This window comes from Thermobia domestica, chromosome 3 (genome assembly GCF_964235325.1).
Source record: "Thermobia domestica chromosome 3, izTheDome1.hap1.1, whole genome shotgun sequence".
NCBI lineage: Eukaryota > Metazoa > Arthropoda > Insecta > Zygentoma > Lepismatidae > Thermobia > Thermobia domestica.
This window is the reverse complement of record NC_137456.1, coordinates 306,485,344-306,629,522: the sequence shown is the minus strand read 5'-3', so window position 1 is coordinate 306,629,522 and position 144,179 is coordinate 306,485,344. Positions and strand designations below refer to the sequence as shown.

The following is a 144,179-nucleotide window of genomic DNA, read 5'->3' as shown; positions in this document are numbered from 1 at the left end:
ACGAATAAAATGTTATTACCTATTTCAAGAAAAGCAAATTTATTTTTCTGCCTTGAGTCCAATACCTCTTGCATGTCTTTTGCGGGGTATTACTATAAACTACTTTTCATCACACAATGAAGCTAACACTTTTTGTCAGAAATAAAACAATTACAACTATAAGTTCAGATAATAGTTATAGGAACAACTAAAAACACCTTTCCTATATAGTACATCATAGAACATATACAAGGTGATTCTTTTAAAACTCATGGATTTCATTTGGGTCTAGATTTTCTAACTGAAGTCCGATTTTCATGCGGTTTGTGGCAAATGATCAAGGAACGTTGGAAGATTTATGGAACTATGTTTACTTGTTTAAATTCATTTGGGGTAATATAGGCCACGCCTCTAGAAAAGCAGCAAATATTTGCCACTGTACCGAATTGGAATTAGGTGAGGTGCGGTATGGAGATTAGAGTTTCTTCGTTAGATGGTAACCTCGCGACGGTCAATAAGAAACAGGAAACTGGGCCGTTGTGTTGAGAATTATGCTGTGCTACTGTACCAATATGATCAGGACACAGTTACAATAATGTACTCTTTGAAGCAACTTTATTTTATCGTTAAAAAGGTTTTGGAGGCCGGGATCTGTTGTTGCTACGCAAAGGGCAGCTACACGCAACTTTGCCTCACTTTCTGCCCCAAACAGGAACATAATATGGTCGCTAGTGAATAAATTGCAGGAAACAGGATCGCTTCTGAGTAAGGCAGGGAAGCATCGGACACCGCTGGCGGATGTTGTTGGACATAAAACTTAAAGATTTCATTTCATTTCACTAACACTTAATTTGTATTCTCACTAACACTTAATTTGTATTCTTCAATTTCGCATCAAATTACCAATATCTCATTCGAACTGTAACGTACAATGGCGAATATTTGCTGTTTTTCTTGCAGCCTGCTCGATATTACCCCGGATGAATTTAAACCAGTAAACATAGTCCCATAAATCTCCCATTCTCTCTTGATAATTTGCAACAAACCGCATGAAAACCGGACTTCAGTTGGAAATTCTAGAGCCAAATGAATCCGTGAGTATCACTCTGTATATACATATGTAAGATGCAAAAATATATTGATCAAAAAAGTCTTAGTGGAAAGGGCAATAGAAAGCAGGATGGTTTTACCATATAATATTTGTATAAATAGTTTAATTCTCCTCCAATCAGACACTTTAGTTTGTTTGTCTTAAGGTAAACAAATACTGCAACCCTATTGACTCCTTATTGACTTCTCCTCCAATCAGGCGTAGATACTTTAGTTGAGGCATTTCTTTTTACACCTTTGAGTAACATAAATAAACTATGTCGTTTTTGAAGAATTTAAATTTGAATATTTATTTATAAAATAGACAAAATCGTCAGAACATTTTTGAAAAATCTACAATTTTCAACTTTACCCGTCTCACAACTTTTTTTTTTTTTTTTTTTTTTTTTGGAAATAGAAAATTCTAGGAGACAACCTCAAAAACAGCATAAAAACTTAAGTTTTAAATAAAATGTCGATTGGTAGCGATGGTCGCTTCGCTAAATCACACAAACGGACATCAAAAAACAAATTTCTCGTCATGTAAGGGCCATGAAATGTTAAAATCCGTCGAAATCTAGAATTCAAATTATTTCACGATCACAATTTTTCAAAATTTGGTATAGCAGACAGTAAAAGTACGTTCTACACAAAGTTTGAACTTAAAACTAATACGCTCATTTATCCTCAAAGTTGAGTTTTTAATAAATCCTACGGTCTACAACAACGAATCTTTCTTTACACCGAACATTACCCACACCGAGTTTTCCGTACACCGAATTTTCTGTACACCGAATTTTCCTACACCGAGTTTTCTTACACCGAATTTTCCTACACCGAAATTTCCTACACCGAATTTTCCTGCTCCCCTGTCAAACAACATTTGTACTGTGTATACATTTATATTAATTCTATAGACTGTCACGTCTTTTAATCACGTGGCTCCCCAGCTTGCCTCACAACGATGAGCAAACGCCAATGATTTGAGTATTCCAGTAGGGAATCGAACTTAGAATCACGCGAACAGGAGTCAAAAGTTCTAACCACAAGACTATGGACTATGGAACCCCTTAGTATGACGTTATGCTTGAAATTCAAATGATTCTACCAAAAACAATTATCAACGAAATAGTTTATTACATCTCTAACACATTGCATTTATACTGTGCATACATCTATATTAATTACATTATGAAAAGGAGTAGAATGACTATATGCCTGAAATTAAAATGATCCTACAAAAAGCATATTTTTCAACGAAATACCTTCCTATTGTCATGTATACGGGTAATTTTATTCGTGGGTGGAAGGAGGAGTCGCCCGAAGTAAGGAAGAAATACAATATTCTCCTATCTGATAATTGAAATCATGAATAAATTTTATTATTATTATTCTTTCTGTATATGTTCATTTTCAGGTTAATCATTCCATATCGGACTCCCGAAGAAAAAAAAAACTATCGAAACAACTTATTGACCGTGCTGATAGCGACTACTCCCCGTCACGACACCGTTTTTCAGTTTTGTTAGTGTTAGGAAAAAGAAGATTGAGAAAGAAGAGTAGCAGAGGGAGGCAGAGAAGAAAAGAAAAAGAGAAAGAATGAAGAAAGATAAAGGATTGGAGGAGAAAGGATTACTGGATAATTCAGGAAATATAGTAATGAACTTGAATGGTTATTAACGAAGGATCAATTCCGAAGTGATCCGGAAATAGACACATGTCCATAAATACGAGCCTGATCTGGGTCCAGGCGACTGCACAAGAGGGAGTTGCCCAAACACAGCCCAAGCTAGGTGAAAATGGAATTTAATTGGTTGTAAGGTAATCCTGAATGGTAAATATTAACTATCCAGTCTCTGAACTCCATACTCTGAGATCGACCACACATATGAATTAGCTTGGCGAGACTTCTTTTTTAGAAGGAGAGAGTACCAAATTCTTTTCCTCTTTGATTCCTTCATTTTGTCACACTTCTTGCAACACAGATATTATAGCACAACGACAGTAGAATTTCCAGTAAGTGCACTTTGCAGTTCGTTTCAAGACTATTCTAAAACTCAAGGGTCACAAAATCACCCTCCCCTCTTTCCCTTTTCGAAGGGATCTTTCGGGGGGAAAGGTGAAAAATGTGGAAACAATTGGATACAATTACTAAGAACATTTTCCTTCTTCCTTCACAAGTCTCTTGTTTATGGTCATTTCGTCTTGTGTGATAAGGCGGACTTCAGAACACAAAATTGCAACGCTCCAGATTCCCTACCCAAATTGTCACGCGGTTCGTATGTCAGTCTTCGAGTTTCTTCAAAGAATGTTACATTATCTGCTATGAGATCTGCAAACGATCTCCATTGTATAACTGCTATCTCGATAGAGGCAGTGGACAAAACTGAGGACAAAGCTGCCCAAAACAAGTTTTTGACAAAAAAAAAAAAAAAAAAAAGGAAGAAACAGAGACAACATTTGTTTTTAGCCAGAAGCGCTCATAAATCACTACCACGTGACGCGAAGACTATTAGGGCTAGAGGTTCAGCAGAGAGCTCTCAATTCCTGGAGAAATTCTATCCTCTACGTTGCCAAGTGTAAACAGAAGTATACATTATAATTAATCTAAATTGATCTGGGGCATTAAATCAAAAACAGAAACCATGAACATATAGGTATTGCTGTTGGAAAATATCATGGAAAATTTTGAGACGGTAAGTGCAATATCTTGTTAAATATTCACATAGAAATATCTACGTGTTATCTTATAGGGATCCTGAAACACTTGCAAGTGGGTAGACATCCCCTTGAAGCACCAAGCCTCATCATCAGTTACAATCGATTCCAGGAATGTTCTGTTCCGTCTGGCTGTGTTAATCAGGACCTTGCAATATTCAACGGGAGCAAGTTTTTGGTCGTCAGTTAAGGTATGCGGAACCAATCGTGCACAGACTTTCCGTTTCTTTAAATCCTTTGTCAAAATTTCGTGAATAATATCTTTCGTCGTATTTAATTCCTCCGCCATCCATCTCAAGTCGAATTCGCATCGTGGGCGATCATTTCACGCAGTTGTTCCAACTCATTGCGATTTTTTGTTTTCGATTTGTCTGGCTTTGGGTAGTCTTCCAAAGACTCTCGACCGTCTCGGAATCGCGTATACCACTCGAACACACGTGTACGAGATAAGCACCCATCACCATATACTTGTTTCATCATTTCCAGTGTTTGTGTAAATGTTTTACTAGTTTGAAACAAAATTTAATATTGTCTCTTTGCTCCAACGTGTTTTTTTGTGACGAGGTAACACTATACACACACACACACACACACACACACACACACACACACACACACACACACACACACACACACACACACACGCACACACACACACACACACACACACTTTTCTTGCTATAACTTGACACACTGTTAAACGGTCCTCATGATTGCGGTCTCGTTTTGTTGAGCAATTATCAAGCTTTCCGATGGTATGTTGCTTCAATAGATGGAGCTAATAGTTATCTGTAAAGAAAAAAAGTTTCGTTATTTTTCGACGTACAATTCGTAAGCCTTCTCACAACATTCACCATTTTCGAGATGCGCAATTTGTTTCCAGATGTCCTTCCAAACATCTAACAAAATTGGTGTTGAATAAATTTCTGCGTATGTTTAGGATATCTGCTCTCGCTTACACAGCAGAAAATAATATGATTTTACGAGTTCTCAACAACTAAAATGATCCCTAACACGTTAGTTACGGCATCACAAAAAGTGTCACTATGTTCCACCAGCCATATAAACTACTGAAAATACTGTACATGAGTAGATAATTCATAACGATATTTTCACAACAACAATCACATATCCTTCACGTTCGGAACTAGATACGAGAATCATCCAATCTGACTAAAAATGTAGGAAAAGGCACGGTGACTCAGTGGTACAGCACTCAGCTGTGGTGTGGAAATCTCTGGTTCGACCCCAAGCCATGTGATCTTGTGGTGGACAATATCGTGTGGTGGACAGCAGCATTGGTGGACCAATTCTTTCATAACCATTTAATTCCAATAATTATCCCTTTCCTTAAGAGGCCTCATCCCGGCGAAATTAAAATACCGCTAATTTTACAGTAATTATGTGATATCTTCAAACAGATAAAAAATAATTGAAATGTGGAACAAGAGCGCCCTAGACAATATTATTTTGCGTGAGGTACCGTTATCACAAGTCAGCAAGTGGCTTTCCGTTCTCAGCTGTTTAGAAACGCGAAAATAAATACCGATTTTTCAAAATGGCTCGAAATCGAAAGCAGATAAGTGAGTCGTGATAACGATATCTCATGATATTGTCTAGAGCGGTCTTGTTCCACATTTCGATTATCTATTATCTACTTCAAGATATCGCATAATTACAGCAAAATTAGCGGTATTTTAATTTCGCCGGGATGAGGCCTCTTAAGCTTACAGGTTGTAACGTGAGACGTAAAGCTGAAAATACAAAAATGATGCATTTTTAAAGGAAGTTTTGATTATAATAATCACAATTAAAATGTATAGGTATGTTTCCTGATTGATCATATATGGACGGACACCACTTTTCTTATTTTTTAAAAGATGTTTCCTTTATCATTAGAACATCCACCGTCATCTTGAATGAAACTCTGACTTATTTTACATTTCCCGTTAACAGATTGACTTATCTAGATAAAGAAAAAAAAGGTGTTGTACACTCATGTCTAAAATTATTGTCGTATGTCTATAAATATGTTGTTGTAGGAATATAATTTGATAACGAATTCGCCCAGTCTTTCTTACAATGTTAATATGTGTATAATCGGCAAAGACATGTATATGGAAAATTTCATGTCAAAATAGCAGTAAATAAGAACAATAAAATGAAAATAAAACTTTCTTGTCCATTTAGCAACATTTAGTTTTACTCATTCTAATTTTCGTATTTATAATTCTTTTCCTATGTAATTTACCACAAACATACATTTCCTGATTATATACATAGTATCAATATTAAAAGTACCTTGCAAAATCATTATCAAATTATATTTTTACAAGAAGACAGTTATAGATATGCGACAATCATTTTGGACATGAGTGTACATACATAATACACTTAGAGGGATGACAAACGAACGACGTTTTAAAATACAGTAGAAAAATATCATACTTTCAGAAGTACTAACACTTTCCGTATAACGTAATGTCATTGCATATACACCAATCCGCACTTTTGTTTTGATATTGTTGGAAAATTTGTTTTTATTTCTTTGTTTTGATCTTCCTTATCAGCGTACTTGGGCTAGAAGTGTAAAAATAAAATATATTAATACTATTTCTTAGCAGAAGACTATTATACTGTAGTTTAATCGTACTATGAATGAATTATGAACAATTTTATGCGCTACAGCCGCAATAAATATTCTTTATAACCATTATGTGCAATTTTATGACTCATACCAGTTTGAGCGCATAGTTTCTTGGAGAGGTTAATACTACAGTACTATTAGCTCTTTCAGAAGCAGAAACTGCTTCCTTTCAACATTACAATTTGATTTACATAGTCTGATATTGAATCCACCTACCATAAGAGAATTGGATTTTATTCAGGATTTTTGAAATCTTATTACATACTCGGTCACAGTGACGACGCCTGCTTTAATTTCCTGAAGAGAAGGCAAGCGGAGGGGACGAGATATTTTCTTGAGGCAGTTATTTTTGTATGTACCGAAAATAATAATTTTATATTATTAGACCTACATTACAACATATCTCGGAGGTGAAGGCAGTAGAAGTTAAGGGAGGCCCGATCAAACCATATTATGGTTCATCACCATATTATAATTCATTTGCAAGCCTACTGTGAAAATTTAGGGGGGACGGCCCCCTAGACCCCCGTGGATAGGGCCTTCCCCTGTTCCCTCTCTAGAGACGTCATTGCTAACTCATACATACGAAGGCTGATCAGAAAGTAATATTACAAAGCAGTAGCGGTTCGTGGTCTGTAGAAGTACCGGTTGCATGTTGCAATATCAAAGGTATGTAGTTACGCGCAAGGGTTCCCCTCCCCCCAGCATTCTTGAGTCTTATCCAAAAAATATTCAGGAAATATGAAGAGGAAAGTCCTTATAAGCTCCGTTTGTATATTTATTGATTAGTGTATTCTCTAATATTGATTTAATATATAAGTTATTTCCTTTTTTTCTTTTCAAACAACCACTATCAATGTACGTTTATACACTATTTATATACAAAAACTTCTACGTTCATGTTATTGAACAAAAGATAAATCGAATATATAGCATGTGCTGTAAGCCATGAATGATATCGTTAACCCAAAAAGAAGAAAAAAAAGCAAGAAAATTGCATATATTCATGCACACAGTTAAACAAAATTATTTAAGTAAACTATGCATTATTTTAAAATGGAAGGTCTTTCTTCGTTCTTTTCGAGCTTCAAATTTTTCTATGGCTTCATTGAAATCTGAAATGCTGCTCACCGTTTTTCTGAATAGAAAGAATCGCTATTGCAAATATTTTCCGCTTTATTTTCTTTAAGGTACAGAAACACCTCTCTCCTCCGACAATATGCATTTTGTTAGCAGTTCTTTGTATGAATATAAGGGACAAATAGTTCATTTTCAGTAACTGCGTATTTTTGTCTGCTGTTCTATTATAAAGAAGCATGAAATATAACATTTTTTCCTTCGAAAATGAAAAAAAAAAAAAACAGTTTAACATTCCAGCAATTTAGGCTAAAGATGACAGATGAGTATTGAAAGTGAATAATTTGAGATTAATTTTTTATGCTCTCCGCCGGAAATCGAACACGGGATCATGTGCACGACCGGCACACAACTAGGAATTAGACCAGTGGTAAGATATTCTCGATCGCCCCCCCCCCCCAGAATAGGATATATTTTTTATTTTAAAAATAAAATCTATCCCAAGAATTTTTACCTTTGTATTATAAATGTAAAATAAAATCTATTGACTTCGAACGACCGCCCTCCTCCAAATATTCAGCTTGGATCCGCTCCTGCTACCACAGACGCGTATTTGCTCTTTGCGAGTTTCTGTTTGGTGACTAACTTCTTTCTTCCAAGCGTCTATATCTCACTCAACCTATCAATTGAGTCAAGCGCTGCCAAACGGAGGAATTCGTAACTACTACAGAAGCTGACTATATACGTTGCGAACGAAGTAGCAACTGGAAGAGCGTAATACGGCAGGATAACAGCGATGCAAGAATAAATCCACTTCCCCATGTTCAGAGATAGGAGCTCGCTGCCATATGCTCAATGTTACTGCTTCCAGTGGCAACGCTCGCTGCCACTGGATTTGTATATATCTCTCTTTCTTTCAGTTTTTTTTTTAAGAAATGCATCAATTTTGTTTTGCGCTCAAGAGCAAAGGTTTATTTTTTACTGATACACTACTTTAATACTTAAAAATATCTTTAGTATTAAAGAAATATCCGGTTGCACAACCATGCAACATATAGTACCAGCCGCCACTGTTACAAAGCCTGCAGTGAAACGTGTATAATTCTTTCATACAATTAATACAGCCAACAGATAGTACACACATTAGATTATTTTTCGACAGTCTGCATATTGCTTGAGGCACTTGTCGCATAGTACGGTAAATTTGAAATTCCCTCCTGGTAAAAAAAAAAAAGTACTATCGTGAAACTCGTCGGAAACAAACTTCGCGATATTGCATAATAGCATGCACGATGTGACGAACGCTTCCGAACATTCCCAATTCTGCCATCAGATGCCATAACGTGATCCTTCTGTTGTCCTGAATCAGTTCCTCCACGCAAGTTTTATTCAAATTTGTTGATGCCAGGGGCGGCTTTTCTATAAGTGCTGTAGAACTACCAGCTATTTTAGTGGAATAGATGTATTTTCAATTGAGTTGAATTGTCCTTAATTTAATCAAGGTAATAACACGCAATGATGCTATTTGGTCTAACATTGTCCTGAAATTGTACTGCTGGATATGCTACATAGTATGGTATTGCTGGAAATACCTTCTGAAGCTTAATAATATTGCAAGAGCTGTGCACGGATTACCCTATGCATTAGCATTGAGACCAAAATCTTCACCAGTCGCGCTGTATTACGTTTTCCTTGTTTGTTCAGCTTAGAACTCACGAATACTTCCGAAGAAGCCGAAGACACACGACGTGATGAGGCGCCGTTCTCTTGCTTTTGAAAAAGATGCGCTTTAAAACTAAAAGTATTCCACGTTCAAGTTTGTGCAAATCTTCTGAACAAACACAATTTGTGTAACAATTTTAAGGAAACCATAAAACTTTTGGAAATTCTTTTAACTACCCCAATGACAATAGCTGAAGCAGAACATTGCTTCCCTAATTTAAAATATTTTTGAGAAGCACAATGTGCCATTAAAAACTCAATTCTTTGTGCTGCCTTATCAATCGAGTTTGATTTTATATAAACCAGATCTAACTTTAATGATAGAATAATAGAACATTTTGCACAGCAGAAGACATGTCGGATGGACTTCATTACAAACGATAATTCAGTAGTATTAATAAAATTTCTGCCTGTAGATATTACGTGAATCCGAAATTTTTGATATCTGAAAACAGTATGTTTCTTACGATATGGATATGGTATTTTAAAAGTTTGTTACACACAACAGTGGCGTATTAAGAGGTAGCTATCGGACTCAACAAATTCATTAAAACTTGTCTGCATCAAAAAAAAAAAAAAAAAAAATAAAAATAAAATAAAATAAAATAAAATAAAATATTTAATCATATGTTGTGTATAGCTCCTCCCGAAACAAAATCCTAAATACGTCCTGGCACGCGATAATCAAAACAATAGTGTTTTGGTTGCATGATACAGTAACATTGTATATATATGTATTAATTTCCAATTATAATTGTCAGGCACGTAGCCAGGATTTCGTAAGGGAGGGGGGGGGGGCGTCACATGAAATACTGTGGTCATCACATCAGGGACTCGATCATTCTAAACTATTTTACTGGCAACATATATTGGTTTGTTAAAACAATTAAATGAGGATATGTTAGTATTTTAAAAACAAACTATGAGGAAATCTCGAGTAAAAGAATAAAAAAAGTATCGAAAAAGATTTAACAATATTTACGTTCCTTCCTTTGTTCATTCAAATATAACATTTTTCCTTTCATTATGACCTCAACTGTCATAAAAAGTACATATCAAATAATGTCTTGTAAAATATTTTACAATATCTGCGTTCCTTTCTCTGTTGAATCAAATGTTAACAGAACTTTCTTTCCACGTAACTTTTTTGTTTTCATTATTCCATCAACTACTGTATGTTCCAAATGACAGGTTAAAGGAGCAGTAGAAAATTGTTTCTGAAATAACATGTTTGATTCTGCAGAGAAGCAAAGTCGAAAAATTATGATAAAAAATGTCCACACTGTTACAGAACGGCACTATGCTTTCGAAAGCTTTAAATTTCCTGACTAGTAGCAGGAATTCTGAGAATTCCGTAACTTTTCTAGAAATTTCAAATTCCCTGACTTTTCCAGGATATTCTGTTCATTTGCCACTGTGTAGTGCAAGTAATACATATGTGCTCATAAGAAAGAGTAACCAAAAGTTTGCTATAGCTTTTTATATTTTTAACCCTGATTCTTCTTTATTTCGTTTCTTTTTGTTTAATCCTTCCTTATTTCTTATTTATGGTTTCGAAGGAGGGGGGGATCCGGATCCCCCGGACCCCTCCTTCTTGGCTATGTGCCTGATAATTGTCATTTATAACGATTAGAGTGCTAAAAATTTATATTGGTTGGTGTATGCACATTTTATAATTAATTTACTGCGAACGGGAAATTCAATATACACAAACTGTGCAGAACTACCTCAGATTATGGTATCGAGCCGCTCCTGGTTGATGCCGTGCTTGGGTTGCCACTGCGCTTCTTGTGGGCGGTATTTTCTCTACCAGCCGCAAACTTTCGACACCATTCTGCGACATGCTGACGAGACATTAATCTCTTACAGCTGCCGGTGAACTTCAGCCACGGTTACATGTTTCGCCCACAGAAATCGAATAACTGAGCAAACTTCTTCGCGAGACCAGTTTTCCAAACGAGTCGCCATTTGTGTTTACATACAACTAGTGTCGTAGGTGGCGGGTGGCTGAAACTCTGCACAGTTGCCAACTAGTAACCAGTGATGCCAGTTGGCGGGAAATTTCCCGTAAAACGGGAAATTCTGAGCACTGCCGGGAATGCGGGAATTTTTCTTTAAAATAGGCTGAAAACGGGAAATTCTGACATTCTCAACTTTTCTGGTATGTTTTATCATTCATTCATTTTTTCTTCTTTTGCTCTTCTCTCTCTCACATGAACAATTCCTTCACTGACTTATCTCAGTGTTGACCAACTAAGCAGGCATATAGCCAGCACAAACGACTAATAAAGACAAAATGAAACAAAAAGGGTCTGGTACTATGGACTCCTGCTGCGAACTGACCGTGAGTAAATACCTGATCTTTCCGCTGTGCTATTCTTCCTCTCGCACATGTGAGATTGGTTTATTGTTTCCAAAACAAATTGGGTACAGTTGTCTGGTGGTTCTGTATTTTGGCACGCACACAGGTGTCACTGCTATGTTTCGATAATGAAAGAAAATATCAAACCCATCCGAGTAACGTAGCGTGAAGTTTTGAAATGGGTAGGCTGGTATTAGATTCGTAGCTAGAGGGTGGCTAGGAGTGCCCCAGTCCTCTGAAATTTGCAATTGTTTGTTGTATGTATATATGAATGTAAAATGAATTCAAGTTGCGCCCCCCCCCCCAAAAAAATCTATCCGGCCTTTATTTAAACGATCACGTGTTAGTGTTCTGACTACGGACCTGGCTGTAATGTTTGACAGAAAAATGCTAATTTATGCAATAGATTTTTCATACAATACAAGAAAAAGTATAAGAGTAGTTCTGCTTCATATTTCCCTTGCATATACGGTTTCCTTATATATAAGATACTCGCATACCACATATACACTGTATTACTATTTCAAAGAAACAAATAAAAACGGATATAGGGCTATCTTAATTTTAAATTCTCCAAATCATAGACACAAACTAAAGCGCTTCACCTTTATCCACAACAACACCTATCAGCATACTAATGGAAAACAGTAGTGCTGCAGCTCACAGTCATTTTTTTTTTTTTTACAGAAAAAGCTATTTTTAGATTGAAAATACAAAAAAAAAAAGAAGAAAGAAAAGAAACTATACTTCATCTGAGGCCTCATTCAGGATCAATCTTCGCAAAACTTGCGGGTCGCAACGCAACGCAAAAAATAAAATAACAATTACACCTGCTATGTCAATTACCGTCAAATATCAATGCAAATTTTACGCTGCGATAACGCAAACCGCTACGCAATAAGCTCCCTGATGTATTAGCACTATTCGTAATAAGATTTTTATTCCCTCTCTTTTTTTCTTTCTTTGTCCGAACTTGACTGAATGCGAGATCCTAAATTTTTCATAGTCTCTCTGTTTTATGCTTTCTTACAAGACCGCGTCCTGTCACGTTTGTTTTCCCAAACACCCGAAAGGCTAGCCTTTCGTCAGCATTCGTCCACTTTCGTTGTTTCGTGTTGAATTTGTGTATTGCTAATGGTTTTCGTCTGCTAAGGGTGACGGGAAAGCGATTGTCACCGCCCCATTCTGAAGATTACATGAGAAAGGCGGAAGGCTAGCGGCCCATAGCCTACAATGTGTTCTTGCAGAAGCTTCAATCTATTCTCGCATGATGTTTAAACAGCGCATCATTAAATAAATCCATAATCCATTTTAATAAAATTAATTGTATCGATGTCCAAAAGCAACATTTCAGGCTGATATATATAATTAAATGGATAGGCTAAGCCTTAGTCTTAATGGACACTACGTCCCTGTTGTTAACTCTATGTAACTCAAATTACCGTACACTCCTCATTCCTCTATAATAGACAAAACTCCAGAAATATCTGCCTTGTAATCTGTTCCTGATCCTTCCTCGTAGTTATGATTTCAGTTACGCTCAGGCCCTTTCAATATATGAGGATGCAAAACAATGGAATTCGAAAATACTGATAATCCACAATAAACCAGACGGAAGTATGGCACTAGGGCAATTTCGTTCCTCCGGGTTACCTCTTGGCTTGATCAGTGCTCACACTTAAAAATTACAAGAAGAAAAAAAAAATGTGCAAAACAATGGTGTTTACAAATATGATTTTCTTGGAACACTAATGGAATCAGGTAAAACTATTATCGAGTTACTGAAAGGTGGGCTCTGACAGATAGCTGCACATGTAAACAAAATGAGAGGGAGGATTGTTCGCCAATCACAGCAGTATTCTTTCACGCTGTTTCTAGGCAACGAAGGTCACTGACCGCGCTGTTGCCAGTAGTTGAGACGACTACTCGCTTTTTCAAACCTTTGCACTCTTCAAAAACAAACCGCGTAACTCAATTTATATCGCTCCGCGCACGAGTATTCAGCGATTGGTGCAGGAGAAAATGCTTCGTCTGTTTCCCGCAATATTTCTGCTTCTGCACGTGCATGTAATCCTTCACTGGTAACCTTCCTGCCTGCATGGCCATCATCAAATATAGCGTATTTGTCAGTGGGTGTAGCTGTTTTCCTGTTAAATTTAAATTTTTGTGTAAGATGTCAATCCACATATAGAGATGTGCTTTTAATTCAAACTAAAATGTTCTTAGTGTGATTTAAAAATACAATAATTGCTACTTAGGTTGAACAAGTGGAATTTCTTGGGGACTATTTTCTTTTAATTCAAACTAAAATGTTCTTAGTGTGATTTAAAAATACAATAATTGCTACTTAGGTTGAACAAGTGGAATTTCTTGGGGACTATTTTCTTTTAATTCAAACTAAAATGTTCTTAGTGTGATTTAAAAATACAATAATTGCTACTTAGGTTGAACAAGTGGAATTTCTTGGGGACTATTTTCTTATGGAAGAATAATGGTCATTTGGCTCATTGCAAGTGTTACTTCTGATTATATTTCTTTTTTTTTTTTTTTTTTTTTTCCTGTGAAGAATCGTAGTCAGACTCTTTAGTCAGTTTCAGAGAACTGGGCTGCAAATGTTCATTATGTTACCCAAAAGAAAAACTGAGCCCTTGTACTAAATTTCTATTTAATATATTAAATGCATTATACTTCAGATAATTGGAGAGCCTTTCATTGGATATAAAAAGTTGTAGGCCCATTATTTTAAAGATAAGTAAGAAATAAAGATAAAAGCAATTTCACCGATTCGAAGTAGCGTAACGTCTGATGTTAATTCTATATGTTATAATCAGGGGTAAAAGTGGATCTGAAAAGGTAGGGGTACGGTAGCAAGCGGCATGACGTCACGCCGTCCCCCCGCCTATCATTGCCCATTTTAATTTCTTACATATTTTTTCGAGGTCGGGGATGGCGTTTTCCCGCGTTCCCCCACTTTTACCCCTGGTTATAATTCGCATATCGATTAAAAGAAACGATCGGGCATAACCCTTAACATACCAAGCGGGGTCCTCTAGGGACCCCAAAGGGTGATATTTGGTGATACTGCTGCAACTATAAGAATCAATTTATTCTCGTTTTTTATGTCCTGCATCCGTTTGGGATATACTATCTATTACATAATTAGATCAACGATGCGTTCGTTTAAAAAATACAAAAAATAAAAACACACTTGAAAATGTAAAAGCTCAATTGTTAAACTTGTATTTCAGATTTACGAACACAAAAGTATAAAATTGTACGAAAAACTGAATATTGCTCAAGGAAACATAATATTTGATGTCAACAATGCTCATTTAACTTAGGTATGCTTTTAGACATCCAAAAAATAATAATTTGAGTTGCAATACCGTGTTGAGATATTAAAATAATAGGCCTACTTGGGGTCCCCAGAAGACCCCAGCTTGGTAAACAACATTGACGAGTTAGGTTTGGTACGTTAAGGGTTAAATGAACCTTTAAGAGTCGTAAGAATTATTGTTAGTTCTCAGGAGTAACAAAATATCTGAAAAAATCTTCAAGGGATACTAAAATCGTAATCCATTCAATAAATAAACTCTTTCGCTTTTTTTTTTTTTTTTTTAATGAACAATTATCCACATGTTCTCTTGCCTCTACTTGAGAGTCACGAAGATTTATGGTCAACCACGATTCGCCATGATTTGCAGTTACAGGGAAAATTTAAGAGATTGTTCAGCCCGGCGTCTAGGCATGGACGTCCGCAGGACTTTTTCAAGGAGGTAAAATACTGATTCCACTTTGGGGGAGGGGGAGAAAAAGACCGACACACAAACTCAGTCGCGAATATACAATATTTTGATACACGAGGGCACATAATACATAAAGTAAAACAACAGTTATTTACTCGCGTATGCTTATTAACTACATTAAATAATCTATAATACCAGATACTATATTATTTAATATGAATATATTAAGTGTTATAACATTTAAGTAAGCAAATTAGTATGTCTTGACATGCACTTCCAAAAACCTTTCAAAGCCCAGGGAGGCAACATCCCCTTGGCCCCTTCCCCGCTGCGGGCAGTCATGTTTCCTAGTGTTCTGTGTCTATATTTATATGCTGCTTCAAAGATTCAGGAGAGAGAAAATGCATCTTGGTAATCTATCAGAAGTCCATGCCATTTCATTTTCAATCTCCCGCTCTTCGGTTTGTTTCTTAATTTGTTAGCTCGAGGTTTTCTATAAACTTTTTAGTATGTTAGTTGGCAACATTTACACACTGCCGTCTGCGTTGTTTAAAGAGCTGCAAAGCTTCGTGAAAAATCGAATAGTTAAACGTCTTAAGGGGATCTTCTACCATCTCCGCTTAGGTTTCTAACTCTCCATTTGATAACATGTAAAATTTAATATGGTAATTTCTAACAAAGTATTGCAGGTAATAACTTGAAATTTTTAATACAAATACACAAGACCCATATAAATCCAACCACGGTCTCCAATTTACGTTACATGCGTTAGATTAATTGCAATATATTCTTCAGTAAGTTTGGCAACAGAGAATAAAAAGTATGCTGCAGAGGGGAGAGGGCTGACCATCTGTTTGCTTGTTAGCTGCTTTTAAAAGGACGCTCTTACCAGAAAAATCACGTTGTGATTCTCACTTCTCAGTGGTTAGAATGGTCTGGACTGGAAGAGCCCAAAACCTCTTCTTTCTTCCTTTCACGGTTTGTTTGTTTCTTCCACCCCCTGCTGTCACAAGAAGACAACTTGTTTCGGAAAGCACTTTGAATTAGTAGCGAAAAGCCAAACTGAATGACACCACGGACGGATTAAAGGGAGGGGCGGTCACTCCCTCCGAGAACATTTGAATACTTTGAATAATCGGAGTAAGAAACGAGAAATTGCGTAATCTAATAAGAAAAGTTTGTTGAAGTATACAAATCAAGACGCATTTTAAGCGTCACAGCATTGTACTCTCATCCCCTCCCCTCCCAATTCCCTTCTGAAGAAGTTCTCTTTTGTTTCTCTGTTCCATATTAGCCTTTACACTTACACTTTCATTATCCAGTATTGATTTTTACCATACCATCTACACAGAAGGCGAATAAGGTTTACGAGTCCTTCCTGCCCCCTTTTTTAAAAATTGCTAATTATAATAAAATTTATCGAAAACAATTCATCTCAACGATAAAGACTTATACACATTCATTATTGCAATTTTAAAATAAACTCGCCGCCTGTCGCGTATGCTAGCGATCTAATATATACGAATAGATGAAAAGTTAGTTTGAAGCGTATTGTTTTTCTGTAATTAAGTCCGAATTCATATTTGTTTCTATTGTTGCATCGACAAAAGTGAGTGCTAAATCGATTTAGGCTCGTTGGTCTTTGCGAGGTCCCTCAAGATGCAAGGCCGTGGGCAGTCGCCCACCACTTGAAACGCCTCTGCACTAGAGGTCTGCACGTGCTCGGGCCTACAAAGAATGTATCACTTCGGGCCCGGGAGGGGTTCGGGCAGTAGCGTCATTTCAGATTTGGCTTGGGGGGCCAAGACCCCTTGATATATGTAAAATTTCGCGTTTTTCACTGATTTACTACTATGCTATTGATAAAATTATATAAATCTCAAACTCGGGAGGGGGGCAAATGCCTCTCCCTGTCCTCCTAAATGACGCCCCTGGGTTCGGGCTGTGAATTTTTAAATATACAACCATATTTCTCGGACATTTTCGGGCCTAACTTTGTAAATATAGTGTAAAACGATACAAATTGCACCGTTCTTTCTGGAGGACTTTTAAAACACAACTGCAAAATCAAACCTCGAATTGCTGTAAATAAAAATACAATTTTGCATTAATAATTAAGTTTCTGCAATTCGGGCTTATTTCGGGCTCATTTGATTATCACAGAGCTCAGTCCGGGCTAGGGCCTAAATGCTAAGACATATTTTGGACTCGGGTCGGGCCTCACATTCTAAATTCACAGGCCGGGCCCGGGCTGAAAATTCCGGCCCGTGCAGACCTCTGCTCTGCACCCGCACACATTCCTTCCTAGTCCAGAAAATATCCTCCCTTCCGCTCCTCGTATATTTGCTTATTATTGTAAGAGAAGTTCAAACCAGAACTCTAAAATTTGTTCGTTCTCTGGGGTAATGTGAGTAATGCAAATTAAGAAAGATATGCGTAATATACAAATGTCAGAAAAACTTGATATCAATTTGAATAACCTTTTACGTAATGTTTATTTTAGAAATAATAAACTTATGCAAGTATATCGAGGCATCTGCTAAATTTAATGTTAAATAGTGGCGAGTGAGCCAGAAGGGGCGTGCACTATTCAGTTAGTCAAAGAACTCATATATGTAGCTTGAAAACTAATACTATTTAAACCAATATTGAATTAGACAAATTTGATCACTCTGGCCACAGAAAAGGCGTCACCTTCTATGGCCCACCCATCGCATGATGGGAATGAAAGACAGAGGAAAAAAAGACAAATTTGTAAAAAGTAGGATAACCATAATTGGAAATAGTGTGTGTATTTTTTAAGGAGGAAACCCAGAAGTACATTCTCGATATAATAATAATAATAATAATAATAATAATAATAATAATAATAATAATAATAATAATAATAATAATAATAATCTTTCTCACTTCAATCATAGGTTGATGCGCAAGAAGGAAATTTTAAAACTTTTCTCTCCCCTGGGAGAGCTGTTTTATAATTTGATAAGGTCTCTTCTTCGTAACTGCATCTATCCCTGATCGGGCCGCGGTGGGTCAGTGGTAGAGCGTTCACCTCTAATGCATGGCGTCCTTAGTTCGATCTCAGCTCGCACCAAGTGAACTTTGTGGAGGACAAACACCATGTGTGGGGGTTTTCTCGGGGTTCTCCCGTTTCCTTCCACTTTCTGCATTCCAGCATTTCCTTCTTATCACAACATCACTAGCTCCTTTAACCTACCAGGCATAACTGTGGGACGTAAAACTTATAGATTTTTCTATCCTTGATCTTCCACTTCCTGCCTTTTCCCCTATCAACATGGTGATCCAATCGGAGTGCCGAATAAGATGTCCAAGTATGCTGTTTCTTTTTTTTTTCTATTATTTTCATGATCTGTCGTCCTTCATTAGCTTCCTTTAGTACGTCTTCATTCCTTTTCCTTATACAGTATTATTATTATTACACAACCACACAAAATAAATAAAAGTTCTGTGCACTGGACCCCAGGGTATTGATTCGATGTATTTTGGTACCCAGAACCCAAATTTCGAAACTCCAGGACGATTGACCGTGTCAACTTTGTTTTATGGGCGAAGAACGTAAGTGCTGTTTTACGTTTGCTTATGTTTATCGCCCATTTAAAAAAATATCACGGTCAATCGTCCTGGGGTTTCGAAATTTGGATTCTGGGTACCAAAATATTTTGAATCCATACCCTGGGGTCTGGTGCACAGAACTTTTATTCTTTTTGTGTAGCTGTGTTATTATTATTATTATTATTATTATTATTATTATTATTATTATTATTATTATTATTTTCCATGCGTACATTTTCTCGAAAATATCCTCCCCCTAAGAGATGATCAACAATTCATTCCTGAATAGTACTCAGCTTCTTTTCCTACTAATGACTATTTAGGAGTTTTTCCTTAGCTGAATCTCGTTATATTGTGTCTCCATTGTACGTAGAATAGGATTTGATTGCCTGTGTAAGCTCACAACTTCCGAAGTTGAGTCAACATCGTGAAAGAAATGGAGAACTATCCGAATAAAGTGGTAGCGATCTCTGGCCAAGAAAGACGAAAGGATTGTTTGATGTCATTGCACTGATCACGATCTTCTAGGTTGTGAATGTTTACCAGCTGGCATGTCCAGGCCCCTATGGGCTGTATTGCTGAGTTTAGATTTTAGACTAATAAACAGCTGTCTTTAGAAAATAACCTTGTAACACAAATATGATAGTCATGAGTTCCGAACCATAGTGTCAAGTGGTATAAATCTCACTTGGGTGGTAAAATTTGTTATTAGACATTCGTGGAAATCAACTGCTCTGTTAAAATATTTCAGTTTTCTAACATTGTTATGCCTAATTATTATTAAGCATTAATAATTAATTATTATTAAGAAGAAGCTGAAAATCGAGAAACATGGAAGAAATATTTCAAGGTCCAAACTGAAAATTAAGAAGAAACGAAAAAAATCTCATCAGTCCCAGGACCGGCCAAAAGGCAGAATACTTAATAATAATAATAATAAGAAGAAGAATTCTAAAATTTCGTTCTTGATTATAAGAATACATTATACATTATAAAAGTCGTATACAAAGAAATGTATACATATCAACGTATACATGTATGCATATCCTAGAAATAGTATATACATATCAACGAAATACCTTACTACTGTCAAACAACATTTGTACTGTGTATACATTTATATTAATTCTATAGACTGTCACGTCTTTTAATCACGTGGCTCCCCAGCTTGCCTCACAACGATGAGCAAACGCCAATGATTTGAGTATTCTAGTAGAGAATCGAACCTAGAATCACGCGAACGGGATGATCGGGATGATCTACCTTTAACGGGATGATCTACGGTTAACGGGATGATCTACCTTTTCTCGGCACAAAAATTTTTATATTGGACCTTATGGGGAGAACATGGCTACCGAATTTCCTCAGTTTCTAAGGAACTAGGTATCTCTAATGGAAAAGAAAAATTTTGCATCATTCTACAGAAGTTTATTAACGGGTTGAAATACTTAAATTGTATATTTGTCTGCTAGTTTAGCAGAAATAAATTATTAAAAAATAAATAAATTAGTTTCTTTTTATACAAATTATAATATGTCTAACTTTGGAGCCAATTATGGTAGAAAGATCAACTTTTTTTGTTTTATTCCTTGAGAAGAAACGAGTCTAATAGTTTTAATCACAACCATATCTGATACGCCAATTAAAAAATAGTATTTTAATATAAGTATTAAAGTCCACCTGTCAAGAAGTTTGACCAGGGTAAGGCATCCGCGCCCACCCTTTTCTTCTGTTTTCGTCCCGAGAGATATGAAGGGACCGTTTTCACAGCAGGTGTCAATGCGAATGTAAACATCCTGTCCTCACGTTCAATAGCCCAAGTTCGGCCACTTTCTCTCTCTCTTCCGAGGAGGTGTTTCTACCCTGTAAGAAAATTATAGATATGTAGAGAAAATGGTGATCAATTATTTCTGATAGCCAGATGAAAGACAAGCATTCTAAAATGCCTTCGAATTCCAAAAATGTATTGACCATAACTTTACCATCTGGTTATTTTCAGGAGGCAAAAGCTATATTATTATTATTATTATTATTATTATTATTATTATTATTATTATTATTATTATTATTATTATTATTATTATTATTTGGAGTTAGAGTGCAAAGCCACGAAGATACAAATGGCTCCATTGGCTAAACATACACATAGCTACCCCCATTCAGAACATCCCTTTGTGCGTTAGAAAACATGCTATAACAATGCGCCCCTCCAAAAATCTAATTCAACTCTTTTTGACCTCAGTAGCGCTTACTAATAGCGTAAATGCTATAAATCAGGCATTTGCAAGTAGGAACAGGGATTGGCCGAATCACAGAAATCTTACTGTCGTCACGGGCTGTAAAAGGTAATATATGACATTTTCACAAGAAATAATTAAAATGGAGTATTTTAAATTTCCCTCGCCCCCTCAGGAGACACTTCTTCAATGAGACCGTATCCTGCCTCTTTCTCCCATTCTCTAGGCTCTAGACCAATTAGGACTGACAGGCATTTGCAGTGGCGTATTTAGGGGGGTGACTTCCGGGCTTAACCCCCCCCCCGAAATCTTACTTAGTATAGTAAATAAATGAAATATCTTGCAGAATTTTCACATTTCCAAGCAAAGTCCCCCCGAAAGTTAGCAAAGCCCCTCCCGAAACAAAATTGTAAATACGCCACTGGGCATTTGAATAAGTCCATTACTTGGTTGCCTAGTAATTAGCCATCATATTGGCTGCCATATTGGATTTAGACAAATGTTCTCTCATGTTACCATGTAAAATATGTCTTGTCGTGATGAAAGCTACCAGAAAAAGTAGGTTTCGTTTAGTCCTGAGGAAGTACGCTAAATCCTAGAATAATGCGTGCATATACGCATTTGTAACTTTGTACAGTTAATCGTTAGACAACAGTGTTGCCAGGTTGTAAGGTTTCTAAGTGGCAATAAACAATGCCATATTTAAATTCATCGGCCTCAGAAACCTATAGTTTGACACCAAAATTATCTTTCTAAGTGCCTTGGTTCACGATATCTCTCTTTATATATATATATGCCTATATATGCCTATATATATATATATATATATATATATATATATATATATATATATATATATATATATATATATATATAGAGAGAGAGAGAGAGAGAGAGAGAGAGAGAAAGAGAGAGAGAGAGAGAGAGAGAGAGAAAGAGATTTACCGATTTACGTAGGGCGGCGGCCATATTGGAAAATGACGGCTACCAGGAAAACACCTCAAATTTGAAATATATTCCCAGGACATTATTTAAAAAAAAAAACTTAGTGGACATTTTTTTACGGACACCTATATATGGGGGCCAGGACTTTAGATTGTCCGAATCCTGTGGGGGCACCCCTCTGCCCCCCTTCCCTTTGCCACTACTGTATGCTATAATATTTGTCCGGAAGGGAAAAAAATCCCAAAATAACAGCGTTTTCTGATATATACTGTTCTTCCCCCGCACTCTAGAATGCATCTTGATGAACTTCCAGAGGTAACGGGGAAAAGAGGATACTTCACACCACATCGTCCAGTCTCTTAGTATGGAACCATTGAGGGAGACAAACTCTATAAAGCTAACAGTATTTGGCAGCTGACAGGTAATCTCAGAAACTGGTCGAGAACCTGTTTCATTCAGACATCCACCCCCTTCCCCCTCCATTTCACAAACCCCCGCCCTTTCCGCGGCCAAGCTTAGAGTGGGGCGTGACTTACCCTCGTCAAACTTCTTGACAGGTGGACTTTAATACTTATATTAAAATACTATTTTTTAATTGGCGTATCAGATATGGTTGTGATTAAAACTATTAGACTCGTTTCTTCTCAAGGAATAAAACAAAAAAAAGTTGATCTTCCTACCATAATTGGTTCCAAAGTTAGACATATTATAATTTATATAAAAAGAAACTAATTTATTTATTTTTTAATAATTTATTTCTGCTAAACTAGCAGACAAATGTACAATTTAAGTATTTCAACCCGTTAATCAACTTCTGTAGAATGATGCAAAATTTTTCTTTTCCATTAGAGATACCTAGTTCCTTAGAAACTGAGGAAATTCGGTAGCCATGTTCTCCCCATAAGGTCCAATATAAAAAATTTTGTGCCGAGAAAAGGTAGATCATCCCGTTAATCATTCCATATCGGACTCCCGAAGAAAAAAAAACTATCGAAACAACTTATTGACCGTGCTGATAGCGACTACTCCCCGTCACGACACCGTTTTTCAGTTTTGTTAGTGTTAGGAAAAAGAAAAGTGAGAAAGAAGAGTAGCAGAGGGAGGCAGAGAAGAAAAGAAAAAGAGAAAAAATGAAGAAAGATAAAGGATTGGAGGAGAAAGGATTACTGGATAATTCAGGAAATATAGTAATGAACTTGAATGGTTATTAACGAAGGATCAATTCCGAAGTGATCCGGAAATAGACACATGTCCATAAATACGAGCCTGATCTGGGTCCAGGCGACTGCACAAGAGGGAGTTGCCCAAACCCAGCCCAAGCTAGGTGAAAATGGAATTTAATTGGTTGTAAGGTAATCCTGAATGGTAAATATTAACTATCCAGTCTCTGAACTCCATACTCTGAGATCGACCACACATATGAATTAGCTTGGCGAGACTTCTTTTTTGGAAGGAGAGAGTACCAAATTCTTTTCCTCTTTGATTCCTTCATTTTGTCACACTTCTTGCAACACAGATATTATAGCACAACGACAGTAGAATTTCCAGTAAGTGCACTTTGCAGTTCGTTTCAAGACTATTCTAAAACTCAAGGGTCACAAAATCACCCTCCCCTCTTTCCCTTTTCGAAGGGATCTTTCGGGGGGAAAGGTGAAAAATGTGAAAACAATTGGATACAATTACTAAGAACATTTTCCTTCTTCCTTCACAAGTCTCTTGTTCATGGTCATTTCGTCTTGTGTGATAAGGCGGACTTCACAACACAAAATTGCAACGCTCCAGATTCCCTACCCAAATTGTCACGCGGCTCGTATGTCAGTCTTCGAGTTTCTTCAAAGAATGTTACATTATCTGCTATGAGATCTGCAAACGATCTCCATTGTATAACTGCTATCTCGATAGAGGCAGTGGACAAAACTGAGGACAAAGCTGCCCAAAACAAGTTTTTGACAAAAAAAAAAAAGGAAGAAACAGAGCCAACATTTGTTTTTAGCCAGAAGCGCTCATAAATCACTACCACGTGACGCGAAGACTATTAGGGCTAGAGGTTCAGCAGAGAGCTCTCAATTCCTGGAGAAATTCTATCCTCTACGTTGCCAAGTGTAAACGGAAGTATACATTATAATTAATCTAAATTGATCTGGGGCATTAAATCAAAAACAGAAACCATGAACATATAGGTATTGCTGTTGGAAAATATCATGGAAAATTTTGAGACGGTAAGTGCAATATCTTGTTAAATATTCACATAGAAATATCTACGTGTTATCTTATAGGGATCCTGAAACACTTGCAAGTGGGTAGACATCCCCTTAAGTTTGTAGTCAGAGCTGCTATCTCTATTGAGAAGCCTCTGGCAACAGCGCCTCCAATACTCCACGTGCTCTACCCAACTATCAGAAGCCACCTTTCCTTGTGCACACAGTAGAGCAGCAGACCATAAATGAAGTGTTAACCAAGTTCGTGTTAATACACTACTATCCAAAAGGATAGGTTGCATACTGAGGAAAACAGGGCAATGAATGCATAAATAGTCCGAGAACAGCGGCAATCGCTATCAATGTAATAGTGAAACGCAGCGGTGCCAATCTCCCCAAATTTATCATTTCCTCCCCCTCCAAAAAAAAAGTAGCGCCCTAAAACCCACCTGTGCACACTGCTCGTGCGGGTGCGTGTTTTCTGAAGATCGCAGAAGGAAATGTGGTGTGCACACACAACTCATTGGAAAACGTGCTCGCGTGAAGTGGAGAGGCAACGGCGGGTCTGCTTGCAGTGGAGCGAGACACATCGTCACTCGACCAGAGAGACTAACATACTCTTCTGCAACAAGTTGTGATTCAGTTTACACGAATACGCGACAAAACGTACTAGCGACAAAACGTACCACCGACAAAACGTACCACTTACCCTGAGGGATGCTTGTGAAAGGTTTTCTAAAAACACTTTAAATAATGACAAGCGACAAAACGTACCACTTGCCTGGAGGGCTACTTGTGAAGAGTCTTCTAATCAGTCATCAAATAATGACAGGCGACAAAACGTACCACTTGATAGGACGGTATATAAGTATATACATACCGGCCAAAATAAGGTTAAAAGTTGAACAGATTGCTGGTGAGAAAAATAGCGATGCAAGACCAAGACTAAGACTAAGGCTAAGACTAAGATCATGCCTGCAAGATTCTCGCAACACCAAGATAATACCTGCAAGATTCCCGCCAGACCAAGACCAGCGAGAATCTTCCATATGCAATATTTGAATATTTGCTGATTTCCACCACACTTTATCCAGGCTTTGGACCAGAGAGGGATAGGCATTATTAGAGGGACGCGGACGCTTTCTCCCACAAGGGCCACTAGCATCTCAATGTCACAAATCAATTGCAGTTTTCTTTCTACAGTAAGTCAATAGTATTAACAATTGACAATTAAAACCTGATATTCTTTCATCAGTATATTATTCTAAATTGTTCAAAATATTATATGAAGTTCAAGGAGAACGTATACTATATTACAAAATTAGCAGATGTTTTAGTGTACTAGTTTTTGATGCTACTGTATCTATCACTTTTGTATTCGAAATATTTATTAATAAATCTTTTTCAATAGACATCAACATAAATGTTTTCAAATGTTCCTGAGACATGGTACTCGTTATCCTATTTTTAATGTATTTTAGTTTATTTAAGTTTTGAAAAAATTCTTTTACATGTTACCTGAGTTACGGGCGAAGTCAATAAAAATTTGTATGCTGGAAACCTGGATAAGTATCACTGCTAAATTTACAATTCTGCAAAATTAAAAAGCAGCACATTGGGCAATTTTGCAACACGTTTTGCATTCGCTTTCCTTGTAAACAAATGTATTTTATCCTAATTCTGAATCACTTGCACCATCAGGACAGTCATTCTTTCTCGGTTGTGCTCGTCATCAAGACCGACTTTCAAGAATATCCACGTCCTTTAAAAGTCCAAACTTCTTTACTGAAGTTTTTCAGAAAATATGTAAGTTTATCGAAAGGCACGTCTGGAAGTTCTGTTACTTGGTTGAAGTGGCTAGGGTCCAAATAATCCATAAAGTACATTGCTTCTTGAATCTTGAAGAAATACTCGAAGCTACCATGTCCAATATTGTATTGAATGCTTCGATGCAATTCCTGGTCATTGGATAGAAGCAGCTTCATCTTCATGTTTACAAGAAAATCTTTGTCCATCTCTGAAGGCGAATTGTCGACAGGTCAATAGAAAAGAAAAAGAAAGAAATCACGTTCTAAGTCTTCAAATTTGTTATTGGTCCATTTTGCAAAGCTTAATGCTGCATTCTTAACAGATTCAAAATCATCTCTCTACTCTTTCACTTGGAACAGAGTAGTCTGCACCATCCGATAGGACTACACTAGCAGCACCCTCTATTTGGAGATAGTTTGACAGAGAGGTCGTCACTTGAAATATCTTAAGGAACATTTGTGCTGTCCGAGTTGTTTTGAACCTGAGAAGATCTTTAATATATCCTTTCGCTTTACACCTAGCCTTTGGTTTGATATTTTCTGTAGAAGCAATTTTCTTAATTATTATGGTCAACTCTATATACAAAGCACTTTCTGAGTTCGAAAAATGACCAAACTTTTTCTGAAAAACAGTGTGTTTTCTACCATCTTGTTTCAGCAATAACTGTAAGACGCCTTTGTTAACATTTGATCTTCCAAATGTCTATTCGCTGATAAGACTCACGCATAAATATCGCACAGTCATTCAGCAGAACAATGATACAGAATCAATGCAATTTTTTGTCAGATCACATATGACATGATTGAGTATATGAGCGTAACACCACACGTGTAACTGAGTTTCTTAGTGGTTAAGCAGTTAGCGTATGCGCCTTTTCGTGGGAGACCTGGGTTCGATTCCTGGCAGGAATTCATGTGCTTCGGATTTCCCGTAAATCAGTATGTCCCGTCTCATATAGCTTCGCTGCTAAAAGGGCCGTTAAACTCAAAATCAACTGAATCACAGTGTAACTGATCATAGGTGAATTGAAAAAATCCGAATATTGTCCTTACATGTTACTTCAACCAGCCATCGGTTGAATTTCCAATACGGTACACTTCTTAATAACAAAGTTCAACTTCTGCAGAATTTCCTGCAGTAAACCGCAAGGACACTGGCCTGTGGTAGATATGCATTTTACAATGACAACAATACTTTGTTTAACAACCATTTTAAGAACATATCGTAAAACAACAGAGCACTGGCCTGAAACTACTATATCTTGAGTAGTGTCTAATCGAACAGAAAATATTGAAGCTTGAGAGACTTCTTTCGAAATATCTTCTCTGATAAGTGTGTTGATAGCATTCAAAACAAAATTCACCGTGTTTAGTAAAAGTTATGCGACAACTATCCTGCTTACTTCCTCGTATATGACTCTTCTCGGTGACCTTATCTAAATTACTTTTAAGCGGAAGATCAAATTTGCTTAAGAAAGGAATAATACCCAAAAAGTTTCCATGATCTATAGCTGTGTCTTTCAGTCTATAGGCTGCTACATTTCCTCTGTAAATGAGCCCTCTTTTACCAATGAGTTTCTACACTTTGACAACTCGATACATTACCTGTCTGTTCTTGTCAACCTTATACTGCCGTTGTTTTACCTGTTCATGAGGAAGTAGTTTCTTAACATTATGTTCTCTTTTGTTAGATATGTAAGCACCCACATTGGTCTAATGTATTTTGGAAGACTCGTGTTCTCTTACTCGTTGATAAACGTGTTTAATGTTACGTTTGTCACGTACAGAACCTTTAAGAGAAGTTTGTTTGATCTAGAGAATGATCTGTGAACACGCTGAAAAAAAAAAGCTTGAAGTGGTACGTTTTGTCGTGGATTAAATATCCGAAATGTTTTAATTAGTCCAAGACAGGTTGTAATTTATATAAGTGGTACGTTTTGTCGTGGAATAAATATCAGAAATGCTTTAATTAATCCATGACAGGTTGTCATTTATGACAGGTCGTCAAAAGTGGTACGTTTTGTCGCGAAAATTCAAGTGGTACGTTTTGTCGCTGGTACGTTTTGTCGGGACACCAGTTTACACAGTGTGCGAATTGAAAAATTTTCCCAGGGGGGGATGAATTTCACCCATATGCGCACCCAGTCCTCCCACACACACACACACACACACACATATATATATATATATATATATATATATATATATATATATATATATATATATATATATATACTTACAAGTACAAAACAGTTGAGATGTGAGATTTTTCATAAATTTTCACTCAAGTAATATTTAGGTTAGCTACGCAAAGTAAAAATTGTTCCCTTTTTCTATCTTATCTTTCTGTCCATTTAAAAATACTCGAGAGGGGGAAAAGTTATCCCTGCCAGGGATAAAATTTTTCTTCTCCAGGGTGGGAAAGACTTTTGTCAGGGGGGGAAATCCCTGGCATCCCCCCCGCCAATTCGCACCCTGAGTTTACAGACTAATTTGGAACACACGCTATTGAACGGAGAACATGGTACATAATAAAATCCAAATAACATCACGGAATGGAACCAATGTAGTGGTAATAGTGTACTAATATGGGCAGCATACGTGCAGAGTTACTCTTCGAAGGTTAGGACTCCCATGTTGCTAGCTTTAAAAATCGGAACACCCTATGGAAACTTATAGTATACGTATTCATCATAGTCATACACTCGCTTCTTGCTGAAATAGGAGAATTAATTAAATAATATATCCAAAACTCACCAAAAGTGAGTGACAAAAAGGATTATTCTTATCAGTTGGGTATCGATAATTAATAAACGCGTGAAATTGGAAATATCACACGAATCAGATCAACTCGTGTCTTGGAAGGAAACGGTGACATTTGGAGTTTAGAACAATTCTTTGGGAGGCAGGTGATGTACTGTAAGTCCGGGATTGTCTCGGCTATAATAATGTCACTAGTCCGGGTACAGAGACGAGGCGCTACATTCTCCACATATGGCTCTTTCGGGGTGCAATGGATCCAAAACTCGTTTTCACAGATGATAAAGCACATTATCGAGCAAGTCTAAAGGAGAAATTTCTTCAGGAGGAAGATATCCAACGCATAGGATGATTGGTATAGTCATGGAACACATGTGGGATGAATTGGGGAGGCGAATTACTGCCCGACGTTCGCCACTACGAACGATTCCCTGAGTTCTGTGCTGCCCTGGGGGAGAACTGGGAAGTCTCCCAGCTGTCCTCATTGCAAGCATAAAACATCGCTATATACACAAGTATCTATCAGAGATGATCAGATGCCATATTGATTATCAGCATCCATAGCAACTCAAGTTTCTCCATTTTCTGCATAGGTAATGCCTACTTAAGGTTATTTCTCATTAACCTCTAATTCCTTGCCCTAAAGCTGTTTTTTTCTACTCGTCCTTCATATGTGATGCTTGTTCATACGTATATACATGCACGCTTGCGGTAGCTGGGACCATTCAGATCAGCCTTTATTGCACGAACTGTAATTATGTTATATTTTTGCACACCAATATGCATCAACATAAAATGCATACTGTAACTGTGAGAAAAAAAAAAACTTTTGTTTGAGGATTAACATTTCAGAAGAAAAGACATGAACAGTGTTTAATGTAAGTTCGCAACAAATGTGCTCGCCTTACCTCAAATGAGAACTGAATTTGGGATCATATATAAAGTACGTATACTATGAGCCGCTTGGCAACACGTGTCCCAAGATCAAAAACATGTTTTAAGCACTAGCGAGATGTGTCAATAATTTTCGGGGTAAAGTGTCCCAAAATAAATATTTCAATGACTTTAATAAAAATAAAATTCCGGACAGTTGCATTTCGACCCTTTCACTCAATAAATAAAAAAAGAAAAAAGGTAAATACAGAACAGAAGTTACTTGCATTTAGACGTAATGTAATCTATTGTTTTCAATAAATCACTGGACACCACAGACAGTAATCTACATCCATTTTTAAGAGAGATTGTTCGTCCATCTGTCGATACTACCATCGTAAACATGGTAAGAGATGACGAGAAATGTATATTTATAATGGATTCAACGAAGACATTAAGGTTTACTTCCATCTTTACCCTTTTATTGAAACCGGAAGTGCTACATCAGGGGCGTCATTTAGGGGGGGCAGGGAGGGGCATTTGCCCCCCCCCATGAGTTTGAGATATATATAGATTTTATCAATAGAATAGTAGTAAATCAGTGAAAAACGCGAAATTTTGCTTATATCAAGGGGTCTTTCCCCCCCCCCCCAAAGCAAAATCTGAAATGACGCTCCTGTGCTACATATTTGCCACTTTAATTTTCAAGACCGTAGACGATATAGCAACCATAGCATCCGAAGAATTAAATCCATCTTTACCTTTATTGGGCTATTGAAACCGGAATTGGTAAAAAGAAATCTACTACTGGGTCATTCAATGACGGATCTCCATGGAGCAAAAACGGTGGACATACCAATTTTTTTATATATATATATGGATTAGGTATCCCAGGAATAATTCCATTTCATCACTATGAACCTGTACTCGCAGCACTTGCAACGGTTGCAGCATTGGTAAATTGCAAAGGGCGTGCTGTACGAGACGAGACCCATAAGAAATCGGATTGAAAGCACCCGGCCGTTTCTAGGTGTAGCAGAGAGTTCTCCTGCTAGGTGGGTCTAGTAAAGATCTTTTCAAATCAGTTGTTCAAGGGGTGTCTGTGTAAAGTTTAACGTCTGATCGCAGTGTTGTTTTTCTCAACTGTTCTCGGTTGCCGCCTGCGAAATTGTTATGGCAAATTTAAAGGAACAAGAGTGTGTTTGAAATTTTGCTTCCTTCTTTAAGGAAAAAAAAAAAAAAAAAGTAACAAACTTACCAAATGCTTCAATAGGTTTTCAAGGAGGATGCTATGAGCGGCACACGAGTTTTCGAGTGGTTTGAGTGCTTTAAACGTGGTGAGATGAGTGTTGAAGATCATGCTTCATCATCTCAAAATGATGAAAACATTGAAAAAAGTCCGCCAAAAAATAAACGAGGATCGTCGTTTCATGATCGACAAAACTTCAAAATAGACAGGAGTGAGTTTGAGCGAGTGTATTTTGACTGAGGATTTGCAAATGACACATGTTGCTGCTGTGTTCCTTTCCTGCTTACACGGAATCAAAAAACATTCGTCTGAATTTGATCCAGGACCTCAAAAATCAGATTGAAAGTGATCCAAACTTTTTGACCAAGATCATTACAAGCAAAGTGATGAGAGTTTGTGATATCTAGCCAGTGGAAGATCCCCCAACTTCCAAGACAAAAAAAGCAAGACAAGTGCGGTCGAATATTAAAACGATGATTCTTTTTATGTTCGTGGAATTGTGCACCGGGAATTTATCCCCCCTAGTCAGACTGTTAACCAGCACTTTTATTTGGAAGTTTTAAGACGTTTGCAGGAGGGCATGTAGAGGAAACGCCTGGAACTTTGGCGATCAGGTGACTGGTTCCTTTACTATGACAACGTCTCCGCACATACGGCCTTGTCTGTAAACCGCTATTTGGGCTCTCAGATGTAGGCTATTGTTCCTAATCTTCCGTATTTGCCAGACCTAGCCTCATGTGACTTTATTGTTCCCCGAGAATGAAAAATAAAATCTAAAAGGGAAGCGTTTTGACGATGTGGACGCTGTAAATTGGCTGTAAGAGCTTCGCAGTGGGTATTGCACGATATCAAAGTTGAAGAATTCCAGAGATGCTTCAAACAGTGGGAAAGAAGGGTGGAGAAGTCCATCGCATCTAATGGAAAGAATTTTGTAAAACCCTTAATAAACTAATTTTTTAAAACAAAAGTCCGGTTTTTTTGGGGGGGGGAGGGTCACCTGTCGTACCGCTACGATAATGCAAGACCACACGTGGTAACACGACCAGGGATACCATTTAGCGACTTGACTGAGAAGCACTGAAGCATTCATCACATTCACTGGACCTAGTGCTCTCAGGTTACCACCTGTTCCATTCTCTGGACAACCATTTCCGTGTAAAATCCTTCAACAATGAGGTACACCTGCGGTAAGCACTCATAGACTTCTTTGCGTCCAAGACTCCCGGAGTTTCATCACTAGAGCATTGCGCAGCTGCAAGAACGTTGGCAAAGGGTGTTGGATGTTGATGGAGATTACTTCGAGACCTAAAGGCTATGTACTATATGTTGTATGTCTATCTGTTTCTGTGATCACGAACGGCAAGAAAATTTAGATATCTTGTAAATACAGAGTAAAGAAAAGTTGCAACTGGACAGCAAATCAAACTGAGGTTTCTGGCTTATACTGATGCGCTAACCACTCTGAATTCCATAATATTCACCTAGGTTTTTACAAACATTTACAAATAAGTAAAACAAAATGTGTGCAAAATTATTTTTACTTCATGTTTTTCAAACCTTTTAAAACAAACTCGTATCGTGTGAAAGCATCAAAAATAGGTGTTTAAAAGAGAATTCATCTGATTCCGAGTACAAAAGAATAAAAGTGTTTTCAAAGTACAATTTTCTACATTAGCTAGCAATTCAAACAAATGAACATTTATTTTTATTCATGAACATTTAAAATTATAAAATTTGTTGTTTTCTTTTTTTCTTTCTTTAAAAACAGAGAGCCTATTGAAAAAATAATTTTTCGCAAAAGAGCTAAACAGATACCTAGGTACACTGTTCACTTCAACAACCATCGGGTCCTTGAATTAAAATTTCTCTCCGCATTTGATGGTCCTTCAATCAAGAATAAACGGGGAGACTCATCAAAAAGATTTTGTCGGGGTTTGTATGTACGGTACAAATCGAAATACAATTACAAGGGGAAAAAAAGTAATCTTTTAAAGTGTATTAAAGTGTAAAAGCACTCAAAAGGTGGAAAAGATGGAAGAAAATTACCTATTTGGAACAGGAAAGCAGCGAGGAAACGCTGAACATGTTGGATAAAGATGATAAATATTACAACCATTAAAAAAGAAAAACGAATGGGTTAATTTATACCTAAGAAGAAATTTAATCTTAGGAACGTGAGAAATTGAAGCAGATAAAGAAGAAAAAAAAAAAAAAAACACAGAGAAGCGACTACGAGAACTACAACAGATGGACATTATTGAGCTATTAGGTGACTTCTACTAGCGGGAACCACAGTTTGTGGAAACCTCAAAATTATGGCAAGGAACCCATCATTGTTGGCAGAATATATTTATGATAAATAGAACGTTCCCAAAAACCAAAAATGAAATTATTAATATTTACATTTCACACTCTTCTTAAATTCTTAGCGAATTTCCCACACATTATCATCTTTTGTAGATCTGACATGATATCAAAAGAAAAATACAAAGTGTCTCAAAAGTCCCCTGACATAGGATAACTCTGTTATTATCAGACTTACAACAAAATATAAGAGGGGACATCTTCTCCAAATATGATGTTTTCAATCTAAAGTAAAGAATTTTTTTTAAAATCGGACGAGCCGTTTGGGCTGTACACTCTTTATGCGTCCAATGTTAAATGTAAATGCAACGTTGCCATTTACTGGGAGGTGGATAAATTTTGTGAGAGTATGGTGAATGGGTGTGTGTTTGAAAAAATGAAATGAAATCTTTGAGTTTTACGTCCCACGGTTATGCCGGTTAGGCTAAAGGAGACGGTGATAATGAGAGATGAGTGAAATGGTGGAATGAAGAAAGTGGGAGGAAACGGGAGTACCCCGAGAAAACCCACGAGCACGGTGTTTGTCCACCACAAAGTTCACTTGGCGGGGGCTGGGATCGAACCCGGGACCCCAAGCACCAGAGATGAACGCTCTACCACTGAACCACCGCGCCCCCCGGGTGTGTGTTTGAAATGGGGTGGCCATCGACACGTTAGCGTAAAAGACAGTAACTTCATTTACTTATGTTGTGGGTTTACGTAAATGGCAACTTTGCATTTTCATTTAATATTGGGCGCATAAAGAGTGTACAGCCCAAACCTTTCATCCGATTAAAAAAAAAAAAAAAAAAATCCTTCACTTTAGATTGAAAACATCATATTTGGAGACGGTTTCCCCTCTTACATTTTGTTGTAATTCTGATAATAACAGAGTTATACTATGTCAGGGGACTTTTGAGACACCCTGTATATTACTCACTATAACCCTGTAACGCTCATCAGATTAAGTTTGACTACTGTACAAGATAAAATGTCACATCTCTACAATTATTAAATATTGTATTAATAAGTAACTAATAATAGAAATAATAATACTGGTGTAACCATCACACGTACACAACCTATCACATTCAAATTACACGTTACTTAGAATTGTGTATAAAAAGATTTGCATTAAACTATACCAATATATGTCCATCCCTCTCATTAAATTTAATATTAGTTCAAAGTACAGATTTCAAAAGCCAATAAAAGCGTAAGAAAAAGTCTAGAAAGAAAGAAGAAAATACTTTTTAAAAGAAAAATCAAGGATCTCATTTGCTGAAGTGCACAGTAAATACAAACTTGAATCTTTATAGTCTGAAGATTTATGCTGCCATTTTAGAATATATTTTTCTCTTTATAACAAAAATATGAAAGAAAAATATTCACAGACAAAATAAACTTTACATATTTCCAAACAATTATTTAAAAATTCTTTTTTTGATAAATATTATTTTTTAACTCTTATGTACATTTATATACAACCATCTACAATAATATCTTTAATTTTAAAAAAAAGTTATTATACAATAGTAATTGAATTACAGAGATCCAATTCAACTGAAAAGTATATATATATTTTTGTTGCAAACTTTACGAAGAAATCTATTAACAATATGTATTTAAAAGAAACCGACGAGATTTACATGCAAGAGTGTAATACTGATGTTATTTTTTTTTTTTTTCCTGCCAGTAAAGTAAAAGTAAATGCATGAAACCATTACAAAAGAAATTAATTGGAAAATTCACTTTAGAAAAAGACCTGATATTACTCTCTATAAAGAAGTGCTGCATCTGCCAAATAAAATCTACGGTTCAGAACATTTTTTTATTACGAGGGCAGTTCAGAAAGTCCCAGACGTTTTGACTTATCGCGACAGTGGGCTGGGCTAGATTCGCCATCTTGGTGTCAAAACGTTGCCACACTCTGTACGCATCCAGCTGTGGTAGCGTGAACACTGTGACACTCTTACTGTGCTTTCTGTGACATGTTACAATGTGTGCTGCAATAGAAAATCCCGCCTCTTGTGACGTGCGTTCTGTGATTAAGTTTATGTTGAGAAAAAACAAGCCAATTGAAGTCGACCGCGAACTGTGTGAAGTGTATGGACATGAAATATACATATATATATTCACGACAACGCATTGTCCACACACGGCCAAGCGTACTCGAGAGCTCTTGGATGGTTTTGGATTGGGGGGAAGGTGTTCGATCACCCACCATACAGCCCGAATTTGGCGGCAAGCGACCATTCCTCTTTCCAGCGACGAAGACATGTCTCGCTACACAACGCTTTGATACTGACGCCGAACTGCTACCGCGTCGGTATTTGTGCCACGGTATGATAAGTACTTTAATTTGCATGGCGATTATGTGGAAAAATACTTAAGAGTGTACCTTTCAAGTGTATATAATACAATTTTGTTTGTTCATTCTGTTTCTTTTTTATTTCAAAACGTCTGGGACTTTCTGGATAGCCCTCGTATTATTATTATTATTATTATTATTTTGAGTAATCAAAACGAAGATAAATTGTAGTTCCCACTTGCCCTGTCACTTACGCGACCTTTATCAACAGAAAATAAAAGAACGTATTTGGAGCTTGGCAACGATGTTGTGTTACAGGAATTCATGGTACCAGTGTATACAAAATGATAATACTGTTGTATTAAAGTGTTAGTCGCCTGATACATGTAGGAAAAAAAAAGTCACGGAAACTTGAATAAGGCTGTGTACAAATAAATTAAAGTAGGGACAAAGGGCTACAACATTTGTGATGAAGACCTTTTCATTATAGTTCCGATTTATATGTTTACATATGTGGAAGTCGCCGAAAAATGACTTCCATATATTTAGACCGTCGAAGAGGTGTCTAAATGGTCGGCGGAATAATTATCCAACAAAATTACTTTTAACATAATCTTACATTAATAAGTTATTACTAATTTTTGTTCTGTTTTGACTATCACCTATGTTCTTTGGATTTCTTTCTTGTCACAAGCTTCGATATCAAAGTTTATTTTTATAAAACTAAAAATAATAATAATAATAAGAAAAAAAAACTTTGTACACGCTGAAACGAGAGTAAAGGGACAGACATTCACCGCTGAACATGCATTCAAAACTGTTTCACTCATTTTTCTAAACTACCGTGCAATCACCTAATTAACCCAAACTAATGTTTTTCTTTTTTAGAAAAAAAAAAAATATGATCTACACTGCAAAATTCAACACAAGAAAAATTGCAATATGAAAATCACTTTCTACACGCACAATACTTCATATTTCTCTTTTGTTTTTTAACAAAAAGACGTATAAAAAGTACTACAATTGTACTATTTTACAAGTTATACTTTCTTTTCCTTTCGAAAGTAAACAAAACCCGTTTTCGAAATTATTAATACGTCATTCTTCTTTTTTTTTTTTTTTTTTTTTTTTGGGCGCGTTACGGCTCGTAGAAAATCATCACAGTGCTAATGGATCTTATATATTTGTCATCTATATTTCTACTTTAAAACTATATTTAAAAAAAAAAAAAAAACAACACAAAATATATATATATGTGTTACTGAACTCTCACAGTGGGAACTACATATCGCTGTGTACTTACTTCTCATTAATAGCAGTATGCATATTCCGTCAATTGTATTTCATGCTGATCATTCATGAAAACTATGTGCTTTATTTAAAAAAGCACGGAAATAAAGTTACCATATTGATCACGGTAACACTGATATTCTTATAATACAAAGACAGTTTTGTTTTTTAAGAAAATAGAATATTCAATATTACAGTATCATCTTTCCTCGTAGGCAGTGATACTTTGTACATATATTTCAAGTTGCACTTGTAAGAAACGTGCGTATTGCAACGTTTTATTCTCTCTCTCTCTCTCTCTCTCTCTCTCTCTTGCTCCCACTCAAACACACATACAACACACACACACACTCTCTCTCTCATACACACGTATACATAGATTTATTTCTTATTTACACAACTATATTCATCTATTACTGGACACTGTGTTTCGAATGGACAATGATGATGTGCTAGAACACACTACATCACAATCACCGTTCACTATTATATCTTGAACCATCACATCATCATCATCTGTGGTCGGCTTTCCTTTCCGCTTCGCCTTTTTCCGTTTCTCCTCAAATCGTTTTCGTTCCCTAAAATAAAATAAAATAAAATGAAATAAGAGCTTAGTTAAACGTGCCGCCGTTATGTCCTGTAGGCTAAAATCGAGGATAATTTATGGTTACATCATATATACAAACTTGTTGATATGTCTAAACTTACCTTATAAATCCCATTTATATACAAAATGAAGAAAGCTAACATTCTACAGGGTGGCCAAAAAATGCCTTTACACTCGAATTAAATGCGTGTAACAATGTAAGATGTTGAGATATTTACGATTTGAACCTCCCATCCTGATCACTGATATGGCAATAGCAGTCCTCACGTGAAGGGGAGAGAATAAAGTCTGTGCGTTGACCAGTTCATTGTCTCGCCTCTCCGTGTTTGATGAACAATGTCAGTGATTTCACTTTCGAAGAGTACTTAGTGGCAAGTGTGTAGGTCCTTGACGGAACTACCGAGTCGTCAGACTTTGATCACGTGGAAGAAGAAAGTTTTTCGCCTTGGAGGTGTTTTGGACGCTCCTCGTTCTAATCGTCCATCAACACGAAAGGAAAACGTGTACAGAACTTAGTGTGTCAATGATGCGTTCACCCTGCAAGTCGACCACAAAGCGTTATTATTACGTATTACGGTATTAATGTAGGGATGAAATATGTGGAGGTTTAAAGAGACTCTCTGGCCACCCTGTACATAAGGAGCAACAATTCATCTGTGAACACAGATCAGAGAAATTGATTACAAAATTAATTTTTAGAAGTATAGAAAAGTATTTTTTTTTCATTTCATTTCTTGCCATTAATAAATATAAGGTGTGGCATGTATGTCATTTTTCTCTGTCACACAAATACAATTTAACTATATTTATTATTCCTTATGTGTTAATCCTTTGTGATCACCTTTGCCAGGGGGAACGAGTCAAATTATATACTGGGGCCGCGGTGGCTCAGTGGTAGAGCGTTCACCTCTGGTGCTAGGGGTCTCGGGTTCAAACCCTGCTCCCGCCAAGTGAACTTTGTGGTGGACAAACACCGTGTGCATGGGTTTTCTCGGGGTTCTCCCGTTTCCTCCCACTTTCTTCATTCCACCATTTCATTCATTACTCATTATCACCGTCTCCTTTAGCCTAACCGGCATAACCGTGGGACGTAAAACTCAAAATTTCATTTCATTTCATTTCAAATTATATACTATAATCACGAACAACAACATTTATCTCGAAATAATTCTTTCAAAAATGCGTACTAAAAAGATATCATCATCAATGACAATCAAAAATCAAATCCAGAAATCAACAGAGTGATAAGTGTCAACCAGATACGGGTGAACATCAAGAAAGCAAGTTCGCTGGCGTAAAAGTGTACACATTAAGTTTTCTCCGCGGAAAACCGAAAGCCTGTCTCGTTCGACCAACGAATAAGAGGATTTAATGTCTGTCAGTTGAAGCTGTCTCATGATACCCTGAAGATAGCTCGAACGACAACAAATACAACGATAATAAAACTGTAAAGTTACGAACACTGCCTTGAGGAACACCATTTCCCAGCAAAAATCGCTCTGGAAACACCCACACCATAAAATAACTTTCCCTGAAGTGTGTAGTGTGTAGGACCACCGAGATTAAGAACGAACATTCAACTCTCTTCAAAGGATTTCCTTACCTAACAGCCACGATCGTTAGTTCTGATGCACTCCCAAGGTAGTGGTAAGTATTTAGATCTCCGACCGACAAGGATATCTCAAGTTGATTGTAAAGCTGAAGCAGGTTGTTTGCCGAAAAAGCCTGTGACGTATAAGAAAGAGGAATATTTCATCTTTATACTAGTGAATTGCACCTAGGCTGAGGAACCCCCTATCCACCACTGACCATGCTCAATATGACAGCCTTGACGATGAACAATTCACGACATGGGAGCTTTTATTGAAGGAGTCTTCTATTCAGCACAGTCTGATCCAGTTTAGCTTATTCGTTCTTGCACATTTCATGCAGTCCTTTAAGTGTTGTGGCTCGATTTTTTGTGATGTTTCGTTTTAATAAAATTGGAATTTGATTAATCTACAAAATGTAGGCAGTATTTATAACTTTTAAGAAGAAAAGCATGATTGTTCGCAGGAAGAATTTACGCTAACGCTCTAACAATTCCGTTTGCATGCTCCCATCACTAAGATCAGCATGGAGCCGATACAGTCAAGAGGACTGGGAGATGTAAGAAAATACCATACCCGTCACCAAAAGCACATGGATCCGGAAGAAGTAAACAAATGAATGAAAAAAATGTAAATTATCATATTCTATAGAAGTTTCAATGAGTAATTCTCCAGTACGCCCACCACTGAGAATTCTGTCCCTACCATAAGCTAATATTCGGATACAGAATAGTACTAATAAATATTTGGAATTACAGGTTATGTACAACAAATCAAACCTATGCTTACTACTCAACATTCGAAATATACTTACTCCTCTGATGGCGCTTCGTAATTTTCGTAAGCTTCATGCGGCCTATCTGCTTTACAGAACGTTAGTTCCATACAATCCATACTGAGAAACGACGGATCTGATTTCGATATCTCAATATTGCCCGTATTTGCCTGGAAAGAGAAACATCAGGTTCAGTAATAAGGCGAATAACATATTTTAAACAGAAATTTTGAGTAATGCTAACGTTACCGTCCGTGTACACTATCTTTCGAGATGAATAAAATAAAACGTATGGGTCACCACACTAAATTTTTTCGCTCCAACACTTCAAACTAGATCATGTTGTGATGTAGTTATAAATGAAACATTTTCTTGCGAAGTACGAACAAAATTATAAGGTATTTTTTGCAAAACTTCGCCCACGGAAAACACCACAAGAAGTAAACTCCCTTTCTCGATTTTTCCCACGGAAATTTCTTATACCATAACATGAGGTTGTTAATGAAATATAATATATAAACAAAATCATTAGAGAAATTTTTGAGAAAAATCGCAATTTTCGATTTCCGCCCTTTAATAAACTAACCTTATTTTTAAGAGCAGGAAGAAAATTCGAAAAGTCTCCTGGAGAACCAATCAAAACCTTATGTTTAGAGGGTCTATTCAATTTGCCATAAGGACCAGATTGTGTCACGTGATCAGGTCAAAAGTTACGTTGCGTACTAAATCGAGCCTGGAGATTCCAAATTCAGATGAGAGATATTTCAAGCACGTACCCTCCGCGTGGACGCCCTGGGTAATTCGAAGAAGGTGCATATACTTTACCATTATTATTGATCTTACTCAAGCAACTTGATTTTTGACAATGTTCTAACCATATTTACCTTATGTTCTATACATCGTTTTTAAACTCTTCATTATGTCTTTGCAATAAGAGCCATCTTCAATTAGCCATCGCTTTATTATTGTTTTTAAGATATGTGTACGACTTCATTTTTTCATTGGTTCACCATTGACTTTACTGTTCATATTTCGTGATTTTTTTACTATGTTCCATCCATTTCACGACAATTTCTTTATTGAATGTAGAACATACATAGTCTCTTCTACATTTGAGCTGAATTTCAGCCCTCTCTGTCTTTTGGTTTTTGAAATAAGTGGAGGAATTATTTGTTTGTTATTGATTTTCCATTGACTTTAATGTAAATGTTTCGTGTTTTTGGGCTATGTTCCATACATTTTTAGGACAATCTGCTTTTGGAACAGAATCTACATAGTTTCTTCTACATTTATGCTGAATTTCAGCCATCTTCCCCAATGTCTGTACACATCATTGCAACCGGATAGGTCCATTGGACTAGATACGATGGACGTTATGGCCTCTAGGCGAGTGTACATTAGGACAAATGGATGAACAGACATTGAAAAATAACTTTTTCGGTATCTAAGCTCCAGGAAACGTGAAAGTCCGTTGATATCTCGAATTCAATTTTTTTTCACAATCACCATACTTTCTTTTCTCCTTTCGGTTTTTTTTTTTTTTTTTTTTTTTTTTTTTTTTTTTAAAGATTTTGTTTCAATTATCACCTTGGAGTCAATCCATTCTAAGTGATCAAGCAAGTACCGCTAGACCATCTCCAAAAAATCTCCTGTATCAGGGTACTTCAAAATCACAATTAATTATTTTTTACAGCATTCCATGCTGCCCCCATTTTGCGCTTTTTCGATTTTTGGCGTTTACATTGTTTTAAATATCTCAGCATATATTTGTCCTACCAAATTGAAAACTGCTGGATGACTCCAACTCGTGCAGAGCTAAACCTTTGATGTCTTAACATATTTAATTAAAACCACTTGAAAGGAGTGGAATCAGGGTCTACAGTAGCAACATTTGTGCACACTGAAGACATGTTTGAGAAAAGGAAACAACTGAAGTAGAGGTTTGAATTTGTATGTGCATGTAATCCGGAGTCATAAGTTGACACACAAAAATTTACAGACCTGTACAAAGGCCTGAAACAAAAATCGTAAAGTTGGGGAATTATGCCAATTTGGCATGTTTCCCTGTCCAGTATTTCCAAGAGCCTGGATAAAAAAAAAAAATCTGAAATTTTGGGAATAGTTAGTCCTTTAGTATACCATAACACACAACAAAGTGCGTTTTGTATTTTTGAGCAGAAGGGATCAAAGTATTAAGCAATGACGTCATACTCTAGGAGGTGTTTTGTTCACAAATTCAACTGGAAATTCGTTGTTGTGAAGTAAAATAAAGTAAGATGAATTGTTAGTCCAGTCAAGGCTCTCAAGCTCGTTTCTTTCCTCTAGTTGTAATACTGTCTTATCACACCCACAACAGGACTGGTGAAGAATGCCGCTATCAGCAGAAAACGAGGAAAGTCAAAATGCACACTTGACAAAAAGTCCGTAAGTACTCCTTGCTCTTACTGTTTGCTATATCAATGATATTCAATCCTGTTTATTCTTGTTTTAACTGTCAACTCATGCAGGAGACTGTTGTCCTTTCGTTTGATCTACATTTCCAAGTCAGTGAACACCTACTCGCTGTAAACACTTGACTGGACTAATTATTCATCCTACTTTATTCTACTTCATAACTACGAATTTCCAGTTGAATTTGTGAGCAAAATCCCTCCTAGAGTATGGCGTCATTACTTAATACTTTGATCCCATTCTGCTCAAAAACACAAAACGCGTTTTGTTGTGTGTTAAGATATACTAAAGAACTAACTATTCAGAAAATTTTCAGATTTATTTTATCCAGGACCATTGGAGGTATTGGACAGTGAAACATGCCAAATTGACATAATTCCCCAACTTTACGATTTTTTTCAGGCCTTTGGGAGCAGCTATAGGTCTGTAAATTTTTGTATATTAAGTTATGACCCCGGACTACATGCACACACAAATTCAGACTTCTACATCAGTTGTTTCCTCTTTCCAAACATGGCTTCAATGTTCACAAATGTTGCTACTGTAGTCCCTGATTTCACCCCTTCAAGTGGTTTTAGGCAAAAATGTTAAGAGATCAAAGTTTCAGCTCTGCACGAGTTGGAGACGTCGAGCAATTTTCAATTTGGTAAGACAAATACATTTTGAGATATTCAAAACAACGTAAACGCCTAAAATCGAAAAAACGCAAAATGGCGGCAGCCGCTGGGTCGCCATGGGATGTTGTAATAAAATAATTAATTGTGGTTTTGAAGTACCCTGATATAGGATAAACATTCATGAAGAAATTATTTTTTTAAAAAGGTCGAGCGACAATTTTTCTTTTTTTTCTCGATCACTTAGCATGGTTTGACCCCTCGGCTTTCCTGTAATTGATTCTGCAATTAACACATTAATTTTGCAGTTTACAATACTTAAATCAGTTTTAGATTTAATCGCGAATGAGGTATTTTCGTTAGTGTTGAAAACTGCACTCTGTTTACTGCAGGATTAACTTATACAAACCCACCTGTTGTCAGGATTATCTATTTTCAACTGTATATAGAAAATTAATATCAACTTGTATTTGATAGCTTTCTCCCCCTCCCTTCACCCTCCTCCTTAGGATTCTAATGTCGAAAAATCTCGCCTTATCCGCAGTCTACATTTGTATAATATTTCAAACTCCCATGTCCAACAGTTTTCGAGATCACATGTTGAATGAATCAGTAAATCAGCGAATACGTGCATTTAACCTTTCATAGACATAGATATCACAAACAAATACTATTTACTTAGTATCTGGACATATATAATACGTGTGACTATTGTTAGTTTCTTACAAAGCACACTTTTGTATAAGTCTGTACAGTTCGCGTAAAAAAAAATCAACATTTTGCTTTGAATTTTAATCTTACTACTTTAGAAGTTGCAGCAGCAGAAAATTCAACTCCTTTAGCCTCGCCGGCATTAGCGTGGGCCGTAAAACTCTAGAAAATTCAACACTAAATAGCTTAACTGCCTTCAATTTTTATTTTAATCATAATCATTTATTAGGGTTATTGCTGTTTGTGAAACATTTTTCTTTATAAGCAGTTTAACAAATTGCCAATTAAAGTCTTCAGGTTATTTCAAAAAAGCGGTAACAACGGGTCATCCGTTTTGTACTAGGTGATATATTGGTAATTCAATTTTTTTTTAATAATCTCACTTTTCCCACTGGGGACTACTATTTGTACAAAATAATCACTAAAACTTACTTAATGAAGCAATGGGATGCATATCAAATAATTATAGCTAAAATTCTGTACTAACCATAAGACCCTCGTATCATTTACCCACAATCGAAGAGAATAAGATCTACCTCGTAGAAATAATGATTGGAAGTTCTTAATATAACGGCAATACAAAGATAGTACAAAGACAGTTAACAGCAAATACTTAAGAAATCATTATTTCTACTGTGAAGGAGATCGATCAGGAAAATGTACTTATTTAAGTAACGTAAGATTTCTATTTTTTTCTTCTTTTCTTTTCTTTTCTTTTTTTTTTCAAAGGAAATGAAATGAAATCTTACAGTTTTACGTCCCACAGTTATATCGGTGACGCTAAAGGAGACGGTGACGATGAGAAATTAATGAAATGGTGGAATGAAGAAAGTGGGAGATAACGGGAGAACCCCTAGAAAACCCATGCACACGGTATTTGTCCACCACAAAATTCAACTGGCGCGAATTGGGATCGAACCAAGGACCCCATGCACCAGAAGTGAACGCTCTACCACTGAGCTACCGCGCCTTCTTATTTTTATTTTATTTTTATTTTTTTTTCCCCTCAAAAGAATATGCACTGAAGATACCGACAATCTGTTGCTAAAATGTTGGCATTTGGATTCTATTTGAATGCTTAGGTGAGTATATAATTTTAGTTATAATCATTTAAGCCATTAATTTTACTCTCAGATTAATAAGTGCCTCATACAGTGTTCTTAAATTCACCAATTCAATACATGTTTTCTTTTGAACATTAAGTTACAAATTTTAAAAAACAGAAAGAAAAAACTAAAAACAATTAAAAGTAAATTTCAGCAGTTTTCCAGATCTCTAGTCCAGACGCAACTTTCCATGTTTTCCAAGTTTTCTAGGTCGTAGACACCCCGAAAATATTTACTCCGTTTGTATTTAATACCAGGGGAATACAGTCACGAAATCACTTTATTGGTGTTCTCTATTTCCAGTCATGCTGCACACTAGTGTAGGCAATATTTAAAAACGCATTTACTTGTGAGATTGAGAACGTGATTGACAAAATAATTATCTTCCCATGTTGACGCGCCAAGTTATGATGGCATCAATAATTTGTAAAAAATGACATGACATATTTAGTTTTACGACTCATGGTTATGAAGTTTTGCAGTGGTGTAGCCAGTACGTTGCTCTAAGGGAAGAGGAGCATGACGTTTCCAGGACGCAGGGTTTTTACACACTAAAAATAAACCAAGATTTCTTTCACAATATGGAAATACCTTCCCCCACATAAATACATATTACTAGAGATGCAAGGGCTCGGAAAAAAACCGGCTTTTTTGGAAAAAAAAACTGTTTTTTCTGCTTTGCTTTTTTGCTTCGGAAATTTTGGGCTTTTTTCAAAATACTGATTTAAATTGATAAAACAGTCTTTGTATCGCTTCTCTATAACACAAAAAATCATTTAATTAGTGGTTGATGCTGATAATAATATAAAACATCGAAAATAAACTATGAATTTCGAAAAAATATTTCAAACAATTTTTCTTCAACATATTTACATTATGAATTCCACAGGATTAAACAATGTATATAATAAGAATTTTTTAACCTCCTATATACAAAAGTAAGCAGAGTTGGCAAGAACCGTGGCTGTTTTTGAAAATGCCAAAAACCCGTTTTTTGGGGGATGTTTAAACCAGGCTTTTTTGACTTAGATTTTTTGCTTTATGTATTTATATTACATATTCACAGAAATAGCCTAAGTTTGTTTCGCTTTGATGTTATTATGCAACAGCGGGGTTATGCCGAAAGAACTCCCATAAGCTTAAAGAAGTGCGGTCAGTAAATTTCTTAAGTTGAGAATCTTCCGCCCTAGCCATTGGGAAAATCCCGTCATTACTTGAAATGTAAGACAATAACGGGAAAATCCTGTTATTGCTTTGCATGTAAAATTTAAAGGTCAACGTACCATAATCAGTACGCTAAAACTGAGGTATTAAATTACAAATTTAGTACCGGTACGTAGATATCATTGAAAGTCCAATCCAAGCTAATGTTGGAAGCTACGTAGGCAATCGATAAATTTTGCCAATTTCTATCAATATATTTAAGCAATATTGGCTTCTTTATAAAACAACACGCATTTAGGCATGTAGAAATATACAATTTGGTTTGTTTCGTATATTTAGGCTTAACATCCTTACGAAATACCGAGGTTATCAAGGAGAAGACTTTCGCTTAAAGTGACATCCGAACCGCTACTTGGGTTACGCATGAAAGAAGGATTTTGGTTCGACCGAGAATTGAACATGGGACACCTTGATTAAAAGGTGAAAGGGAAATAAAACTATTGCAGGTAGTTTGATATCTGGAAACGTTACCATGAAGTTCACACGATTCGCATTTTTCATTCTTTTTATTTTTGTGGTTTAAACCAGTTATTAAAAAAAAAAGTTGGTGTAAATCAGCCAGTCCTAAAAGTAAACACTTCTTTTTAAATAATACACAAATAACTAGCAAAATAGTATGTAGTATTTTTACTTCAAAATATCCCATACCCTCTTTTTGAAACAAAATAAAATTAAAATAAAACATAAGAGAAATACTTAGATTTATATGATACACTTAAAGGCTGCACATCTAGAGCTTTTGGTTCTGTATATTCTTGAAATTCTACAGTTAAGTTTTATAGAACCACCATCACAGTTTACCCAATCCTCAAGTTTTCTGAATTTTTAACAAGATGGATTCAACATATCATTACGGAACTCCCCCCCCCCAAAAAAAAAAAAAAAAAAAAAGACTACGGAATATATTTAAGTTAAGCTAAATACAACTGCACAACAAACATGACTGAGTGATTAGCTTTTGCGCTTCTATCGGGAAGTCCGAGATTCAACCAGCATTCGACCATTCTGACAAAGCTTTTCTTCATTCCATCTGTGAATGTAGAAATAGTGCGTGTACTGTGAGTTGGGCGACTTCCTTTTTTATTGTTTTTAAATCGTTATTATTACTAATTACCAGCAGTGACGGTTTTGCGAAGGTTAGGGGGGCGGTCTTTCGGACTGAAGCCCGTTCCCCAAAATTACGGAATGTCTGCAACAAACGAAATATCTATTATTTATGCCTTTACTCATAAACTTTAAGCTCCCGTCAAATAAAAATTACGAATGTTAAAAAAAACTAAACATTAGTAAGAAACCCTTCCCAAAATACTTTTCTAAATCCGCCACTGATTCTCAGTATAAAATGATTTTTGAAGTTGTATCCGGAAGATTATTGCTAAACATATAAACGAAACGAAATATTAGTTATGCCTGTACTCATAAACTTCAAGCACTTCCCAAATAAAATTAGGACTTTTTAGGAAACAAAACAATCAGAAAAAACCCTCCTAAAGTACTTTTCTAAATCCGCTACTGATTATTTGTATAAATTGGTATTCAAAGTTGTGTCCGGAAAATTATTGCTAAATCACTTCACAGCTACAGTATAACAGAAATGTGGAAGTACGGTTTGACGGATATATTGAAAAACGTACGCTTTGACGGATAAATAGAAAAACGGGCAAGTTTAACTTTTGCGCTAGAAGCTAGAGTACTAAAAGCTCTTAGAAATGAAACACGGATGACAAACTAGAGAAGAAAAAAGATGTCGATAACTCAATAGTTAAAATAAAGTTAAATAGCCTCTAAAATTACCCTCAAATACTACATTCTTCATGTTAGCTTTAATTCGTAAAACATGTGCTCCATCCATCTTGATGGTGAATTTCAGAGCGAAATATCACATTCAGGTCATGGAATTTTTATCTAACTATAGAATATACTATAAGAAAGCTATTTAGATAGAAAAATCATGAAGTTGAAAAAAACCAAAATTTCCAAAATTCTCGTTTTTTTCCCAAAAAAGCCGGCTTTTTATGTGAAAAAAACCATCGATTCAAAAAAGCCGGCTTTTTTGCATCTCTACATATTACACATGAACATATTATTATTATATTTTCAGTATGATACTTTATTGAAGCATAGGTCACGACAGTGCATGAAGTTAGAATGATAGGTTGTAAGAAATGTACCTATAAACTATTCATAAAGGAAATGAAAATTGTTTATGGAAGTCTCTTTGATTTTGCGTTTACATGGGTATATACAGGGTGCTTCAAAACACCAACGACGTTTGGGAGATGATTCCTGACAGCAAGATAAGACAAAAAGTATAGACCAACCTGGGTGCACAAATGCTTCTTTTCGGAGTTATAGGCTTCCAGAAATACGAAAAAATGAAATTTAAAGATCCATAGGTCCAAAATTATGAGACCTACCGTAGTCGGGTCAAGACTTCACTTAGGAATTAGAATGTACTCTATCCAAATATCCAAGTTTCAGAATTCTGAGGTGCTTCCACAACGATTTTATAGAAGAGAGTACTTCAAATTATATGCCCGTAGCCAAACTCCATTTGTAAAGGGATTCTGAAACATGGATTTTGGATAGAGCACATATTAGTTCCTAAGTAAAGTCTTCATCCGACTACGGTAGGTCCTATAGTTTTGGAGCCATGGAACTTTAAAGTTAATTTTTTCATGTTTTCGCCAGCGTATAACTTCGAAAGGAAGCACTTGTGCACCCAGGTTGGTCTATACTTTTTGTCTTATCTTGGTGTCAGCAATCACCTTCCAAACGTTGTAATGTTATTTTAAAACACTCTGTATAAATGGGTTTTAAAAAATCTCGAAGAAAAAACTCAGAATAAACTCAGATACTGTTATGAAATTGTATAGTAATAAATTCATAACTGGGTATATCCATTAGGAAAATGAGAGTAACAATGTTGATTAATTTCAGTTGCTTTATTTTAACGTATTGACATAACTTAAACTTCTCCTTGAAATACTTTTCTTTCATTTTCTATTATAAACATTATTCATATACCGTAGTAAACAAGTTTAATAGAGCTTTCACATCAAAAATGGTCTGAAACAAGGAGATGGTTGTCGACATTATTATTTAACTTTGTTCTGGAATACGCTATAAGGAAAATCAAAGATAGCAACCAGGGCTTAGAGTTGAATGGGGTACACCAGGTTATGGCATATGCTGATGATGTAAATTTAATACGGGATGATAGGAGAGCAATAGAAAGAAATGCAGAGGCCTTATTAAACGCTTGCAGAACATGGGTTTAGAAGTAAATGCAGGGAAAACTAAATACATGGAAGTTCGTCGGGATCGTAATACGGCAAATTAAGGATGTGTTAAAATATCGAATAATACTTTTGATAAAGTGGGTACTTTTAAATATCTAGAATCAATATTAACAGGCGAAAACCATGTTCACGAAGAAATTAAATGTCGACTAAAAGCAGGGAATTCGTGGTATTATTCAGTTCAAAATCTCTTGTCGTCGCGAATTCTGTCGAGGGATTCGAAGCTAAAAATATATAAAACAATAATCATGTCTGTTGTTCTGTATGATTGCGAAACATGGTCACTTACTCTGAGGGAACAACGTAGACTGAAAGTATTTGAGAACAAGATCCTCAGAAGAATATTGGGACCCAAGAGGAACGGGAATGGGGAATGGCGGAAACTTCATAACGACGAACTATGTAACAGATCACTTTGACCGTGTTACATTGCTGTGTGTATTGTGTTAATTTTGTTTAAAATTGTGTTTTGTTCTGTTCCTTATTACCATTATTCTTATTCTTATTAAGTTTGGTTGTACTAATTCTGATCTGCACCGGTGATCTAATGTGCAGATAAATAGAAAGTCGGAACACTTTATGGAGTTGACTTGTCCATAAAAGTTGAAGTCGACTGCAAAATATATTAATACTTCTATTGCAAATAAGAGGAAGAAAAGAGTAATTTATCTTTATAAATGATATTTATTATCCGTTGTACTATTATTATTGATGTTATATAAAACCTGAAGAAAATAAATCAGATATCTAGTTATCTAATAAGTTTGAGAAGAAGAGAAGTAACTGTAATCTATTTCATTCTAATAATTTAGGCAAAGGAAGAAGAAAAGATTTAATAATAAATATAATTTAGAAGAAAAAAATAATATAAATATTGTATTATCGCCTAGCAACGCTTGAATGAAGTTCTATTTTGTATTCGAAATTAATGATATAATTTGAGATTTCCGATGTACCTACCAGGCTCCAGGTATTGGGATAAAGGCAATATCTGCTAGAATTTAACAACAGATAAAGGTCAGTAAATTAAATTTATAAATTTGGAGGAAGTTTTCGAGACACCAGATTGTTGAAGATTTTTCTTCGGGCTTCTTATTGTAACAAGTTCCGGGGACAGAAATAAGAGAACGCATTGCTAAATTGGACTTCTTAAGTTATCTATAGTGATTTGGTTTGACAGCATAATGGACAGCTTAAATATAATGTGTCAGTAAACGTTTATAGCATCATGTACTAAGGACTTTATCGTGGGGAATGACGTAACAGGCCACCTATGCAAATTCTTCAAATTAACCAATGATTTTTTTTTAAGATTTGTAGATCATAGTGATGAAAATTCACAGTTGCATTCCTTTTAGCAAATTATTATCGAGAAATATATACGTATAAAATTAACTTCTCCTATTTTATAACATATTACATTCTTAATATTCACACTGTAATACACTGAAATATATTGCACAAAAGGCTGATCACGCTTGTATAAATAAATTTACTATACTTTGAAATGTTAATAGTGTGGAATGTATATGTAATTCTTGTTTCCTTTGGTTGTTACGATGTTATAAAGACAGACTGCCATTATAAAAGCTATAGAGATATTCACCAAATTATGTAAGCATGTCGATTATTGCAAGAACTATAAAAATGTTTCACTTTCTCATTTTTTAAAAATAAAATATCAAATAAAGGCGATAAGAGGTCAGCTAATGTTTATTTATGATTTTCTATATTGAAGCTAAATGTCCATGACTTTTACAGAATCTAAATAATACAATATAACAGGGCTTCGTATATGGGAGCGCCATTTGAGACAGCGTCCTGAGTATTTTCTGACTTTATTTCTTAACTGAGGTTTTCCTTTTCTATTTATCCGAAAGAAGTCAATATACGAAAGGAGACGGTTTGGGTCATTGGATTCCATAACTCCATAGTTCAAAATTTATATTACAACAGTATCCCTAGTTGTTGAAAGCTTGTAATACCATTATTTAAATAGTAATAATAAGCTAATTTTAGTATCCCGCTTTATTAGTCACGATCTGTTTTTTTTTCTTTGTAAAGTTATTGTTTCTTTTCTCTGGTTATAAAAAAGTAGCAAAAGTAGTAACAACAATCTCGAATGAATTTTTTTATATTTTGTTTCATTGGCGACCACAGCTGTAGGATTTTGTTTTAGATGGTCGTGACCTGTAGCGAAGCCTTGTTTTCCTTAATTGATATTATTTGGGAATAATAAAGCAGATTATAGAATTTGCGTAGGTACTATGTAGACTCCCACGGTGAATCCGAAGTACATGATGCTAATTTATGAAATATGAATACGATGAAAAGATTTGTTGATCTTGAAGTGGACAATATTGATCCCGACGTCAGCAATTGTTGTAGAAAGAAAAAAACTAAGGGTTACACACAACTTGTGAATTGTGTGCAATGTGTTAGATGGTATCATACGAGGTGTATGAGGTTATTACCAACCACAATTGACAAAATAGTTCGGGAAGGAAAAGACTGGTTTTGCCCACAATGTTGTGCGTTGGAAATAGATGATGATGTGGCTATCGAACGGGGAATGTTAGGTGAAGGTGAAGACGGAAGCGATTCAACGACAGCGGAAAACAATAGTAATGGTAACGTTCCACAGGAACAAAGTGATAGTACCGCTGATAAACATATAACTGAGGTGCGAGTGGAACCCGGATATGAGCTGCTGCGTACTCTAATGTTGGAGTTAACCGATAAGTTCACAGATAAGATCTCAGAGATGAAAAATGAATTAGCGGGTAGTATGTCCGAAATGGAAAATAAATTTGTAAATAATATGTCGGGTATGAAGAGTGAATTGTCCGGTAATATATCTGAAATGGAAAATAAGTTTGTAAATAATATATCCGAGATGAAGGATGAGCTTACTAACTATTTTAGTAGTAAATTGTCATCCGAGATGGAACTGTTAAACGATAAGTTTAGTTCGTTAACAGTAGATATCTCTAATGTTAAGGCGGAGATTAAGTCTTTGCAAGAGACTACTGATATGCGAATTAATGTAGTTACAGCAGATGTAGGTGAACTTAAATCTAATTATACACGAGATCTAAAAGCTGTGCAGGAAGCAACTGTGAATGTTCAAGAAACGGTAGGTGAAATAACGCGAAAGGTAGAAACAATCGATGTTGAATGTCGCGAGCGCAATAAAACTTTGGAAGAAAAGATGAATGAGAGATTTATTGATATTCAAAGAACAAATGAAAATTTAATTCGTGAAAATGTGAAGAGAATTGAACAAGATTTGCATCAACAATTAAATGAAAAGTTGTTGCATCATGAAAGAGAAGATTCTGAAAACTTAGGTAAGGACATAAGTAACATAGAAAAAAGAAAAAGAGTAGAAAAGTTTAAGAATACAGATGAAAGAGTTTTCAAGACTATTCCTAGGAATCTAGGTGAGGTTAGAGTAACTGGATCTAGTTCTAATATGAAACCAAATGAAAGTGGAATTGAGTCCCGGATACCTATAAGGGGAAAAGAAAATGTGTCAGATACTGATACAGATATGGAATTAGAGACTAGAGTTAAAGAAATATACTCTGCTGCTAATTCGGAGGGTGAAGATATTAGATTAAATTTTGATGGCAGTAGAAAAAAGGATACTAAGAATAAAGAAAGAATATACAAAATTAATACTTCGAAGCGATGTAGCTGTAGTAGGGATGACTTTGATGAACGAACTGGAAGAGAAACACAAACTCAATTAGGTGATAATGGATTAGTAGGTATTAGGAATATTACTATTTCTCCGGAACGAGATTTAATTACTAGTAATATGCAGCCGAGATCTTATTTCAGAGATTTGAAGGATTTCCCTCGATTTAGTGGAAGGATGACGGAAGCAAGAAATTTTCTCGAAGATTTGTTACAAACCATGGATATGTTCAATTTACATGATAAGGAAAAATTGTTTATAGTATCCAAATGTCTGGAAAGGTCAGCCAAATCATGGTACAGAAGTGTTGTGGACCAAATTCAAACTTTTGAAAATTTTGTAACTTTGTTCAAGGCACAATACGTATCCCCTAGAATAGAGAGGGCCCAAAAGAGAAAATTATACTCACTTCGTTATGATAAGACTAAATATTCTTCGTTGTTGGATTTCGTATGGGACATAATTGATAATTACCACTCTATAGTCAGTTCTCCATGTGACCAAGAATTAAAGGACCTCATTATAGATTGCTTACCAACCGAAGAGGCTAGAATTCTAAAGTTGGGATCAATCAACACCATACAGGAATTGACGCTACGTTTAGCGGATTTGGAATGTCATCCAACGAATGTGAATGATAGCCCTATAGGGAATAGATTCCAGGGAAAACGACCGAATATAAGACAAATAAGGCTTGATCAAGCGAAAAGAACGAAGATTGATCATTCGGTGCAGACTGAGCCCGTTTCGGAAGTAAATGGGAATAGAAAAAATATTTTCCCAGAGAGTAGATTGCCGCAATGGAGTGAAGGAATCAATAATAGAAATAATAATGGAAGAAGAAGACAACCGATAAACAACAGAGGATGGAGAGGCCGACAGAATAGTAGGGGCTGGATACAAAATAATAATTATAGCAGAAGAAATCCATCCGAAGCTACAGTGATCACAGACTATGGAAGAGGTTTACCTCCACCTCTACCTCCTCCTTTGTATGTCCCCAAAGGAGCGTATAAACCCTATATTCCGATTACTGTATGTGCCTCAACTCCGCAACTTACTCCAATGAACAATCCTGTAATGACATCAGTGACATCGGTACTGAATCCTCCGTATTCCACAGTAGGGGTAACGCCAATAGGATTAAATTATACTCCTACTAACAAAGGTTTTGCATCCGATAACTATTCGGAAAACTTACCAAGCAGTCACCCTTAAGGGGAGATAATGGTGTCTGCTCATTAGGTTTTCTCTCCTCAGCCGAATCAAAATTAGATGATAACGATGAAACTAAAACAATAAAATTCTATGCACGTTTTGTGTTACGAGAGGAGACTGAGGATAAAAATTATAATATGTATGAAATATTTTCTGCGCCAACAATCGATTGTGAAATAGGAGGGCAACAGATAAATTGTGTGTTAGATACGGGCGCTGAAGTAAATTTGTTAAATTATAAAGTATGGAAGAATATTCAAGAAATTTTCCCATCTGCTAAGTTAAAACCGGTACCAACTTTCAATTTAAAAGCATTTGCAGGAAAGGATCAATTTAATGTGAAGGGTTTTCAAACCTTAACACTCAAGATACAGAACAATTTATTTGATGTACCAATTTTTGTTGTTAAGGACATGACAGCTGATTTATTATTGGGATCCCCATTTTTTATAAAATTTGATACCAAGTTAGACAGCGAAAAGAAGAAAATATACTTGAGAGATAACAACGGAGAAGATATAGTTATAGATATCGTTTATCCTAAAGTATTATCTATAAAACTGAACAACAATTGTGAAATTAATGATATGTACGGGGATCATCCTGCAGAGAATGGAGAAATATCGGAAATCGAAATACGAAATTATGTAAAGGAACGGGACGATCTAGATGATGATATAAAAGATAAATTATTAACTCTTTTGTTGAAGTACAAACACCTTTTCAGTGAGTATCCAAGATTAATCAAGTGTGAACCATATAAGATCGAACTAGTAGACCGAGAACCTGTAATAGGGAAGTTGTACCCAATCCCGCAGCTATGAGAGAAGACTTTCAAAAGGAATTAGAAAAGTGGATTAGACTGGGAATTGCAGAAGAACGGCCAAGTGCATATCGGAACCCAGTTCACTGTGTTCGAAAAACGTCTGGTGGAGTTAGGCCAGTTATAGATCTGCGACTTCTAAATAGAAAAGTCATCACGCCAAAGACTCAGGTAGAACCCATTGGAGAAATTCTAAATAGAATTTCAGGTGCTAAGATATTTAGTTCTATGGACGCTACCATGGGATATTATGGAATTCAATTACATCCAGATTCTTACGAATGTACAAGCTTTGTATATTTAGGCCGACAGTTCGTCCTTTGCCGGCTACCCATGGGTTTAAAGTCGTCGCCTTCGATTTTCCAAAATGTGATGAACAGCTATTTTGGTTTGGACACCAGAGAGTTCATTGTAGTTTACCTAGATGATCTAATGTGTTTTAGTTCAAATATGGAAGATCATTTTGTTCATCTGGAGAAAACGTTCAAAATTTTAACAGCGGGAAACTTTTCGTTAAACTTTAAGAAGTGTCATTTTTTTCAATCAGAAATTTTATTTCTGGGACATGTGGTTAATGGTCAAACAATCAAACCCAATCCAAAACATAACGAAGCTATCCGTTACTTTCCAGTTCCGAAGACCAAAAGAAAATTAAAATCATTTCTTGGAATCCTATCGTGGAGACGAAAGTTCATCCCGGATTTTGCAGCGTTAACCGGACCATTCTATAATATGTTGAAAAAAGATGTAAAGTTCCAACTTAGTCCAGAACTCCTAGAACTGTTTGAGAATCTCAAATTATTGTTATGTGAACCTCCTGCATTGAGTCAGCCAAATTTTGAAAAGATATTTCATCTGTTTTCAGATGCGACTTTCGAAAATTTAGCTGGATATCTATCACAATATGATGACGAAAATGAAGAATTTCTGGTCATTGGTTATGCCAGTAGAAGACTAAAATCCTATGAGATATCATATTCCATTTTTCAGTTAGAATTGGCAGCAGTATTATTTCTCTGTGAGCATTTTTCATACTATATTTTAGGTAGACACACGGTGGTTCATTGCGATAATAAGGCTGTCACCTATGCGTTCACACTGCAAAATTTAGATGCAAGGACAACTAAACTTCTGTTGAAACTTCAGAGGTTCGATCTCTCGTTTGAGCATATAAAGGGCACAGAGAACAAAATTGCTGATATTTTGAGCAGGAATGCCCCCGAAATACCGGAAGAAGAAGTTACTTGTCAAATTAATTTTATTATGAACGATGAATGGCTAAATCAAGATGAACTTAGGAATTATCAGAATAATGATAATTATTGTCAGAAATTAGTTGATAAGTTAAAATCCGATCCCAACGAGAGTAATGTTCGATTATATAATGATTTTCTCTTTGTGAAAGATAGAAAATACAATAATAAATGGTTGTTAGTAATTCCAGAAAATCTTATTAATAAGGTAGTACAAACAGTACATGAGACTGGCCATTTTGGAGTGAGTAAATGTTTATCTGCCGTAAGAAAATTATTTTTCTGGAAGAAGCAGAAACAGTCTTTCATGAAACACATCAAAAAATGTGATATATGCGCCAAAACTAAATTCACTAACCGGGTCATTGCTAGAGAGGATATTCACATTGACGCAGATAAACCTCACCAGAAATTATGCATCGATTTGGTAGGGAAGTTACCCTGTAGCTATGGATATTATTACATTTTATCAATAGTAGATGTATATACACGTTTTGTCTGCTACTTCCCACTGAAATCGGCTACCACATCTGAGATTATCAAAACGTTAGAGAAAGAATATTTCTGTATTCTCCCATATCCTACATACATTATATCTGATAAAGGATCTCAGTTCGTTTCGAAACTGTGGAGACTATTCTGTGACAAACGTAATATTAAACACATAATGACCACTCCGTACAACCCAAAAGCAAATGGTATAGTGGAGCGTACGCATAGAGAGCTAAACAGAATTATCCGGTTGATGTGTCATAATAACCATACTAAATGGAAGGATAGCTTGAAGCTAGCTCAAGATTTGATTAACCACTCGTACAATAGTAGCAGAGGATGTACCCCGGCAGAATTGTTTCTTTCATATTCAGCTAGCGACAAATTTAAGGAGAATTTTCCTTGGCCACCTGAGGAAAGCAAAATAGATATGAAGAATCAATACCTACAGATCGAACCTAGAATCTCAACTAAACGGTTGAAAAGAAGTGGAAAGAAACCACACTCTGTGATTACAATCAGCGAAGGAAATTTGGTAATGGTAAAAACGCATCCATTATCTGACGCTTACAACAAAATAATTCATAAATATCTGCCCACGTATACTGGGCCCTATATAGTGACCAAAGTTAACCACAATAATGTGGAACTTAAAGATTTAAAAGGTAAAGAAGTACCGAAACAAAATTTTACTAACATTAAGTTATTTGATTGTTCAGAAGAAAAGCGAGAAGAGTTACTGAAAGATTTTAAGTAAAAAAAAATTAATTTTAAATAATTTTTTTTTCAGGCGCCCGGGAAAAATGTAACAGATCACTTTGACCGTGTTACATTGCTGTGTGTATTGTGTTAATTTTGTTTAAAATTGTGTTTTGTTCTGTTCCTTATTACCATTATTCTTATTCTTATTAAGTTTGGTTGTACTAATTCTGATCTGCACCGGTGATCTAATGTGCAGATAAATAGAAAGTCGGAACACTTTATGGAGTTGACTTGTCCATAAAAGTTGAAGTCGACTGCAAAATATATTAATACTTCTATTGCAAATAAGAGGAAGAAAAGAGTAATTTATCTTTATAAATGATATTTATTATCCGTTGTACTATTATTATTGATGTTATATAAAACCTGAAGAAAATAAATCAGATATCTAGTTATCTAATAAGTTTGAGAAGAAGAGAAGTAACTGTAATCTATTTCATTCTAATAATTTAGGCAAAGGAAGAAGAAAAGATTTAATAATAAATATAATTTAGAAGAAAAAAATAATATAAATATTGTATTATCGCCTAGCAACGCTTGAATGAAGTTCTATTTTGTATTCGAAATTAATGATATAATTTGAGATTTCCGATGTACCTACCAGGCTCCAGGTATTGGGATAAAGGCAATATCTGCTAGAATTTAACAACAGATAAAGGTCAGTAAATTAAATTTATAAATTTGGAGGAAGTTTTCGAGACACCAGATTGTTGAAGATTTTTCTTCGGGCTTCTTATTGTAACAAGTTCCGGGGACAGAAATAAGAGAACGCATTGCTAAATTGGACTTCTTAAGTTATCTATAGTGATTTGGTTTGACAGCATAATGGACAGCTTAAATATAATGTGTCAGTAAACGTTTATAGCATCATGTACTAAGGACTTTATCGTGGGGAATGACGTAACAGGCCACCTATGCAAATTCTTCAAATTAACCAATGATTTTTTTTTAAGATTTGTAGATCATAGTGATGAAAATTCACAGTTGCATTCCTTTTAGCAAATTATTATCGAGAAATATATACGTATAAAATTAACTTCTCCTATTTTACAACATATTACATTCTTAATATTCACACTGTAATACACTGAAATATATTGCACAAAAGGCTGATCACGCTTGTATAAATAAATTTACTATACTTTGAAATGTTAATAGTGTGGAATGTATATGTAATTCTTGTTTCCTTTGGTTGTTACGATGTTATAAAGACAGACTGCCATTATAAAAGCTATAGAGATATTCACCAAATTATGTAAGCATGTCGATTATTGCAAGAACTATAAAAATGTTTCACTTTCTCATTTTTTAAAAATAAAATATCAAATAAAGGCGATAAGAGGTCAGCTAATGTTTATTTATGATTTTCTATATTGAAGCTAAATGTCCATGACTTTTACAGAATCTAAATAATACAATATAACAGGGCTTCGTATATGGGAGCGCCATTTGAGACAGCGTCCTGAGTATTTTCTGACTTTATTTCTTAACTGAGGTTTTCCTTTTCTATTTATCCGAAAGAAGTCAATATACGAAAGGAGACGGTTTGGGTCATTGGATTCCATAACTCCATAGTTCAAAATTTATATTACAACAGTATCCCTAGTTGTTGAAAGCTTGTAATACCATTATTTAAATAGTAATAATAAGCTAATTTTAGTATCCCGCTTTATTAGTCACGATCTGTTTTTTTTTCTTTGTAAAGTTATTGTTTCTTTTCTCTGGTTATAAAAAAGTAGCAAAAGTAGTAACAACAATCTCGAATGAATTTTTTTATATTTTGTTTCAACTACATAATTTATACGGTTTACCAAACATTGTTAGGGTTATCAAGTCTAGGTGGCTCAGGTGGGCAAGCCATGTAGCTAGGACGGAAGAAAGTAAGAACGCTTTCAAAATCTTAACTGGAAGACCAACCGGAAAACGACTATTAGGAAGATCTAGACGCAGATGAGAGAACAATATTAAGATGGATCTCGCAGAAACAGGAATACAAAGTAGAAACTGGATCCAGTTGGCTAAGAATAGATGTCAGTGGAGAGCTTTTGTGAACGCGGCATTGAACCTCCGGGTTCCATAGGCCATAGAGTTAGTTAGTTAAAGAAGTTTAATAAACAGAGTAGACAAATTACATTTGGAAGCGCACTACCCGTGGCCACGTTCTGTCCTTAATTGATGGTATCAAGAACACGATGTTGTCCACCACAAACTCGCATGGGAAGGGGTCAAACCAGGGATCTCACCACTGAGTGCTCTACCACCGAACCATCGAACCCTGGCAACAATAGTTTATCGGACATCTATGTATATGGTGATCTTCATTATGAAATTTTGAGAATATTCATTTAATTTTGTGCATTGGACTTAAAGAAGGCATTTCGTTTCATTTCTGCATTTTCTTTCTTTTTACATTATAGTGTATTCATGTTTAATCCTTACCCGTGTGATAAGAGCTGGTTCCGTGCTCTTTCAGACTCTGCTAATACGTCATAATAAGGCTCCGATCAATGAGAATACATGTGCAGACGAAATGAATAAACATCCGTATGTTACGAGGGGCTTGAAACTTTATTTTATGCCTGGGTTCTAGATCCATGGGCGGGACTTCGTTTGAGGAGTGGGAAGAATGACACGGCAGTGTCGAAGATGGCTACGCTTTAGTAAGACCTGCAATTAGCTTGTGCTCAAGTATTGACGGAGTAATTAGACTTGTTACTGTTTGTACTTATGTATTACTCAATAACACTTTAAAAAAATGTTAATCAATAATAAAAACGTACGTATGTAGATGTAAAACTTGTGAAATATACTCAAACTAAATTGCGGATACATTGGATTTATTAATTCCTTGGTCGTCTCTTGTGTGCGTAGTCCGCCTAGTATAAGATTCTTTATACTATACTTTCTATAATATAATGAACTGCTGAAGTATATGGTTTTCAATATAACCCTAATATAATGGTTTAGTATGGTTGTTTGCGGTGAGGTTGGAGCAAAACTCCATTTTGTTTGAATCGCATCACAATTAGCAGGGAAACAACACTTGTGTGCATAGCTTTGTATGTATTCAAGCCAATACACGCGTGCTGAATGGATTCCAAGTTCGATGGGTACTGAGCGGATTCCAACTTCGATTTCCGAGCTTGGTTATCATGTTGGTTTCTTTTGCTACCACAGTAATTATTATATGTACACTCATGTCCAAAATTATTGTCGCATGTCTATAAATATGTTTTTGTAGGAATATAATTTGATAACGATTTTGCCCGGTATTTTTTATAATGTTAGTATGTGTATAATCGGCAAAGACATGTATGTGGCAAATTTCATGTCAAAAGAGCAGTAAATAAGAACAACAAAACGAAAATAAAACTTCCTTGTCTATTTAGCAACATTTTGTTTTACTCATTCTAATTTTCGAATTTGTAATTCCTCTCCTATGAAATTTACCACAGATATACATTTCCAGATTATACACATAGTATCAGTATTAAAAGTACCCTGCAAAATCATTATCAAATGATATTCTTACAAGAAGACAGTTATAGATATGCGACAATCATTTTGGACATGAGTGTACATAGTAACTAGTTTCAGAATTTAAGGTCAAATAGGAGGAAAACTTACCAACTGCAATGTCGCTAAGAAGTACCTCGCAACTTCTTCTTTTGGCTTCCCTGCTACTATCTGCCTAAATTCTAGCTTCCCGTGTGGTTTCTTCGTGGCTGCACCACCTTCGGGAAATGCGCTTAATACACATGTTCCATAGTCATGTATATCAAATGTTCCTCTCCTCTCTACGGCCTCCAATTTGGGAGCTATAGATTCATGCCACTGGGAAACTCTCTTGGCTAAATCCGTTGATTCTAGGTAAAACTGAAATAATAAAACAAAAGAACACCATAGTATTTCATGACAAACTGATTTTGAAACATTAATGAAAATAATAACACCAACAAAAAATTAACATTTCGGTTACGTACTTCATGTCTGAGTCAGTGAGAAGTCTAATATCAATGTTTCTCAAATCAAGCTTTATTACACTGAGTTTTCCATAAATGTTTCTATTTTGTTTGTTTGGAGTTTAATGATCCTTTTCAGAAAACTGTGAATTAGTTTTTTAAGTAATTGTTGTATTTACTTTGTAATAAACAAAATAGTTTTAATATAGTTATTAAAATTAAATAATAATGTTATTTAGCAGTTGCTCACAGGATACCAAGACAATATGATATGTAATCAAATGCACTTGAATTCGTTCTTCCTAGTCGCTGCCTTAACTTAAATTTTAGGGGCGATGCTATTCTGGCAACACTGTAATTTCTATGGACGGCAACATTGAAAATTCTCCAGGTTCATATTTTCTGTTGTAGAATAACATTATCTATGATTGTAGTAAGTTGCATTTCATTATCTCCTTTCACTTATGAAAAACAAACAAAAGAAAAATGGTAAATTTTGTATTATTTTTGGTATGTCAGGCTCTTAAATATGGTCAACATTTTTCAAACATCAACATCAAAAACATTTTTAAATGGCTTACTGCTATAACTTATCTGTGAAAACTCTTGAAATGTTATCAATAGATAAGTTTAAAGGAGCGTTAATAATCAACAAGTTGCAACAATCTATATATATAAAAGAGAACGCACAAATCCTTTGTTCCCTCATCACGCTAATACGGCTGAACCAATTTCTTTTATTTTTGGGGGGTTATTAGGATTTGGACCCTAGATGGTTTTTATCATATCACTTTAATTTTTAATTACCAGTGTCTTGAGATAATTGACCATTCAAGTGTCCATAACGTACAAATCCTTTGTTAGTTCATCATAGGTATAAAAATAAACGTATTTATATGCAACCCGCATGACCGTGTCACTCGGCGGGTTAACATAAATGACAGGCGATATAATGTTAACATTTACTGCAATCTACTATGGTTTTTATCATATCACTTGAAAGCGAAAAAGTACAAATTATCTAAGTAACAAAGTTTATTGCGTTCCGGGGTGACCGCAGCGAAGCGGGGCGGGTTAACATAAATGACAGGCGATATAATGTTAACATTTACTGCAATCTTCTATGGTTTTTATCATATCACTTGAAAGCGAAAAAGTAAAAATTATCTAAGTAACAAAGTTTATTGCGTTCCGGGGTGACCGCAGCGAAGCGGGGTGAACGCTGCTAGTTGCTTTATAACTTTCCAATGTATTTTGTACGGAGAGACAGTATTCAAAATAATTCTACCAATTTTGTACAATAACAAAAATTTGAGTACATAATCAGCGACTAATCCGTGCAGTTTGGTTCCTTGGTTCTTTTTATTGATCAGAACGTTTTATTATTGGAAGCATTAATTTCTTAGATCTGATTGAACTATTCTGAATATTGTCGTTCCTTACAAAATACATTCCAAAGTAACCGGGAAAGAGGCTGTTATCATCTATTAGCGATAGTCGAATCTTTACACTTACTTTAATCATAGTTACTCAAAAACTTTGACCAAATTTTGACTTTTAACCTCTTCCACTACGATTTATTTTCTGAATTCTGATAATTGAAGTGTAAGTTATAAAAGTGTATTATAGATGGTTTATCATTATATAACTTTCAAAACATCAATATAGTAACCCTACGTGATGGTACAATAGTTTTAAATTTTATGACGAGTGTAGCTCGTCATTGTGCGATTTGGCACCGAGAGGCCATGACGAAATAGACTCGTCATTTCAGTGCAAGGGGTTAAACTCAATCCTACCAATAATACACATTTATAGCTGTCAGCTATTTATTCCTCTCTCGCCACACCCTAAGTGAAATGAAATCTTTGAGTTTTACGTCCCACGGTTATGCCGGTTAGGCTAAAGGAGACGGTGATGATGAGTAATGAATGAAATGGTGGAATGAAGAAAGTGGGAGGAAACGGGAGAATCCCGAGGAAATCCACGCACACGGTGTTTGTCCACCACAAAGTTCACTTGGCGGGGGTTGGGATCGAACCCGGGACCACAAGCACCAGAGGTGAACGCTCTACCACTGAGCCACCGCGGCCCCCACACCCTAAGTCTTACCATACTTATCTACACAACTACCATATTTTCCAACTAACTAACCATTGGCGTAACAGCGTTTTGAGGGCCTGAGTCGCTCCAGCGCCATCTGTTATCGATCGGCAGAACTACGTCCAACCTAGCTACAAACACGTGGTCAGTGGCGTCGCCTTGCCTCCTTAGGCGTATCAGGATCTTTTGTCATAAACTTATTTGTGCATTATTTTTGGTGTACCCGGCTCAGACAATTTAATCCTTTTTATTTTAAAAGTCTGCTACCTTTAAATAAATAGTGTAAATAATCGTTGTACGTTCTCGCAACGGATGGATATCAGCAACGAGCAGACGAAGCAGTCAGTGGCCTTGGCAATCAACGGCAGCCAATCACAATCGTACTTGTGCTTACGTCGCTATGGTAGGTGGGACTCACGTGAGCAGCGAGAACAAGGAGAAAACGCGAGAGATAGCCACCATTAGGCGCCAAGAGAGTTAATAGGAAGAGTCTTCTCATTGCTGCTGAAACATCTCATATAAAATGTAATATTGAGCACATCCGTTTGTATTTTCATAATCTAAAAACATCAGCATTTTTTGTTGTCATAATCTTACCTTTTACTTGTAAATAAATGTAAGTATAGCGTTAATATTAAATATAATATCAAATTTGTGCGTATCATCAGCGTTACTCTGACCCGAGAATTGCTGCCTCATGTTCGTTCGCTTTGTTGTGCATGGTACGGAATATATATATCAATGCTAGCAAATTATTGTTGTAAGTTGTTTTTCAGATTAAATGATGCTGAAATTTTGTCCAATTCGTAAGTTTAAGGTTGTTATTTGAATTTTTGCCTATGTGTGGTTAGCGGTGAAACAAGCTATTCTTTTGTAATAACTTGTTTCGTCGTTAACGCTCAGATGAAAGGTTCGATTAATGACTATCTACTGTAATGTTTGCTCTACTTGGATTACCATCCTATGGAGTAAACATCACACTTTCTAGACCTACTGCCTGTCACGTCTTTTTATTCACGTTGACTCTTGAGTTCGTCTCACGACGCTGGGTGGACGCACCGGTCGGGAATCGAATCCAGGACCATGCGGACCTGAGCTCAACACTTTAACCACTATACTACGGAGTCCCCTAATACTTTCCAACATATTTATCAATTATTTTAACTGTACAAAATAATAATAATAATAATAATAATAATAAAAATTTCACAAACTAAACTTCAACAATATTCAAAACATAACAATCAATCTTCTTTTCTTTTCGAAACATATGCTACTTTCCTAGAGGAACTTCATTATTACAATTAATATTTTCTACTTCCAACAAATCTGCTTGAACAATCCAATTACGAGGGTCACTATGAAAGTTCTGAGATGTGAAATAACTTACATACTTAAAATCAATTTAACACTTAACATTTTCTCAAAGTATTCACCATTACACTGTACACACTTTTGCATTGGAAGCACTATTGGAAGCAGTGTTGCCAGTCTTTTTCTTCAAGTGTTGAAAGTTCATTCTCGTAAGCCACTACAGCTTCTTCAGGGCTGCAAAATCTCTTCCCACACATGCGATCTTTGATTATGGGGTACAGAAAAAAAAATCCCACGGGGCCAAGTCAGGGCTATACGGCGGATGAGTCATAAGTTTGACCTCCGTAGATTCTAAAAACTGAATTCTGATGTTGGCCGTGTGTGCGGACGCGTTGTCATGATGAAGCAGGATCCCACGCAATCCAATTCTTGGACGCCGTTCCCGAAGCTTCTAGAACACTTTTGTTAGGCAAACAGTGGTGTACCACTGAGAGTAACAGTCCTTTGTTATTCAAGTGGAACAGTTGCAACATGACCAGATTTGGAGAAGAAAGTTGCGACCATCTTCTTCCCCATACTTTGCGGTCGCTTCACTTTTTCGTGGGTGGATTTTCGTCTGGAAAGATCCAAACTGTAGACTGGGGTTTATTTTCAGGGTCAAATTGATAGATCCAAGTCTCATCACCAGTAACAATGTCAGAGACGCGTCGAGAATTGCCTCCATCAAATCGTGCAAGCATTTCTTCACACCATTCCACACGCATGCGCTTCTGCTGTTCAGTCAAAGTGTGAGACACACAACGAGATGAAACCTTCCTGAGCCGAAAATGATCATGAAGAATTTTTGTTACTGCTGGCGATCCAATGTTCACTGTAGATTCAATGTCCTTGAAAGTTGTTCAAGGATATTCTCGAATCATTTGTTCCACAGCGGCAATGTTTCCATCTGACACAGCTGTTGCCGGACGTCCAGCTCTCTCTTCATCTTTAAGCGATGTCCAGCCTCTTCTGAATTCACCAAACCACCGAAAAATTGTAGCACGGGAAGAAGCAAGGTCCCCAAATGCCTCCTGCAAACGATCAAGGCTTTGTGTCTCATTCAAACCACTTTTGAAATCGTAAAGGATCATTGCCCGAAAATTTTCCCTTTCGAGCTCTATTCTAGACAGCCGAATACTGCTCACATCAACAAACAAATGAAGGCGATACGCCCACGCCGATAAGGAGGCGAGTTGAAACTTGCTTCGCTTCTTCGCTCTGGATACCACTACCGAACGCAATTATTGGAATTCAAATACTGTGCCACAACAATGCGTATCTCAAAACTCTCATAGTGACCCTCGTACATGGCGATTTTATTTTCCTAAGTCGTTCCAAAACTGAGACAAAATATTAACTTTGTCTAAAACTTTTAACGCAAAATTCTCCATGTCTACAACATCCTCACACTCTCTAAAAGTGAAAATATAACACTGACCTGTTCCCGCTGCATAAAGGCATGCAGCTGCTCCGTAACCAATTCTTCATATGAATGATGGATTTGTCCGCCAGTATCCGACGCCAACGAAGGAGCTGGACTATTTCTTCCACTATCGTGATCTAATAAAGGCGAATGAGGGTCAGGTAAATCAGCAACATTGTTTTCTCTACCAACTTCTTGATCTGGAGCTGCTGTATCCGGAGACTCCTCTTGATCTTCAACAGGGAAACCTCGAAATCCTTAATAAAAAATAAATAAATAAATAAATAAATAAAGGTGAGGTGATTTAGAGTTTAACGTCTCGTTCAGCATCGAGGCTATATGAGACGTGGACCTACTGATTAACGTGGAATCCGAACCACATGAGCTCCCGCCGGGAATCGAACCCGGGTCTCCCACGCCAAAGGCGCATACGCTAACCGCTTTGCCACAGAAAAATAAATAAATAAATAAATCTAAATATTACTCATTCTAGCTTTGGAACTTCTTGTATAAAATAAAAGATAAATCCTGACCAAAGCATATACTATCTTATAAATACCTAGGTAATAGCGTTACAGTTTCAACTAAGTATCTTTGCCTCCATCAGACACATTATGAAAATAATTTCTACGCCTATATATCTCGGAAAATGAGAGGAGGTCGTATCTAGGAACAAATATGACCCATCCTTTTATTTTTAACAATTTTTAATTGACTACATCTTTGCAACTTTTAATGATTCAAAAACCACTCAGGGAGGACGTTTTGATTGAAGAGGGATAGTAATGCAATATATAAACGTGTGAAGGAGACAGGACATGAATTAGACTGGGAAGGTGTAGAAGGGCTGGAGAGAGAGAAAGAGAAGCATTATAAGAAAATGGAAAGAAGTGGAATGGATACGAAAGGAAGAAAGCCAGGAACTTATGAACTGGAACAGTGGAGTAAATATACAGGTGTGGAGAAAGATATTGGATAAAGCAGGAAAGAAAGAAAAGGTAACACAGGTGTATTGAATATTAGAAAGCCAATTAAACATTTAAGGTTCTCAAAAGTGAAAGTTTCATTAAAATAACACAGTTGTGCCAATCAAAAGTTTAGCTTTCGAGTGAAAGTCGTATCATTAAATGTTGCAAATATGTAATTAATTAAAAATTGTTAAAAATGAAAGAATGGATCTTATTGGTTCCTAGATATGACCTCCTCTCCTTTTCTGAAACATATAAGCTGCAGTTCTAGAAATTGTTTTCCTAATGCATTTGATAAAGGCAAAGACACTTTTCCGAAACTGTAATGCTATTATTTATTAAATAAAGGGTCATATAAAAAGTCTTTGCGGGTTTTTGGTACATTTTTGAACAAAAAATTTCTTTATTAAAAATCAATTTTAATCAAGTACATGTTCACCATTATTATCTACGATCTTTTGCCATTTTTCGGGTAGCTTCTTAATTCCATCGGTGTAGAACTTCTGTGGTTTATCGTCGACAAACTTGGCCTAGTGATTTTCAGCGGTGCTTCGGTCGGCCAATATTTTACTATCAAGAGAATTTTGCAGAGACTGAAACAAATGGCAGTCAGACGGTGCAAGGTCCGGACTATACGGTGGATGCACCAAAACTTCCCAACCAAGTTCCGTCAATTTGTTCCGAGTCAACAAAGATGTGTGTGGCCGCGCATTGTCATGACATGATGGAACACAAAAAAAAAAATGTAATGAAATCTTATTTTGTACAAATGTAATGCAATTTTGTAATGATTATTTTGTACAAATAGTAGTCCCCAGTGGGGAAAGTGAGATAATTAAAAAAAAAAAAATAGAATTACCAATTTATCACCTATTACCAAACGGATGACCCGTTGTTACCGCTTTTTTGAAATAACCTAAAGACTTTAACTGGCAGTTTGTTAAACTGCTTGTAAAGAAAAATGTTTCACAAACAGCAATAACCTTAATAAATGATTATGATAAAAAAAAATCTTGAAGACAGTTAAGCTATTTAATGTTAAATTTTCTTGAGTTTTACGTCCCACGGTTATGCCAGTTAGGAACTCAATGTCGGCAAACAAGGCTATGTTGAGTGTTTGGTGGGATTGGAAGGGATGTGGTCCATTATGAGCTGCTGCAACCTGACGAAACCATCAATTCGGTCCTTTACTGTTTACAACTCGACCGTTTGAACGAAGCAATCCAGAAAAGGCGATCAGAATTGGCCAACAGAAAAGGAGTTGTGTTCCATCATGACAATGAGCAGCCACACACATCTTTGATGACTTGGAACAAATTGATGGAACTTGGCTGGGAAGTTTTGATGCATCCACCATATATCCCGGACCTTGCATCGCCTGACTACCATTTGTTGGTCTCTGCAAAACTCTGATGGTAAAAAAAATGGCCGACCGAAGCGCCGCTGAAAATCACTAGGCCAAGTTTTTCGACGACAAATCACAGAAGTTCTATACCGATGGAATTATGAAGTTACCTGAAAAATGGCAAAAAGTCATAGATAATAATGGTCAATATGTACTTGATTAAAGTGATTTTCAATAGAGAAATTTTTTGTTCAAAAATGTACCAAAAAACCGCGGAGACTTTTTATATGACCCTTTAGTATATGCTTTGGTCAGGATTTGTCTTTTGTTTTAAATAAATCCACAATATTATTACTGTTATAAAATTTTTTGAGGAAACATGCAATGCCTGTAAAAGCATTTTCTTTACATGGAACTGCCTGTAAAAGCTTCTCAGATTTTGACAGCCATTATACAGACGCCTGTTTCGGTGAAAACACATGTAAAAAAAATATTGCAGGCACATTGTCTTCAGGTGATATGCATGTCGAAAAAGTATTAAAGTTCTGTTGGAAATGTTGCACGAAAACACGCGTTGTACAGAGCCTGTACATTAAAATGAGAACATGCAATGTGCACGTAGTCACTTACATGCAAGTAAATGGAGGGAATGTGTACATGTAAAGTACCTTGAATGGATTGTTGATAACATTCGCAATACCGTAAGAATGAAAAGTACAAGAAAGGTGTCTGTTTATCAACATGTAATATACATGTGTGACACTCGCATTACATGTAAATACCATGTATTAGCGTATAGCATGGAAAACACAAGATGTAGAATATGTTATTTTACATTTATTAATCTTTATCGTGTACATGCGAAGTGTGTAACTCCCCAACGTGCAGTGTACAGGTGAACGGGTACATGCAATGATCAAGATTGCCAATAAATGGATTAAACAGATACGTGTGGTGAACATGGTGGATTGGAGCTACACATTCACGTTATAGGCATAGAAGACATGCAATATTCAGGCACAAGTCTCCAATTTGACATTCGCTATGCAAGGTCCTGACACATGTATAATGCATGGGATTACAACTGAATACATTGCCTGTATTATCTCTGTGTACATGCAAAGTGTGAACCCACCTATATGGAATGTGCAGGTAAACGGAAAATGCAATGATCATGATAAATGGGTTAAACAGGTGCATGCAATGAACAAGGTTGATTGGAGTGAATCATTAATGTTACAGGTGTGGTCCTGACACATGTATAGTACATTGGAATAGAATTGGACACATTGCCTGTAACATGCAAAGTGTGAACTCATCTACATGGAGTATACAGGCAATGTACAGATGAATGGAAACATGCAATGATCATGACTGCCAATAAATGGATTAAACAGATACGTGTAGTGAGTAAATAGCTTAAACAGGTAAATGCGATGGACAAGGTTGATGAGAGTGAAATATTCACGTTACAGGCGTAGGGAACATGCAATACCCAGACATCAAGTCTCCACTTTGACATGCACATATGCATGGTGCTGATACATATATACAGAGGCGTGCGTACACCATTGGATTAGATGGATCAAATAGTAGTATTACTCCTTAAAGTATGCAGCCTACATTATAGTAATCGGATTTGAATTTTACACATTTTATTTCTATATATGGAACGCACATGTCTTATGCGTGTTCAATACCTGCGACACGCAAATTTTATGTACATTTAATGCGATGTACTTTACATGTATATTACGCTAATACGCCCACTAATTTGCTAACACCTGTATTTCACATGTATTTAACATATCAATTACATTTTTATCAAATGAAAAACAGATGTCGTCAGATTCTCATGAGGTAACGTATATTGCAACTACATGGAATATGCCGGTTACGTACATGTCTTTCCACTCTCTACATATTGTTTACACGCATTTTTCACGTTGCAAGATTGCAACCCTATCACCATGAAAACTACTTGTTTCCGTGAAATGAACATGCAATGATCTTGAAAAAAAAAAAAAATCGATACCTGTTTCATGGTTTTAAAAGTGTTCCATTTTCAGGCGCCTGTAAAAATATGCCTGTTTATGCATGTTTTACAGGCGCCTGTAAACCACCTGCATTTTCTGTCTGGGTAGCGTTTAAGGCTATCCCCTACGCTCATTCCTATCTTTTTGAATTTTAGTGGATAACACAGTGAACAATATAAAAAATCGTAAAAAGTAAGTCAGGTAGTAACTATACAATATACTAAACAAACTACCTATTGTGTTTCCAAACGTTTCCTTATAGAACAGAAATCTGGGTGTGCAATTTATGACGTCATATGTAGAACATAAACATTTATGCACTACACGAAATGCTTTGAAAACTGTTATTAGCTTATGTAACGGCATTCTGTAAATGCTGCCTGGCATAGTTTTCTCTTTCTCTCTCTCTTTCTTCTTCAAAAACTTTTTCTGAGAGAGAGAGAAAGATGGAAGGAAGGGGAAAGAAGACCGAGAAGAGAGGAGTGAAAAAGAGAGCAATTGGCACTTCTGATTTTCTCTCTTTCTTCTTTTTTAAGAAGTGGAGAGAAGAAAAGGAAAAAGCTCTCTGTCTCTTTTTCTTTCTTTAGTCCCTCTGTCTCTCTACCTTTCTTCTTCTTTCTCCCTTTTTTAAATCTCTCTTTTTACCTCTTCTTTCTTTTTTCAATCTATCTACCTTTTTACCTCTTCCTTTTTTCAATCTCTCTGTCTTCCCTTTTACATATTTCTTTCTTTTTTCAATTTCTCTCTCCCTTTTCTATTTTTCTTCTTCATCCTCTTCCTCTTCGATTTTCTCTCATTTCTTCCCCTCTGCTATTCTCTTTTCTTTGAGAGCTGTTTCTTTCTTTCTTTCTCTTTTATATATATAAAGACAGAGAGATAGAGACTAAAAAATAAGTATTCTGGTTCTTTCTTCTAATCTTTTTCATCCTTAAGAGAGAGACAAGAGTCCCCCCCCCCTCTCTCTCCTTTCCCTATCTTTTCTTTGTTTGTCTAGTGACAGAAAAGAGAGGGAAAGGGTGAAGGAGACCCCCTACTTTTTTAGTATTCTTCCATTGTTTTTAAGTTACAAGGTAACCAAAAATGTTCCTGCGGTTTTTGATGTCCCATTAATCATTCGCTCACAGAGGGAAAACGAAATGACGCACGTGCCTGCCAAGCGATCGGGAGTTAGTCTAACCATCGATCTTCAGTAATACAAGCACATTGCGTACATACAGCAGTCACAACTCGTCCAGTATCGAAGCAGCTTGTTCGCATGTCTTTGTTGCATGACTTTTAATTGGGTCTGTCAGCACACGCATGAAGTAGCCGTATATGCCAGGCATTTGGAGAAAATGCTGTGAACGAACGCACCGCCAGGCATTGCTTTCAGAAATTCCATTCGGGAGATGTGAGCCTTTTGGATTAACGTAGCAGTGGACGACGACATTTATTGGATGATGAGAATCTGAAAGTAGCCATCTACGAGGACGTGGTATAACGTGTGATGAACTTGCAAAAAAGTTCCATGTTTCCGCTGAAATAATCAGACAGCACCTACATGGGATAGGGAAGTCATATAAGTTAAGCAAGTGGGTACCCCACACACTGTCGGCTACCAAGGAAAGACGAGTGACAACCTGTTAGCCTGTTTGCCCTTGCTTACTCGGCACCTGAACATACTCATCTTTGATCGCTTGCTCCCTATTAGAGGAAAGTGGTTTTTCTATGACACTCCCAAGCGTACCAGACATTGGTTGTAGCCTCACATCTCAAGACGACTTTGTGTGGTATGGTGGATCTGTTGGTAAGATGTACATTAAGAGTTCCTTGTACCTGGTCAGACCTCTACTCACAGCAGTTACAAAGGGTCCACCGTGCATTGTGGTAGAAGGATGTGCTGTTCCTGCACGACAATGTCAAGCCACATGTGTCAAAGAGAATCCGGAAGATTTTTCAGCAACTTGGCTGCCGAGAGATACTGTGCCATGCAACATATTAACCGGACCTAGCGCCAACAGACTGCCACCTGTTTCATTCCCTCGACAACCACCTCCGCGGGAGATCCTTCGCAAATGAGAGAGACCTGCGGAACGCACTCAGAAACTTCTTTGCATCCACGACTGCCAAATTTTATCACCAGACATTGTGAAGCTACAGGAACGTTGGCAAAAGGTGTTGGATGCTGATGGAGATTACTTCGAAACCTAAAGGTACATACTGTCCACTATATTGCTCTTTGTTTATCACTGCTCTAGGGCTTTTTGTGTTTACTACTTGAACAAAAAGGTGCAGGTGAACTTAGTGAAGAACTTTAGTGAAAAATCTCCAAAGATGAGACATACAAGAATTAATAGATCTTATTAAGCAGAATAAAATGATATGCGTGCGTGTAAAAGCTCATGCGTAGTTTTCGAGAAACTGGATCTAAAGAAACTATTTCTACTGCTATACTAATACCACACCACTTAGTAAACAAGTCATATAATAAGCACCAGTCGACTTGCAGACAATTGTAACCCGGTTACAGTTCTATCTGTTAAAGTAAAAGCTCAACAAAATCGTACGAAGTTTTGAATTCACTAAATCCAATTTCAAGATATCACAAATTTACACAGTCGTACTATCGGAGAATGATTTAACACGGAGACTTCAGATGATGATGAACAATTGACAGTAGTTTCGTTACAATTTAGCGACAGCCTGACATTGTGAAAACAAGGTTTGCCATATGCCAATGATTCCAATCCAAATTTCCTGAGAACTAAGACTATTTTGTGTGTTCACAGTCTGGACTACATGTGGCGTAGAAAGCTTAATCAGTAGGGATTAGCAATTTTGTCAGAATTTTCTAATTTCGGGATAACTACATTACAAGTTAAGTTTTGGTAATAACTTATGCAACACCCCAGGGATAATACTTTTCTGTAAAGGGCTGGGCTGAAAGGTGTCTGCAAAATCCCTGAAATAAGAAAAAAAACTGCCCTTTGAATACCACGATCAAAATAACCCAAAGAAATCGTGGTGGTTGGAGTTCTAACGTGCACGTCTGCTACGTTTCTAAATTCATGTTATATTCGATCAATAAGAAGTAACGAATAAAACAGAAATCAATATGCACGTAAAGTGCGAATGTGAATATTCTTACTTGCCAACATTTTATTGTTTTATTAGTTGTTCGACTGGATTGGAGTTTCCTTGCAGCGCCGAAGCTAATTTAAATGACAAGCGGACTTACAGCTTAACATGGAATCAGAACTATATGAGCTCCACCGAGAGTCGAATCCGAGTCTCCTATACCGAAGGAGGGTACACTAACAATATAAGCACGAGGAAGTTCCTGTTTTATTTGTGTTATTTACGTAGTAAATATGTATATGTCTTACGATACTAATATATATAATGCTTCTAGATACAAAAGGTAAGTTGTAACGTCTGAATGAGAATCAACTTGTGCTTACCGTTTTTAGAAACAACAACAACTTACTTGATTGTGTATCCAAAGTGACCGCTATGTATCCAATGAAAACTATTTTTACGATCGTCTTGCACGAATGTTGAGTAAATCACCACGACAAACTGGTTTTCTGACCGATGTGAGACTTTTTACAAAGAATGTCTGTGGAAACTGAAAGACTGTTTGGAGAAGTACGTTCCTTTGCACGACGACTATGTGGAAAAGGACAAGTAACATGTGTCAGTTTCAAATTTCTAAGTCTAGTCTACGCGAGGGGAAAACTTCTTGATCACTTTATGTACAGAGGTTGATTCACTTATTGAACCGAATTTGGATGTGCCACTTACTTAGGAAATGCCATTTCCCATCGGTTGTGCTCAATCTGCAAGTCGCCTCTACTGGTTATTGCCCGGGATCGGAGTTTTCATTGTAGAAGACTGAGTTGCAGCTGGATCATGGGTGTTACATCCTACTCCCGATGGCACAAGTTTCTTTGTCTTTCTGCGATGAGTTTTTGTAAGTCAAAAATTTTCTGGAGAAGAAACATTTGCGATTGTTAAAAATACGCTTTACGTGACGTAAAAAACAGTTCAAATTATATTTATGTGAGTCGTCCGTGCATTTAAGATATCTACACATAGCAGGCATGTTTTTATACTTTTCTGTTGACTATTCTTTTTTTCCTCTGGCAATTTTTCTGTGGTCACATCGCAGATCGCGGCATGATCTGCTATGGGGATCCTACTCCTCTTTACAGGCTCTCCACAGACTAGAGACGGTGCAGATTCGAAGATAGGATAGGCACCGCTTGAGAAATTCGAAAGAACAATAGTTTCACAATAGTTTAAAGCACAATAATAGAAGGGAACTGCACAGTTCCTATTTCCTGTTCAGCGATGTTTTCGCTGTGTTGCAGGATGCATTGTCTTGATGCAGTTCAATTTGGTTTACGTCCTGTCCGTACAATGCTGGCACATTTCATTCAGGACATGAGTCTGATTTTGACGTTTTGCTCCATCTTTCGGAGACGCAGTTTGTCCCTATACGAAAAACCGACTACAATCATGAACCCTTTTGGGAAACAGTTCTAGCTGCTAGTGTCGGTGTGATGGGCCCAAGACTCGGTGCTGCCTATTTCCATATAATACGAGTCACAGTAGCACGATCTATACGAAGATTACGCCCTTTACACATTTTCAGGACGTGCGACGCCATGTTCTTAGTATCAGAAAGGGCCACAAAGAATCGCTTCAAGAATCTGTTCAGTTTCGGTGGCATTAGATTATGCTCGACCACACTGCTCTATTACGTAACTAACGAGATACTGTTGCTTGCCTCGTGGCAATTTCACGACGCTGGGTTGCGTATACACACTGACTTCAGCTCAACATAACTGAATCAACCTCTTTATACTTATATGTACAAAATCATTTAACATTTATTTACCTGGCTCGTCTTCATCTGAGTTATCAAAATCTTCAAATCCGACGAAATCTGCAAAAGAAAAAGGAATTTATTATAATAGCAGTACATTCAAAGATATAATCACATAATTAATTTATTCACTGGCAAAAATATAAGTTACTTATGCCACACACACAGTACATTTGAAACAAACATTGTGCGAGAGGTCTCTGTAACAAGTGACTCAAACTGGCTCGTAACAGATATTCTTCTTCCATTTCGAATGGGTTGCGAGAACGACACAGCTTTTTCGAAATATATACAGCAGAACCCCTCTCGTCCGCATTCGGCTGGTCTGCCACTCCGCTTGATCCGACCGTGCTCGAGCCGAACTTGTCCCACCTCGTCAGTGACTCACGAAGCTCACTGTCCTTCATTGCCGTCGCGGCATTGTTGTTTACTTGCTGTCACCGCATATCCGCTTTGGTGCTCCGTCATCTCTTGAGTCGTTTCTTTCATTAGGTATGTTTTCTGTACTGTACTGTGCAGTTTCTAGTGCTTACTGTTCGTTTGCTTTTATTGTAGAGAACAATACAGTCATTTTTGAGTTCAGAAATTGTTTATTTTACTGTAAATCCGTACCTTTCTATATTTTTCTGATAATCCGACCTGTTTTGCGTTCCGACCATACCCACAGTCCCAAAGGTAACGAATTAGAGGGGTTCTACTGTATTAGACATAACGATATATTAACAAAAATAATTTTAAAATTGACCCGGTACTAAATGTTTCCAATCATTCACATCTTTCAGCACAAAATAATAATAAAGAAAATGTTACTTTCTTATGTAATTCATCTAATGAAATTTATTTTCTTTCTTTAAGTATACATTCTACCGTTCCACACTGAAACTAAGATTAATTTCTTTTTATAAAATCTCGAAGTATTTGATGCCTCAGCCCTAATATTACTAAACTCAAGTGTGCTGTAAGTCGATTTACTTTGTGAATCATCAGCGGTATATTTTATAACTATTTTATAACTTATTTGATACGTATGTTTTGGATGTAAGATGAACTTTAACATTATGGGGCACATTAGAGACAATTTAACGTATGATTACCGTCGTACTAAGGGTCTGGTTTGCCTCTTTCGGTGTAAGCCGTGGATGACTTAATTAAAAATTAACCTTACTTTGGTTTCCCTTTTGTCTACAGGTCAGGCGAATAAAAAGAAGGAAATCATGCGTTAGTCAAAATTCTTAGTACGATGGTAATCGCACAAAAAATTGTCTCTGAACATCCCCTATGGGATTACGTGCTTAAAACATGCTTACCTTTATCAAACTCCTGGCGAAGTCGATTTCGAAGATCTTCCAACTCAGCAGCTGTTCCAACAAGAAAGAGAGAAAAAGTGAGCAATCCCTTCCTTGAAACATCAAAGTATTGCATCATAAACTTAACAATAAATAAATAAATAAATAAAAAATAAATAAATAAACTACAAGAACAGTTAAATAAGTCCGCGTATTTTCCCCTTTGTAGCTGTGGTCATCATCATCATCATAGGTATTCTGCCATTATTGGCAGATCGCTTGTCGCAACTGAAAAGCTTCCATGGTCTTCCGCTAACCTCTCCGTCTCCATGTACGATTTTTGTATTTTGATATCGTCCATCAATTGTAGCGTCCTTCGCCTCTCCCTCTCTTTCCTGCCACCATATCCTTTAGCACGTCCCTCATGATATAGCCAATGTCCCAAACAGTTTCTCTTCCTCTTCTTAATAATATCTAATTTTTTTCTCTTCCACCATTTCTGACAACCTCTCATTCGTTTTCCGCTCGACCTAGGTAATTCTCTGCATTCTTTTCCACACCCATATTTCGAAACCTTCCAGTCGTTTTTAATATTTTTTCGTAATGTCCATATTTCTACGCCATACTATACAATACAATATAATATTGTATTAGTATAATGAAATTTTCAGAAAAAGTTAATAGTATTCAAAAGTGACTGTTGTGAACTTCATATTCCTACGTAATCATGGAGACGAGATGCCAACAGAAAAAACAACGTTCCTGGTGGTGGTGTGCGTCCCGAATTATGTTTTCTGAACGAGACGAAGAGAGTTTGCATGAAGTATTATTTTCATTGTAGTTTACTGACACCCAAGTTTTGATGAGTTGTCTGCGCACCTCGTGACCAAGCATGATCAAAGAGAACTATTGGGAAGTAGTTTGACCAGTTCGAAATGACATTTTAGTTCAACATACCACGGTTATTACCTTTATGCTAAAGGAGACGGATGATTAGGGACACGAGTTTTTCGCACTAAGAATTTGAAAATTTTGCGTTTTGTAGCATTTTGTAGCTTTTGTGGAAAAAATATTCCTTGACATTTTTACAATTGTTCCTTTTACTCATAGATCACTATAGAAATACACCATTAATTACCTAAAAACAAAATTCACTGAATATTTTACTTGACATTGTAAATTTAACTTACAGAAAATTACATTTTAAAACAGAAAATTACATTTTAAAAAAAATTAAACTGAAAGAAAATTATTAATTAGTATGAGTAGGAAAGTTTTGTTGTTTTCTGAAAACACATGGGCGCAAGTTACAATTAAGCATTAAACATAAGCATGTTACGTTTCCACATTTTCCTTCTTCATTGTTGTACGTTTGTTACTTATTACCAGTCTATGCCACTGGATAGCTAATTAAAACGGCTTCTCCCCATCACGCTGCGATGGTGATAGCTAATGCGCAACATGTTCTCTATAACCGTGTCCAAATCACCCAAAATACACCATTCATGCCACGTTCTACCGTTCCGCGTTTTTAAATGAATGAAAACGTATTTTTAAAATTTCGCGTTATTTCGCGTATTGTTAGAAATTTCGCGTAAAACTGTCAATTTCGCGTTTTGTCGCGCAACGGAAACCAACGAAAATACACACAGAATATCATAAAACGTCAAGAAACTGAAAATTACTGAAATCTGACGCATTTCGTTTTATCGCACATTGCGAAAAACTCATGTCTCTCCGGATGATTAATGATTGTGAAATTACATTTTTGTGCTCTTCCACTGAGAATCAAACCCGGGGCCACATCAATCAAAGGCACATGCACTAGCCACTAAACAACCAGGTAGAACTTGATCAGGTGCAAACTAACCGTTTCGACACAGATGTCTCAAGAGAAGGTCACCTCTCCGATACTCGACATCACATGACAATCTGGCTGCTGTTAAGACAACTATTGAAGAACTCCAAATGTTGGGGGAAAACGACCAAGACTCCCAAAAGAAGCCTAGGCAGAGTTCTCACAGAGAATGCAGCACTACACAAACAAGTCTTAGCAGTGGATGTCATGTGTTCTACGGTCAGAATAAGAGCTTTGTTATCATATTTGCGGAAGATCTCCTAAAGCGGTTTCATACGTTCCGAATCCTTTTATTTATTTTATTTGGGACTAAACAACGAAACATTATGTAAACTGGAAAGGGTGCGCCGCAAAGAAGTCTGGACAAGAAAAATCTACAATCAAGGCCCTGTTTGGCATCATCGTGCGTCAAGACGAAACCGTGGCGGCAATCTAATTTGACGAATGGGAAACGATGACGTCCTATGTCTATATGGTCAAATGCTTATATGAAGTGTTCACCAATTTCAGCCGAGATCACCCCAGTGATAAACTGCAAGACTGACTCCTTATCACTACAATTGGTTGATCGATTTATTACTGGGTGTTTATCGAGGACGGATACTATTTGACCCGGTCACGACAAGGCTAATGACCGACATATTGTGTGCATTAAAAATTCAAAAACAAATTTTAAAAAATGAAGAACAAGTACAAAGAGTAAAAAATATGACATTAAAACAAACATAAAATAAAATTACAATGGAATGTCCAAAGACCAAAAAGGAATAAATAAATAAATGACAAAATATAAAATATCTACCTATAGAGTACGTCAAAAATAGCAATAATAGTAACACAGACCACGAAATATATATATATATACCAGAAACTCAGAGCGCGTTAACTATTCCAATCTCACAAATAAAAGTGAGAATATGATCAACAGATACTGTTGTTCCCTAAACGCTCTCTGAGCTCTGAGTATTCTGGACATTATACAGGAATGTGCCTAATACTAAATGGGACAATACGGACGGTTAGCGCCATGCATTAAATAGTAATGACTGAGAAGACTGTCCGATTTGCAAGCGTGTATGGATCACTTCATCTTAGCGACCACTACGTGACAACGTCTGCCAATTGCATAGAATAGGTTTTGCTGAATGGATATTATTTTCATTGGTGTGGTTCCAATTTGTATGGCAGTGAGAATGCATCCGTTGGACAAAATAGCGACGGAGATCCGAACAGCACGCGAAAGAATACTCCAGTACAACACCTGCCAATGTGGTATTCTTGGCTGTTGTGTCAGCACGCTCGTTTCTCCGAATCCTGATGTGTGCCGGCACTCAGCAGACAACAACAACAACACAGCTCAATTGCTGTAGCTGATGGCATTTAACAAGAATGTCTTGCAATAGAGGGTGCTTAGTCAAGACATTCTGAAGGCTCATAATAAGTTTGTTTGCCAGTGCAGATAAGCACATGATGTATCGAAAGCAAACTTAACTGCTATTAGTTCAGCAGTAAATACTGAACACAGGCGATGCAGACGAAATTCCGAACTGTCTTTGTCTCTGTCACACTAGTCAACTCTTCATTCATGTTTCCATGATCAAGTTCGTGCTGATATCGCCTTATTCACCCGGCCTCTACCCGTGTGACTATTGACTTTTTCCCAAAATAGAAGAAAACATCCAAGGGAAATATTAAGAAGAATCATATATTTTTTTAAAGTTTACTTTAGTTTAGTTTAGTTTTATGACCAACGGTTACGGCCTTTAGACTAAAAGAGACGGATGATTAATCAAAGTGAATCGATTATGAAATTAAATTTTTTGTGCTCTCCCAACGGGAAACGAACCCAGAACCACGTGTATCAAAGATACACGCTCTAGCCACTACTGTAGATCGACAGGGAGAGCTGAAATGTTAAGAAAATTGTCAAAGCGTGATCAGAGCAGAGCATGAAGAACTCGAAATACTGAATCTACTAATTCTGAGCTGTTTTCGAAGTGGAAATGCAAGCTACAAAAATTTGTTCAGGTTAACGAACAGACAATAAACAAGTTTCTGAAAATCTGGTATCACTGCATTATAATTGCTGACTGATTGTATACAATACTTATGAATAACTCAAGTATGAACAATCTGACCTCGTATCACGAAGTAGCTAAGCTTCAAACAAACAGTTTGTGTTCGTTGATACCTTTGTCAATGACTTCAAAATGTTGCTAAACTGAAGTCTTATGGCAAGGTTCCTGCTCGAGTTGCCAGATTTTTTAGGGGAATTTTTTTTTACGATTTTTAAGAGGAAAAAAGGAAGATTCTCCGATTTTTAGGAGAAAAAAAGGAAGATTCTCCTATTTTTAGGAGGAAATAGGAAGATTCTATTTTTAGGAGGAAAAATCAAGATTCTCTGAATTTTAGGAGGAAAAAAGGAAGATTCTCTGATTTTTTAGGGGGAAATAAGAACATTCTCCGATTTTTTTTAGGGAAATAGGAAGATTCTCCGATTTTTAGGAGGAAAAAAGGAAGATTCTCCTATTTTTAGGAGGAAATAGGAAGATTCTCCGATTTTTAGGAGGATATAGGAAGATTTTCCGATTTTTAGGAGGAAAAAGGAAGATTCTCCGATTTTTTTTAGGGGGAAATAGGAAGATTCTCCGATTTTTGGGAGGAAAAAAGGAAGATTCTCAGATTTTTAGGAGAGGAGGAAATAGGAAGATTCTCCGATTTTTAGGAGGAAATAGGAAGATTCTCCGATTTTTAGGAGAGGAGGAAATAGGAAGATTCTCCGATTTTTAGGAAGAAAAAAGGAAGATTCTCTGATTTTTAGGAGAGGAGGAAATAGGAAGATTCTCCGATTTTTAGGAGGAAAAAAGGACGATTCTCCGATTTTTAGGGAGTAACGGAAATTCTTGAACTCCAAAATTACTTATACTAAAGGAGATATAATTATTATGTGGAATGTATTAGCAAAGTTACAATATGAGCTCCCTTGGGGCTTTATGGTTAGCGTACGAGTCTTCGGCGTAGCAGACCCAAGTTTGATTCCCAGCGAGAGCTCACTTAGTTGGGATCCCACATTAAGCTGCAGACCCATATCTCATACAGTCTCACTGCTAACATGGATGCTAAACTCCAATCCACCCAACTGAAGGCAGGGGCAGATCCAGGACGAACTTCAAGGGGAGGGGGCGGTGGGTTGTAATACTGCTACTTAGAGCTATTTTTTGGAGCTCCAAACTCTGGGATGAGTTTTATTTATATACAAAATTTTTAAAAATTCCTCTTCTGGGGGGGGGGCAATCGCCCCGATCGCCCCCCCCCCCGGATCTGCCACTGACTGAAGGTTACCATAGTTTCATTCTCTAAAATAGTATCTAATTACGGTAGTCTCCGAAGTAACTAAGGACTGGATAAAATAGTGTTTTCACATGAATACGGCGTAGGACTGTAGTGTTGCATTTTTATGTGTAGTCGCTGTAATTATAACGCAGCCGAACGTAATAACTTAATATGAAAGATGGATTTACTTCATGTGCGAGTGATACAGTTTTCGCGATTTAGAAAATCTAAGAGTTATATATATATATATATATATATATATATATATATATATATAAAACCTCACGATTATGCCACTACTAAAAAGATCGCACGATTGGATATGTTTCTAATTGTGCTTTCCAGACTAATTTGAGGTCACTGAATCCAATGCAACTACTCTTAAATATATCCTTCCATAGTGTCTGGACAATTGGGATCTCTGAATACCGCTTATTCCAATAGTGAAGGCACCCACGCTTTATACATTTTTAATTAAGCTTGTCATACCACTTTCGGATGCTAAATTTAGTGAAACTATTTTTAAATATATCCGTCCATGAGGTCAGAACAATTGGGATCTCTGACGTATCGCTTATGCCAATAGTAAGTGCCCACGCTTCCATACATTTTTAATTACACTTTTAATACTATTTAGGATGCTAAATTCAATGAAACAATTTTTAAATATATCCATCCATTAGTTCAGGATAATTCGGATCTCTGAAGTATCGCTTATCCCAATAGTGAAAGTGCCTACGCTTCCAAAAATTTTTATTACGCTTTTTATACCACTATGGGATGCTGAATTCAATGAAACAATTTTTAGTATATCCGTCCATGAGTTCAGGACAATTGGGATCTCTGAAGTACCGCTTATGTCAATGGTGAAAGTGCGCACACTTCGATATATTTTTAATTACGTTTTTTACACCACTTTCGGATGCTGAATTCAATAAACTACTGTTAAATATATCCCTCCGTGATTCAAGACAAACGGGGTCTCTGAAGTACCGCTTATGCCAATAGTGGAAGAGCCTACACTTCGATGTGTTTATAATTACGCTTTTTATAACAGTTTGAGATGCTGAATTCAATGTAACTATTTTAAAATAGAATATATCCCTCCATGACTCAGGACAAACGGAGTGTCTGAAGTACCGCTTATGAAAATGGTGAAAGTGCCTACCATTCGACACATTTTTAATTACTGTCTGGCTCAAACCTCTTGACGTTTGGTGAGAACCCATGAAGTGCGAAGGCGACGTTGTCAGATTACCACTTCCCTTCACGCGTGAAAATTATATTAAAAGATCGCAAATAACTTTATATATCAGTAAATAACTTTGATTTTACAAATATATAATAACTGACAACAGTAAGAAACAATAGTAAAATAAAACATACCTTCAAAATGTTCCCTGCTAATCCACAGGCGAAGCTAATAGTTCGTCCTCATCCTCATCCTTATTGTCGTACCTATCACTACCTTCGGTCATATTATTTTTTATAAATTCTAAAATTTCTTCGCGTCCTATTTTTTCCACGAAATTATCATCTTGTAAAATTTTTCTGCATGTTTCATACAAGCTGCCCATTGTTCACGTGTCATTTTATCGAGTTCTAAAGTAACTAGTTTTTCTACGTCCGAAATTTTAAAGATAGTGATTTTTTCTGTGCAACTTCAAGTTTCACTTCAGCCCAAATAGGCTCAATTGCATTATATTGGCAATGGTATGGGGGAAGTCCTTCGTGTCCTTTTTCGATTGCAAGTTGATCCAATTCGTATCTTCTGTTTGTTCCTAAAAGGTAGCAATTTTTCCAGTTCTGTTTTCGTTTCTGACGGAGAGAAGGTTTACTAAAGGACATAGTGAAACGCAAAGATAATACAGTTTAACCTAATCTTCGCTACAGCGAAACACTATAACGAATCTACGCTAATCTATCTAAAGGCAACAACGAAATTTTCTTCCACACACACCAAATTAAACAATCAAACTGACGGTGATTACTATGGTTCTTTTTTTCTCCAGTTATTGAAAGGTTGTGTGGGTTTTATCTCCAACGTGGAATCTTGTTTCGAAGTTAGTTTATACATATACAACTGGGTGATATATTATGTCTGGGGTGTATGTGACTTAACATGTAAACACATGAAGTATAATAAAAGCTGAACCACTTGACCTATGAATGTGATTTCTTTTCGTACATGTTCAGAAGAACTATGTTCTCAATTTGGAGTAGGAAAACAGTATCGAAGAACAATAACCTTATCGAGTGTATTAGCGCAAATTCTACAAGCAAGGATTATGAAGTTCCTATGCGGCAACGTAGCATAATACCTACTGGCTAGTGCAACGAAAGGGGACACGCCTCAAACGTAAAGAGGTTTAAGCCAAACAGTACGCTTTTTATATCACTTTCGGACGCTGAATTCAATGAAACTATTTTTAAATATATATCCCTCCATGATTTAGGACAAACGGGGTCTTTGAAGTACCGCTTATGAAGATGGTGAAGTGCCTACCATTCGACACATTTCTAATTACGCTTTTTATACCACTTTCGAATGCTGAATTCAATGAAATTATTTCGGTCCATGAGATCAGGACAATTGGGATCTCTGAAGTACAGTTTAGGTCAATGGTAAAAGCTCTCACACTTCGATATACTTCTAATTAAGCTTTTTATATCACTTTCGGACGCTGAATTCAATGAAACAATTTTTAAATATATCCATTCATTAGTTCAGGACAACTGGGATCTTACAATTATCCCAGTAGTGAAAGTGCCTACGCTTCCATACATTTTTAATTACACTTTTTATACCAGTCTGAGATGCTGAATTTAATGAAACTATTTTTAACTATATCCCTCCATTCGGAACAAATAGACTCACGTAGATTATTTATGCTACGTAGATTAACGTAGACTGATTTCACGGTGGACGTCGAGTCATAGCCCTCCGTAAATTACGAAGTGTTAGCTTTTAAAATAATCAAACGATTTTGCAAAGAAAGTATTACTGTTACATAAATTATGGATAAACTTTACAGCAAAACTCACAAGCTACAGGATCTTTCAATAGTCTTCCTTCTTTCTTCGATGCACTCTGCCTTTTTTGGTGTTCAACGTTAGCCTCTTCCCTGAAATCTGGAGCTACTGTTTTAAACAAGTTCTTCCTTACACAATTAGTTTTCAACATTTCGGAAAGAACATACCGCTGCACCAATTTGAGATTCTTCTGTCTCTGATCTTCAGTTGACTCTCTTTTCCGTTTTTTCTAAGGGGTAAAGAACAAAGAAAATTGCAGCTGACGATCGTTATAGTTCAATTTCTAACAGTTAATAACATCATGCACTGCATAAACATACATTTATTTATTTATTTTTAAATAACAGAATACACAATCTTTTACTTCAGTTTCATAGTTACGTAAATATAACACGGTTTATATTACTTAAGTTAACCCTGCGAATGTCTCCCCTTCCAGCACCTAAATAACTCAAGTTACGAATATTTCCTCAACCACCAAGAGCAGCACCCTAGTCGAAGGAATGGCGTCACAGAGCACACTTCCACTATTTTTTAAGTAGCAAAATGCACAAGAAATCTACATGCAAAATTTTTGCGAAGAACATTTAAGTTATTTGTTGTCGCCTTGTCTTCAGATATGCCGAGAAATTTCAGTACACATACATTGGAAACGTTAAGCTTCAATATTTCCCTCGACTTCCCCTACTCCTCCCCAGTGTTGCAACCAGGATTTTATTTCGGAAGGGATCAAGACTACGAAGCAATAATGATTTTATGGAAATTTTACCAAAATTTGTCCGCAGCTCTGCTGTAAAAGATAGGACAGGGTAGTTTCGGGAAGGGGGGGATCACAGCTGGTTGTACCACTGCCCCTCCCTACTTTTTTGCATTCTGAGGAACAGAGAACCTGTGCACTTCGTTGAGTAGACTTTACGATTTGTTGTTTTCATACCACAAAGCAGTTTTTGATATTCTAGCATATTTATTGTTCTTGCTTATCTTGATTATTCAGAAAACACACAAAATATAACATTTAATTCATAAAACAATATTACCCAAAATGTTGGTAATCTACGGATTTTTGATTCATTTTAATCGGTATAATGATATACTTATATATATTAGAGTTGTCCTTGTTTTTCAACTTCCGAGTTGTTTTTTTCATACCCTAAAATTGTTTAATATCAGATGAAAGTAACCCATAAGAAAAATTAGCTCGACTGAATAATATTAAATGGTGCCTCAAGCAACCTCGTTTTCAATGCATTTACAGTACACAATATGTAGCAAAAATATCTTGTAAGTTTGAAACGGATAGACGGAATGACACGATGACACCTTTTCTGTGCAACAAGAGATGGCTTCTGACAGTTGGGCAGAGCACGCAGAGTATTGGTAGTGCTGCTGTCAAACGTTCTGCAATAAACACAGCAGCTCTGGTGACAAATTAGGACGTTTAACAAGTCATAATTTTATAATCGTAACAATATAACAAGATCGTATGGTTTCCAAATAACAACAATAATAGAACTTGGAATATTGATCTGTCAGAGGCCAGCTCTTATTGCACGGATTATGATGTAGGTAGACTGTAAACCATCATGGCGGGCATCTTGAAATCCGTCATCTTGGATTCAGATGTAACATATTTAATAGAAAGGTGGCATGTTCTGAGGAAGTTTTTCATCACAAATACACATATCGCATTATTTCCAACTTATCTTGAATGCCTTAATAGCTATTGCCTTCAAATATTAAAATTTTTCGCTAAGCTTACCTTTTTTTTTTTTTTTTTTTAATTTTAGTAAGTAACATAAAGACAATGAAAAACATCAAAAACTTTGAAAATAAGACAGACACTATCTGTAAAATACTATTGCATGAGCAGCTTAGAATTGTTTTTAAGGCCTATCGTTTAATGTATAAATTTGGATGCCTAACAATTATGACGTCATTTACTGACGTGATTTCAGTTTAACATCCCACGATTATGTCTGTTAGGCTAAGGGAGACGATGATTAAGGCAAGTGAATGATGATGGAAGAATTGGTGAAATGAGAATGTGGAAGGAAACAAGAGTACCTCGAGAAAACCCACGGACACCATGTTGTCCACCACAAACTTACTTGGCCGGAGATCGAAACCAGGGAGTCCCACAGACCAGAGGTACGCATTCTACCACTGAGTCTCATAGTTTATTTTAAAAAATTAATTATATATTGGGGATAATATCTGGCTCATTTCCTATATTTCTGATAGTCTTTATTGTCTGTTATCAAAATAAAATACAAAAAAAAGAAAAGAAAAGAAAAGAAAAAAGAAAAGAAAAGAAAAGAAAAAGAAAAGAAAAGAAAAGAAAAGAAAAAGGTAAGGCTGACTTTAGCGAAGAGCCTAAAGTTAAAACGTCTTTGTGCTGCAAGATGCAATATTACTTCATTAGCACAATTCTACAATATGAATACTTTAAAAGTCAAACATAGTCCTGTCTGTTTTACTAGTTCTTACTCTTTATTTCCCTACACAAAACACTACGAAGTAAATGTAACGTATTGTGCCAAGGTTATACTTATGTTAAATAGGACGGATAACAAGTACGAATAAAGACCAATAAAATGATGAATGAAGTGAGATGAAGTGAAAGTAGTAGTAAAAAAGTAAAAAAAAAAAAAAAAAAAAGTTTGATCCGTCTACCATGAAGTCCAGATGTTTCGATAAATTTTGAACTCGCAATTTTTAAGTATCGTTGTGCACGCTAATAATTTTCATTTCACTAAAAACTCACTAGAAAACCATTATAAAAAAAAAAACTTACCGTAAATACGCACGTAATTTTCGCCCTCGCATAATTTTCGCATCCCAATTTTGAAGGGCATTTTCTGTATATTTTATTTTCCTCGCGTAATTTGCGCACGCGGAAACTTTTTGTGAAACAGCATTTTTCCAGGAATCAATTACGGTAGCTAATGAACAATTGGCAACGCAGCAAAGCCATTGTTGTAAGGTAAGAAACCACACGACTTCTTAGTCAATTTTTTAATGTTATTTTTCTACAAATTTAGAATTAGTTGTTTGTTGTCAATTCTTGGTACAAAGAAAATGTGTACCGGTAAGTGCGAAAATTACGAGAATAAATACGGTATTTCGCATATTCTAAAACTATGTTTGATTTCTTTAATTGAACAATTAGATCAAATTAAACACACAGTTCGCTGTGATTAACGATAAACGAATAAGAAAGTGAGTGATAACTGGAAACGAAACTGACAGCAGAAACAGTGGTGGTAAAGATAATGGAAGAAAACAAAACCACTTTGAGCAAACCAAGGAAAATATACTATCACGAACTAATATAACCGCTGGATCGAACCAGAACCCTTTGCATCAGAGGTAAATGCTCTACCAATAAGTCCTTTTCTTTTCAATTCTACAAATGTCCTAATACTGAGTTAAGTTTAGCCTAGCCGGGCCAAGTGGTGTGGTCCTGTACCCAGCCCTCTTGAAAGCGAGGTAGTGTAGTGGGTTCATCTTGCATGATCTGTATACCTGCCAACTATACCGGCCTTGAGCCTGGTTGTGGTCCAGAACCCACGTTAATAATAGGATTCATTAACATCTAAATCACAAAAACTCAACTCAAACTGGATAAGATTTCTTATCGTAAATAAATAAATAAATAAATAAATATGTGGTTTGTCCGAGAAGTAGTAGGACTTTTTTTTTCCAAAACGTGCTGACGGAGGGGAATGTTACTGCACTGGTTGGGTTGTGGTGGGTCTTAAGTTACCAGCGCACCGGTCGCCAGTCGTCTCCAAGCCTTCACGGAGTGTAGATCGAGTTTAAGGTAAACTCCTTTCAAGGTGCCTTGTTATCTCCACAATAAATCGTTGGTTACAGCAGCGTTACGCGGTGAAGTTTTGCGTTAAACTGGGTAAAACTGCGAGTAAGACTCGTGACATGATCAAGACTGCTTATAGGAGTGATCCCCAAAAAAGCCAGCATAAGCAAGTCGAAAATGAAATTGATGTTAATCATTTTTTTTGACTGCACAGGAATGGTTCACAGAGAGTTTGTACCGCCTAGTCACACTGTGAATGCTGCATTCTACGTGGAAGTACTTAAAATACTCAGAAAACGAGTCGTGTGCGTTCGTCCAGCAATCGTTGATCATGGAAGCTTCACCATGACAAGGCACCGAGACACACCGCCTTTAATGTCTAGGACTTCCTGACTAAACATGGCATCACATAGCTTCTCAAGCCACCTTACAGCCCAGATAAGGCTATAGCAGACTTCTTCCTCTTCCCCCGACTGAAAAAGAATCATGAAACAACGGCACCACGGCTCGTTCCAGACCATTCAAGAGGCCGTAACGAGGGAGCTGAAGAGTATTCCAGTTTCTGTATTCCAGGGAGCCTTCAGTGATTGGCAGAGTCGCTGGAAACGCTGTGTTGATGCAGAAGGAGCATAGTTTGAAAACTATTAAGTCGATGTGTCAAAATTGTGAGTAACTTTTTTTTTTTTTTTTTAAGTCAGTCCTACTACTTTCCGAACAAACCCTGTATATAGAGTGACCTAAGCTTACCACAGGATTCCTATACTACACAATTTCATATAACCGTAATGCAATATCCATGTATAACACACTAATATATATTTGCTTTGTAACAGTTTTGAAATCATTAATCTGGATATACTATTTGGTCTAGGAATTAATTCGTGCGGGTGGACAAGAGATGGCGCAACGAACGGAGCGTCCCACAGTTCCGTGTATCCACACATGTGTTGCAAACCCCTGTCATCGCGTATCGTTCGTAGTATAGGGCAGTGGATTAAAGCGTCAACAACACCAGTTTGTAGTTAAGTGAACATGGCGCAATTTGTGCCTGATAAAGTGTTTTTGCGGGGTGTCCTGCTGCATTACTTTAACATGCAGAAAAGTGCGACTGAAAGTCATCGTATTTTGGTGGAAGTGTATGGTGACCATGCTCTAGCTGAGCGAACGTGTCAGAAGTGGTTTGCACGGTTTAGAAGTGATGATTTCGGCTTGGCAGACCAAGAGCGAGCTAGACAGCCAAAAAAATTTCAAGACGAAGAATTGACAGCATTGCTCGAGCAGGATTTGTGTCAAACGCAGGAACAACTTGCAGCAGCATTAGGCGTTGATCAAACAACAGTCTCCAAACGCTTGAAAGCCATGGGAATGATTCAAAAGATGTCACATTGGGTTCCACATGAATTGAAAGACAGAGACGTTGAAAGACGAAAAACCATTTGCGAATTGCTGCTTCAACGACAGAGCAGAAAGGGGTTTCTGCATCGAATTATTACGGGTGATGAGAAGTGGATCCATTACGAGAACCCTAAACGAAAAAAGGCCTGGGTGAAACCAGGTGAACCAGGTCCATCACAACCAAAACGAGATATTCACTGTGCAAAGGTTATGCTGTGCATATGGTGGGATATGAAAGGTGTGGTGTACTATGAGCTGCTGCAACCGGGTGAAACTATGAATGGAGAACGTTATCGACGACAATTAATGCGTTTGAAGCAAGCTCTGGCCAGAACACGACCAGAATGGGAGAACAGACATGATGAACTTATTGTTCAACATGATAACGCTCGCCCACATGTCGCAAAACCGGTCAAAACCTATTTAGAAAATGTCGGATGGGAAGTTTTACCCCACCCGCCGTATTCACCAGACGTTGCTCCTTCGGACTACTACTTGTTCGATTGCATGAACAACGATTTGATTGGACAGCGGTTTACTTCTTCAGAAGATATCGAAACATGGGTCTCTGACTGGATCGCTTCCAAGGATGAGGACTTCTTTCGCCACGGAATCCGTACATTGCCTGACAGATGGGCGAAAGTGGTGGCTAGCGATGGACAATATTTTTCTTAAGGTATTTATGTATTTTGTGTTTGTACTACAGCTTCAATGTGTGCGTACCAACCGCACGAATTAATTCCTAGACCAAATATTTTAGATGCTTTTATTACTTTGTTATGTTTCTTTAATTTCGCTTTTGCTGATGATATATATCTTAACATGTTCTAAAATCTAAGGGCAACTAAGTAGATCTAAGACACTCTCTTTGATATTTACCTCAGGTCTCAACAATTTAAGCGGTATAGCTATTGTTTTGCGTTGTCTTATTTTTCTTTCAGGTATTCCACCATTAAATGGAATGGGTTCCCATGCATCAACTATTTTCTCCTTTTCGCTGCAAAGAAAAATAAAAAGGAAAATGTTAATTTTCTTTTTTTTAATAAAGCACAGCATTTCACAGTAATCACGGCATTTAGTACTAACTATATATTTAAATGCTAGGTTTATATGTTTGTCTTCAATCTTTTCGACAATGAGATCTCGAAAATCACAAGTGCTAGAAACAAGTTTTCACTGGTTGATTCCAAATTTTGTGCAGATTGTCCAGTTCTGAGAATATTTAAAAAAACATGGCCGTTATTTCATTACATTTTTTAGGGGTACACTGGAAGTGTTGAACTTTTAAAAAAGTAAAGCACCATACCCTATGAGCTATACGTTCCAACACCACATATTTGTATGTAGGGGTTGTATATCTCTCAGGAGTTTGGTTCAGGGCCAAATGATAATGAAAAACTAAGGATGACCATCTCCAGTCTAAGGTGAATCTTTATTGTTTGGAGTGTTTTGCCCAAACACCATATATTATGACATTATAATTAATTATTTATGTAATGCATTTGCTTATTACATACTGAATGCAAGAAGAAAACACTGATCATACATGAATTAGAAACTCCAACTGGAAGTAGGCTCAAGTCTTGCAAACGGTGAGAGATATTGAAGAAATAATCGAAAAAGTCTCTTCTTTATGGTATCCCTTGCCGATTTGTATCAAGATGTCTTTCACATGTGTTTGTAAAGGGACATGTACAGATGTTGTGAGGGGGTGACAAAGAGATTAATGCTCATATGTGTATGATGCGCTGTGTAAAGAGCGCAGGTTCAGGTAGTATGTCGGACAAAATTTTAGATTCCTCAATGAGGCACAATAACATTAGCTAAATTACCCAACAAGTTTCAATTCAACCCAATATTTAACTAGGGGATAAGTTATTTTTTTAAAAAATCAATTCTGGCTCATACTATTCTATTCTTTGGTCTTATATAACTGAGGGCAACATTCTTTAAAATAATTATATATACATTCTATAATTTCAACTACAGGGTGTAACCACAATAAGGTTTACCATTATAAACTTTAGTAACTAAACAGAAAGCACCTACACTAACGATACATGGTTCGTGGAATTCAGCTTTTCTCCTGCTTTACCTGTTTGATATTTTCAGGTACTGTTACAGTTCTTCGTGTAGTACTGCGCTTACAGTTCTTCGTGTAGTACTGCGCTTCCTGGGGGTTTGAATTGTCCTTTACGTATTCCACTTCTTCATCAAGTTCAAACTTGTTGGCTTGGAGGATCAACCTCTGCAGTTAAAATGTTATCTAAGCTAGTGGTTCTCAAACTTGTTGTTATTGCGACCCACATTAAATAATAAAAAGTATTTTGTGGCCCACCTGCTTTTATTCAAATACACATTGACATTCTTTCTCTATAACTATATCATCATGAAATTGTACGCATGCGCAAAGAGAGTTAAGGTGTTTCCATAGCAAGATAACAGAGTAAACACTACTCCCAACGCAGTACCCTACCTCGTGACAGATTTTGACTCACCCACTCTCTTTCCATCCTAACACACAGTCTCTAGTGACTGTACAACAGGATCGGGCTCTGAGTAACCACTTCTTGTTCATATTATCTACGAATGCTTCCAATTTTCATTTTCTGAATAGTATGCGTATGTTTCTGTACCAAAATAAAACTTTTATAATTAAAAGAAAAATATTCTCGCGACCCACTAAGACGGCACACGACCCACACTTTGAGAAACGCTTATCTAAGCTGTTGTATAAGTTGTTTTACATTGTACGAGGTCGCCATATTGTGAAACGTACGTTCAAGAAGTTTCTCCGCAGTGGGTTATGGCACAACTGGCTACCAAGTGAAACACACTATCTTTCTTGCGCAGTGTAACTCTGAGTTGAAGGTTCAAGTCTTGCCTCGTTCATGTCTATGTCAAATATCTGCCTGCCATACACATACACAAGGACACAAAACAGTTTCAATACTTTTCTCACAATAGTAAGTATCTGCATCCACTGCAGAAAGAGTTTTTGACACATGTTGTAAGGAATGCTCTTGTTTGTTTCTCTCATGCTGCACTCTGATGGTAATGAGAACAATGTTGTTCGTTCTAGAAACGTTGGACAAGGCATAATTCATCTACTTATTAATCCGAGAACAACTATAAATTCAATATGAGTTGTTTTTACACATTTTTACGAAGGGAAAAAGGAAGATGGCTAACGCCATCACGAAAAAAGGAACTAAAGCCTAAAAGAGACTCTCACATTAGTAGTATACACAAAACAACCGTTAAATCTGTAATTCTTTCACGACAAAATTTCGCCGGAATAAAGAAAAAGAAAGTGTACATAAACACCAGCTTAGCAAGATGACCTTTTCAATTTTAGAACCCTTACAACAAAAGTACAAAATATGTTTATAAAGTGACTTCATTTGAGTCGACTTGATACCTAGTGAAATTAAGGTTCGTGAACAAGGCCACACAATAAGTAGCTGAAACTCTAGAGAAAAATTGGGGCCGCGGTGGCTCAGTGGTAGAGCGTTCACCTCTGGTGCATGGGATCCCTGGTTCGATCCCAGCTCGCACCAAGTGAACTTTGTGGTGGACAAACACTGTGTACGTGGGTTTTCTCGGGATTCTCACGTTTCCTCCGACTTTCTTCATTCCACCATTTCATTTATTTCTCATCATTACCGTCTCCTTTAGCCTAGCCGGCATAACTATGGGACGTGAAACTGAAAGATTTCATTTCATTTTCTACAGGGAAATTCTTATAGACGCAATGCACTACGTAAGTATTCCACTTATCTCTCTAGTAATTAAATTACACATGGGTCAATTACTGTCTTTAGATAAACACTAAAAAGGAATATAAAAGAATGCACAATATTGTTGTTGCTTTTAGAAACTACAGTTGGATCAGTTGCGCGTTACAATGAACAGTTATTATTTCAAAATAAGTGCATACTTTTGTGATACTTTCTCTTATGGGTCTAATTTTGATCTCGTTAATTTGTACGAGATGATAAATAAATGTTTTTACTCATCCGTTGCTTTTAACCTCAAGAGGTTCAAATTAGTGCTAGAAGATGGGATGAAAATGAAATGAAATGAAATTTTGAGTTTTACGTCCCACGGTTATGCCGGTGAGGCTAAAGGAGACGGTGATAATGAGTAATGAATGAAAATGGTGGAATGAAGAAAGTGGGAGAAAACGGGAGAACCCCGAGAAAACCCACGCACACGGTGTTTGTCCACCACAAAGTTCACTTGGCGGGAGCAGGGTTTGAACCCGAGACCCCTAGCACCAGAGGTGAACGCTCTACCACTGAGCCACCGCGGCCCCCGGAAGATGGGATGAGAATGCAGCGGAAGCTTCTTCCTCACTGCTGATAAAGACGGAAGTCATCCGTCGAAACAGCACGGTAATTTAAAAAGTTATGACGCTTGGAGGGTGATTCTTTGATTATGAGAAGAGCTTTGGCTTAGAAACCCTTGTTATTCCAAGAAAATATTACAGAGAAAGCGACTACAAACTTCAAATGAATTGTTTGTTTAAAAGTTACCATGTGGTCTGATAAACATTTTCAGAAGAAAGGTGACAATTCTCTTATTGTTTATTTCTTCTTCTCACTATTAGCTGTTTATATATTTATTTCCACAATATGCAGTGATTACGTACCTGGTAAACGCTTATTTAGACGCTTTTATTGTAGACATAACACACTCATCTGCTCACATTGTCGGCAACACAAGATAATGTAAAACAAAATCAAAGGAAAAGTAAATAACATGGGAACAGAAAAATGTGAATATAAATAAAAATGAACTAAAATACCTAGTTTCACATCCTAAGATTATGCCCTTTACGCTAAAGGAGACGACGAAATATGAAACCGAATAACTGAAATAACTGGTGAACAAAATGTGGAACGAAACATAATCCCGAGAAAACCCTCGGATACGATGTTCTCCACCCCAAACTCACGTGGTCGGGTATAAAACTAAGGCCTCCTCGCACTAGAAGTGTGCGCTTATCACTAAGCTACCGTGCCAACATAAAAATAAAAACACTTTACAGAGTATAATATTTACATGGATGTCGCATTTTCGTTACTTCACATCCGTTGTCGAATGGAAATAATGTATGTATTTCCATTTCGTTTCTATCACGTTACTTTTCTGCATCTGTTACCAAGTTACTCAACTTTCTTTCCCCTTACTCTAAATTTAACTTTTGTTACCAACGATGTCTGCACCTAAACCAACAGAAATGTTCAATAAATGTTCAACAACATATTGCGAAAGATAATTAACTAGGTACAAACCGACATTTTTGTTATAATGTTATAAATTATCTACCCCACGTGATAGTTTAGTTATTGAGTATCTTAAATGTGTGTGCACCCGGCTCACTGTTCCGTACCTTAACGCAGTTGTTGTCTGTCAGAACTCTGAAGTCACTTACTAACTGAGCATATACTTATCAGTAGAGACCGGATTTTAAGGTGCAAAAATGTGGTAAGAAATAGGGAATAAAAGGTGCTGAAAAATCATTCAAAAAGGTGCAAAAAAAAGGTGCTAATAGGATATCTTTATTAATTGCTATAGTATACAGTTACGTGAACATTCTTTATTCATTACTCCAGCAAATATTGTTAAAAACTTGGCTTTAAACATTTGACATAAATTGCAAAATTGTTTTATTTAATCTCAAACTTGTAAAACATTCAACATTCTTGTAGTTAAGACCAACTTGGTGTTAAAAAAAAAAAAAAAAAAAAAAAAAAAAAAAAAAAAATTGTGGCTTGAGAAACCGTTACATACTATTGGGTTTTCAGAAACTGGTTATACTTGAATATGCACAATATTTCTGTTTTCGAATATTAGTTTCTGTCGCTTGGAGCTCAGGAGATCCTTTTATGTGGAGAATCTTCTCTCGAAATCAACGGAAACCAGTGGTGCATATCTTGTAAGCATATGGACGAGAAGTTCAGTTGACATTGCAAAAGTTTCTACGTCCGGATTGTTTCGCAAATTCAGTTCAAATTTGTCCCTAGCAAATCCGTCAAGATTGCGTCTAAATTTATGGAATATTATGTGTAAGCCAGATTGAAAATAAAACATATTGTTCTGTCCAAATTTTAAAAAAAGAAAGAAAAAGGGTCAGTAAAGGTGCTGAAGGCTAAAAGTAAAAAACTTATTTTTACTTTTATTAATTTAGCAAAAAAGGTGCAACAAAGTGCGTTCATTTCAGTTCGCTTTATCCCCGAAAATACATATTTTGAACTTTGGTTGCTTATCAACTGCACTTTTAGGAAAGGTGCTGCACCTTAAAATCCGCTCTCTACTTATCAGCAATACGTGCTGTTTATGATGCTGCAATACTTTTCAAAGAACGTATTATATTGCTTAAGATACCTCTGCCAAGGATCTATTTCCTTGAAGTTATAACAGGTCAGGAATAGTAGGAGTCAATATTTCTGTAGGGGGCCGCGGTGGCTCAGTGGTAGAGCGTTCACCTCTGGTGCTTGGGGTTCCGGGTTCGATCCCAGCCCCCGCCAAGTGAACTTTGTGGTGGACAAACACCGTGTGCGTAGGTTTTCTCGGGGTTCTCCCGTTTCCTCCCACTTTTTTTATTCCACCATTTCATTCATTACTCATTATCACCGTCTGCTTTAGCCTAACCGGCATAACCGTGGGACGTAAAACCCGGAAATTTCATTTAATTTCATTTCAATATCTCTGTAAGGAACCAACATTTACTTGGTTCGTTTACACACTGTATCTTCATTCTCTCTTACACATTGCATCTTCTCTCGTCTTAATTCTCAATCTAATTTCATCTTTCGATATACCCTTTTGCACTACAGAGGATTAACTGGTTGATTTATTATAAGCCTAATGGTTCTTTTCAGAAATGAGGGGATAGGACCTATTCTTTGAAGACGAATTCGAACTACTACTCAGGTTTGTCCCGAGCTTTGTGCCTCAAAGAAAAAAGAAAGTGGCTATCTTACATCTGAAGTACTAGCTTACGGGTTTCGTCTACTGTTATATAAATACGTTAAAACAAGAATGTCTAACTCACAGCTATCTGCAACATATGCTATGCAGAAACCTCTTGAGTAGTAATTTCATTTTATTTCCACTGCTACAAGTAAAGTGGTATTAACACACAAAAAGTGAAAAAGTACATGACTGGACCGTGACTTGAACCCAGGATATCCAACATAGTGCCGCCCAGTCGGTGCTCACTACTCAGACCACATGACTTGTATCATAGCCTAGCTGGACAATCCAGTGTTCACATATTGAGGACATCGTGGTTAACTCATCGGCACGATACGCTAGAGATCCCGGGTTCGAGTCCCGATTCAATCATTCGCGTTTTCACTCTTTGTGTGTTATTGAATTTGCATCTAAGATCTGGTGTGTAAAAAAATTGGTTGTTTCCTCTTTTCTTTAATATACATATATAAAATGATATTATTTCATATTACCTTCCATCCTTTTCTTATCTACTATGTGTCTCAGCTGTGTTTTATTTCACTAAAGATTCATTGTGCTTATGTTTCAAAAAAATTGTAACTACTTTCAAAAGTAAAAATACAAACAAAAGACGAATCTTCATTATTTAGTACATTATGCTTGATCCATTTTAAAAATTAATATTTGAACCCTGATTATAACGGGTCTGATTATTATATATCAAGTTAACTTACCGTTTATTAGCTCTTTCCCTCTCCTTCACTGGTGCTGACTCCTCTGACACAGGTTTCGGTTCAGAAGTTTTGTTCACAGCATCCTCTGTTTGGGAATTCACTGCAACTTCCGTTTGGTGTTCCACGGCGTCTTCTGTTTGATGATCTCCGCCATCCTCTGTTTGATTATCCACATCATCCTCCGTTTGATGATCTACGCCATCCTCCATTTGAGCATTTACGGTATCGGTTGTTTGATGATCTTGAGAGCCCTGAGCAGGTCCCACATCCATTTGTTCTGGTGGGTGGTCCTGTGGAGGAACTTCCTCCACTGGGACACCCTCTGTGGCTGTGGGATTAGGCAAGGATTCCGGCAAGGGAACTGGAGCTGAGGCAGTGGGCTGAGTACTGTCTGAAGCTGAAGCAGTGGGCTGAGTACTGTCACCTTCAACCTGAGCGTCATCGAAAGACGATGGATCACCGAAGTTGACTGCCAAGAAAATAAATTCATTAATATTCTTTAGATGTAACAATACACACCATCAATAACGCGTATTATGCTGTAATATTTAACAAAATGGAAATATCATTAGCTTTCTCATATTCACTATATTATCAGCTTTTCTAATATTCAATGTAAGAATTCATTTCATTATAGAAACTAGTTGGCCAACCAAACAAGTTTTCTAAAAAGAGTGACTCATGTTACAATGCAGTGTTATAAAATTATTAATAAGACTGACTTCTTCGAAGTTTGGGTTTCTCCATGGAGTGATCGATGAGGAACGTAGAAGCGGCTCTCGAAATCATTTCATTTTATTAAATATTACGGTGTAACACAGGTTAACTACTGAGAGAACTGAACTGATCCGTGACTTGAACAATTAAACTAAATTTTGGAGTGCCTTTGAATGAACCCACCCCTCCACCTTCATCACTGGTAATTTACTTATATTAAAATACACTAATGTGTTTCGATCATATCTCATGGTTTCCATCTAATATAAATAAAACAAAGAGTTTGTTTGTGTGTCTGTCTGTCTGTCTATGTGGCCTGGGGACCAGATGAATGGACCGAGAGTTACCAAATTTTGGTCGCGGGTACCTTGGTCCAAGACCAAGGCGAAGTGTTTTTTCAAAATTAGAACCAGAGGGTCTCAGGGAGGGGGTATCGGGACATGTAAAAGGAGCAGAAAATGACCGATATTGGCGTCGGATTCATAGTTTTCGCGATCACGAAGATCAATGGTGAAACTCCGATCGCATTAACTTCCAAATTCACATCATTTGGCTGCGGGCCGGTGTCACCTGGGGGTAGGGCGGTACCGAGAATGCAAAAATAATCAAAAATGACCGATATTAGTGTCAAATCCATAGCTTTGGCGGTCGCTGAGATCAATGGTGACACTTCCTTTAACGATGACTTTCAAATTCAGCTACCATTGTAGGCGAACCGGGGTCTCAGGGGGAGTTTACCGGAATATGTAAAAGTAGTAGAAAATGACCGATTTTTTTTTTATTTCCTTGTTTAGTTTGTTTACATAGATATTTTATCTGACTCATGCGAGGAATGGGTATTTCAGCTAGTTATATAATAAAATAATCATTTCAGGCATGGTTAAACTTTAAATTCTAACGTTTTGCAAACAAAATACATAAACCATTCATGATGGATTGTCTGTAGCAAACGTTATAGCTTCAAATATATTTATTTCCCGGCGGAGCTCATGTGGTTCGGATTCCACGTTAATCAGTAGGTCCACTTATCATATAGCCTCGCTGCTGAACGGGACGTTAAACTCAAAATCAAGATTCAACTCAACTCAAATATGTTAATGTTTCTGTTCTAATCACTCATCAGGGCTTCAGCTGTACTGTGAAAAATGTTTTTCTTTAAGTGGTATATAGAGATGCAAAGGCTCGAAAAAAAACTTAAAAAAAAAAAATTCCAACGGCTTTATGCCTGTTTTTTTAAACTTTAACGAAGAAATAATAAGTTTCACTTTTTTCATTATGACACGACAAAAAAAAAATAATAATAATAATAATTATATTCTGAACAAAAAAATTGAGAAGCTCAATAACCAAGGACAATCGGTCACTTAATAGGAAAAAAAAGGAAATTTCAGTTTAACGTCCCACGATTATGCCCTTTGGGCTAAGGGAAACGTTGATTAAGGCAAGTGAATGTTGATGGAAAAATTGGTAAAATGAGAATGTGGGAGCAGACGGGAGTATTCCGAGAAAACCTTTGGACACGATGTTGTCCATCACAAACTTGCTTGGGCGGGATTGAACCAGGGACCTCACACAAAAGAGGTAAGCACATTACCACTGAGTCACCGTGCCCTAGGAAAGAAAAAGGGCAAATCGGTGGACGCAATGAGTTCTCTAGTTAGAACGAATTGTTTACAGAGTTATAATAAAAGTAAAGTTGAACGATACAAATGTTTTAGTGAAAATTTAATGGCGTTCGCAATAACAGTTCAGAAAATGTATTAGTACGACTTAATAGAATAAAATTATCACTTAGAATTTATCCATAAACTAAAACTTCAGTGAGGCTTAGAATCCTATAGCGTCAATCACCCGATTCGCTGGGTTAAAATACGAAAAATTAGTAATATGATTCGTCAGTCAGTCACTTTTTACTATTCCTGAAGCGCTCTCAGATATCGGTCATTTTCGATCATTTTTATATACAGGGTGTCTACTGAGTTTCATTTTCAAAATTCCAGTATATTCAGTATAACTATCAGCAAAATTCCTGTGCCTTAATTGTTGGAAATAGAAATGGGCTGTAAGTGCTTACAAATATGAGTATATCCTATATGTAGTAAAAAGACCTAGTCTGTGCAAATAAGAAACAGAATTATGATGCATGTTTAAGTTGATGTTTGTGAAATGAATTATTGTGAAGATATTGTGGATATTAAGTATGTAATAGCTGTGGACAGGATAAGGATAAATTGTGATAAATAAAGAGTGCAATGGGCACAGATTAATAATAAAGGTGTATTGAAGAACGCAAGTATTTATTGTATATACAATAAGATAGGACATAGTAGCTAAGAAAATTGGACTTGGATCAGTTATAACATTTGGAGTAGTGAATACATCTGTTTGTTTTTTTAAGTACTAACAATTGGCGCAGTCGATTTTGAACAACGCTTCCATATATAAATATTATGGCAACTTTTTCAGGTTCGAAGCAAGATCAAAGTGATAAGGTAGTTATGAGTAACTCAGACATGAAGTGCAGCAAATGGGCATATCGTTTCAAATTTCATTCGATGAAGCAACAAAACCAACAAAGTGTTGAGCAGTTTATTACAGATCTTCAGAACGCTGTTTCAACTTGTGCATTTGAACAATTTGAAGAACTTGCTTTATGTAACCAATTAATTTTTGGATTATCTAGCAATCAAATACGAAATGCTTTACTGTCTACAGACAATTTGTCGTTTCCGCAAGCAGCACAGCTAGCTTGTGATATGGAGAGTGCGAACGTTCAGGTGTATGCCTACCAAACACAAAATAGCCAGCATAAGTTACCAGCTGTTTGTAAACGGTGTTCATATCGGTCTAAATATAGAAAATATAAGTTTCCTTGCGGAAGGTGTAAGAAATATCATGAGTTTAAGAACTGTCCGGCATATAGAAAGCAATGTTTTTCTTGCAATGGAATGAATCATTTCGCCTACGCATGCAGACATAAAAAGATTTCAAATAATGTTCAGCCTATAGAACAACCGCAAACAAAATTAGTGCAAGGTAATGATAATGGTAGTGATCAAACAAGTAGTACGGTCATCAAGTCTATCAGTCCGTTGCCAAATGCAAATGTAAATTGTAACAGTTCGTTGATCTCAAACGAGAATGATGTAGATGCACAACCAACGACAGACCAGTCTATACAAGATTTGGGTGTAATTGACGCAGCAGTACAGAATAAGAATAAAAGCTTCGAACAGAGCAGTACAGTGGTAAATCACAATCAAGACAAGCAGGAAATAAACAATAATCCAAAAGTAATTGCTGAGTGTGAGTCTAAGGAAGATACTGAAGTGCACGACAACGATGGGCATAGGATAACGTATGGTAATAAAAACAAAAGGAAAGGGAAAAAGAGTAAGAAAGTTCTAGAAGACAAAAACACAAGTACTTTTGCAGATAGCAAGTCAAGTTCATCGGAAGTTATTACAAGCAAGAATACGGTAGAAGAAATAGTGAAAGAAACCGGCGAAAAAGTTGAAGAGGATTTGAAAGAAGAAAAAGAACCCAAAATTTTGGAACAGAGCAGTGCTACGGGTAAAGTCGAATGGCTGCACGATTTGACAGCAGAATTAAAAAAGAGGGATAATGATCTAGATCAACTTAAAAAACGTTATGATATATTGGAGAAGTTAGTTCTTGGAGAATTGAAAAAACGTGAGGAAGTATTAAAACACGTGCACGTTGATATAGGAAAAATAAAGAAAAACTTGGATATAAATACATTGAAGATTGAGAATTTAGATAATAAGGTAGCAACCTGGTATATGCATTTGGATAATAGATTAAAAGAGGCTTCCAGGTCATAAGAGTTTTTGACTCATTGTTAAATAGACTGTGGAGAAGGTTCGGTAAAAATATTGACTCATTAGTTTGTTAGGTTAGGTTGATTACCGGTACTATTGATTCTGTAATTGGTATGAGGTGCAGATTGAGTTTAAGCTGTTTGTCTCATTTTTTGTATGATGTTGGTTTATTTTGGTACGTTCTAATTTTGTACAGGGGGGAGAATTGTTGGAAATAGAAATGGGCTGTAAGTGCTTACAAATATGAGTATATCCTATATGTAGTAAAAAGACCTAGTCTGTGCAAATAAGAAACAGAATTATGATGCATGTTTAAGTTGATGTTTGTGATATGAATTATTGTGAAGATATTGTGGATATTAAGTATGTAATAGCTGTGGACAGGATAAGGATGAATTGTGATAAATAAAGAGTGCAATGGGCACAGATTAATAATAAAGGTGTATTGAAGAACGCAAGTATTTATTGTATATACAATAAGATAGGACATAGTAGCTAAGAAAATTGGACTTGGATCAGTTATAACATTTGGAGTAGTGAATACATCTGTTTGTTTTTTTTAAGTACTAACATTAATACAATGATTTTTTTTAAAAGTTCTTTAGGAATAATCACACTATTGATGATTTCAGGTTTGTAATTGTTTTACCATCAAAAGAATATTTTATTTTAAATAAATTTAGTTAACCTTGATTTTTTGAAATACAATAATTTTTTTTAAACATTTTTAAAGGGCCTCCTTACTCCCCTCACAACCCTCTACTCCTACCATTGCTTTAAATGTGTAATTACAAAATGTATACAACTCTTGCCCTGGAAAAAATAACAATCTCAATGGATACAAAATTGTTTCTAAAACTATTAAAACAATTATAAAAAAAAGTATTATTGATAAATTAAGTTTCATGATTTTTCCAGTATGTGGATCAAAATTCCAGTATCAAAATTAAATTCCAGTATAATTCAAGTTTTTCCAGTATTTCCAGTATCAGTAGACACCCTGATATATCTTCCCTTTCCCCAAGTTGTGTGGCTGAATTTTGACTTAAACGGCATCGGAAGTATCACTGTTCGTCTCAGCGACTTCGAAAATTATGGATTTGCCACTAATATCGGCCATTTTCGATCATTTTTACATATTTCCCCTTCCTCTCTTTCAACTTGCGGGGCGGAATTTAAATTTAAACGGCATCAGAAGTGTCACTATTCATCTCAGCGATTCCGAAAACTACGGATTCGACACTAATGTCGATCATTTTTTTGTATTTTCCTCTTCCTCCTCTCCTAAGTTGCACCGTCAAAGCGAAATAATAAAAACCTCAAAGGAACTTAAGCAGCACCTCACACAGCCTGTGTCGACAATTAGAATCCGCACGAGTTACATAACATAGACATACAAGGTCGGGTTGCACGGTGAAACCGCTGACAAGGACATCACGCTTTAGCGAAGTCAGTGGTACCGTGGACATGCAACATGGACTGCTGATGACTGGATACGTGTGATATGGTTGGATGAGTCGTCATTTACGTTATTTCAAAACCATAGACCGTGTTTGTGTGTACCGGATGTTCAAACAAGCGTGTGATTTGCAGTATATCCGACTAGACGTGAAACATGGCGTAGATTGTGATGCTATGCGTAATGTCGTGAATATCTTGGTTTTCAGTGGGTTCTGTGCTGATACCAGTCGCGTCACTGCCCGTGATTATATCGCTATTATAGAAGACCATCTGCATCGTATAGCACAGATGATTTCGACAATGACGTCAAATTCCAGAATGATAATGCGCCTATTTACACAACTGAAACTTTCGCGATGTGGTTTGATGAAACATCGCGATAAAGTTGAACACCTCCCCTGGCCCGCCCAACCTCCAGACTTGAACATAACTGAACAATTGTGGCTCGTTTTGGAAACACGAATAAGGCGCAGGTTTCCGCCACTAATTTTGCTTATGAAACTGAGTGACGTATTCGGCGCGAAATGGTGTACGACCTACTATTCATCATTCACTATACCTTGCTACCATTCATGACCTCTATGACTCCATTCCACGTTACATCAGAGCTGTTCTAAAGGCGAAAGGTGGTCCAACGCCATTTTAACCTGGCAAGTTACACTTTATCAGATGTTTCCATTAGTTTGATGAGTATCTGTATATAACCTAAAAATGTAAAAGTTCTCAGTACATGTGTTGTGCAGGCACTTGACGGGAGCCCTGTTACAGGTGCCCAATCAAGAAAAAATATATATACAGTCCTTCTCAGGAAAATGTCTCAAGAAGAGACATGTGTATGGTTTCATTCAAAACGTACTTCATTCTGAAAAAATAATTATGTACAAACTACGTTCCAAAGGATATTGGCGTTAGAGCAGAAGTCTCGTAAAGTTCTTTTATTTATTTATTTATTTATTTATTATCTCTCTATCTGTTAGCAATTTTACAATACACTTTTTGCTGCAAGTTATTATTATTATTATTTTATTTCTATACCTATTAGCAATATTTCAGTAATTTGAAAAATGTCTCAAAGCAAAGAAATGTTCTTTTTGACGTTCTCTGGGCGCCATTATGGGCGTCCAAACTTTTTTTTATTTTAATTTGCCGAAAACATCCGAATTTTCGATTTGTGAGGTATGTGCGTGATATTTGAAATCCTAATTGATTCCAAAGATAATGGCACAAAATAGATTACGCTAAGGAGGTGAGAAATTTAAGTATTACAATGGATAATCATCTCACGTGGAACAAACATGTAATTAATACAACCAAGAAAGTTTACCCTACATTGCACTCTCTCAACAAACTAAAACACTTTCTTTCAGTAAAACAAAGGACTCAATTGGTACAGGCGCTTCTGCTTCCTATATTTGACTATGTGACATAGTATACAGGGTTATTCAAAAAGAAAGAACAGATTTCAAACATTTATTTCTTCCAAATTACAAAAGATAGAAACATGATTCGAACGTTACTTGATTAACAAAAGTTTACAATTTCTTGTTAGTAATTATGGTGTGCATTCAATGTCAAAACGGTGGCTCATTTTTTGCCACACACGTATCAGCTGGTCTCTAGTTTCGAATTCACAGCTTCAACAATTCGGATTTTCACTTGCCCAAATTCTAACGTTATGGCGATTAACTTTACCAGAAAGATGAAAAGTGGATTCATCGTAAAAAAAATTAATCGTTGAGCAAAATTGTCTTCTTCCATATAATCTAACATGCTAATGCAAAATTCGTACCTTTTCTTGTGGTCGTCAGGATGCAATGCTTGCAATAACTGCATTTTGTATGGCTTCATGTACAGACGATGTTTTAGAACTCGCCATACCGCTGGTTATTTGCTTGCTCGTGATGTGGATTTCTTTGGGCTCCTTTCGTAAAGTGTACGAATACGCTCGACATTCTCGTTTGATGTGCATAGACGTCCCGTGCTTTTCCCTTTGCAGATGCAACCATCTTCTACGAATTTTCGATGCCACTCGTAAATTTGCTTATGATGCGGCGGTTGTTTATTAAATTGACTGCGCAATGCTCGCTGAACTGCAACAATGGACTCAAGTTTTGCCAATTGTAGCACACAAAAACACTTCTTCTGTGGTGACGCCGCCATTTCACTACTGACAAACAAAAAACAACAGCGCCAATGCGGCCGAGATTGGAACTTCTATCCGGGCTGTTTAAATTGTAAACTTTTCTTAATAAAGTAACGTTCGAATCATGTTTCTATCTTTTGTAGTTTGGAAGAAATAAATGTTTGAAAACTGTTCTTTCTTTTTGAATAACCTATCCACTACTCTTTTGGCTAAACGGCTAAATTGGAACGTATGCACAACACATACCTTCGATTTATACTTAATCTCCGTCGCTACGACCATATTACCCCGGCATTGAATGGTTTGGCTGGCTATCGCTCTACCTTCGGAGGAAACATCACATTTTAGTAAAGTGTTCCGCACCGTTGCAAACAGGGCCCCTCAATTTTAAACAATAATTACCAATTCGTTGCCCGTCACTGCTGCGTCACTAGAGGAGGTAATTCTTTGCTACTTCCTGCACATCGCACGGGGACATACGGCAAATCATTCGTACCTACTAGGATCCGTCTCTGAAACAGTTTACTTTCCAGTGCAAGAAACTTATAATCAAAATTTGCCTTGGAAACGAAAAATTTGCTAAAGCAGAACCAGTCCTCTGAACATACCTCATTTTTAACAAACATAACACAAAACTTTTGTAAGATTCTTTGCAACTGTAATATTTATATAGTTTTGTATTGTATTAATTATTCTTATATTGTATTCTTAGTAAACATGTGTGTGTGAGTGCGTGCGTGTGTTTTGTGTTTATGTACATCAGGGTGTCTACTGGAATACCAGAAAGTAAATTCATGACTTTTTCATGACTTTTCATGACCTTTTTGTTCAAATTTTCATGACCACGGCGATAAAAATTTACCATTAGTAATAATAAACCCCTACCATCAGTGGTGCATCGGAACTATGCGGGTTGCTAGTCTTAAATATCACTTATTGTGAATCTTAAAGAAAGAATCTAAAATTCTGCCGCCTTGTGCTCGAGCACAGAATAGCACTTACCTAAATACGGGCCTGCTCTTACCAGTTAATCACTCTATACTGTATTTGAAGTTTTAATTCTGAGTATAATTATCCATCTAGCAGAAATTTGTCAAAAATTAAGCACTTAGAGAACTGCCCAAAGACAAAACAATTTATAAAAGAAATTCGTTTTAAAAAAATAGATCATCAAATTTAAAATCTGCAAACTCAAACGAATAATATTATTTGCATAAGTCTAAAGGCCCAAAACTACACAATTTACATTTCTTAGAAGTAAAGAAATAGCAGATCACAAAGTTGGACAGTAAAAAGTTGTTACTATATTACAGAGACTAGAAGATGAAATGGGGAGCAGCTAGGAAGACAGTAAAGTACCAGTTAGCCAGCACTAACTGGTGGGGGAAATTCTCACAATTACTGACCTGATACAACTGTTTCAGTACATGCAGTATGAGGTATAAAAGTATGAAGTATAAAAATATACTCTGAGATTTCAGATTTTCATGACCAGTTGGGTAAATAAAGGACTTTTTCATTACTTTCATGACCACTAAGCAAAATATATGACTTTTTCATGACTTTCATGACCAGTAGACACCCTGTACATGCGTGTGTAATATGAATCAATGTACCTTTTTTATTGTATCAATTTTTTTTTTTTTTTTTTTTTTGTTAGTAGTAGGGTGTAAGAGAGGGTCTTATGACCCTAACCTCGCTGCAGTAGAAAAAAAAAGAAAGAAAAAAAAAAAAGAAAAGAAATAAATAATGACGCGAAACATGAATCTAAGGTAATTAGGGAGAGAGCAGCAATTTCCGAAAGATTAAAAGGGTTAAAGCTTATTCAGAACTGCTGTGGAAAAATAGGATTAAAAGAGTTTAGAAAAAATAAGATTGACGCAATTTGAAAAATGAATATGTTTATTCGTGTATTTGTTACCAGTTATTTCATATTTGAATATGCAACGCCAAAACTACTATTTTAACCAATATAGGATGTTGATATTCCCTGAGACTATAAAACAGCGGTTTTGAAAGTGCAGTTACAAAAATAATGTATGTAATGTAAATGCTGGTGGAAAAGCTTTGAAATTTGAACTCATTACAGCAGTTCGGATTCTATTTTACACTGTAGATCCACATCTTATATAGCCTCGAGTTGGAAAGGGACGGTAAACTTCAATAAATAAACATACAATAACATAACAAGGACGAAAGAAGGGGAAAAAAGACACATCAAGCATGATACGAGAGTAACTGAGAGAGTAGGGGCACGAGTTTTTCGCACTAAGAATTTGAAAATTTCGCGTTTCGTTTTTCATATTTCGCGTTTTGTCGCATTTTGTAGCTCTTGTGGAATACAATTCCCTGATATTTTTACAATTGTTTCTTTTATTGATAAATCACTATAAAAACAAACCATTAATTACCTAAACACAAAATATACTGAATATTTCACTTGACACCGTCAATTTCACTTATAGAAAATTACATTTTTTTAAAAATCAAACTGAAGGGAAACCACTAACTAAACTTACTATGACTAGGAAAGTTTTGCTGTCTCCTGAAAGCACATAGGCACAAGTTACATTTAAGCATTAAACATATGCATGTTATGTTTATATATGTTATGTTATGTTTATATATGTATATGTTTCCACATTTTATTCCTTCAGTTTGTACGTTTATGACTTATCACCAGTCCATACTTGAAAAAAAAAAAAAAACACAATTGGAAGACACACATATGTAAATGTATTTACAACAAACTTCAATCATCACTTCGGAACTCCCCATCCAGCTGCGATTGCGATAGCTAACGCACAACATGTTCCCTGTAGCCGTATTCGAATCACCCAAAATGCACCATTCATGCCACGTTCTACCGTTCCGTCAGCGGGAAACTAGCGTTTTTAAAGTAATAAAAACGTATTTTTAAAATTTCGCGTTATATCGCGTGTTGTTAAAAACTTCGCGCAAAACTGCCAATTTCGCGTTTTATCGCGCAACGGAAACCAATGAAAACACACAACACAGAATATCATAAAACGTCAAGTAACTGAAAATTACTTAATTCTGACGCATTTCGTTTTACCGCGCATTGCGAAAAACTCGTGCCTCTAATGATGAGTGTGTAAAAACAGATATAGTAACCTACCTGAGGGCCTTCTTGTTTCTTCTTCTTGCAATGCCTCTTGAATGACTTCCGGTGGTAGACCATCATGCAATATTCCAAGGGACGTTGATAAACTCCGGTTTAACCTGAAGAAATACATAAATAAAGGCTATGATAATGTATTTACAATGCAAATGCTTCCTAATAGCTGATCACAAACACATTTGGCTCACCCCAATTTTATAGAAAATACATCCAAAACAAATGAACAAGTAACAGTGTTACGAGTACATCACATGAAGAAGTTTTGTTTATATGCCGTAATATTTATTCAACGTTCAAACGCCGAACGGCGCAACTGCTGCGTCAAGGCTTAAACCTTAATAGTTCAGCCCCTAATTACGCTAGGAAGATCATTTTGGTATGAATGTGTTGCTGAAGGATGAAGCTTGCCGCCGAGATGCATTTGATGTATGTTGGGGGTACCATGGAGAAGGGGAAGGGTAAATTTCGGTTGTTTTTTTTTCCTCTTGGGGATATGGTCATAAAAATTGGTATGTGAAGCAATGAAGTAATCCACTACACGCTAATGCCCTGCAAAAGTACTTGTTGCTTATATGGGAGGAGTAGGAGAGGGGCAAATTTCGTAAATTTTTTTTGACGTAAATTACATTTATTTTCTGGACGGTTCCATATAAGACAAGATATATTTTCACTGAATTGTTCTAGAAGCATAAATCTTGTTTCTGTATTCTCTACGGACAATAATAAAAAAATGGTGTACATATAATGTGGTACTATGGTGGTCACCAGGGCCGACAACGTGAAGGTCTGCAACAGCCCCTCGTAAGTTATCTACAGGACGTTTTATAGCAATTCTGTTTTCAACTTTTATCTCGTTTTGTATTGCAGTAATGGCTACCATATTATTGTCGCAAGTGTATTGCCTACATATTAGCTTAATTTTGTCAACGTAAAGAGACTGCAAGGGTTGCCAGAATCCCCAAATTATATTTTTTCATATTTTTAGGATTTCATTTTGTTTCTTCTTCTTTTACGAATAGGACGGGGATTGCGCAAGTTGCCTCGTTGGAATCAGTGTTTCATAAGCTTTCCAACGAGGTATCAATCATTACCCTTAGGTAACTAGGGGGTCAACTATGGCCCCTAACGCAACAGTCTACGATTTCGTTTTCAAATTTCTGCCCGGTGTATACAGGTTAATATTGAAACCGGACGAGAGATTAGAGTGGAGTTTGAATATATTGGTATGTGACGCTTAACTGCGGAAAATCACTTATCGCTATTTATTTCCGCTTCTACTCTGTAGCAATCAACGTTGAAACCGGAAGTTCATTTCTGCTATTTTTCGGTTTTAGTAGAGAGATTACAATGAAGATGGAATGCATTCTTGGACACTTAATTGATTACAGAAAACCGCTTCTCACTAGCTCTTACGGTATTTACTCTGTAGCAATCAACGTTGAAACCGGAAGTAGTTCATTTCTGCTGCTTTCGGTTTTAGTAGAGAGATTACAATGAAGATGGAATGCATTCTTGGAGGCTTAATTGATTACAGAAAACCGTTCGCAGAAAATCTCTTACGATATTTACTCGGTAGCAATCAGCGTTAAAACCGAAAGTGGTTGATTTCTGCCACTTCTGGTTTGAATACAGAGTAAAGAGAGAAAAAGATACATATTCTTAGAACGTTAAATCGATTTCAAAAACCGCTTCTTGCCATCTCTGATCGGTTTTGCTCTAAGGAGACCGAACGCAACCAGACTGTTGCATGATTCACGATGTACTGTACACAAACCGCAAAATGATCCGACAGATCTGAAAGAAGACGGTCGGGAAAAATGAAGACTTGTGCAAAGTTTGTGCCTCATTCTTTGACAGAACAGTAAAAAGCGCAGAGAGTCGAGTACTGCACAGAATTGATTAGCTCCGTGGAGTCAGACTCTTCATTGGTGAATCACATTGTCACAGGTGACTAGATATGGTGCTATCAATATAAGAATGCGTGACAATGGGAACCAGGATACAACGAGATTGTATATCTAACCTATAAATTACTTTCATTTTCTTGTAGTTATTTTGGGCAACGGCGCTTAAAAATGCACAATTTGTTGATAAGAAGGAGAAGAAGAAAAAATGTAGAATGTGTGTTGATTTTACATAAATGATGATGTAAGGTCAGTTGTTGAAAAGAAGATAGGTATTTGTCTGTTGTTGCTATGGCAACAGAATAAATATACATAAAATAAGAAGAATAAAAAGTCAGAACCATTAAGGTCTTTAATCTCATATATCAATTTTTGTGATTTGAACTGTGGGCTATAAATGTAACAAGTTAAAATATAAAAAGATGACGTTACAAGGATATATTTGCTGATCGAGACACGGATGCTCTAAGAATCCATGATAATAATGAGAAGGATGACTTCGATGACTGATGTTCAGACAGATGCTCTCTTACCAAATCTTCGCATGTCCAACCACAGAAGAATATCGTAGCATTTATTCTACATGATAAACAATTTTTTGACATTAGTAGTTACAGAGTACCAGCACCAGTCCTGAATTATTATTGTCAAACCTTGTATTAGTGAATACAATGCAAACGCTTCCAAATACCTGATCACATTTGTCTTATCTTATTTTTACAGAAGCATGTCCTAAACTTAAAAGAATGGATTACGAGTATATCCATAACTCAATCATACCGATAAGATTAGAAAATAATTTTTAAAATTCGCTGAATTTTAAAATTAACCCCAACCGTTCCACCCCTATCGGCGTCCTAACGTCATCACTCAACTTCAATTCATATAATTTTTTAGTCTTCCAAACTGTACCATGCATAAGAGTTGGAAGTCTTATTGTATGACTTTGTTCGTCCGTCCGTGGGGAAAATCTAAAACTGTTACTAAATATGAGGCATAACAGTCCTTTTTTTTTTTTTTTTTTTTTTTTTTTTTAGTTCTGATAAAGAAATCAGCATTGCACTACGCTAATATGAATTCCAAATAGTCAAAATCTGACACAAAATTTGGTAATTACATTATACACATTTCCTTGTATCAGATAAAACATTATTTATTAAAATCCCTAAACCTCTAGCTTTAAATGAATTCTAAAAGCGTTCATACTTGAATTGATTACGTCTTAATTCATTAAAAAGAATGCCATTATGTAGTTTAGCTAATAATAATACTCACATAAAATCCGATTTTCTTCCCAGTAGTTCCTTTTTCTTACTCTTGATCTCAATCGTGCTTGCGATTGATTCATTTCTCTGGTCAACCAGTTGATGGAATCTACGGGGAAGCAACTTAAAGGGTCTTCGCTTGTCTTTGGTACCATTATCATCTTTCAGGTCAATATTTTTTGCTGTAAACAAATGGTTTCAACGTTAATTCACTGTCTTAATAAGAAAAAAAATATCAAAATTACAACTGTCAAATATATATTTCGTAAGATGAACTAAAAAATAATATAAATATATGAATACCAGTCGAGTCAAAAATGAAAGGAACTTTGGCTGTCAAAGTGTTGAATTTGCTACGAATCTCCTGCAGATATGTAAATATTTAGCTAATGTGGTATTGCAGCTATCAAGGGTGACATTACGGTGAAGAAGTGTCGGTCTTCTTAAGGATGTCTGTCCGTGTGGTGCAAATATGAAGCCAGTGAGCATTAAATTTAGTGTTAACTGATTAAGACATTTACAGAGCATGTCCTTCAGTACACTAAGTGTACCGGCAGAAAGTAATGTCGTGGACCCAAGTTCACTTGGCACAAATGATTCACGAGTGGCAGTGTTTCCACTGAAGATAATCAAAATCCTGAAACAGAGCAGGAACTAATGAAATGATTGCCAGAGTTGACAAGAATATCAGATTACTAGCTGCTGCTTAGCACTTCTTTTAGAAGATCACACAGTTGTTCAAGTTCACACAGTTGACGACATACTGTTTCAGTCGAAGAAGACGGATTCGACGTGCGCTCTGCTGGAGGTGACAAAAATGGCCTTCAGAACTGAATTATTTACTTATTTATATTTCTAGGCACTACCGGCATATACGGGCTTAAACCGTCACGTATGAGAGATAACGTCCCTCGGCGAGCATACTATCAGTGGATGGGAGAAGAGTGGGAAAGGAAAGAAACGCTCTGGGACCTGTATGTTACGTACTATCCCGGCATTTGCCTGGTGTGAATCATAAAAACCCAGGAAGAAACTCTCTCAGGATGGCTGGCCTAAAAAAAGCTGTTACATGTTTTCGACCAAGCCTCCCCCTCAGGAGTCGAACGCGAGACCACTCGTATCAAGAGATTACGCTACGCGTACCAAGGGATTATTTTAGGGCTTCAGAATTTTAAAAAATAAATGAAATCTTTTAAGTTAACGTCCTACAGTTATACCCTTTAAGCTAAAGAAAACGTTAATTACTGAAAGTGAATGATTATGAATTTATCAGTTCAATGAGAATGTGGAAGGAAACGGGAGAAGCACGAACAAATTCATGGACACGATGCTGTCCATCTTAGACCCATTTGGCCCGAGATCGAACCAGGGATTCCCAGACTAGACGTGAGGTTTATGCCGCTGAGCTACCGTCCCCTGACCTTCAAACTGCTTTGACAAGTGACGTACACAATGCCAGAAGTATGTCACTGCACGAAATCATTAATTGCAAAATAGTGTTTGTGTAAACATGGTATTATTTCACTTGCAATAAAGGATTCCATAAAAGTTCGATTTATTTTTGACTCTACTGATGTATCATCGTGTCATGTAAGTTATATTTGTACTTGGTTACACACAACACAACAGATTACACCAATCTTTGGAAATGAACCTACCACCCCACTTCCGATCCTTTCGAACTGATACAAATAGTGCATTGCTGATAAAGCGTCCTGTCATATTAAAATGACACCAGCTGCAAAAGATCAAGTAACATAATTTTCAACTTATTATACATAATTCTGCTAGTAAGTGAAATGTACAAGCTATTAAAATGAATTAATCCAATTACGTATTTTCCACACAAATAGAACAACATTTGCTGGTAGTCAACAAACTAACAATATGCAAGCACTTCTATCTTAGACTACGAAAATTGGTTTGACCAACATATCCAAGACAAACTCCATAGATTACAGGCTCCTTCAATCCAATTTCTTTTACTCAAATTACAAACCTGAAAACATAATCACACACTAAAAAGCAAAGTATATGTACTATGGTGTCTTCGAAATTTAGTACTTTTTCACAAAATTTCCTTTCTGATTTAAACATTTACTGTAACGAACGGAAATGTTTTGCATATCGTCTTCATAGAACTATTCCATCTATGATAATAATCCGTTATTCACGATTATATTCAATGTCTAAACGTTTGCCGCCCAAGATGTCTTCAGATGGCGAACGAAGTGGTAATCACTGGCGCAAGGTCTGGGCTGTACGGCGGAAAATCGAATTCCTCCTAGCTGAAAGATTTGATTAGATTTTCAGTTTCGCGTCATGGGCGTTTTCCCAACCTTTCCTTCAACAATTTGACCCATTTTCGCACTCACTGCATTGTCACCATTCACCGCATATAGCTGGTGATGAATATTCGCAGCTGTCATGTTTTATGCTGTTAGGAACCTGATGGTGACCATATTTCATAGTCGGTGAACTGCTCGATTTGCACACTACCGAGCGTATAGACTGACGACGTGAATGACCATAGCGTACAATTATACACAGGAGATGCCGGGAGCCAGTACACGCACTTATTCTCAACGGTACGCATAATTTTAAACTGTATTCGCAAACAGGCCTTTCTTTAAAAACTGCCCAGTACTTTTGCTACAACTCTTCCTCAGATAGGGCAAGAGATAGGGAGAGAATGGAAACAGAAAGAGCCGTGGAAGTATCAGGTGGTCAGGCACGAATGTAGAATGGATTTTAGTGAAGGAAGACGAAACTACTGCAGGGTTCATACCGAAATTCTGGTATTGATTTCCCTGACTTTCCATGACTAAATAAGTAAATTTTTCCTATCCCGTAAACAGTGGCGGATCTAGCCCAGGGTCGGGGAGCCTTGACTCATCCAGTTTTTGCGTGACAAATGTAATTAAACTATTGTTTTTATATTTTTGAAAGTTTACAGAGGTTGTTCAGTCTACATGTAGCCAATTTCGACTTACCTAAAAATTACAGAAGAATCCATGGCACCAGGTCTGTAAGTGCTCGATGTGTTTCCCTTGGTTCCTAACAATAGCCCGACAGCTTAATTTCTACTGTAATAGGCTTCTCTGAAGAACTGGGAGGGGAATCTTGTCCCATTCCCTTTGCACTACTCTCCAAAGTCCTTCCACAGTTGTCACACGCCGTTTTCAAAAAGCCTGCTTCAGCAATCGAAATCCAAAATAGTTCATAGGACTTGCACCTGGAGATTTAACAGGTACCTCAATGAAAGGTATCACCTGTATACCACTTGCCTCCTCCATCTCCCTGTAGAATGCGAGGGACGATCGTGAGGTATGTGATGAGACCTTGTCCACTGAATGCGCACCATATTGGCGTCATTTCCGTACATTGTTGTAATCTCATGCTCGTAGATCGGCCGCATGATCTGCTCCTGAAAATACTGCGAATTTATTTTGCAGTTCTTCGCCAATCTACGAATCTTCAATTTACCTCGGTAACAGTAGCCAGTAACGACCATGAACCCTTTTGGGAAGGATTCTTTACAGACACGGACCCACCTTCTGAAGTTCTTGGGGCCTTTCTCTCGGTTTGCCGCATTGCCATTTTGCGAAGTTTCCTCTGCCTGGTGGAGGTGGCCTTGGTGCATTCCCGCTTCCTAGGCAACTTCGTTGGTGATCCAAATGGTGGAGCTTCGTTGCACTTGTACTTTTCAAGAACATTTTTTACTCCACTTAAACTGATGTTGCAACCATTCTTCTTGCACTGTTTTCTAATGACAGAAACACTAAAGTGGGCGTCATAAAGAGCCCCAACATAGTCTTCCCATTTTGGTCACAGAGCGGAAACCACACACTTGGAAACAAATTTAACACAACACTCACAACAGTGGTCCTGTTTTGTGCGTTATTGTCGTCCGCGCGGAAAAACAACTCCGTTCGCAGGGAGCCACTGCACAATACTGCAGGACGCCACGAGACAGGTCGGGTGAGTCCATTCTGCCCGGGAGGGGGAAGGAACGAAATCGGCCAAACGTAGGCTGAACAACCTCTGATAACAGTAAAATCATGATATACCTATCATACTCTGGGTTCTAGTTGGCCCCCCATTTTCACCTTCAAGATCCGCCTCTGTCCTTAACACCGCGAACATTATCGTTTATGGTTAGGTTTTATATATATATATATATATATATTAATTGGCCTTCACCACTCCCATAGCCATTCAACTATTCCCTTTTTATATTTTAAATATAATATAAGCTTAATTTCTTACTGTAAATATTTATTATACGTCAAACTTCCTGTGTTTGGAATAAAGTCAAATTTTAAAGCTTGAAGTTCAACACTTTCGGCACTCCTTAAGGTTTCTATTTCGAAGGACAATTTTCTTTATTCAGTTTTTCTTCTTCTTCTTTCTAAATCTGTCTTGATTGTCTCATGTTTTCTTTATATGTTCTATGGGCAGTTAAAATATTCATGACTTCTATAAAATATAGCTAGGGTGTCTTAAAAAAAAATCATGGAAATAAATTCCCTGACTATTCCCGGTCTTCAGGAACATCTTTTGCAGGGACGCGTGTCTATTTAATTTTAATGAAGAGTTTACATACCGAATTTCAAGTTCCTAGCTCGAAGAGTTCGTAAGGCACTCAATTTTCAGCATAAATTATGATCCCCTCCCCTTCAGCTCCCACCTTAGGTTAAGCATTTTAATTAAATTGATATGATAAAAACTCAATTCAAGGTAGGTGGTGATGACAAAAAAAAATAAATAAATAAATAAATAAATAAATAAATAAAAAAGGTTTGACCGTTTTCCCATGGTTGGTTTACAAACAAGTTAATTTTCATTTTTATAAAGTAGATACGAATTGTTCCAGTGCTGGTTCGCCGTGGGTCCATATTAGAACGGTACCGCCTACGAATCAAAAGCGAAGAAAAGTTGAAGCAATGATGAGTAGAGTATTCGTTGTTTCAAAAACGAAATGAAATGAAATCTTTGAGTTTTACGTACTACGCTTATGTCGGTTAGGCTAAAGGAGACGGTGATAATGAGTAATGAATGAAATGGTGGAATGAAGAAAGTGGGAGGAAACGGGAGAACCCCGAGAAAACCCACGCACACGGTGTTTGTCCACCACAAAGTTCACTTGGCGGGGGCTGGGTTCGAACCCGGAACCCCAAGCGCCAGAGGTGAGTTTCAAAAACGAAATCTTTGAGTTTTACGTCATACGGTTATACCGACTAGGCTATAAAGGAGATGTTGATGATGAAAAATGAAGGAAATGGTGGAATGAAGAAAGTGGGAGGAAACGCGAGAGCCCCGAAAAACACACACACGGTGTTTGTCCACCACAAAATCATTTGGCGCGAGCTGGGATCGAACGAGAGACGCCATGCACCAGAGGTGAACGTTCTACCATAGCCACCGCGGCTCCATTTGTTGTTTCAGTTATCTCCCTGAACAGCAAACGGTTTCTCTTCGCCCGTACTCTCTGCCTGCAAATTACTCAATCTTCGCCCTACTCTCTGCTCGTACATTGTTCAATCCACCCCACTTCCGAACCTTCTACGCCTACGCTCTTAACCGAAAATAACAGACATAGAAAGTGAATTAAACGATACACAGAGTGAAAAAGTGGACGATGGACCGAGACTAGAACCCGGGACCTTCGGCATACCGTACCGATGCGTTAGCCACTACGCTACCCAGTCCGCCCCTAAAACAGTCATCAAGTTCGAGTGCTGGTCCAGTCGTCTACTTTTTCCCTCTTTTCCTATGTATCATTGAATTCGCACCTACAGAGGGTTTGGTGAGTTAAAAATCGGTTGTTTCCTCTTTTTGAGTAATAAAGTGAAAAAACCTTAACCAGATCTCAAACGTCCTCTCACCCTGATCGAAGGAAACTTTTAGATGTATTTTCTCATATTTATCTGTTTTGGCTATCTCTGGACGTTTCGTGTGGTTTTGGAATGATATTCTCTAAAATTTTCTTTTACCAGCAGTGTTCAACCTCTTTATACATTTCCATTATTTTTTGTAGCTGTAATTAAACTATTATTAGCCTTTGGCAAATATGGATTGTATTACCTTGTATCCTGAAATAGTAGAATTACAATCATACAGTTTCAGTGTGCGCTGACACCTCTGTCGATGATTTCTGAATACTGCTAAGTTGAAGTCATATTTTAAAGGTTCTGCTTTCTTCTGGAACCTTCCTCGACATGTGATGTTTACTCCATAGGATGATAATCCAGGTAGAGCAAACATTACATTAGATAGTCATTAATCGAATTTTTCACCCGAGCGTTAACTACGAAACAAGTTATTGCAAAACAATAGCTTCCTTCACCGCTAACTACACATAGGCGAAAATTCAAATAATAACCTTAAACTTACGAATAGGACCAAATTTCAGCGTCATTTAATCTGAAAAACAACTTACAACGATAATTTGCTAGCATTAGTATATACATTCCGTACCATGTACAACAAAGCGAACGAACATGAGGCAGCATTCTCGGGTCAGAATAACGCTAATGATACGCACAAATTGGAGATTATATTTAATAACAACACTATACTTACATGTCTTTACAGTAAAAGGTAAGATTATAACAACAAAAGATATTGATATTTTTAAATAATGCAGATACAAACGGATGTACTAAATATTAAATTTTATATGAGTTGTTTCAGCAGCGATGAGAAGGTGAATCTTGTCCCATTAGTTTCCTTGGTGCCGAATGATGGCTACCTCTCGCGTTTTCTCCTTGTTCTCGCTGCTCACGTGAGTCCCACCTACCATAGCACAAGTACGACTGCGATTGGCTGCAGTTGATTGCCAAGGCCACTGGCTGCTTCGTCTGGTCGTTGCTGATAACCATTCGTTGCGAGAACGTACAACGATTATTTACACTATTTGTTTAAAGGTAGCAGACTTTTAAAATAAAAAGGATTAAATGTCTGAGCTGGGTACACCAAAAATAAGTATATGACAGAACAATTAAAACAACCCCACTTTTCAAAAACTGTAACCAACTCGGTTTCTTAGGAAAAAATACAATGCATAGTTTAAAGCAGAGTTCGCCAAACTTATTAAGCTTCTGAACTACAATCCTACTGTGAGCTACCAACCAAATAAACTACCAACTTTAAAAAAAAAAAAAAAAAAAAAAAAAAAAAAAAAAAAAAAAAAAAAAAAAAAAAAAAAAAAATTACACTAAGATGGTTCAGCTCAGTGGAGGGATCAAGATTAGTCAACCGGAGCGTTAACGCGATCTACCGAAAATGTCCCCGCGAGCTACTAGTAGCTCGCTATCGACGGTTTGGCGATCACTGGTTTAAAGGTTATCATCGTTTCTCTTATTTTAAATAAAAAATTGGAATGGCTTTCCTGATATTTCTAATTAAATTTCCAGTTAGGTGTAGAAACGAAACTATCTGTTAACAGTGTAAAATTAACATCAAACTTATTATTCCGTTGCCATCAATGTGCTGGAGAAATAAGGAAAAGGCGGCGCAAAAAGTTAGTTTGTATGCGGCTGATTACTATATCAATTTGTGAACGTGTGTTGCTGAAATATAACTGTTGTAAAGATAAATTCAATAGAGGTGCTGTGATTTGTTGGATTTGCTTTTACGTAAAGTTGAAAATAATGTCATCCCATCTGTGGTCCAAATTTTCGTTGTTCACATTTAGGGCGAGATTTCAATTCAAATGAGAAACGACTCAACCACGCTTCTGTCGGTGATGGAAACCTTAAACCGTATAAACCAAGAAACTATATGATTGTAGTTCTACTACTTTGGGATACAAGGCAAAACTATTCATATTTGAGTAACTCCTTACGTATCCTACAAGGTGTATCGATCGGCAATTATTATTCTCCCATACAAATACACACCTCACTATTACCATCATCAACTCCACTAAATACACTTTTTTTTTCTCTCTCTCGTGAGCTGTTACGAGAGATTATTCTCTTTTTCCATTCTCTCTCTCTCTCTGTGACCTGTATCAATACAAAAAGTCATTCATCAACTCCTAAAGTGAAAACTTACCCAATGGAGCATCGAAATTTTCGATTTCTAATGACAACGATTGACGTGATGCCCTATTAGTTTTTGTAGGTGTATTTGATTGTTGTGCAGCAGCATCTACGTTCCTTGAAAAGAGAAAAGAAAAATACATATGACCTTTTGAATAAGAAATATAAAATTATTCTAAGTTAAAAAGAGGTTCAAATGATAATATCTTTCCAACTTGAATATCTGTCATTATAGCTGCGGCGAAGTAGTCGACAAGGCGTTTACCTATCAACTGGAAGGACAGATTAGATTCCCGGTGAAGATGAAACTTAACCTCTGTTACATGGGTTCCTCGGGAAACCTGACGGGCAAAAGCGGCTGAAATGGTCTTGGTTACCTTCTCTAAGCGCCGAAATCATTGAAGTGTGCAACCTTACCTTGACACTGTCAGTAGGACACGTTGCCTTCTCTCGAATAGAGAGTGTAATTCAACTTAAATACAGAAGGCTGATCGCGTTATACCCAACCTACGAAAAGCCGTGCTGTCAACATAGAATGTATTCTATAGGAACACCAGCGTTATAGACTGCCGTCCGACACCCTACTTTCCACTGTAAAAAACTGCATTGGAGCGCAGGCATAGGAATACCACCCCATTCTTTTTCCCTGTAGGTTTTTCATAGGCCAGTGAGGGTGATATTATATTGCAGATGTCGTTTGGGTTGGCGTCAGAACTTTTAACAGGGATGTTATGAAAAAGAACAACCTAAATTCCTGCTTCATGTCGTAATAAAACCAGAGGGTATGGGGTGAACGCTATGTCCATGTCGACTTGCATCTGTTTCTTGTTGGATCCGTACAAACGAAGAATGTGCTTCCGATAGACTGGAGTCACGGAAGATTCCTGGTATGCAGCATTCACCTGCATGATTTCCTCCATCGTATGTACCTGCAACTTCCTCATTTAACCGTATCCGGCAACATTCACGATTCCCTGTGGATACACTCTCCACTGATGGTAAAACTTAGTACTGCTATGTCCCTTATCAAATAATTTCTGGACCACGTCACGTTCTGGTGGATTCTCCTACCTGCCAGTCGACCAATTTCACGAACACTTCGGGCGATATTTTTGCTGGCCCGATTTGTGTTTGTTGATCACGATATCTTTAGCTGTGATTGAACTTTGATGGTTAAACGTTTTCCCGACAATGTTTCACTATTGAGTTGAACGAAAAATATGAATGGAAAAGAGCTATGATGTTCTCTTTGCAATACTGGACCGTTTCGGCGATATTTCACTATCACCAACACGATACTCCGACACCTGCATGCTGAGACTCCCCACTGATAACGACCCTCTTTCCTGTTTCTGTCGCAACTGCACAGGTAACATCAGTGTTGCCAAAATGGTCAGATATAATGCGATCAATCTTCTATAATTGTAATTAATATGATGTACACTAAGAGTTTCATGTAAATAATGCTAGATACAAAACCCACATCGAATATTTATAATGGTCGGTTCATGTGCAAAACTGGTGACAGCGAAACGCCCTTGAATTGAGAAGTATATCCGATATCTGAACCGAACAAGAATCAACCACATCATTGGTTTATGAAGAAAATTATGTGTACCAATAACACGCATAAATCTATAGCACATCAAAAACGCACGATCAACACCTTTCAATCAGTTACCCAAAGTATGTTGCATCAAACTTAGGGAACGAACGATATTTACGAGTTGAAATGTCATGTAATTATGATCTATCTTCATTTTAACTCAGATAAACATACGAAAGCAATCCCTTTGATTCTGATATTTTCAGACACATATTAAAGTTCTTCATAAAAAAGTAACTAAGATGATTACTGTCTTCATGATTGTTTTTGTTCTACCGATGTCATAAATAATAGTGCAACCGAACTTAATACTATATTTATTAATTAATTGGTATAACCCCAAGTTTAAAACAGAAAATAGTCTAGTATTCCTATCTAATCCCTGTTTTAGTATCACTCTAGTATTCCTATCTTTGTCTTAGGAAGAAAATACATCGTCTTAACAATAAATCTTACGGACAGTGGCGTATTCAGGGGGGGCGGCTTCTGGGCTTAAGCCCCCCCCCAAAAAAAAATCTTACTATACTAAAATATATGAAATATCTTGCAGAATTTTCACATTTTCAGTCAAAGCCCCTCCCCCCGAAATAAAATCGTAAATACGCCACTGCTTACGGAACTCAAGTACACGCTTTATTTCCGTATACACATGAAAATTTTTAACAGTAATGTCACCAATATTCACATGTGTTAATGAATAAAAGCAAATGAAGATATGTTAGTACAGTATTTACTTGATTTGTTATTATTATTACTAAGTAAAATACCCGTTCTTCGCACAAGGATAATAGGTTTATGGGAAGTATTCGAATCCCCTTTCCTCTTAGGACACTTTTTTCATCAAAAGTGTAATCATAAGAATACAGAATATACTCTGCTTTTGGCATAAATGTTGAAATACTCTACCCCTACATAATACACCTTGAATCAAACTGATTAAAAAAAAATAAACAAAAAAAAAAAAAAAACGTTTGAAGTGAATTTTATCTTCTAAAAGTCATTTCAAACAGGTCAATCGTATTCTCGATCCCACTAATATCAGTCATTTTGGATTATCTTTACATGTCACTTCTTCCAACTTTCATCCCTTGAGATGTCTTACTCCCACAGTACTTTTTTTAATACTGAAAGTCATATGGCTTCGAAGTTTGGTTAAAATTACTCCAGACGCTTCGGTATTACGCTGGAATATACATATACATCCAAATATACACAGATGTACGAGAAACGCCTTTGGCGTTGCCCCTAAAACTCCCAATCCAGTTGACACGTTCGTTCAAGCCTAAACTTGGGATGAAATGTCTTCGCGATTGTAACCTAATAGTTTGACGAACCCAAACTATGAATTCGACACTAATCTGTCATTTGAGACAATTTAATTTTCACCTTTTCTCACTCTCCACGTCGATGTGAACTAAACTTGGACTTTTAACACTATCTGGGGTGTAATTATTCATCTCAGCAACATCGAGAATTATGGATTCGACACTAATATCGGTCGTTTTCAATTACTTTTCTATGTCAACACCTTTCCAACCACACTAGGGGCACTAATGGACGTTAAACGTAGACTTAAATGGTATAGGGAGTTGTCAATCAACTAAGGGACCCCGAAAACTATGGATTCGATACAACATAGCCGTTTTTGATTATTTTTCCATGTCACCATTCCCTCTCCCCCAGTCCTAATGGGGGCTGAACTTGGATTTAAACGGCACCTGGAGTGTCACTATTCATCTTATCGATTCAGACTCTACACTCAGTCGTCCTCGATCATTTTCTATGTAACTCCCTTCAGAGTGTCTTACCCCAACTGGTAGCTGGACTTCAACTTAAAGGTTGAACTTACAACTTGAACTGCCACCAATCAAATTAGAAACCCCAAAAACTTGGATTCAACACTAACAACGGTCATTTTCAATTTTTTTCTACATGTTTCAATTTCACATCCCCAGGGTGCCAATGGGGCTGAACTTGAACTTTAAATGGTATTCTGAAGTGTCACTCTTTATCTAAGCGACCCCGAAAACTGGATTCGACACTAATCTTTTTTTTTTTTATTATTATTATTATTATTATTATTATTATTATTATTATTATTATTATTATTATTATTATTATTATTATTATTATTATTATTAATTTGCTCTATGCATTCACGTCACATATGAATAGAATTAAGTTTGTTTCGCCTTGGTGTTATTACGCAACAACCGGGTTATGCTGGAAGGGGTCACATAAGTTTAAAGCGGAATTCAAACCGCCTCTCGGCTTACATCCAAGAGAAATTGTCCTCCATTTGAACTCGAAACCGGGACTAATTTGCCATAAATGAGATACGTCTGCCGACTCACTCACGAAGGACTCCTGATAAAAAATATGTTGTACTGATCTTTACATACTTGTTAATATAATTGTCAAGAGTCATTTCAGGAGGACAAAAAGTTGCACAAGTGAACCATTACACAGAATTACATATGGACAATTTCAAAATACTGCAGAGTACAGAAGAACTAATTTAGTTCGAGTTAGTTCACTAAGACTTTTATTAGTCTAAGTTAAAGAAATACAACAACTTAATTTGCATAATCAGTAAGAAAAGTGAATAAAGATACGAATTATTTGAGTCCACTTAGGCTCTGACCCATTTATACATAAATAGATACCAAAGATACTTCTGGTTTCAGTAAATGCCTCTCGTGGGGTTGTAGCCCCCTCAAAAGTACGGCATTTCAATGCATTTTATCAATAGTAATCATTATTAAAACGAAACAATATTCAGAATTTGTCTTTGATTGTAATTGCATAACAATAATAATAAACTATAAAACAATTATTCTAGGAATGATCAAAAAAATGCATCAAAAGATCGCGTTCTTGGCTAATAATTAGATTTTGAGTCAGGGGCCGCAAAATTTTTGAACTGCCCCTGTACCGAGTTTTCGCATATTTTACGGAATAAGCACATCATACTGAGTTAAGTGATAGTTTGAAAATAAAATCTTTAAGTTTTACGTCCCACGGTTATGCCGGTTAGGCTAAAGGAGACGGTGATTATGAGAAATGAATGAAATGGTGGAATGAAGAAAGTGGGAGGAAAGGGAGAACCCCGAGAAAACCCACGAGCACGGTGTTTGTCCACCACAAAGTCCACACGGCACGAGCTGGGATCGATCCAGGGACCCCAAGCACCGGAGGTGAACGCTCTACCACTAAGCCACCGCGCCCCCCAAGTGATAGTTTGAGTTTGGCTACACTATATGTAGTTCTTCAGATATAAGGCCTATTAGAAAATTTTTGCCTGAAATATATTGGATCTTTTGATCCAAAAATCACGAAAGAAACATTCATAATAATAATAATAAAAAAGTTGCTTTTGTAGTATAATATCTCTGAGTAACGAACGGGGAATTTAGGCCTGAATATAATACGAATAATATACGGGAGTGAAACGTGATAACCCACAAATGTGTGTTCATTAAGATTTTACGAACACTTACACCATTATGAACATTACTAATTTTTTGAATTAAACCTTTTTTTTTTAACTGCTGGTTTTGGTTTAAACGAACCAACCCTGGCCACTAATTAATTTAGCGACGCTGAAAACTAATGATTCGACGATGATAATGACTAATGACAAAAATTTTAGAGGTGCTTATAATCGAGTAAATATGGCATTAAGAAATATAGCTATTAATCTCTTATGGAAAATTTTTAAAACCTTTACATTCGGGAAATCAACGGATTACTTCGCCTGAGATACTTAGTTTAAGAAGGGAAGAAATATATTTTTTTTAAATCCTCAACTATATTACTTTATTATTTCTCTATATTTCATATCAAAAATATATAGCCAAATATTCTCGCATTCAGTGCACATATTCTCGTCTTTGATTTTAATTCTACTGAGCACTCAGCCTTAATCAACTATACGGAACGTAATCGTAGATAATAAAACTAAAATAAATAAAAGCAAAAATGCTACCTGCAAAGGAAAATACTTACTTTTTATTTTTGAGGAGATCCAAAACTTGCAGTAATATCTGCCATAAAAATTCCACCTTTTTACCGTACACACTAGCTGACCCCTGGACAAGTAGGGCAGCTTCTGCAAAATTCATCGACGTTCTTCCTCCATCGAAGCTTATTTTCACAGTTGCCAACTCCACAAGATATTCTTCCAAATACTACAAAAGAAAGAAAAAAAAACAGTAAAATAGTAAATGTTTTAAAAAGGACATATGAAAGCACACTTTTTTTTAAATTTAATTAGTTTTACATGCACTTCAATCATAATTAAAGATCCAATGAATTCATATACAAGGACAAATGTGACTTTATCGTCTTGTATTTAGTGATCGGTCATCTAGTACAAGCGTGTTTTTAATATGATAGATTTCAATTTAATCTCATAGGTTAAGAAGCCTGCAGCTACGAAGTACGATAAAAAAAAAAAAAAAAAAAAAAAAAATAACAGGATTCTAACTTAATTTTCAATTCAGTTTATGGTGTACAGTATGAATACGAACGGAACAGTCATCAACATCAATAAATTAATGGATAACTAAGTACATGTCACTAACATCAATTAATCAATATTTCTTTTAAATATGGAAATCTACAACTGCTGGTGTGTGTGTGTCAGGAGGCTGCACTATCGCCAGGAATTTTAAAAATTAAAAGTTGCTATTTCTTAAAGATGATTTAAATCATCCTTCAACTGTTCTCAACCTAAGCATACAATGATATTAAGATGGTGATGTAGGTATTTTGTGATGTAAGCAGAATTTTCAGTAAGTAATTCCGACCTACTGACGAAGCCAGGATATATGTCGAAACTACATACGATAATTTTAAGAAGACGCAGTTACCAGCAAAAAGTTTTCATGTCTACGTAACAACATGCGTCAAATACTGTAGTGATATTATTAAACGCAGGCGGTTATTCTATATCATTGGATCCAATTGGTACATCTTACTTTCTTTAAGTCAGGAGCTTATTATCTTTCCGTACTCTTCTGGCCCACCAAGAGATCTCTTCCCTAAAGCTTAAACAACAAGAACTCTATGCGAACTTCTCGTATGAGTAACGCATCTCGCCTACATTCGAATCTATATCACATTTTTTCTGAAAATATTTAAAATACATTGGGATTTTTGGTTTTACTATTCTTTTATTTGTTTAGCTCCAAACAAATGGAGAAAATATAATTCTTAACATACACGTGTGAAACAGCTGATACTATAAAAATTATTTAATATTTTTGAAGCAAGTTATTAAATGCTTATATAAAAAGCAAATACAGTTATATATATATATATGGTGCGTCGTGGAATATTTTGTTGCTGCCATATTTCACAACTCTTACAACTGGAAAGGTTTCTTGAGACCCAACTATGGAGCTTACCGAGCATGTAACTGGCACACTACGCTTACGTGACTGTGCACACACACCCTTGTCAGCAGTAGTAAGAACTCATAGATTACACCACCATTTAATATGGGGAAGCGGTAAAAATAGTACTGAAAAAATTCTGATAACATACGTTGAACGTACTTCCAACACAAAATATTGTTTCAATTTTATATATATGTATATATATTGTATATACTATGTGTGTGTGTGTGATACACTCTGTCTTGAAAGGTCCATAATACTGCGCTCAATAGGATATCTTACTCTTAGTAAAAATGAAAAATGTGTTCACTTTTACTTCCAAAACGAAACAAGTGAACAGAGAAACCAAGGTGACGTGAATAGCATACCCAAGTGGCGATATGATATAAGACCTTAATGTATTAAAACTAACCTGATATTTGGCGTCTCCCTGTTTTAGAACCGAAGAGAGCCTGGACAAAGACTGAAGAAGGGATTTTACCGTTTAAAACGAGACAGCTTCATTATGGACAGAATTTTAAAGTAGAAAAAAGGACTTTTCACAAATTAATGAAGTCTTTCTTTATAATAATAAAATGAAAAGTCATGCTTTTTCTGAAAGAATATCTGACATTCAATAATATTGATATGGTTACCCTAGGCTAATGGGAATTTGTGCTTACCGATTACTATTCAATTTTTATTTATTTATTTATTTATTTATTTCGGAAAAACAACAGGCAAATGCCTAATTACAGTTTTCCCTTATTGTAAAGTGTATTTAATACACTTTAAAATACACATATAATAACATACTAATATGACCTCAATTCTATTATAATACACTCTAAAATACACATATAATAAAATAATAATATGAAAGTAAAATATACGTTAAAATACAGATAGCACGATATACAGGATACAACAAATTTATGTAGAATGAAAATTTTGTTTGTAACTAAAAATATCTAGATCTGGGTGTTCTTGTGACATCTTATTATACAATATACACATTTTTCTGATAGGTTATACATCTATCAGAAAAATGTGTATATTGTATAATAAGATGTCACAAGAACACCCAGATATAGATATTTTTAGTTACAAACAAATACGCCTTGTAATGGCAAGCATGTCGTTCGAAATACTCCTCCGAAAGGGCACTTCCACTTACAAGGTTCCGTGTGACCATTGTCATTGGTAAGAAACAAATTGGTTCCCCTAATTTTTCGTTAATTGTCTCTTGAATGTTGAAACTTCACTGAATCTGAAGCAAACACATTAAACAAACAAACAAACAAAAAAAAAGTGCCGTGGAATCTTCCTCAAAGAAAGACTCCCTGCCTCACAGCTGAGCATTTTTCCTCCTTCAGGGAAAAGCATCTGGAAAGCAGAAAGCAATTCCACATGCGTCAGTGATCCTTGCATCCCGTTCAATAAACCTTTATTCATATGTGTGTCACCAAAGTTTACTACTTTGTAAAATTCCAAAGTTTAGTACCAAAGACCACACGTTGTAAGAGAAATGTGTTTTGGATGTATAATAATTTATGTGAGTGATAATCGTGGCAATAAATGTAGATATTGGAATAAGACTATCACGCAGCTACAGTATTATTATTTTTTAACGTATGAGATGGCAACACTACTTGCACTCGAGTAGAAGAGAGAACCTGCCTGTTGACCAGGGTCACAAGAAAAATTCTCTACAATACTGTTTGCTTATTATTCATGCATGCCTATTCTCTTAATTACTTCTTCAACCGCTGTATCCAGGCTCGTGGCCAATTCGAATAGCTATGTGGAGTTGCTGAACACCGTGGTCAAGTCTTGGGTCGAGAATGGCTGCTGGAAGACGTATGGCAGCAAGATCAACTCCCTGCCACATCTCTGGGAAGACTCAGAAAAGGTTTTTATTTATTTATTCATTACGTTTTCAGTACTCCCAATGTGTGGCAGAAATCAAAGTCAATGCGCATCGCATGTGCCAGATTCCCGATGCTGAACTTCTTCTTCTTTTTTAAATTATTTATTTAAAGGTGATATCTGTTTTCATTGTTGTCATCTTTATGTCATTTTTACGTGTTTCCAATATAATTAGTTCTGACTCATGACATTCTCTGTTGTTGTCTTTCACCAGCAGCAGTCAAATTTGTCCCGAACACCCTGTAATGCACTGACTTCTTACGATGATCGAAGCTGTTTCCTTGACATGTAGAGTGCAATGGACAGAACACAAAATCTCACCTTGCACTTCCAGCTGCCGCTCGTGTTTAGGACATTATTCTAAGCAACATTTCAATTCTTTCTGAAATCATCTTCAAGTGCGAGCATGATGGTAGCTGGAAACTATTTTTTGGTTACATTTTATATCACTCCAAATCTTGTAAATAGAGAAATCGGAACCGAATATGCCACAGTACACTCCCATCAATTCTATTTAACACTTCTGAGATTTTGTGCGAATAAATTTCTGTAACTGTTCCTTAATCCACCGCTGTTGGTAGCTTAAACCTATTTACGGATTTACAAAATTGTAGAATAAATGTCACTTACCTCTTGTGCAATCAAACCACTAAAAATGTCAATTGAGTCATTTTTATGTTAGAAAATATCATTCTGCATTATTCACACACAAACAATTATTCTTTTCTTCATATAATAAACCAGTCTTCTTACTTTATTTGAACATTTACATTATTGGGTTTTTTTGTTTTAATTTTGTATTTTACTTTTAATAGTCACACTAATTGTAATGCCTTTTCTCTATTTTCCATTTTCATCCAGAAAACGTCTTCCAAACTAGTTATGAAGATCAATGTTGATGTTTCTTGTGTGAACAAATAGTGCGTTCATTAAATGTTCAAAACTTCTATGTACATTGTTTACATCTGAAAAATTATGATAATAATAATAAAAACATCTATTTACATTTAGTTGCAGTTAACTACTTATTACAGTGTTCCATCGATAATCTAGGTTCCTGCTATCCAAGTTCAGTTCAGGTGTTCTTGTTCTGATGAAGAAAGATTTAAAAACATTCCTAAGTGCTGTTTGAGCAAGGATGTAAGACTTTTGACTCTTTCTACTTCATGGTCTGTTGTTTGAAGATGTCTGGACAGTCCTGATGTGTGTGTGTGTGGGGGGGGGGGGACTCCTTCACTTCTTACATCAGTTGTGTGTTCCATCCTTGCCTTGATACTCCTTTCGGTCGCAAGTGCAAATGACTGCGTAAATTCCTACAGAAGACTAATCAAATCTGAGACCAGTTTTGAAAATTTGTTTTCTACTTAAAATAAATAAATAAATTACAAAGGCCAGATGTCTCAGGCAGGGATTTATGCAGCGACAAACACTACGCAGGCATAACCAAAAGGAATATCAAGACGAGGATTAAGGAATACATAAGGGATGAGAGAAGTGAAGAGCATTCCACGTCAGGACTGTCCTGACATCTTCAAACAACAGACCATGAAGCAAAAAGAGTCAAAAGTCTTACACTCTTGCTCAAACAGCACTGATAGGATGATTTTGAATCTTTCATCATCAGAACAAGATCACCTGAACTTAACTTAGATAGCGAGAGCCTGGATCATAGGTGAAAATGTTATAATTAATTAACTGCAACTAAGCATAAGTAAGTGTTATTATTATTATATTTCAACTGTAAATAATGTAGATAGAAGTTCTGAACAAGTAATGATTACATTGATTTTTTCACACAGGAAACAAATATCAACATTGATATTCATGAGTCATAGTTTGGAAGACGTTTTCTGGAAGAAAAGGGAAAAAAGAGAAAAGAAGTTACAATTAGCGCGACTATTAAAATTAAAATACAAAATTAAACAACGGCCGCGGTAGCTCAGTGGTAGAGCGTTCACCTCTGGTGTTTGGGGTCCCGGGTTCGATCCCAGCCCCCGCCAGGTGAACTTTGTGATGGACAAACACCGTACGCGTGGGTTTTCTCGGGGTTCTCCCGTTTCCTCCCACTTTCTTGATTCCACCATTTCATTCAGTACTCATCATCACCGTCTCCTTTAGCCTAACCGGCATAAACGTGGGACGTAAAACTTAAAGATTTCATTTACAAAATTAAACAAACACCAATAATGTCAATATTGCAATCAACTAGAAAGACTGATTAATTATACGAACAAAGGAGTAAGTGCTCAAATATGAATAATGCACAAAGGTGCTTTCAAACATAAAAATTTCTCAATTGAAATTTTTAGCGGTATGAGTGCACAATGGGTAAGTGATTTTTATTCCGCAATTTTGCAAATCAGTAAACAGGTTTAAGCAACTAAACAGCGATGCACATTAAGAAACAGTTACAAAAGTTAAAGCATAAGGTCTATTTGCACAAAAACTCAGAAATGTTGAATAGAATTGACAGGAGTGTATTACGGAATATTCGGTGTCGATTTCTCTATTTAATACAGGTTTTAGTGTGATAGAATAATCTAATAAAAACAGATTTCGACTAACATCATGCCTGCATTTGAAGATCAGGCAATCAAAATACTGTGCAGAATAATGTTCTAAACACAAGTGGCAGTCGGGAGTACAAGATTAAGACTTTGAAAAAATGAAATCTTTGAGTTTTACGTCCCACGGTTATGCTGGTTAGGCTAAAGGAGACGGTGATGATGAGTAATGAATGAAATGGTGGAATGAAGAAAGTGGGAGGAAACGGGAGAACCCCGAGAAAACCCACGCACACGGTGTTTGTCCACCACAAAGTCCACTTGGCGGGAGCTGTGATCGAACCCGGGACCCCAAGCACCAGAGGTGAACGCTCTACCACTGAGCCACCGCGGCCTCGATTAAGACTTTTGAGTTTTAGCACAATTTAGCAACTATCTGATGGACAGAATTCGAAAGGTATAATTAAGCAAGACTGACGTTTTCAACAGTTAGTCATTTTCTTTCAAAGGAAAAATCTTTCATTCTACATTATTACTATATTACTTACTGTAAGATGCCCGCCTCCTCATTACATTTTGAGAATCATCTTCACGCACCTGTAAAGAACCATTGTTGCTTTGTTTCCCATGTGTGTGTTCACGCATATGAACATGAGTGTGAGAAGACTACAACTTGAAGTCAATTTTATCACTAAAACAAATAATTTCTTAATTTTGCATACGTTAAACTAACATAGAAAAACATGACAGAAATGATTTACAGTTTCGATCCCGTATTTCAGACTTCTACCACACTTTATCTCAGTCCATAATCCTTATTTTTATTCTCTTTATTATACAGCTAGTTGCTGTACTACAGTGAAACTATTTTAATGATTATTTTAAACACATAGGTACAAATAATCGACCAAAAGTATACTGTGAAATATAATGGTCATTTCGCTTATGCTTATTTTTAGGCTTAAAACTAAATATAGAAAAAAAAAAAGACAACCATTCTATTACAAAGAACTAATATCTTATTTATTCTTCTTTGTAATGAATATCAATACTATAAGTGGTTATTGTGCAGATTCGAATGGAACTAATAACTGCGGTTTTGTTACTTGTTCCTGTACCTTGCGTTAATGAAATCCGCAACCACGATACTGGATTCCTTCATCAATATAATCATATAAAATTATGAAAAAGTATAATAATGTATGCAAAGGAAGTACTTCTAGGTGAAGTGAGTGAGTGAGTGAGTGAGAGAGAGAGAGAGAGAGAGAGAGAGAGAGAGAAGCATAGAATACTTACCTTAGCAATATCAACTTCGAAATTCTTAGTCAAATCCCTTATAGGATTTAAAAGCTCTGCGAATCTTGAGTCTGATTCTTGTGTTGAGGGAATTGGCATAGTGACAATACTGTATCTGTTTCACCTATTAAATAAATAAATAAATACATAACACTTCTAAAGTACAAACAATTTTAAAAATATATTGAAACAGAGATAACAAACCAAAGAACAGTGCAATTACACTACTGCAATGTTTCTATTTATTATCATCATTATTATTATTATTGTATAAATGCAATTAAAGATCTGAGCTACAAGGACTCATACGCAGTATAACCCAACATTGTACTGATATATCCTAATAATAAACGGGAAACGTCTCAGTCTGTGCGTCATGCTAATAGATGTCTCCCCGCCTGATATTAATAGATGTCACCACCTGCGCTATTTGGTGTTGAACTGTGCAAGCACTTGACGATTTAAAACTATTAGTAATTATTAACTCGGCGACTATGAAACGGAAATTTCGCAAACATGAAATATCTATATTTAGAAGGGTTGTGAGAAACTTTTTTTTTTAAATCCAGCCCATGGGTTTTAGTAAGTCTTACTGGGCAAAATTAGGTTTTATTAGATTTTGTACATATATTTAAATACTATTTATATATACTTGTTCTATTGTACACATGAAACTGTGGAATTTCCTTATGGGGCTGCAGTCGATCCCAGTTCCAGCCATGTGGGCTTTGCGGTGGTCAAACACAGTGTGCATTGGTTTCTCCCGTTTCCTCCCACCACAATCATCCATCTCATCATCAGCGTTTCCGTTAGCTTCGGTGCGTAATCCTGAGACACTGAACTTCTTTTGTTTCCTTCATATATTGGGATAGTACTTCAAATTCAGGAGAGAGAGAGAGAGAGAGAGAGAAAGAGAGAAAGACAGCTTTATTAAGAGTATGTTCTTTTTTAATATGAAGTTTTTGGAGGGAGATATATGATATGAGTGGAGCGATATGAGTGTATATTGTGTTGCATGCTAATATTACATACTAATTGCATGATGATTGTATAGAATATAAAGAAACTGAAAAGCAAACAGCATATATGTAGAACAATAAACAGATGCGTACATATGTACTGTATGTGTGTGAACTTACAGTGCCATAGACGGTACAGATAGGTACTTTTAATTCAGAAAACAACAGATAAGTTAATTTATTATTTAAATAGACTATATGAGACAAAGGAATCAAACTACGGCTCTTTACAGACCAGCTAAACTCACGTCCCTAAAAAGGTTCGATCCGAAAACCCTCTGTCAGTAATTTTACAGCTCCAGAAAGAGTATTCATCCGTCTTAAGGACTCGTACGCAATATAAATTGCTTTAGCCATTGTGGGGGAAAAAACACTGATCTATGAATGGCACTTACTCGTTGTAATGTACCAGGACAAAGATCAAACCATTGACTGTACAGTCATATGAATGATGCCGCACCCTTTAGGAGTTGACATGTAAGAATAGTTTTGTCTGTTTTTCATGAATTAAGTGATAGTTCCAAACCGTCTGGACATAAAATCAACATTTAACATATGATGTACTTGTGTATGAATTAGCATATTCCACTGTTTATTTGCCATTGCGAAAAATCAAAATATAGTAAATATATGTTTAGGCAGAAAAATTAAGTTTCAGATCATTAAATGTGAAATCGAATATGTAGAAACTTTAAATAAATTGAAATATTCTGATAATGAAATCACGTTAGAAGAAATTCAGTATTCTTTAGGCTTGTATTACAACAGCCATAAGTCACATTGACGCGCAAATAAAAAATAAATAAATACATATATAAATAAAATAAAATAAAATAATGTCGAATTTAAGGCTGAACAAGGAAAGTAAATTCTGTTTAAAAATTTACAAAAGTTTGACTCTTACAAATACACTGAAAAAGAAATTTTACAGCATAAAAAGTATGTTAGTTTAGTTGAAATTGAAAGTAGGCTGTAAGTGAATCTTAAAAATTGCAAAATTAGAAAAAAAAAAAAAAAAAGGCTCTTATATTAAAATGCCTAAGAAAATTTATGAGAAATCCACTCAGTGTTGTGGTAGAGTAGAATGTTATAGTATCACGTTAAAGAAAAAAGAACTTAAGTTTAATGAAATTAAATTTGCTGATGGTATCTTTAAACAGGGCGTCCATACAATTTGGCGAAAAAAAATCCCTGACTTTTTCCGGACGAAAGATCCAGTGTGCAGTATACAGATTACTTAAGATATATATATATATATATATATATATATATATATATATATATATATATATATATATATAAACATTATAAAACCAATTACACAGCATTATAATATTGATTATAGTAATAAACAGTTCACACATGATTTTACTGATCACAAAGGAAAACATTATATAACATACCTTTACCGGTATAGTTGTTAAATGCAACCTATTTAACAACTTGTTTTCATCCTTTCTCGCATAGTTTTCTTCTCATCGATCTGAATATCCTTCTTGTTGTCTCCGCAGTTTACTATTTTTCTCTTCTTCCTCCAACTCCTTCAGTTGTTGCTGAATCTTCCGTTTCTCTCTCTCCTCTCCAGCATTCATTTCTCTTTTCTTTTCCAAATACACCTGATATTGTCTCATTGAACTTCTCGCTGAATTTATCATATCTCTTGGAATTGTTAATCCTGATGATCCACCTATTCTCATCACAGAATCATATATGATTCGTTGAGCCGCCAGAGATTCTTCTTGTAAGTTCTCAACAATGAGATTTTTGTTTATTGAAAAACCACTTTCAACAAATGCGTTTCCGTGAGAGAAGATACAATACAGCTTCATAACAGACCATACGTCAACGAAGTCCTTCTCATTTCGTAAGAATAAGTTAAAAAAAAATATCCAATACCATCTTTGTCCTTGGCTATGAAATCATTTCAGTGTTCCTTAAATCCTTCAGTCTGAGCTTTCACTGTGAGCTGGTAATACTTCTTCTCAGCGTTTTCAGCCACTTGTCCAGATATCCTCATGGCACCACCCAATTCTTCTAGAACAGCGTCTACTCTTTTGAGCAAATATGTCAGGACGCAGTTAGACGTGTATCTCGCAGAAAATTAGTTTTAACAACTACTTCAGAGGAAATTGCCTCCCTCAATATCATCATTGGGAACACCACATTTTGCATCCAGTAATCCAGTAACAGTAAAGAAATTAACACTAATTCATAAATTCAATAATTGAACAATGGAAGTAAATCGTTTTTTCCCTGACCAATCTGCCATTTCCCTGACATATTTTTATTTCCCTGACTTTCACTGATTTTCCAGAATGTGGACACCCTGTTAAGTAAGTTCCTCTTGAACATGTGTCATTTTTGCCATCAGGATTAAGAGTTCTGAGTATACAAGTAAAAGCTACTAGCCCACAGGTAGTTGAAAACAAAACTGATATTTACTGTGGTGAAAGGCGTATATCTAGGTCACCAACTGCGTGTCAAGATCCACTTTTAAGATTAGTGTAAAGGCACAGTTTTTGCCGATAGATGTCTCTACAGTCTTCGTATCTCTCCCATGTATTTTTTACCTTTCAAGAAAATTTACAATTTCTTTTACAAATTTCAACGTAGAGACTTCAAATTTTTAGAGAAGGAACTTCATAACCTATTAAAGGGAACAATCCGTGCCGATTTTTTATTTAGAATTTTCTTCATTGTTAAAACAGTTCCATTGTTAAAGGTTTCGAAATCCATTTCAACAATGAAGAAACTTCTAAATAAAAAATCGGCACGGATTATTGCCTTCGATAGATTATGAAGTTACTTTTCTAAAAATTTGAAGTCTGTAGGTTGAAATTTGTAACAGCAACCGTGAATTTTCGTGAAAGGTAAAAAAATACATGGAAGAGATACGATGATTGTACTGCCATCTATCGACAAAACTTGTCCCTTTAAACCAACCTTAATAATTCATAACGCAGAGGTTAAGCAATGTAATTTTGAGTACGAGTTTTTGAACGAAGACGGCAAAGTAAATTTAAATTGTAGTGGAATAAAGTATGAGACATATATTGTACGCTTTACTATTAAAACGGTGTTCAACCATGAAGTGTTATAGTCCAACGTACTCACACTGATATTCTACCAGTGATAATAAATGCCAATAAAATTAGTTCTACTTCCACAGTTGATATCTATGAAAAGGCACGAATCCTTTACAATGGTTAGTTCAGAAAAAAAAACTTAAATTTTCCAATAAGGTAAGTGATATACGGTAGCTATTTATTATTATTATTATTATTATTATTATTATTATTATTATTATTATTATTATTATTCAAGAGGCAAGTTATACGCCTACCTCTCCAAAAAATGTTGCATTTTTGAGAACTATTAACATAGCCTAAACGAAAAAGTGAGCGAGCCTATCAATAAGTCTTGAAAGAATTTAAGAATATTTTCCAGAACGAAATGTCCAATTATAGCCACAACATCTGTATGTATTCCATGTATATAACCTTATTATTTTCTGCTTATACGTTGTAGATCTGAGTACAATCAGGAATATAATTGTTCTCAGGTAATCAGCCAGGTAAATTCTACGTCGTCGAACGTTTCGAGAACCGATTGTTCTCTTCTTCACGGTGAAGTCTTCAGCCAAGATAATTGCTCTACTGAAACAAGAATTTTAGGAATTATCCAAAAAATACCTTAAGAGTCCCCATCACTGCGAAATTAAAATATCGCTAATTTTACAGTAATTATTCAAATAGATAAAAGATAATCGAAAAGTGGATCAAGACCTCCCTAGACGATGTTATTTTGCATGAGGTATCGTTATCACGAGTCACCTAGTAGCTTTCCGTTTGCAGTTATTTAGAAACGCGAAAATAAATGCCGATTTTCTAAATGGCTGGAAATCGAAAGCAGATAAATGAGTCGTAATAACGGCATCTCACGCATAATAATAAAGTCTAGGGAGATCTTGTTCCACTTTTCGATTATCTTTTATCTATTTGAACATATCACATAACTAGCAGCGTTCACCCCGCTTCGCTGGGGTCACCCCGGAACGCAATAAACTTTGTTACTTAGATAATTTTTACTTTTTCGCTTTCAAGTGATATGATAAAAACCATAGAAGATTGGAGTAAATGTTAACATTATATCGCCTGTCATTTATGTTAACCCGCCGAGTGACACGGTCATGTGGGTTGCATATAAATACGGTTAGATTTAGCTATGATGAGCTAACAAAGGATTTGTACGTTATGGACACTTGAATGGTCAATTATCTCAAGACACTGGTAATTGAAAATTAAAGTGATATGATAAAAACCATGTAGGGTCCAAATCTTAATAACCCCCCAAAAATGAAAGAAATTGGTTCAGCCGTATTAGCGTGATGAGCTAACAAAGGATTTGTACGTTCTCTTTTATATATATAGATTACTGTAAAATCAGCGTATTTTAATTTCGCAGTGATGAGGCCTCTTAGAAGATTGCGATCTTGGCCAATAATTAGTTTTTGAATCAGGAGCCACAAAATTTTTGAATGACAATAAATCAAGTTTTCATATTTTCTACGGAATAAGCACATCATACTGAGTTAAGTGTTAGTTTGGGTTTGGCTACACTGTACGTAGTTCTCCAGATATAAAGAGTGCAAGAAAATTTTTCATTGAATGAAATATAGTGGATCTTGAATCAGGGGCCACAAAATTTATGAACGGTCCTACTTCGAGTTTTCGTATTTTCTACGGAATAAGCACATCATACGGAGTTAACTGATAGTTTGGGTTTGGCTACACTATATGTAGTTCTCCAAATATAAGGCGTACAAGAAAATTTTTGACTGAAATATATTGGATCTTTTGATCCAAAAAGACAGAATTTAATAAATCAAAAATGATCGTGCGGAGTAAGAGACGTACCAACTATACAATATTATAATTCACACTTGTGTGATCCTTTAATAATCATAAACAACAATGCAATACTTACCTACAACTCAAATTATTCCTAGTTTTGCTGCATACCTCACTGAATCACTCTGTATCACTACTTATAGATAAGTAACGTTCACTTATGTCCCATTAATGATTAACAACGCAAAATACAAGAACCTATTGTGGTTTTCGTTAGTTCCAGTTACAGCATGAGTCATATTACTAGCCTCAGAAGTTATTGTGGTGGTAATCTATCTCGAAAATAGCTTACTCCAACCCTAGAAACAGAAACAATGCATTAGTATGTGAACTGTTCTGTACAACAAAAGGTGAAAGTAGCATGGCATCTTTTAATTTAGAAATATCTGTCGAAACGAAAATCAAACTGAAATTGACTAGTACGCATAGGGCACGAAGTTCAATCAATTTAAAACGTTAGGCTCACTTGAGCAAACCATAGTTTCTAATGTTATTTATTTGCTTATTACTATGAGTAGTGTTTGTTATTTGTGTTATTTAACTGATTCTAGGAGAAATTTAGCCTTTATAATATGTTGAAAGCCCCGAAAACGCATTGCACACAAAAGCTTTAGTTCATCGCTTTGTACTACCACCTCCACTCCACTGATAATCATTTGATCTCCAATTAACGCATACTTTGTCACAGTATATTTGTTTTTGACTGACACTGAATTCAGTTTTTACCACGCTTCTGAAATAGTTCGAGGTTTATGCGTTTCGTAATGTATGATACGATATTAAAGTACTAAGTACGTGTCTTTTGTACGAAGCATTCATTTATGCCATTTCCCACTGGTAATGCTACACTTTTGTCTGGTTTTTCACACTTAATTAGAATTCCAAATAGGTCCTCCGTTTCCAGCAAAATTTTAAAAATTTACCGGGAAGAAATGGATAATTTGCTCGTTCGTGTTCTTCATAATATGTAAGGAGAGCAAAGATTGCAGGCCCGTAGCCAGCTGAAGAAAATTTTCAAACTGACTCAAACCCATTGAAATTCTTGCAATTATATTTAGCAAATCAAGTTCAACTTTCTGAATTCTACTCATTTCTTGTAAAATTATATGTTTCTTGCTAGATGCACCAAACATCTTCCACTGCATTTACCCATTTTAAGAATTTCAAACCGTGCCCTATTAATACAACCATGACAAGCATCTAAGGATACCAGATGCACTTCCCAACAACAGTATCATAGTCCACAACGTTAGTTGTGAATATTAATATATCGTTGTGGTATTTATATTATCGTTACCTTATTATGAAAAAGTGGTAACACTATATGTTGGCAACCAATAATATCCCATGCTTACCCTCTCTCCTCCCATTAAACAAGGAACCAAAAATATACGCACAAGGATATAGAGTCTCCATACCTGCAGAAATTAACATGGAGGACTGAAGTGCATGTACGCGGTAAGAACTATTGTGCAAAAGACAGTACCCAACTTGTGCTAGGTGGCCACTAAAACACAAGTGCTATCTAACTGATTCAGGGCAGCAGCGCAGCAACAAGGCCTGAGCGAAAACGAGGTGTTCGTATGGGGCCGGCGCGTTAGTGACGGTGGATATGCGCATGTACAATATATTTACTTCCAATGTTAATTTCCGCATGCATGAAGATTCCCTAGTATCCTTGTATTATGTGTATTCTTGGTTCCTTACTTAGTAGGAGAGGGTAACATGGAATATTACTGGTTGCCAACCTGTAATATTACCACTTTTTCATAATAAGGGGCCAATAATAGATATAATACAACGATATGGAATCTCCACGTATGGTAGAACAAAATTGTAAACTGTTTACCCTTACCTTACTCTATTATATTTTTTTAAAGCGGTCCTAAAAATTGTGGATTTTTAAATTTTCATTCCGGTTATTACGCTTTTTGTCGAAAACTAGTTGGTGACCAACTTCGGAACAAATGTCTCCAATCTTAATTAATTTACGGGTCATGCCGATTAACACCTCTGATACCGCCGCCAACACCCAGTATACTTCGCGATTCCGCGGGCCATTTAAATGATTTTTAATAGTCCATAGTGTATGAAACAAAAGCGTATAGCATCACTTCTATTGTGCGTAGACACATGAAGTACAAAAGTATCTTGTTGTCTAGGGTCTCTATTTTAATTTTTTGTGGCATTCATATTTTTTTCAAATTCAGAAACTTTATTTTATGTGTACAATTATAGTTACTAGCAGGGTTGGCTGGTTTAAAAAAAAAAAAAAAAAAAAAAAAAAACTGGTTTAAACCAAAAAACAAAAAAATGTTCGCAAAATCTTGATGAACACACATTTGTGGGTTATTACGTTTCACTCCCGTATATTATTCGTATTATATTCAGACCTAAATTCCCCATTCATTACTCAAAAAGATTATACATACAAAAGCAACTGTTTTTTATGTTCATAAATGTTTATTTTGTGTTGAGTTGATTTTAGTTTAGCGTCCCTTTCAGCAGCGAGGCTATATGAGACGTGGACCTACTGATTAACGTGGAATCCGAACCACATGAGCTCCCTCCGGGAGTCGAACCCGGGTCTCCCACGCCAAAGGCGCGTACGCTAACCGCTTAGCCACGGAGAAGCTCATGTTTATTTTGTGATTTTTTGTAGTTGTTATTATTGTTATGTAATTGCAATCGAAGAAAAACTCTAAATATTGTTTCGTTTCAATGTTTACTATTGACAAAATACATTGAAAATGCCGTACTTTTTGTCTGTGTGTGTGTGGGGAGGGGGGGCATACAGACCCCACGAGAGGCATTTAGTGAAATAAGTATCTTAGGTATCTATTTATGTAAAAATGAGTCTGAGCCAAAGTGGACTCAAATAATTCGTATCTTTATTCACTTTTCTTATTGATATGCAGATTAAGTCGGTGTATTTCTTTAATTTGGACCAATAAAAGTCGTTGTTAACTAACTTGAACTAAATTAGTTCTTCTGTACTCCGTAGTACTTTGAAATTGTTCATATGTAATTCTGTGTAATGGTTTCACTTGTGCAACTGTTTATCTTTTTGTCCTTCTGAAATGACTCTTGACAGTTAAAGATCAGTACAACGTATTTTTTATCAGGATTCTTTCGTGAGTGAGTCGGCAGACGTATCGCATTTGTGGCCAATTAGTCCTGGTTCCGAGTTCAAATGGAGGACAATCTCTCTCGGATATAACTCGAGAAGCGGTTTTTATTCCGCTTTAAGCTTATGTGACCCCTTCCAGCATAACCCGGTTGTTGCATAATAACATCAAGGCGAAACAAACTTATTTCTGTCCATATATGATATGAATATATAGAGCAAATTATTTAAACAAAAAAAAACCTGGTTTAAACCAAAAAAAAAAAAAAACGTTTTTTTAAAAATAAAAACCATGGTTTTTGCCAACCGTGGTTACTAGTGTGAAACCACTGCAAATGCTCTAACCTATCTGATTTTATGCGATATAAGGTGTTTTCGGCACTATCCTCATTTATAAACATACTCACCGCCGCTAACGCGCCTGTTTCCTGTGGACGCATTCCGCGACAGTCCTATGCACTGGGTTAGATAGAATTCCCGCTTTTAGTAGCAAGTCGGTTTGCGTTTTCTGCAGTCGTTTTTATGACGTACCGTACGTCAGGTCGTGTATTTATTTATACACGTAAGGAGAAGCACATATTTGCATGCATATTATCAATATGTACGAAATTTCGGCATGTCCCAATGTCATAACAGTCTAGAACGTATTACGGAATCATCTGAAGCAAGGAAAGTTATTTTTAAATTCGATGGAGTTTTCCGCATCTGCACCGTAAACCTGACCCATATTCGGATGTGAATTGTTTAGTTCAAGAATTATTACCACTTACCAAACTTTACTTTTTTACACTCAGCCTTGCACTACACCGTAAAGTGACAACAGATCATAGAATATGGATTACAAACATAACATACGAAAGATAAAAACACAAATACAGAAGTGATGCTCACTTCCTGCATTACGCGTCAATAATATTCATCCAAGATAACTACCTCAAGTAGACTATTTTTTTTTTTAGATATTTTAATCAACAATAACCAAATTAAAAGCACAACAAAAATGTGTATCAACCTTAGTTCATTTAAAAAGAACTAAGTTACATATATGTCATACCTATTTCTACTACAAAGTTCCTTCAAAAATTTGAATTTTCTATATTTAGTACTGGTCTCACTGTAAACAATGTCAAAACACGAATATTCACAAAACACTACACTGTTTAATTCCCTAGTCACCATTTCCTCTGCTTCTATTTGTTTCTTATAAAGTTATTTTCAAACATCATCACGATTTCATACATTTAACACCCAAAACTTCAAAAATTAAGTGGACTATTAACGGCATAACAACACAGCCGCCATGTTCTAAAATAATATGAAGATAAATTTGAATTTAAGAAAAACTAGATAGCACAAGGAATTGCACGAAAAACAGATAAATATTATGTAGTAATTCATTTGTAAGTCATTTTGCAACACGAAATAGTGGGCCTCATTTCATAACAATTTTACAAATTTGCGGATTCCAACGAAAATAATAGGACAAGTAACTACGTAATTTATTGTTCATTGCTGAAAACTACTACTAAACAATTTGCTTGATTGCTACTAAACTTTGCGTTTTAGTTTGCGACAGTCGGCATAGGCGTTACAAATAATCTTTTGTGCTACGTTGTGATTCGCAAATCAAAAAGACCAGGGCAATTTAGTTCCTGAGTTTACACACATCTTTTAATAAATTATATATATAAATATACTAATAAAAAAGAGTATTGGTTTAATTTTGACGCACCCTCGAAAGGATTGTTGAAAAAATTAAAATTCTTTCACTAACTTACTCCTTATTATCCCATAAAAAGTTTCCGATGGTCAACTTGAAAATATCTTACTTGGGACAGATTAAATT

General features: G+C 36.3%; 1 protein-coding gene across 1 annotated transcript; it reads right to left on the bottom strand.

The window, feature by feature from the left end:
- Positions 1 to 37,089: 37,089 nt before the first annotated feature.
- Positions 37,090 to 143,655, bottom strand: LOC145681123 (condensin-2 complex subunit H2-like). Its single transcript, XM_081752549.1, has 16 exons — positions 143,388 to 143,655; positions 139,283 to 139,505; positions 133,278 to 133,401; positions 126,176 to 126,357; positions 120,575 to 120,678; positions 112,524 to 112,695; positions 109,342 to 109,445; positions 98,040 to 98,508; positions 91,222 to 91,339; positions 85,143 to 85,359; positions 76,928 to 76,978; positions 75,633 to 75,680; positions 66,417 to 66,658; positions 61,188 to 61,436; positions 39,941 to 40,071; positions 37,090 to 37,508 (listed from the first exon to the last, which is right to left on the bottom strand). Exons 3-16 carry the CDS (start codon positions 133,374 to 133,376, stop codon positions 37,337 to 37,339), a joined length of 2,358 nt encoding a protein of 785 aa, XP_081608675.1. The 5' UTR covers positions 133,377 to 133,401; positions 139,283 to 139,505; positions 143,388 to 143,655; the 3' UTR covers positions 37,090 to 37,336.
- Positions 143,656 to 144,179: the final 524 nt, after the last annotated feature.

Excerpts from the sequence above, each read along its gene's own strand:
- LOC145681123 (XM_081752549.1), bottom strand. The coding sequence starts at position 133,376 with ATGCCAATTCCCTCAACACAAGAATCAGACTCAAGATTCGCAGAGCTT. Across the intron at positions 112,696-120,574 it reads AAATTTCGATGCTCCATTGG|CAAAAAATATTGACCTGAAA; the intron begins GTAAGTTTTCAC and ends ATTTGTTTACAG. Across the intron at positions 40,072-61,187 it reads TCTTAGCGACATTGCAGTTG|GCAAATACGGGCAATATTGA; the intron begins GTAAGTTTTCCT and ends TTCTCTTTCCAG.